Source organism: Amblyomma mixtum, chromosome 3 (genome assembly GCF_055824585.1).
Source record: "Amblyomma mixtum isolate Tamu chromosome 3, ASM5582458v1, whole genome shotgun sequence".
Lineage (NCBI taxonomy): Eukaryota > Metazoa > Arthropoda > Arachnida > Ixodida > Ixodidae > Amblyomma > Amblyomma mixtum.
This window is the reverse complement of record NC_143014.1, coordinates 156151136-156265592: the sequence shown is the minus strand read 5'-3', so window position 1 is coordinate 156265592 and position 114457 is coordinate 156151136. Positions and strand designations below refer to the sequence as shown.

General features: G+C 48.3%; 1 protein-coding gene and 1 non-coding gene across 3 annotated transcripts; both read right to left on the bottom strand.

The window, feature by feature from the left end:
* Positions 1-16610: 16610 nt before the first annotated feature.
* Positions 16611-16684, bottom strand: TRNAT-GGU (transfer RNA threonine (anticodon GGU)). The gene has a single exon. It is a non-coding gene; the product is annotated as a tRNA-Thr (tRNA).
* Positions 16685-37168: 20484 nt separating this feature from the next.
* Inos (Inositol-3-phosphate synthase) lies at positions 37169-80649 on the bottom strand. 2 transcript variants are annotated; one of them, XM_089581620.1, is made up of 6 exons: positions 80497-80649; positions 44259-44554; positions 42521-42827; positions 41843-42069; positions 41033-41356; positions 37169-40018 (listed from the first exon to the last, which is right to left on the bottom strand). In XM_089581620.1, the coding sequence occupies exons 2-6, from the start codon at positions 44529-44531 to the stop codon at positions 39533-39535; spliced, it is 1617 nt and encodes a 538-aa protein (XP_089437746.1). In that variant the 5' UTR covers positions 44532-44554; positions 80497-80649; the 3' UTR covers positions 37169-39532. The 2 variants fall into 2 exon arrangements, with proteins under 2 accessions (XP_089437746.1, XP_089437745.1); XM_089581619.1 differs by lacking the exon at positions 80497-80649 and adding an exon at positions 54624-54913.
* Positions 80650-114457: the final 33808 nt, after the last annotated feature.

Below are 114457 nucleotides of genomic sequence, written 5' to 3'. Positions count from 1 at the left end.
AGCTATAATAGGTTTTTGAGGAATGGAAATGGCCCAGTAAATGTCCCACTTCTCGGAAGGCACCTCAACCGCGCCGTGAGAGAAGGGGGAAGGTGGGAGTGAAGAAAAAGAGAAAAAGAGGTACCGCAGTAGAGACCGCTAACGTGCACTGTATCTTGAGGACAGCAACAACAACGCATCGCACAGCACAGGAGCGTCTGTTGATCTTCGCCTCCATAAAAACGCGGCCGCCGCAGTTGGATTCGAACCCGGGTACTACAGCTCCCAACGATAAGGGAACGAAAGTAAAACAAGACTTTAAGAAGGTGCGCAAGGAGGACGGCGCCGGGTGAGGAAACTGCGGCGAAATTCTAAGAATGTCGCTGCTTTCCGAAGATAGAGGGACTTTGCAGAGAGCAAATAACATGACATTTAATGTTCGGGTACATTATTAAGTAACAAATATGCCTCTGGATTATTTCATTTCAAACATCCCATGGTGCGATGATCAATTCGGATTTGTCTGAAAAAAAAAATAAAAAATTCACGCTCGCTCGATGCACAGTTAATAACATTTTGACAAAATATTTTTCAGAAAAAAAATATTTTTCGATTGCTTCAGCACGTCTAGCTTTCAGCAAGGTGAAAAGCAAGATGACAGGAATGAGTTAAATGTAGGCTATTTGGCACACTGTTGTTTGATTTCTTTTCAATAAACACCAAAGTTCAACAATACTTTTCTGTAATATACAGAGTAAATGTTCTATTTGACTATTTTGAAGATAGTGTTGCTACTTTGGGAAGTAAAAAAAATCTAGCGCCTTCCGATGCTTTCCGGTGAGCAAAAGTAATTTGGCTCGCTGCATTTGGGCATACTCTAGACAAAATCAATAAATACGCGAAAGTCACCATTGTTTATTACGTCTTGCTGTCACTTGCACATCCCGGCGGTTTAAGCAAAAAAAAAAAAAACGAGCTACGACTCATCGGTAGCCAACTCAAACTCAGAAATTGTGGACAAGCGCATTTTTTTTACCAGAAATTGTTTGTGAACATGTTTTTGTTTGCTCATCGTGAAATTTCGCAATAAATATCAATATATCCGCATGATACTTACGCGGAAAGCTTGTAGTTTTCTGCTATTTATTGACAAAAACGTACCTCATTGGTCTTCTCACGCCTAGAAATTTTGTACATGCACATGTTTCAACGGGGAAAAGTTAATGATGGCAATTTTTTCATATATCGTAAGATTCCCCTATAACAAGCAATATATCCACAGATCTCTCCTCGGCAGGCTTGAATTTTTTTAGCTATTAACAGTACTGCTATCGTCAGAAACGTTCCCCATTGGTTTTAATTCTATGGCAGTCTTAATTACTACTCGATGCGAGCGATGGACAAATTTTAAAAGAATGATTTGGCTATGCTTCGGAAGAATGGCCTTTAATATTTCCATTACGGTACTTTAGGATACTTAAATATTCAAAATTCATTTCCAAGAATACCAGACTTGGCGGCAGTCTTAGCAGCTCGGTGCGAGCGCAGGACTGACTGTAAAAGCGAGATTTTGCTACGCACGGGTACTTTAGACCGTTCCGATTAATATTTCTGTAACAGTATATATCTTACAATATTCCGCAGTTGTCTCGCAAGTAAAAGAGATGTCCAAGAAAGCTGGTCTTGTTATCAAACTAAGAACTTGGAGAGTTTTATTGGAGTAGACTGCGCTCCATGGCTCTGTGCGTACAGTTCGCCGCATAACAAGGTGGCGCGATTATACGCGGATGCGTACAGTACTGGGCCCGAAAGCAGTGGCGTCACTATGGGGTGCGGTCCGTACCGAGGGAAAAGCTCGAGGGGGTGCAGCTGATGAGGGGTACGCTGTGCCTTTTTAAACTCTGAATAAGCTCATTGTTTCAGTGCCGAAACACACAGCATTCTCTGAGGTTTGACGTTGTCTCTTAGCGCATTTTTCCTCTAGATACTTTGGCTATGTAGATATCTCAAAGCGGCATGCATTGACCTGGAGGACCGAGGCCAAGCGTTGGTCAGCATTGGACTGATTTTTTTTTTATCTCGTACAATCTTTTCACTAGACCTGTAAATATTTTCGAAGATATTCCTGTCTATAGCATCACGAGAGGGGCGGGGGCCATAATTTAAAGCAAAAGCTACTTAGCAAGAATGGAATCGTCTACGTTCTCGGGCCTTGCAGGATTATCTGTTGAAAGCGAACTGGCAAAAAGCATCGACGTTGAAGGAACGATCAGCAGCTTTACAACACTCACGGTAAGAAAAAGAAAATATTGATCTTTTTTATTTTTGTTTTGCTCTATACATACTTTGAGTGAGTGAATTCGTTCACCAAGTGCCGTCACATTTTGTACATTGGTTAGTTTCCGTTCAGAGTGGCATGAGGTGTATTAAATAACTTGTCTATCTGAATATGAAAGCTCAAGTTTCGGAGAAAATAAAACCTACTTTTTATCAATTTCCACCTTGACAACAATTCGCCAGCAATTTCATTTCCCCTCCAATATACAGGGTGTTTCACCTAAGACTTTCTGCAATTTTTAAAAATAAGCTATTTGAATTAGATGCGCGCTTTTTCTGGCATAGCATTGTCAGTGGTGTAGTACATCATAATGCAGCTAAGCCGTGCTAACTAGCAGGCTTGTTAACCAATATTTAATAGTTAACTTTTAAACTATTACCGTTGGGCTTCTTAATTATTGGGAGGCATGTAGCCCACCGTAAGTAATGTCCATATCCGTTTTTAGAATTTCGAGAACGCGATTATCTTCGGCGCTGTGGCCCAACAAATTTTGGCTATTTCGACGAGTTAGGTTCACTGGAGAGGTTGCTTTGTCTGCAAGCTTCTCAAACCGCATGCATTTTGGCGCGATGTAGGCGAAATTTGTTGGGCCACAGCGCCGAGGATAATCGCGTTCTCGAAATTCTAAAAACGGATATGGACATTACTTACAGTGGGCTGCATGCCTGTCAGTAATTAAGGAGCCCAACGATAATAGTTTAAAAGTTAACTATTATGTATTGGTTAACAAGCCTGCTAGTTAGCACGTCTTAGTTGAATTATGATGTACTACACCACTGACAATGCTATGCCAGAAAAAGCGCGCATCTAATTCAAATAGCATATTTTTAAAAATTGCAGAAAGTCTTAGATGAAACACCCTGTATGGTTGCTCTCACAACTGAAGACTTTAGGAGCTTCAGGAGCCCTGTTACCACTTCACTGACTGCATTATCATCAGAAAATTGTCGCCGATGCATAAATTTTTAGGGTTACAAAAGAGAAAGTAGTCACTGGCACCCAGGTCTGAACTGAGGGGTGAAAGGTTAAGCTCCATATAAAGACGCGTTCCCCAATAGCAGCTTGCGGTTTGCGGGGCATGTATGAGTTGGTGCACTACCGTGAACATATTTGCCGCTAGGAACTTGCCAACTACTTTCCAAGGCGTTTCGCTGACAAGTGGACGTGCGGAACCGTGGACCGCAAGAAGAAAAATTATTTCTTTAAACAAAATTTACTCTGATAACTTAATATGCTGATAAGTTGACAATCTATCAGCTATCAAATGAGCCAAGCCTGATATTTTTACTTGAAACGTGAGTGTGCAATACCCGTTAAGCGTGGGAAACAACGGTACTGTCATGGAGAGAAGTTTGCGGGATATGGTTTCGCGGAAAAAATTTATTTCTCTGTTGCCTCGTCAGCTAATCGGTATCACACATATTGACTAGCGAAATTCACACACACAGCCGACTACCAACTAGCCCAACTTAAAGCATTACCAGCTAATCAGTTGGTACTTTTCCACAGGATGAAGCACGCATGTCTGCTTGAGCTTCAAAGCTTTTTATACACTTTATTTGCTCGATCGTGAAGAAATGATTTTTTTTCCCCCGAACCCACATCCCGCAAGTTTTTTTTTCCGTGACTGTACATGTTTTTCGCGAATTTATTTTGTGTCGGGAATATACGCAAGTATTGGGGATGACATTCATTTTTTTTTTCGGGGGGGGGGGGGGGGGGAGGGGGGACGCAGTGTGACATCTTTTAAACTCCGCCACTTAGACCGAAAAGCCAGGAAAGGAACGAATTTTGTAAAAAAAAGTAGGAAAAATGCAGGACTGGTGGAAAGACTACCAAAAATAGGAAAACAAATTTGCTTTCTTTCCCTGAAAATTTTTGTCCCGCTTATTCAGACACAGAGAAAGCGAACTGCAGCGCTGAGCCAAACATACCTCACATTCGAAAATTTTTTCCTGAGGCCTTGTTTTCCGAGCAGCAGGAAACTTTAAAAGGGGCTCAAGTGTTAAAAAACTTTTTGCGCGAAAGCACTACTTTACTAGAAATCCTGAATAAGGCGATGTCTGTCTAAAGCCTCTCAGATGCCTGCAGAAATAGAATAAATATTACCGCGACTGGGTTTCGAACCCGCGGCGGCGCGAACAGATCTGCTTCGCTGACCACTGCACGAGAGCTATGCTATACCATGAAAGAAAAAAAGCTATGCTATCACCACAGCCGATTAGGCCTCATGTTAAACTGCCGCACACTCGCGCTGTGCATTGCACATCGTCGTCTTCATACACTTCCATCTGTGCGCAAGTCACGAAAGGAAAGGAAACGTACACATAACTGCATGGCTACCTGGGTCAGTGGACACCTAAATCGTGCTTTGAGGCACGTGGTGGCAGCGACCGAGAGATGTGTGAGAGAGAAACAACTTTATTGACATTTAGGGCAAGTGGGTCTGGTGTGACCAGGTGGGGGCGACTTCTCCTGGACCCACGAAACGAGTGCCAGTTGGGTGGTCTTGTCCGGTCTTCTGAGGAGTTGATTCCATGCCTCCTCGGGGGAAGCGGGCAGTAAGGTTCGTGGCGGCGGGTTTCCTGCGCAACCCCACAGGATATGCGCCTGGGTGGCGCCCTGGTTACAATTTTGGCAGGCGGGGTGGTATTCCCAGTCTGTGGTGAGTGATAGTCTAGAATGGCTGAGGATCGAGTGCTCACACACGATTACCTTTCCAGCCTTTCTTATTGCCTTTCTTAATCACATGGAAAGGAAATCGTGTGCGAGCAAACCAAATGTTTATCTATGTACTAAAGATTTGAAGTTCCTGTATCGGGAAGTGCCGTCACGCATGCGATTGGATTGTTGATTTTTTTGCTCCTGATTGTCACCTAAAAACTCGTGGTTCTTTTCGAGAATAAAGGCAGTTGATGTAGAGCGCCTATGTTGTCTTCGTCTACCCTTGTCCCTGTTTTTTAGCGCTACTACTATGTCCTCTCTATCTTCACACCAACTAGTCCAGCTTTCTGCCTTAAGGATCGAGTATGTCTTCAACCTGCGGAGCAGGGTGGCTTGCGGTCGATTTCAGTCTGGATGGGGAGGCGGGAGTTAGCGTCTCGTCACTCTGTGGAAGTTAGTAGTTTCGGCAAAGGTCTAGGGAGCCGCTCGGCAAGAGCGTCTGGATCAGTGGGGCCGGCCGGCCGCCCGATTGGTTAGTCCTCGGGGCTGGTAGGTCGACCCCTTCGTTTCCAGAGTTTCCCGCAAGGGCAAGCACCCTGGCCAGGTTGATCTTATGGTCGGGAGTGTAGCAGCGAAGGATGCGTGCAGCGCGGTGGCAGGTAAGACCCGGAGAGTAATTTTTCTATCGCTCTTTTGGAGGCGCTTGGGAATGTGCGCCCACATGAGTGATGACCAGCGCGATGGCGGTTTTTTCCGTCGCGGTGGGGGAATGGGCTCGCACTGCGGCGGTGGTGACGAGAGTGGATGGATTGTGGCGTGCGCTGCATGCGTCTGCATGCGCACGGAAGCGGGTACTTGGTCCCTGTTCGAATAATAGTTTCTGTTCGATTAATCACCGTACAGCCATTAATTGAATAGAAACCAAAAACTAACCGCATCCGTAACCCCAATTGAACACTCTAAATCATTACAAGTCTTTTAAACTCTGGTGCTGGAAAGATCCTCATTAAGGAATAACTCACTGAAGAATTACAGTTGACAGTTATGCCTTCATCACAACGCTTAGTTGAAGCGAGTGGTTATACATTTGAAAATCTCGCCCAGATTACAAATATGTTAACCGTCGACGGACAGACGTGCCAGCAAGAGTTCGTCGCAGTCTCGCACTTGTCGAAAGAAGGACTCTTTCTTGGCGATGATTTTTTTTACGTTTCTAGAGCCATAATTTACAGGGTGTCTAATAGCTTTTGTTATAGCGGGACAATCTTTAGGGCCAAGCAACCCTGAGCTACCATGTGTCACGTGTTGGCGGCTTTCCCGCCAGTCTGTACCCTGCCACCCATAGAGTTTCTTACTATTACCTAGAGGGAAAGCTGGCGGCGCTGCCCTTCAGCCACCGTGGACGCCCAAAGCATCATGGGGCGGTGAGCTACTTGTTGCGGAACAGTCGTAGTTTTTCGGGAACACAGAGTGGTACTACTCAGAAGTTTCATTTCAAAAACGTTGTTCGTGTGTGCGCAGACGACTTTCGCGGGACCGCAGTGTGCAAAAACCATAGTAGTGAAAACGCGACGACACACGACGCCAATAAAAGGTTTTACTCTTCTGAAATGCCATTAAAAAACCTCTTAAAGTATCTAAGCAACAACATTTTTTTGTAAACATATTTACTTTTAAAAGTGCGCTTGTTAATTACGAAATATTAGTTTTTATAGTGTTCATTACTTGGCCAATAGGAGAGCGAGTCGTCTCTTATTTTGGGCAAATTTTGCACTTAAATGCTTTTCTGCTCGTTTGTTGCAATCATTAGACAAGATTTTCAATGTCAGGACGTTTGTAGTTATCAAACAGCTTTATTTCTTGATTATTTTTTGGCCAAAAGTTGCAGTTCCGCAACAAGTAGCTCACCGCCCCATGATGCTTTGAGCGCCCATGGTGGCTGAGGTGGTCACGTGGGGTCTCCATGCAAACTCCCATAGACGGCTTGCCAGCTTTCCCTCTAGGTAATAGTAAGAAACTCTATGCTGCCACCAGCAATAAAGGACGTAACATATAATTGGCGACGAGGTAAAAATGGCAACTGCGCTGGGCACGATTGAGGAATTCGTTCCAACAGAGGCGACGTCTTGGCCCTTGTATTTGGAGCGCCTCGAATTTTTCTTTCAAGCAAACGACATCGACGGTAACGAGAAGAAGCGAGCAACGCTCTGCAGCGTTTGCGGCCCAGCAACGTATGCCATCGTTCGCTCCCTTTGTTCTCCGGATGCGCCGTCGGCCGTGGCCTACGATGAGATCGTCAGGCGTCTCTCAAACCACTTCTCGCCGCGACCGTCGGTGACAGTACAGCGTTTCAAGTTTGGCACACGTCAACAGCAGCCCGGTGAGTCAATTGCCGACTACATCGCAGAATTGCGACGTCTCTCGGAACACTGCGATTTCGGTGCGTCGCTCGATGACATGTTGCGCGACCGGCTAGTGTGCGGGGTGCGAAGCGAGACCCTTCAGCGTCGGTTGCTGGCGGAGCCGGAGCTTACGTTTGCTACAGCTCGGGAGAAAGCCATTGCAATGGAATCTGCGCAGCGACAGACCGAGCAAATTCGCGGCAGTGCCGCATCGTGTGAAGTTGGCAGCGTGAGCGGGCAGCGTTTCGACCCGTGTGTTGCGAAGGTCTCTGCGCCAGTGACAGCCAAGGAGGGTACCCATAAGCAGGCTGGTTCGCCTGGAAGCACAAGCGTATGTTTCCGCTGCAAGGGTGCGCATTCGCCAAGCAGTTGCCCATTCATGAATATGCAGTGCCACTTCTGCAAGCAACGAGGGCACATAGTGAGAGCATGCAGGAGGAAGGCGGCAGCTCGCGCTTCGGCTGAACCCAACTCTCAGAGCAAAAAACGGGCCAGTGGAGGCCGTCACAAGAATGCTGCGTCGGACGTTTACGACGTGTTCGTGCTGTCTGGTGAAGAGCCAGCCGTGAGAGTGGAAGTGCGCGTCAACGGAAGTCCCCTAGAGATGGAGGTGGACTCTGGTGCAGTGTGTTCAGTCATCAACGACCGGACTATGCAGAAGCTGCGAATATCGAAAAGGGCGTTGCGCCCAAGTAATCTTCATCTCCGAGCTTACAATAACAAGGAACTACGAGTGTTGGGTGAACTGACCGTGAAGGTGGAGTTCAAGGGGCAGGAACATCGCCTGCGATTGGTGGTGGTTAAGGGTGCTAGTATCGGACTTCTCGGTCGGGACTGGTTCAAGTCTTTGGGAATAAGTCTGAGTGGTGTTCACAGTGTGTACGAGCCGAGTCGAACTGGCAGTAGGGGAACAACAGCCTTGCTCAAGAAGTATTCTTCAGTCTTTGAGCCTGGACTTGGGACAAGTAAAGGGCCTCCTGTACGCATAGAGGTGAACCCGGCAGCTCCACCGCGATTTCTGAAGCCACGACAAGTACCGTTTGCATTGAGACCGAAGGTGGACGAAGCACTGGACAAGTTGGTGAGCCAAGGCATTTTCCAGCCTGTGCGGCACTCGAAGTGGGCAACACCTGTCGTTCCAGTTGTCAAAAAAGATGGATCGATAAGGATCTGTGGGGACTACAAGAGCACAGTCAATCGTGTAGTGCAGTGGGAGACGTATCCCCTGCCGACACCGGAGCAGCTGTTTGCCAGGCTGGCAGGTTGCTCGAAGTTTTCAAGGCTAGACCTCGGACAGGCGTATCAACAGAAGACTGTTGATGAAGAAACAGCTGACTTGTTGACGGTTACAACACATCGGGGACTGTTCCGCGTAACCCGTCTTCAATTTGGCGTGGCAGTGGCAGTGGCTATCTTTCAGAGGTACATGGAAGAACTGTTGCATGGAATTGATGGTGTTCTTGTGTTCTTGGATGACATCTTGATCGGTGGAAAGGATGAGGTGCAGCACAATGCTCGTTTACAAGAAGTGCTCAAAAGAATTCATGAAGACGGTCTGCGACTAAAGTTTGACAAATGTCAATTTGGTGTTGAGGAAGTGTGTTACTTGGGATTCCGTGTGAACTCTGCAGGTGTGCAGCCGACAGAAGACAAGGTGCGTGCTATTCACAAGGCCCCAGAGCCGACATGCAAAAAGGAACTTCAAGCCTTTTTAGGAGCTCTGAACTTTTACAACAAGTTTCTTAAAGGAGCAGCTCATGCCTTGGAGCCACTGTACCGGCTGTTGGACAAGGGTCGCGAGTGGCGTTGGATGGAAGCTGAGGCGGAAGCATTTCGCCAGGCGAAAGATCTGCTACAGTCATCACATGTTCTGGTGCACTATGATGTCAACAAACCCCTAGTGCTGGCCTGTGACGCATCCCCGTATGGACTGGGTGCTGTGTTGAGTCATGTGTGCGAAGATGGCAGCGAGAGACCGGTTGCATATGCGTCGAGAACTATGAGTGCGGCAGAACGGAATTATGCCCAGACAGACCGAGAAGCGCTCGCCATCGGCTTTGGCATAAAGAAGTATCATCAGTTTCTATATGGGAGACATTTCAAAATTGTGACAGACCACAAACCTCTCTTAGGACTGTTGCACCATGCCAAGCCCATTCCCCAGGTGCTATCACCACGGATGCTGCGTTGGACCCTCATGTTATCGGCTTATGACTATGAAATTGAGTATCGACCAGCGGAGAAGCTTTCCAATGCTGATGCATTCAGTCGTTTACCACTGAGAGCCAGTAGGGCAGAGGAAGAGGAGCAGCGTCTTTGGGAAGTAGGGATGCTGGAAATGGCGCCGGAAGTAGCATGGAACTCTAGGAAGGTGGCAAGATTCACGTCAAGGGATAAGCTGTTGGCTAGAGTCTGCAATTGGGTGCAGCATGGGTGGCCAGAGGGTAAGCTGCCAGAAGAGTTTGCAGCGTTTGTGAGCCGCAAGCATGAACTGTCGGTGTACCAAGGTTGTTTGCTGTGGGGCAGTCGTGTGGTCATTCCAGAGCCAGCTCGACCGTATGTCATGGACATTCTTCACACAGCTCATCCAGGAATTGTCAAGATGAAGGGGCTTGCCAGAGGAGCCGTGTGGTGGCCAGGAATCGACAGAGATGTGGAGCAGAAGGTGAGAGACTGTGCACGTTGTCAGGAATCCAGGTCTGCGCCAGCAGCTGCAAAGATTCACCCTTGGGAATTCACCAAGCGTCCTTGGACAAGACTACACATCGATTTTGCTGGGCCCTTCCAAGGCAAAGTTTTCCTCATTGTGGTGGACTCTCACTCAAAGTGGTTGGAAGTGTGCCGGATGAATTCCATGTCGACAGCTACAGTTTGTGCGAAGCTTCGTTTCCTTTTTGCTACCCATGGCATTCCAGAAACTGTTGTTTCTGATAATGGCACTGCCTTTTGTTCGGAGGAGTTCAGAGACTTCATGTGCCGGAATCAAATCCGACATGTGACCGTTGCCCCATATCACCCTTCTTCGAATGGTCAAGCAGAACGCATGGTGCGCGAAACCAAGGGAGTACTCAAGCGAATGGTTGGAGGCGATATCGACACACGTCTGGCTAGGTTTTTAATGACCCAGCATATCCTGCCTCATGCTACAACAGGCAAGAGCCCGGCCGAATTGCTAATGGGCAGGAAACTTTCAACTGTGTTAGAGCGTCTGCATCCTGACCTGCAGTCCAGTGTGCAGCAGAAACAAGAGCAGGTGATGCAGCGCCGTAGCCAGGCAGTGCGACTGTTTGATGTGGGGGATCGAGTGTTTGTGCGCAGCTATCTCTATGGGCCCAAGTGGTTGCCGGGCATTGTGGATGCTGTCACAGGACCAGTGTCGTACTTGGTCGTCACCAAGGACGGTCGTCGATGGAGACGTCATGTTGACCAACTCAGAAGTCGTTCTGCCAGCTACGCATTGGACAGTTTCGCTTCTGGGATGTGTGAAGAGGAGGAACCGCTGGTTGCTTCCCCGGCAGGGTGTTCCGGGCTTGGCATTCCTTCAAGCCTAGAGGACCCTGGAAGACGGGACCAAGGAGAAAGACTGGAGGAGGCTGCAGCGCCCAGTACCGAATCTGCTTCCTGTGGTGAGGACCGTGAAGCGAGTGCTTCCCTTCAAGTCCAGCGACCACAGCGCCAACGCAGCCGCCCTGCGTATCTGAAGGACTTCGTGACGTAGGGGGGAGGAGTGTTATAGCGGGACAATCTTTAGGGCCAAGCAACCCTGAGCTACCATGTGTCACGTGTTGGCGGCTTTCCCGCCAGTCTGTACCCTGCCACCAGCAATAAAGGACGTAACAGCTTTGCCGTTTCAGTGCCGCAGAGAACTCGGAGTCATCCAGGCAAAAGAGCAGCTCATACCAGCATTGTCTCGAAAACTTCCAGTGCACTTAAATCGGAAAGTTAAAGATCAGCCTTATAAAACCTTGATTTCGGGTATTAAGCTTCTCTATGATCCGTAAAAAATTCCCTTGGGGCCAATAGCGGTGAACGCCACAGAAAACGCTGCTCGGGTCTTGCTAGCGAACTGCTCGGCTGACCCTGTTCTGCCTCCATCACAAACTGGACAGCTGGCGTCGCGCTGAGGATTGAGGATGTGCTGACAACGCAGGACACCGATTTTCCATAAGACGATGAACAGCTCATTCTATAACGTTAGAGTTTGCCTTCACCTAAAAACCTCGATCAACCGTCGGCTCTAAAATTTGTTGGCCCCCAGCATCTTTCCATGCTGGGCTAAGGGAGGGGCCTTTGCCCTGTAGTGGGCGTAGTCAGGATGATGGTGATGTGATGATGATCTTTTCAGTGATTTAGGTGGTGTGTAGTTCAACATGGAAAATGCGCTATCCGCGGCGCCGATGAGCTGCAAGCAGCGAAAGAGCTGCTATCCGACGATGTAGGTTCCTGCACACTGGAGCAACATTTCATTCCGACGGGTCAAGCGAAACCAGTTTCGCAGCGTACCCGAAGGTTGTCACCAACGCAACGCGGCCACGTCAAAAGTATGATCAAGTACCACATGAGGCCCGTACCAACCCGACGCTTCCGAGTATACACGTCTTTCTGAAGCCGCACAGCATCGCCTGCTCTCTCACGACTGACACCCAGTGCCTAGAGAAATCCCGCCACGGCCTCAATCAAACGAGGCCACACTTCCCCAATGGCACCCTTGTGTGGCTCTGGATTTCGACAGATACTCCGGGTCTGTTGTCAAAATTTCTTTCAAAGTACCATGGCCCCTACCGTGTCCTGGAGCGCACATCTCCTGTTAATTACACAGTAGAACCTCTCATCCCGTAGTCTGATCTCCGCCGACGCGGACGTTAGACTGTTCACGTCCAGCGCCTCAAGCCATTCTACGACCCTGCCATCCTGCCTTCGCCGTAAGTCACCAGGGTGACTTCCTTTTCTCCTCGGGGGCAATTGCAAAGACGAAGACGAACGTTTTGTTTAGCAGCGGCATTGCTATCGCTGCTCGTGATGAGTGCTCGCCCTGGCTGACCCCGGACTGTTGTCGCCCTGCTCCTGAAGATCGGTCTTCCGATCGAAGCGTGGAGTCGAATAAATATGTTTCGTTTAACGAAGCGTATATACTTCGGTATATACTCCTGTAAGCAGTCAAGTACTTCATGTTCTCGAAACCTATATATATATATATATATATATATATATATATATATATACATTACGAAAGTCTTCCCGGATCCAGAAATATGTAATGCAGAAGAGGGACACACGAACGAAAATAGTGGTTTATTTACGACGTTTCGGCCGGGCCCCGGCCTTCGTCAGGTAATGCGCAAAGCATCCGTGCTTGCTCCTTAAATACGTGTACTGCGAAAAGACATGTGACCAGCCACTAATATCTAATGACAACGTAATAAAATGCGCGTGACGTCCTAAGTGACGCACATTGACGAGGCTTACAGACTTTCGGAGTTGACACGTGCTCCTCGCAAGTAAAAATAGCAAACCAAATTAGCGCTGGGGCATGCAGAAAGCAATAACCAACACGCACTGCGGAGTTAAAGGCATGGCACAGAAACACGTGGCCAGTCACTTGGGGCATGGGTGATACAGTACACAAGCATTCTATGAACTGACACGTGTTGCGCTCGAGTCATGCACCTTCGAGATGAAAAGCGAGTAAAGGAGAAAAACAAGCTTATTCAAGCATACCAAACAGTACTGCATAGATAGCGCAGAAAATAAGGCACAGCAAACGGCAATCATCAACATGTGTTGCGTTCGTCGTGTCACTATACAATGTAGTCGTGTAAAAAAATGCTCTGCGTTAAATGCATGAGCATCAGAAATCAGAAGCCTTAAAGGGACACTGAGGAGAAATTGAAGTTGGCTTGTATCGACAGAATACCAGCTCCTGATTACAAAAACGCCACCCATACTGACAACAAAGCTCTTGTAACGTAGAAAAGAGCAAGAACCAAAATACAGGTATCGCCGCCACAGGCCAAACTCGCAAGTACAAGCGTCATGACGTCATATAACAAAACAGTGTTGCTGGAACCAATGGTTCTAGCAACGCTAGGACACGAGAAGCACAAATCACTGAGGCGCAGCCAATGCATGCGCAAATCTCCTTGACGTCGCCAGATGGCGCCACGTGCCGGGCAGCTACGCGCTCGCCTGAAGCATCGGGACCAATCAGCGCCTGCTTGCCGGCGTTAGGCGGGCTCCCGGTATTCCGCTAGCGGTATCAAGGTACACGGTATGCTAAAGGTGTCTATTTGCGAGAACTTCGTTGACGACTTCGAGAACGAGATCCATCGTAACGCTCGCAAAACGCCGGTGCAAACGTAAGCGAAGCGACTGTAGCGACGGCCGCAATAGCCGATAGATGCCTTCAACGTGCGGCCGGCGGTAGCTCTCTTTTCGGCTGCTGCTAGGCCGCACTGCTGGCAGCCAGAAATCACGGAGTCTGCATCACGTCATGTTTCACGTCACTTAGTCCTCTGTCGTCATAGCCGAATCCCAAGTTTGAATCACAGCGGCGGGAAAAACCTTTTCAACTTCGAATCCAAATTTCTTAGAAATAAATGCATTTTTCGCTGCCGGCCAAGTGGCAACAAAGCCATGACATGCCGAACTATCGGATTTTGCTATAAAAAATATATTAATAGTGCTCTCCTCAGTGTCCCTTTAAAGGGCAACTCCGGCGATTTTTCGATGATCATCGATCGAAAGGAAATTTTACGTCTGTATTCTTTGTGGTAGTCTGATGTCTCGTGTAAAATTTCGCACCTGAAAGCGGCGTAGTTTTTCCGCAAGCGAATTTTGAAGACAAGCGCTCCTCGACGCGAGCTGACGCGAGCGGCACCCATTGATCGAACAACTTCTGCAGGCCACCCTGTACTGTGACGTCACTGGCGTGCCGGCGTGTCAAGCTGGTCGGGCGCGCACTGGCGTTGGCAGTGCAGGGGAAACTGAAAATTGGTTTTGAGGAAAGTAAATGACGCAGTTAACGGTATCCTCAAGAAACATCACAATGCTCTTATGCAGAGCAGCCGTCTGACACGAATATTGCCGCAGCCACCCCACGCAGCATACCGTAGGCCACGGAACCTGCGCGACATGCTGACTTCATCAAAAAAAAACTAACCCCTCTCCAACTGGCTGCTGCCCTCGCCAAAAACGCGTTGTAAGGTATGCACTCATATGACCACTACCACATTGCCAAGAAGTACTGCGTCAGACTTTTACTGTGAAATAAAAGGGAATTTCACTTGCGACAGTAGCAGTGTTGTTTATCTGCTCGAATGCGGTGTGTGTAAGCTGCAGTACATCGGACATACTGAACTACCCTTCAGGTTGCGATTCGATAACCACCGATCACATGCCAATACCCCTCCTAATCTTCCGCTCCCAAGACATATCGCGACACCCGGTCACTCATTTGATAACATTACAGCCCCAATACTTGAATTTGGCTTCAAATCTCACCATGACAGAGAGGTTCGAGAATCCTTCCAAATTTTCAAATTCAAAGCACTACCCTGGCTTGACTGAGAACCCAGGGAAAATATCTTTTCTTTCAAAGTAGCGATAATTAGGTTCACGAAAGCGTGATCGTCTTTAAGGCTTCTGATGCTCATGAATTTAACGCAGAGCATTTTTTTCGACGACCGGTGTGACTAACATCGCACGACTACATTGTATAGTGACACGACGAACGCAACACATGTTGATTATTGCTGTTTGCTGTGCCTTATTTTCTGCGCTATCTATGCAGTACTGTTTGGTATGCTTGAATAAGCTTGTTTTTCTCCTTTGCTCCCTTTTCATCTCGAAGGTGCATGACTCGAGCGCAACACGTGTCAATTCATAGAATGCTTGTGTACTGTATCACCCATGCCCCGTGCACTCTTTTGTGTCTAATGTTATTGTTTAAAAGGTGACGACGTGACTAGCCACGTGTTTCTGTGTCATGCCTTTAACTCCGCAGTGCGTGTTGGTTATTGCTTTCTGCATGCCCCAGCGCTAATTCGGTATGCTATTTTTACTTGCGAGGAGCACGTGTCAACTCCGAAAGTCTGTAAGCCTCGTCACTGTGCGTCACTTAGGACGTCACGCGCATTTTATTACGTTGTCATTAGATATTAGTGGCTGGTCACATTTCTTTTCGCAGTACACGTATTTAAGGAGCAAGCATGGATGCTTTGCGCATTACCTGACAAAGGCCGGGGCCCGGCCGAAACGTCGTAAATAAACCACTGCTTTCGTTCGTGTGTCCCTCGTCAGCATTATATATATATATATATCTATATATATATATATATATATATATATATATATATATATATATATATATATATATATATATTGTACGTCCCAAAGCGACTCAGGCTATGAGAGACGCCGTAGTGAAGTGCTCCGGAAATTTTGAACCCCAGGTGGTCGTTTATTTTTTTTCGAGTAGAAATGGAATTATGTATCTGATTTTGTATAGCACTGCTTCCTCCGCGTAGAGTTTGTATGGAGTCCCGGACTCAGTCTCGTGCAAGGAAGGAATAAAACGCACACATATTCCGCTGCGTCCTTACATGTGCGAGTCAAAAATTTTCGACCAGCTAAGTTATTTGAATAATTTTCATGGTGTTTAATCGGTCATAGTGCGGCATAATTTGGCAGTTTTTCCCGCTTGACGTCCTTGTGTAGGGTCACATGCCTTTCTATTTGAACACACTAATGACTAATAGCTTTATTTGTTGGCTGAATGGATTTCTGTTTCAATATATAACATCTGTAATGGCTGTTTTGCATGAAGCTAATGGCTCTCATACACCCGCCGTGGTGGCCCAGTGGCTTTAGATTTCGGCTACTCATCATCCCAAGGTCGCAGTGGCTGCCTTTTGATGGAGGCGAAATGGAAGAACGCCCGTATGTTGTGGGATGTCAGCACACGTTTAAAGAAAAGCCATTGAGTCGCTGAGGGACCTTAAATCCCACAATTCACAATTCAATAGCTCTGATACGCATGACCTATTAAACTCAAAGAAAAACTGATAAGCTATAGTCACCTTGGTGAAATGTTTAGGGGAATCCCCCAAGGTGGAGTAAATTTGTAATAAGGGAGTAATTACTCATTGGCATCCACCCAAGCGCAGCCATACGGCTACAAAGGAAAGCTATACAGCTTCCCCAGAAACTTCGTAGTTAAAGAAAAATTCGTCCTGGTCCGGGGTTCGAACCCGGGACCACTGCTTCACCGGAGCAGTCGCTCTACCAACTGAGCTAACCGGGACGGCAAGCTTATGGTAGGGCGAGAGCGAATTGATCAATAACTCGAAGTGGGAACAGTGTTGGTGAAATGTTTAGGGGAATTGGTGGATGCCAATGAGTAATTACTCCCTTATTATAGTAACCTTTAGGAAGACGATGGGCTTGGCAGAAATGACAAAAAACACCAATCCGTATTTTCATTGGCAATATAAAACTCATACTCAAGGCATAGTGCCAATTTTGATTTCTTTAGTTTCTTTTATGGGTAACATATTCAGAGCATATTTAAATTGCTTTTAGGAAGGATACTGTTGGAACCAGGGTGTCGAACCGGAACTGAACCCGAACCCGAAACCGGAACCGAACCCGAATTTTCGCCCGGAACCGGAACCGAACCGAACCCATATTTTTTTCGCCATCTTGGAACTGAACCCGAACCGGAACGATTCAAAGGAACAGTTCCGAACCGGTTCGGGACTCGCATCAGCCCTGCTTTTTTTGCATCCCTGCATACTTTTTTTCCGGAAAAAACGAGATATAGCGTGTAGATTTATCCATCCGTAGCTGTATGCGCTGGAAAGTGCGAAAATGCGACCCTGTATATGCGACAACAAACTTATAGGAAGTTTGGTGCCTGGAAAGATGCCTAATCGACGATTCTGTAATGTACTACCGCCAATTCTAAAGACTTGTACGTTAGGTTGATTTGAAATCTTGAAATATTATTCCTCCCCTTTTACTTGTTTGCGTAAGATTTTGATCAAATTGTTAGGATTGCTCTAACTCAATACAGTACTATAGACACCAAATTTTTGCTTGCGTGCTTTCTTCTTTCAAACGATGCGTTAGATATTGGTGTGCATGGAGCACCCTACGGTGTTCGCTTTCACATAATAATTTATATTTGAATTTCTTTTTGACCCTGTACTGGCTTCATGAACAGAACGACGGCTGCGATGTGTAGTGGAATTTAGGTCACGTGAGGCGCGAAGAAACGGCAATATAACTGCTGATAAGTCGTTTGTTATAATTCTAGATATTGAATCAGGATGATTTAAGTGCTATAGTGAGTCAAAACAACGTAGCAGCGTTTGTATTAGTTTTTCCGTGCCTCACATGACCTAATGTTAAATTACACGTCACAGCCATCATTCGGTTGATGAAACCGAAACAGCATGGGAGAACAAATTCTTTTCTAAATTATTCAGCGGCAGTAGGCGAGTACCACACGGTGATTCATGTATTCTAATATCTAGAGCGTCGTTCGAAAAAAAGAAATCGCGTAATAAAACTGAGTGTCTATAGCCCTTTAAGCATCGATTGAAAATACATTCCCTTTGGGTCATTTACGACAAATATGTGAATATTAGCGCAAGGACCAAATAACGTTGTGATGCTGGTTTTTGAGGAGAGTAAATGGCGCAGTAACTGTCTCACTTCTCGATGGGCACCTCGACCGCGCCGTGAAGAGAGGGAGGAAGGTGGGAGTGGAAGAAGAAAGAGAGAAAGAGGGGCTGTAGTGGAGGGCTCCAGAATAATTTCTACCAGCTGGGGATTCTTAAAGTGCACGGACATCGCGCAGCACACGGGTGCCTTTTGTGCTTCGCCTCCATCGAAACGCGGACCCCGGGGCCGGGGTCGAACCCGGGTACACTAAATAAGTAACCGAGCACTCTAACCACCGAGTCATCGCAGTGGGTAGTGCAACATTTACTTTTGTAGACGTTCGTTGTCTCAGATAACAGGTTCTAAATAAAACCCCTTATGATGGGTCAGTGGTGCAATAAAAAAAATGGCTCAATTAGTGTTGAGCTCGGCTGCTGTTTCCATGGTTGCGGGTTCGATCCTGGCCTCGAGGTCCGCATTTGGATGGCGGCAAAATGACAAAACGCGCGGGCTCTGTCGCATGTTCAAAAACCTCAGCTGGTCTCCGTTAATCTGGACCCCCGCACTATATACACCGTCTATCATATAGCCACAATGTCTACTCGACGCGTTAAACCCGAGATATTACTACTAGTATTACCAAAAGAAGGATGTATAAATTGGTGCAGCTTCTTTTTTTTTTTTAATCCGCATATTCATGTTTCCACGCGACGGAAATTAGCAACGAAAGGCGGGCGTTTGTCAACGGTGGAGATATAATTATAAGAAAAAAAATTAAATATCGATTACACAAAAGGGCAGTGCGGAAATACATGCGCGCGCTTGCATGCGATAGTGATTTCGCCCAGAAAGATGCTACTGCAATGAAATATAACTGCGATGATATGATTTCGTTATGCCGATTCACTGAAATTGTTCTGCTTGCAAAAAAAAAAAAAATTTGATGTCAGTCGCCAACGGGCACCTTCATCCGCTGTTCTAAGACTTCTCGGTCTTGAATTCGCTGTCTGGCGGCTTACGCGTATATCTACTTCTCGCTGTCATACTTCCGGTTCTTGGTGTGTGACACGACAGTCTTATGATTGTTTCCTAGAACGCTTGGGCGACGGCATACGTTGAGCCTTCACAACATTCCGCCTCGGCTATATCGGGTACAGGTGGGTGATGGGGGCTGGGGAGAGGGATGAAAGTTGTTGAAGAAGCATTTTTACCTCGGAGTGCCCGGATGTGCGCCCACCGGAGTGCGCATCAAGGGTGGAGGCTGCTCGCGCGCACCCTCTCTCCTCACAAACATACACACATACACACAGCGCGGTTATTTTTGGGAAAGGAGGCTATACTGCTAACGGAGAAAAAGAATAACTAAAAGAGTATGCATCCTCCAACTCCGAGTGGGATTCGTAGCAGTGGCGGCGTAACAGAAAAGCTCCGTTTAGAGATGGCTTAGGCTACTCGGCCATCTTCGTGGCTTATTTTTATGGTTGTTGCATGGAATATTTGGAACCTCTCTGACCCTCCTCGTGCTTTACTAGACCACGTCGACTTCAGCGATCGTGGCGTAAGACCTCACGCCACCGTAACTCCCTTTCTCCGCCTGCACATGAAAATTCCAGACGGTGCACACAGGGGAGCTAGTCAGGAGGTTGAACTTGCGGAGCACATTTTCCTTGTGTTAAAGTGCACTGTTGTCTGAACAGTGAGCTCGTTGAACGCGGTGGTTCTGCGTGTTCATCCATCATGCGGGTTTTCCACACGCAAAACGGTCCTATGAACACGAAGAGTCCGCACGGAATTCTGGAGTTTTGCATCGCAGACATAAATGCTATAATAAAATGCATGATGTGAATAGGTTTTTTATGAGACTGCTTCAGTATGTCCCAAAAGAACGCAGCATGATGACAAAAATATCATTTTATCGCTCAATGGTTTCTCGTTGCTGGCACAGGTAGAAAATTACTGACCACGGCACAAACGTCCCCTTGGCGCGAAGGTACGTCCTAACGCGTAAGGGTCATGTCTGAAGCGTGAGAAAGGTTTTTGTGGATGATTGGAACTGCAGTCGAGCCCACTTATAACGAAGCTGACGGTCACGCGGGTTCCGTTCGTTACATCTGATGTCCGTAGCAAGTGGATTCTTCGCATAACACGATCCCTACCGCGGCGGCTGAATTTCGATGAAGGCGAAATTCTAGAGGCCCGTGTACTGTGCGATGTCCGTTCACGTTAAAGAGCCCCAGGTGGTCGAAATTTCCGGAGCCCTTCACTACGGCGTCCCTCATAGCCTGAGTCGTTTTGGGACGTTAAACCCCAATAAATCAATAAACCAATCTTCATATAGCAGCCAAAAATACTAAGGCCGCTAAAAGTGGCGTTTATTTCTTATAAAACTGCGTTATGCGCGCCGACTTGTGCAAAGCAGAGCCTGCCGTGGCTCTTTCCAGGCTATCTATGGCGGTCATTTAATCCTCGCCGAGACCCTTGCTGCCAACTATCAAATTTAGGGACGGAGTAAAACTACTTCTCATAAATGCTGCGCTGCTTAGTTGTACACGGACAAAGCAACTGGACAGCATTTATGAGAAGATGTTCCAACTAGCCCAGTCCCAAGCACTTCTTGAGTAAAACTAATCGTGGATGAAGTGTACACGGTATCTGGTGGCAGGTCGGCCACATATATGATTCCTGGCAGTAGGAAAGAGCTTGTACTTGGTGTCCAACGTCTTCGTCAGAACACGCGCTTCTACGATTTTGTGGTCCGCAGGAACGCAGTTATCCGAGGAAACATCTGGCCAGCTATGGATTAACGAAGCGTTGCCAGAAAGCTACATGCGTCTGGTGCCGTGTGTTTTCGAGCTGCTTCTGTCGTTGCTGGGCTGACGCAACGACGAAAGTAGTGCAGCGCTTGTGGCCCACAGTGCATCAGTTGCACTGACTCCTATATGGCGATACCTGCACGTGGTAGCAGCGCAAAAGATGGAGCACACTGGGCAGGCTATCTATGCCACGTGACCAGCATAGCCAGCAAGGATTTTCAAATTCTCAAATCGCTGTTGTTTCTAATGCAAGTAGCTTCGCCTTCGACAATGCCCCTGTCTAGCGCGCACCGCTCTTCTTCCATTTGGGATGCTTTGCCTAGCCGGCGAACACGCAGGCAATGACTGCCTTCGTAGGCCATCGACGCGGGCTTGGCCGGCGGTTAATAAATGTTTCAATAGACAGTAATAGCTTATCGTTACCTTGTTTACTTTGCCGTTTACAGTGTTACCGGACGCCGGAGTTTCCTGTCAGCGCTGCGCACGGCAGAGCCGCCTTTTAATTGCATTTCTGGGTCGACATGTTCTTTCCGGGGCGGTGTCGTGAAGTTTGAGAGGCGCTCTTTCATCTGCGTGCTTAGTGGAAGCACCACCTCTTCAACTTCGAAGGTAGTTCACTGCGCCTCTTCGTTCGCTATAGCCCAGTGGTGTGGCCAGTGTTGTTCGTTGTGTCTGCGACGAATTTACATTGCAATTACAATTTACTGACTCAAGCTTCAGGGGAGATATATTACTCCCGCGACGGGGTCTCCGAAACTGCCCAAGCTGGAGGGTCTCGTAGATGCAAAATCCACCGGCTTTTCGCCTTTTACCTCAGAAGGTGGATTATGGCATATACATAGCCGATCCACATTAATTTTGAGTTCATATTTCATTTTGCGGCTCTTGCCGTAAATTCGTATTTTTGCAGCGGACAATAAATAAAATGGGTAAATGCAGAACATCTCGCATGAAACAAATTTTTCATGCTTGAGCAGCGCAGCAAACAGGACAAAAGGAAGACGGGAGACGACACAAGCGCTAACAACTGGTTATTTTAGTCTGGGAAAAGTATATAGAGGTGCAGGACACAGTGAACAACCCAAAAAACACAAGAACAAAGTTTAAAACCTAATAGCCATACTGCGCATGTACATCATAGTCGAGTCATGACTTCGTTTTCAACGAAATTCTAAGACTATCTTCCGTAGTAGACGGCACTCCACAATCTCCTGGACCTCACACAGTTGCCAAGAAAGCCTAACTCCTTATCTACCAAATTGATAGATGGTGAAGCAACACACTCATCTGCTTAATTCCTGATCATATAGGCCTCCACCGGCTCCCTACAAGTTCGATCAGGGTTATTAAACTGAATACCCGTCATATCTAAGGGGGGAAGCAATTGTTGCACGCTCTGCCATGCAAAGCCAAGTTGTACGACCCAGCTCCTTTTTTCACCCATCTGCGATGTTCGAACAAATGCTCATTGCTTCCCCCACTTACATAAGACAAGTGCCCTGTTTAATCACCCTGATCGAATTTGTAGGGAGCTGGTGGAGGCCTTTATGATCTGGAAGCAAGCAGGTGAGTGTGTTGCTTTACCATCTATCAATTTGGTAGATAAAGATTTAGGCTTTCTTGACAACTTTGTGAGGTCCAAGAGATAGGGGAGTGCCGTCTACTATGGAAGTCTTCGAATTTAGTTGGAAAAGATGTCACAATTTGATTATGATGTGCATGCGCAGTATAGTTTTTAGGTTTTAATCTTTGTTCTGTTTTTTTGGGTTGTTCACTGTGTCTTGCGCCTTTATATACTTTCCCGAGAATAAAATAACCAGTTGTTAGTCAGCGCTCGTGTCGTCTCCCGTCTTCGGTTTGTCCTGTTTCAACAAGCCGAGTTTTCCGTTCTCGTAAACAAATTTTTGCATTTTTTTATTTTGTATATTGATGTGCCAGAAAAAAAGTAAACAGAATAGCAAGGTTGATTGAAACCCATCTACAATCTAATTTTTTTTGTCCTGAACCCGTTTGAACCCGTTTGAACCGGTTCGATACGGTCCGAACCGGTTCGAACCGGAACGGAATGTCCCTCTGGAGCCGAACCCGGAACTGAACCCGAAAGGCGTGAACCCGAACCCGAACCGAACCCGAAAAAATTCCGGTTCGACACCCTGGTTGGAACACGCACGCACGCACATACGAACGCCCAGACACACACACACGCACACACACACACACACACACACACACACACACACACACACACACACACACACACACACACACACACACACACACACACACACACACACACACACACACACGCACGCACGCACGCACGCACACGCTCACGCGCTCGCACACACACACACACGGACACACGCACGCGCGCGCGCACACACACACACACACAAATATGTACTCAGAAAGAGGAGTGGTCAAACCTCTTCAGCAGACTGCATTGTAGTTTGTATAAAATACGAATAACAACAAAAAAACGCGTAATCGAGGAGATAGATACGCATGGAATAGAAAAGAAACTCCACCGACGTAATTTTCAGCTTTACGAAGACAATAGGATTCAGTAACGACCACATCGTACATGCGTCATGTTTCAGCAATCATGTGGTAACAATTTTTTGCCGTCTCCATAGCTTGGAACAGAAAAGAGTTTGCAAGAAACGCGTATGCCGCACCACAAAAGTGTTTTTTTCTAATCTAAAGACAGTCTAAATTAGGTTTTTAAGCTGAGTATCAAAACGCACAACAGTTTGTTGTTCTGTAATTTACTGAAGTTTCTTTACAAGTGTATTTTTTTTTTCTGGGAGTGAACCAAATTGACCTTGACAAAAACGGAGAAAAACGACCAAGTTTTTTATCCGCATCAACGCATTGGCAACTGTTACGTGGTATGGTTTAAAGTGCTAGTTATATGGCCCATTTAATTTTGATACTTTTTCAAAGGAAAGATATGCCATTAAAGCTGAACTTTGTAGTGCTGTGTCTGGATTTGGTAATTTCGAATAAAAACTACTCAGTATCAAACAAAACATTGTTCATTTGCTTTCACACAAATGTGTCAGTCCACAGCCGCCGCGGTGGCTAAGCGGTTATGGTGCTCGGCTGCTAACCCGAAAGACGCGGGTTCGATCCTGGCCGCGGCGGCTAGAATTTCTTTGGAGGAGAAATTCTAGAGGCCCGTGTACTGTGCGTTGTCAGTGCACGTTAAAGAACCCCAGGTGGTCGAAATTTCCGGAGCCCTCCACTACGGTGTCTCTCATAGCCTTAGTTGCTTTGGGACGTTAAACCCCATAAACCAACCAACCAAATGTGTCAGTCTGTCATGCTCAGTTTCCATGCCATGAAAGTGCAAGCAAGGTTTTCTGTGAGCACAAAAGCAGTAATTAAGTTCGCGTGGTGTCCATGCTACCACAAGTACTCCGGCGACACCGAAGAACCATACGCAGTGCAGCTAACTGCAGGACTGTATGTACAGACACGGTACGCTTCGGCATTATAACTTTTCTCCCGCGTTTCGTTGAAGACATTGTGCAGTTCCTTAGATTTATGCTCTGGCGCACCAACGCTATCTGCCAGCATGTATGAAAGGGTCACCTAGTGTTCGCTAGGTAAGCCGTGAGACTTGTTTGATCGCCGAAGCGTACTTCGTATTATTATGGCCACGGTTGTACGTAACGTAGAACATGTTCACAGTGTAAAGCATGAAAAGGATATTTTTCACTACAGGAAAGAAATATATTAAACTGTATAGTTGGTGTGAGCGCGCAAACCTATGGACAGGCTTTGAACCCTGCACAGGTGGAGTTTGTATGAAAGTCGTTTCCTGCCATACGGAATCCATTGCCTTCCCGCGTTACAGCATTTGAATCATTCAGGTATTTTTTTTTTCTGTCACCTGAACACCTTTTTGTTCGCGGTATATCTGTTTCTACATTTCAGTCATCTTTCCTGTGTGAGGTGCAAAACCGCAAAACAGGACGGGACAAAGGCAGGCGGCAACACAAGGTAGTACTGACAACTGAACATTTATTGACGGATCTAATCACTTGGTTCAAGTGCTAAGAACAGCCGTCCCTGGTGCTAACTGTTCGGTGTCTGTTGATGTCGAAGAACTATTTTTTTTCTGTTCCCCATGGAGCACTTTTCAGTGCTGTAAGGGAGCTCATCGAAGCGGGCGACGTGGTCGACTTCCGGAGCTCTTTCGACGTGTCTGTGGATTCCTTTTTGTAGGTGCTTAGGCTTTATTTACGGTCAACCATTGTCTCATTTGAAGGTAAAGTTTATGTTCAAAGGAAATAGTTAGTTTATGGGGTTTAACGTCCCAAAGCGACTGAGGCTATGAGAGACGCCGTAGTGAAGGGCTCCGGAAATTTAGACCACCTGGGGTTCTTTAACGTGCACTGACATCGCACAGTACACGGGCCTCTAGAATTTCTCCTCCAAAGAAATTCCAGCCGCCGCGGCCGGGGTCGAACCCGCGTCTTTCGGGTCAGCAGCCGACCACCATAGCCACTTAGCCACCGCGGCGGCTTCAAAGGAAATTAATCTGTTTTGGCTCCAGCGTGACGGCACTGCGGCGTGAAATCTTTGCCAATTTAGATCCAGTGCTCCAACGTAGGTTGACCTATGCCTTCGTTTCTAATGTTTTAGATATGTAGATGATTTTGTTATCATTTTAAAACTTTCATCTAACAATGTTCTAGCTGAGGTGGCAGATGAGCTTTTGACTGTGTTTTCCGGTTCTTCACGTTCTCTCAATTTTGCTCTTAGGCCACCGCAAGATGGTTACATCCAGTTTTTAGACTTAAGGTTGTATTTTAATCAACATGACCATGTTTGCTGGGATTTTCAGCCGAGATCGAAGAAAGCTCTACTGCCCTTCGACTCATCTTATTCAAAGCTTGTCAAATGGGCTTTGGCGTCTTCATGTTTTAGGTCTGCGCTTTTGAAATCATGCCATCACAAAGTGCATCCCAGTGTTCATCTTTAAAGTGAGCGACTCAGAAAAGTGGGCTTTCCGAGCTCACTGTTAAGATCTGTGGCCGATTCCTTGCTCAAAAAGCTTCACTGAGTGCGAAAAAAGGCACCTTTTCCGCATGAGCCGGCTAGCCGAAATAAGTATGTAGTCTTAACATATCCTCATAAGACTTCCCATAACCCTAAGAAGATTTCAGGCAGTTAATGCGTTGATGTGGTCATGCCTGCGCCCTGTAAGCTTTCTAAACTCTGCAATTTGTGGGGAGCACACTTCAAAGCCTGTAATTTGTGGCATATGAGGCATTCGAAAAAGTATGTCTAATGCGCAACGGGGCTGTCGTATAAGATTTCCCTCAGCTGTGGTCGATTTTATATCGGCCAAACTGGTAGATGTTTAAACATTCGCTTGCAAGAGCGTGCGCGTTCTTTGAGTAGGCCCGGAGGACCTTGCTTGCCCGTTCACTGTCGCAGTTGTAAAGACTGCTATCCTAAACTGAACAGATTATAGGACGAAGAAAGGGGCAGTTAGAAAGGGAAGTTGTCGAGGCTGTTGCCATCTTGAGATCGGAGCCAGATAAGTGTGTCAGAGTGCTTTCTGTGTCCATTTTCCAGAATTAATTAGCGTTTCTGTCTCTTGTCTCTCTAGGTTGCTTTTGTTTGGTGCTGCGCAGGTTGGTTGCGTCATCCTTGCTCCGTTCCTTCCCTTCCACGTACTGATTATTTTCGGCATGGTTGCCACTGAACTGTTTTTTCATGTTTAATCTTCGTTTTACGTTTGCCAGATTACACGCGCGACTGATCCGTACAAGCTCTGCGGTTCTTCAATAAATGTTCAGTTGTCAGTACCACCCTGTGTTGTCGCCTGCCTCTGTCCTATCCTGTTGTGCGGTTTTGCTCCTCATGATGTCCTACCAACTGGTCTACAACCTCGATCGTTCAGATTCTTTCGTGCCGTACCCGCCGCCCTTACACAGTGTCTATGGCATTTGGTTCCTGATCCCAAGGACGCGCATTCTATCGCAGCCGCGTCAGCAGCATTTGAATGGAGAGCAAATGAACAAGACTCCTGTACTGAAGTTCGGGTGCACGTTAAAGAACAGACGGTTGTCGAAACTATTTCGGAGCCCACCAGTGTACGACGTACCTCATAGCCCATAGCGCTGCTTTGGCGAGTGAAATTCTATTAATATGTAAGTACTATCGCGATGGAAAGAAACGCGAACAATGCGACGCCTACGCGCTCCGCTGTTCGAATTTCTTTTGATCGCGCTTTTATCTGGGTGTTAAGAAATAGAAGTTAGAGTCGTCCTAGAATGCATCAAGAACGACTCTAGCGTCTTTTTGCTGCCACCGAAAAAAAAGCGTGATGAAAACAAATGCGAACAGCGGAGCGCCTAGACTCCGTTGTGTTCACGTTTTTTTCGTCGCCCCTGTACAGGGCAAACTTGTGCTTTCTTTTGTGTATGTTATAGCACTGGGTAGTACGTCTTCAATATTGCTATATCTGTACAGTATAGTATTTTAATTGCACATATTATTACAATATGCTCCTGAGGAAAGGCAAAAAGGAGGAAGGCTAAGCATGCCATCTGACGAGCCCCGATTACATATCAAGACAACGGTGGCTAAGAAGGAAAACAGTTGTTTTCGTGGATTGTAGCAGTGTCTTTATGTCACTCGTTGATCTGCCAATTGCGCACACTTTAAAGGGCAATACTTTCTAACACAACGTTCCCCGCCTCTGCAGTGTAACTTTGAGACTGCGTGTGCACAACCACATTTGTGTTCTGAATTTCAGGAATTAGAATCTGAGACCCTGAAAAGATGGCCACCAAGCCTCCCGCTCATCTCCTATTATTACTTGATAGCAACACTAGCGAAATATGGTAAGGTATGGTAAGGTATTGTAAGTATGGTATGGTATGGTATGGTATGGTAAGGTGCGGTAAGATATGGTAAGGTATGGTATGGTATTGCATGTACAGTACGGTACGGTATAGCATGGCGTGGTATGGTACATATGTGAGGTTTAGCCCTCCAAACCTGCGCATGGGCAAGTGTGTCGGGAGGACTCCGATTAATTTAGACCGCATGGGGCTCTTTAACGAGGACTGACATCACACAGCACACAGGCGTATTTTGAAATTAGCCTCCATCGAAGAGCGGCCGTCGCGCTCGGGATATGATTTCGTCACCTTGGGTTCAGCAGCAAAACATCATAGCCACGAAGTCACTGCGTCGGGTCAGGCAAGCGATAGAGTCGGTACAGCGAAACGTGTCACGTCTGAAATTGACGCAAACTTGACACCGACTTAAACAGCGTCTCTGGATTCACTTGTCGCTGCGGCATGCACAGGGGAGGCCGCTGTGTATCAGCGCCGATGACACCATAACCTTCAACAACGGCTGATTTCTCTCTCAGCTCTCGTTGCATTATCGCAGCACACGGCCTACGAAGGTACTCTTACAGTTCTTTCCCCCCTGATTACAGCCTCGTGACCTTCCGTCGGATAGCCTTGTAACTCGCTCACGCCGCCTTGCGGTTGCTGAACCGAAGAAGAGAGGCGCGCATCGCGATGGCTTTATCCGGCTCCATCGGAAGCCGTGGCCGGACGAACACGCATCGAAACACGTGGCGACGAGAGGCGGAGCCACGATAGGGCATCCCCTCGACAGGCATCAGAATGGTCCCACGCGTGTGTGCTACATGTAGTGCGGTCAGCAGATACTTTTTAATGAATGTGGTTGAACGACTTCATCAGAGATAGTATTGCGCAAAAGAAACTGAGAAGGCGCATAAGTGTCGACATGTATAACATAGAACCCAAAATGACGGAGCATGCGAATAAGCGCTCCTCTTTAGAAATCTCATTCCCAGGAATCAAGTGAGAGCGGGTGGGAGGGATCCGGGTGGGCACGTTCTGGGCAGTGTTCATGAGCGGCGCAGAGGAGGGAGATAACGAAGGGCACGGTTTGAGCGGATGTTGGCTTGCGAAGGCAGGCTGTGCTTCCGCTTTAGTTTTCCTTCCTCCATGACCGCAAGCGCGCGCGGTGTTCATTCGAGTTTCGCTTAGCCGTCGTCGTTGCTGCTGCTTCGGCGGCGACACGTGCTACCCATCTCCCTGCATGTGCATAGCCAAATATTTCGCTCATTAGCTGTGTACGGCAGCTTTTTGATAAAATGAAGTGTTGCCTATCTCTATTACTCGCAGCCATTTGTATCCGCAGTTTTAAACGAACTTTCAAATTTTCAAATTTTCAAATTTTATTTTGCCACCATGGTACAGATGATGGCGGGGACTTGACTTCGTTCACCATGAAACGCTTTCATCACGTAACCTGAACAATTAACGCAGCCCTCCGGTGGTGCGTCAAGTTCTTTACCTATTGTCTAATGAAAGTTGATTTCATCTGTTTGTTTACCTTCAGGACCAGGGCATATTAGAGACAGATAACGATAATCTGACAGTGACAGCGTAGCATAAAATGAGCACCGCAGCGTGGCTAACCCTTTAACGCCCAGTGTCGCCAATTAGTGACATGTCCAATATACGCCCAATATTCATTTACACGTGGAGCTTCGGCGCATATATTGGAGTCAATATGTTCCCAGCAGGCAGCGCTTTCTAATAAAAATGCGTGTCACCACTGTGACGAAGCTGTGTAGAGAAAAAGTATGAGAATGAATGCTCCAATGACTAGCTTCTCATCTTGCGGAAATTGTTGCGAGAAGGATACGCCAAAGATTTACGAAATCAAAAGTTTCTACTCATGCTTCCCCCTTGAATACGTTTGTTGCTGGATGCTCGACACGCGTGTTTTTGATGAGTAACCCATCGATTTCTGTTTCACCGCGAGTTCGCGACAATGGGCAGTAGCGCTGCTTAACCTCTTTGAGGAAATATATTGGAACTCAATGTAATGGAGAATCGTTTATTTTGAAGTATAATCAGACCACAAGCTGCTACGAGCCCTGTCGATGCAAGATTCGTCAACGAGACGCTTGCATGAGTCTGAGACAATGCGGGAACAGGGCGACAGCAGAAAGTATACAAAGTGCTGAACTTACAACCGATTTTATGAAACAAGAGTGAAAGGCGGGCACTACAGCTTTATCCTCGAGCACGCGTATGCGCGCACGCACGCACGCACGCACGCACACACGCACGCACGCACGCACGCACACACACACACACGCACGCACGCACGCACGCACGCACGCACGCACGCACGCATGTCTGAACGCATATACACACACGCGCGTCTGCGTACGCACATACACACAGATACATCGACATACCTGCAGACAGGACAAGTCCGATCAGGTTGTTATTAATGACTGTCCGCTTGACTCAAAAAGATGTTGCTGCATACAAGGGCTCCTCGGACCAATGCACACCTCAGTCCACTGAACGTCCTATCAAGCCGGAATCAAACGTGAACCGCGCCTTTGAACAAAGCACAGTATTGTACCTTTTTGTCGCCAGCTGTAGTAGAGAACTAGAGTGTTTCATATTTCTGTGTAAAGGTGCCAGCAAACTGTGTATATTCATTATCCGGTTAGAAAGAAATTGATCTGTTCACAGCACAAAACAAGGTGTATGCGTGCTCGCACTTCAATTCGGCCAGACTGTACATATCCACTCACCACCCAATGTAGGTTGACTTTGAATAGAATTCCAGTGGCTCCAGAAAAGCTTTCAAGAAGAGGCCTTATTGTTTTCTTTGGTGGTGTCTTTCTTAGCTGCTTTTAGGTGGCCCAATAAGAGTAAGAGGTATGCTCGCGTCCCTCATAGCCCGTGTGTCGCTTCCAGACGTTAAATCGTGCCATTTACAGTTTAAGAGGTGTGTTCTTTTGTTAGGCCAGTGAATTTAAGAAAAAAAAAAGAAGGAGGGAAAGGGAGACGAAGATGCGGCAGACCCAATCCCATGGAGGAAAAAAAACTAGGAGAGAGTGCGCTCAGCCTCTGCAAGCCATCCTCCTCTGACGCCGCTGCCGAGGGCCCTTTTGCGCACTGATTCATGGGAAATAGGCCCTCCTCCACAGTTACCAGACTGCCAACCAGCGGTGCTTTTTAGTGAACGTCCGGGCTTCGATGTAGTGCAGAAGCGCAGCGCCTGTGTTGCAGCTTTGGCAGAATGCGTACCGAGCTCGAGGTTGTCTGAAGGCTCCGCGTCTCAACACTTCTGTTGATTAAACTCTTGAGTTTTTGGGTGCACTGTAGAAAACTGCAGGAAAACTTTTCATCAAAGGGTGCGGCCGCGACCTCGTCACTGTTCAACTGTGGTTTATAAAGAGAATGGAGAGGAATTCCTTTCGTCGTTATACACACATACGGAGCGTTTATTTCAGCGCATGCTATAAGCGGAGAACTTGAGAGTAGGCGAAGAAAACGAGCCTTTAAAAAAGGGCGCAGTGGCTTTCACAGCGCTCACGACGGACGGACGTGTTTAACGTGCGCTCCGGCGCGCTGCGCAAGATTCTATTTCTCGGGCAGGCGGACTTCGGCCCGCTCATGGGCCCGCCGTTCTCCGCTATTCTCGAGGCACAAGTCGCGCCGAATACGCTCGCGCACATACGCGGTTCCGACGTGAAGTGCAGCAGTGAAGTATTTCTCTCTCTCGCTGTCGAGAGAGTGTGCCGGCGGCTTTACGTCTGCTCCTGCGCGGGGTCTCCCAGCCACTGCGCACAATCACTTACAAAAAAAAAAGTAAAGTGTATGTACTACATAGCCGCGCGCACGTAGCGTCCTGTCTCGGACTAATCGCGCGCGCGGCACACTGCACTAGCGGCCGGGAGGGGCGCCCGGCCGCGTATGCCGTCCGAGGTAGCACCCACGGAGCGTTAATATCACGCGTGCACTACATGACGAAGAGCAAGCGGGAAGTCAAGTCCGCCTGCTCGATGAACGCACAGAGGCTCACCATTGTTCTGTCACGGATGCGCGCACTGCCGCGCGGCCACAGGAGCGCTTCGAGACTGTCCAGGATGATTCCCAGTACCCTGTAGGCCGCGAGCATCTCGCGACGCGGCACTGCAGAAGCAGCACAGCGAAGGAACATGTGCTCCGTCTCCACTGCGCCGCAGTCAGCGCACGCGTCGCTCGGGGATGGTGGCCGCTGCGGCGAGCGAGCAATTTGTGCTCACCACGGAGCCGTCCGTGCACACAAGCAGATGGTCGCGCAGTTGCTCGTAGAGCGAGAGAACGAAACCGAAATCCGGCTAAGAGCTACCGCTGCCTTGTCACGTGAGGGCCTATTTCCCATGATGCTTTCCACTATATTTTTTATGACTAGGCTTCAAGATTGTGACGTCGTACTCCCTCCTAGTTTTTTTCTTCCTCCATGCCCAATCCCCCCGCGTGGGTATTTTCATATGGAGAAGAAGAAGAAGAAGAACGCTGACACGGGCTTCTTGGTTCATGCTTCGAAGGTGGAAACAGCACAAGGACGCGGCTTAAGGAAATTCGAACACGGGCGCTGAGTGTCGATTAAAAGCGCTAATGGTTTGGGCGTAACAAATACATTCCAAAAAGGGTGAAGAGGGCGGAACATGACAGGCGCAAAATGAAAAAAAAAGAAAAAAAGGTGGGAAGTGAGTTTTTCATTTAGGAAAAATGGAGTGCCCTGAAGTGATTGCAGACATGTTTTCCTCTTTCTAACCAAGGACGAACTATTTGAAGGTCACCGAGCAACGCAGCAGGAAGGGCTTTCTTTCATTCTCCCTGCGCATAGTAAGCAAGCCAAGCTAAGCGTTGCGACTGCTGCTTTGAGAGGAGCCATTCAAGGTTGCGACGAAATTCGGAGCAGCTTTCAATTACAGTAGCGAAGGCTGGAGCTGGCGGGGTACCCAGCGCTTCTGCTTAGGGGCATTGTCGAAGTTTTAGGGAGGGCCTCCAACAACACCTTAGGCAGATACCGGGCAAAAATTCGGGGGACACTAAAGCTCCGCCTTAAGGGTGTGACGCGCCCCTTCAGCAGCGTGGGGTCGTCTTTGCATATCCCTTCGCAGACGTGGACACTGTTCTTTATTTTTTTTTCGCTGCGAAAGCAATACTACGCTAGTCGCCGAGCCATTTTGCGGAGCCGAGCAAAGGCCATACTGCGCATGCGCGAGGAACAGTGACGTCACATGGCGCACAGCTGGCACGCCACCGCCGTCGCTGCGCGGGTGACTCAGAGGTGCCGCTGACACGGTGGCCAGTTGCGCATACGCAGTAGCGGCGCATAGCTAGCGTGCCGGGGCCGCCGCCGCTGCCGCGCGTTCTCCATCGCCTCCCTCTCTCTCCTCCTTGTTTTCGCAATCCTCCAGGTTTAACCAGAGCTAAACCACTGCCAATTTTTTTATTCACCACAAGACATACAAGGTCACCCTTAAACCAAGTCGAACGAACGTTCCTCTGTGGTCGAGGGGTAGCGGTTCAAGTCCAGGCTCGAGCATTTTTCTTTTCAGTGCAATTGCTTTGCTTTCTTCAGAGGCGTACGTAATGGTCGTGGAATGACGTTGCGTCACTGTAGGCCAATGAGGAATTGTGCAGTCACGTCACCACTGCTGTACTGTGTGATCGTTGTTTAATCACCTGTGCGAGGTCATATGGTTGTGACGTCACGACCCTCTCGACCATTCATGATTTTCTTAGCACGCTAACGTTAACTACGGCGGTTTTTCCCCTGAATGGGTCCTTTAACGTTATCGCGTCAAAACCGCCGTCATACCATACCTGCACGGCATTTTCTAAAGGCTCAAGTGGGTTGCTGGTAGGGGCGGTGTTCGCTTGGTTTTCGCGGCGCCCAATACACTCAGCCAATTGTGCACAAAGGTGAATGCTAGTCCGTGTTCTGGCCTTCGGTGCAACAAGAAACACGTCAAGCGCTTTATTGAGTGCTCCACCGGGGTAATCTGGCAGATTCACCTATCTTGTGGTTGCAACTGCGTGGTACAGACTGGTCGTGAGCACTCCTCGAACTTGAAGACTGCCACTGGTAGCAACTTGGCTGTGACTTTGAAAGTGAAGAAAGCGCTATAAGGAAGACTACAGGGCGAGAGGACGATGCATCAAAGAAGAAAGCTTCGTTTTTGTTGTGTTGTCATCACGCCCTGTGGTCTTCCTTATAGCCAGGACTTAAAGTCAGGGGGGTCTCGGGGACGGGGGTCTCAGACCTCCCCATTAGCATAGACAAGGGATCTGAGACCCCATCGCTAGAATGCAAGGACTGCATGAATCCGAAGCAGGCAACCGTTTTTTATTCTCCTTGTCAGTGGCGGTCGAAACATTTCCTCTCTATTGCTTAGAAAATATAACTGCGATTTTTAGTAAAAATCGTTAACATGCTATCTAAAACCCAGGAGAGATAAAAGTAATAAGTCGCAGCACTACACAAAGGCTGGAAGAAAAATGAACCGTGCCGTAACACCACGAGTCAATCCAGAGCTGGCCAATAACGAGCCCATTGGCAGAGCGTGGGGACTGTTTGTGTCAGGTCTGTGTCACAAAAAGGGTTTGTTCTTACTTCTTCGTCCCTTATCGCAGAGCTGTTTTTGTATTCAACGATTTACCAACACGCTCAACTTTCCGTTTTACTGAAACTGAGCAAACAACCGCCTTTAAAAATGATTTCTCTCCCTAGTATACAACGATATGTTAAACAGGCCGCCAGCCGCTTTCTTTCTCTCTCCCTCTTCGCCTTTTTATTTATTTTTTGCATGTTTGCACATGCTATGTTCCGCCACCTCCTCCTTTTTCACACGTATTTATTGCGCTCCAACAATGAACATTTTTAACTGATGAACTACCGCATGTGTTTGTCGTTCCTGCGTCCTCGTACTCGCGCTCCATGCGGCAGAAGTTGCACACGGGACGTCCGTTGTCTGTTTCCAATGGTTCTTTGGTTCAGCTTATCGAGCAACGTTTCTGATATTCATCTTAACATATCTGCCGTTCGACTGCCTGTAAACGCTCAAGTATTCAAGTTTGCGTGCTGACCTCTGTGTTTTCTCACAGGGTGCTAGCACCTACAGCGGTGCTACGCCGTAGCAACGGTTCGTGACGGGCCAGCGTCTTGGTTGCTGTACCACCACTTGCCATCGCCTCTCATCAGCCAGAACGTAGGTGCTGGCCAGTCACAGAGAGTTTATTTATTTATTTTTATTTATTTGTAGATACTGCAATCTGCAAAAGGGATTTCAGCAGGGTGGAAATGCAACGTATCAGAACATAAATGCAAGCAACAAAACAGTGAAGACAAAGTACACTGCTTCAACGACAACACAAAAAGCGTTGTCATTCAATAAAAAGCGGCACGAAATAAAAAAAAAAGACATGTTTCAGCTTGTAAGATGATTAGTCGAGATTAGGAGCAAATAAAGACAATGAAAGTTGAGTAATTTTGATATTAGTAAAGTTATTCCACTGAATTGCGCTCCTCGGAAAAAAGGAATCATGCAGCGCTGTCGACCGCGCCGGAGACCTTGACGCAGCGCGATCTTGAGACGCGGGAAGTCCACCGTGTCGATCGCGATACGGACGGGGCCCTCTTCTGACCAGACGGTTTATTCAGTGCCTCGTGGCCTTGACAAATCCGCACGCGCATTTGTCAAGGACCCCGTGCGTATCATTTGACCAGACGGCTTATTCAGCGCCTCGTGGCCTTGACAAATCCGCACGCGCATTTGTCAAGGACCCCGTGCGTATCATCTGACCAGACGGTTTATTCAGTACCTCGTGGCCTTGACAAATCCGCACGCGCATTTGTCAAGGACCCCGTGCGTATCATCTGACCAGACGGTTTATTCAGTGCCTCGTGGCCTTGACAAATCCGCACGCGCATTTGTCAAGGACCCCGTGCTTGATACACACGGGGTCCTCTTCTGACCAGACGGTTTATTGAGTGCCTCGTGGCCTTGACAAATCCGCACGCGCATTTGTCAAGGCCACGAGGCGCTGAATAAACCGTCTGGTCAGAAGAGGACCCCGTACGTATCGCGATCGACGCAGTGGACTTCCCGCGTCTCAAGATCGCGCTCCGTCAAGGTCTCCGGCGCGGTCGACAGCGCTGCATGAGGCAATATTAAAAGCAACTGGTTTTTACACGGAATGGTGTAATTGTCGGTTGATGCCTCAGCATTATGGCATATACAGAAAAAAAAATGTAATTGTATCAGTTAGGTTAACGTTATATTGTCCATTTACAAGCTGATACATGAATTTTAGTCGCGAAATTCGACTATGTTGTGTTAATGCAGGCAAGTTGGCTCGTTTTAAAAGTTTTTTTAGTGAGGTGCTGGAGAAGCTATTATAAATGAATCGCACCGCCTTTTTCTGCACCCGTTCTAGCTTTTTGATGTTAGCGTAAAGGGATCCGATATTACAGTTGCATAATATAGTACTGGTCGTATAATTATGTTATGTGCTTGTACGCGATCGGGTCATGTGGACAATTTTAAGGCTCTCTAGAGAGAAAAGTATTTACGACGGGCATTAGGGGTGTTGATTCCATTTGAGTTTGTTAGTTATCCACAGTCCAACGTGCATGCATAGAAAAATATTGTAAGCCGAGTAATTGAAATTAAGCTTATTCGTTTTGTGAGTAGTGCACATAAAAACAGTATTCTCAGAATTAAACGGCATCTGCCAATCTCTACACCTGTCAACAACCTTTTGAAATGCATCACTTAGCAAATTTTATCCGAGGGGGTTTCTATTTCAGAGTATAAAACACAGTCGTCTGCATTTAATTTCTGCACATATAGTTCTCACTGGAAACAGCTTCGTGAGCAGTGTCTGTGCTGTGCTGACGTTAGATTTTCCTTTTTCGACGCTGCGCGCCTGTTAGAAGTATGATGTGGTGCTGCACATGGGCTATGACTGATTCCGTAGCGGAGGTTCCTCTGGGGCCCTTTAACGTTCACTGACATCGCATACATTTTGAACTAGTAGATGACTGTGTGCTCGCGCTGAAAATGGGAAGGAAATTTTAGCAAACACGAAAATGAGAAAATCGCTGCTGCTTCCCCTACGCAAGCACCTGAGTGCAGCGCCAGCTATAAGCGGCCTGAGCAGTGGTGGATTTAAAAGAGTGTGCCTCGGGGTTCACCCCCTCAGAGAGTTTCGATAACACACAAAATCCCAGAAATGCATTTCGCGAATAGAACCGCACCCCCCAAGCGCCCCTTCGAAGAGCTACCTACGAGTCCCGCCCTTGGGTCTGGGCGTGGGATGCAGCTGGACAGCTATTCTGTTTTGGTTCGGAGCGGAGCAAAGACAGGGTACGTGCACCTGTTTGTGCACCGCTTCCTGGAACCATGGAGATAATGAAAGGGCAGGGAATGTGTTAACGTTGTACTTTATTCATGATGATTTGTATATTGTACAAACAGGAACACAATGGACCCATGACTATTCGACATGAAACAGGTTCAGCTCGTTTGCTCATTGTCTAACACGTGACGGTACGGTGGTATGAAAACACACTCTCATGTTAGTAAAAACATGACACTATTGAAAATAATCCGCATGCTCTCTGTGTTGTAAGATCTAGTGGAAGAATAAAACAACTTATGCAGCGTAACCAACAGTGCGGGCAAAATTTTCACAGGAATTGCTCAAGTCACGTAATTACCTCTCCAAGGTGAGCAAAAACGACTAAAAATAGTCTCTTAAAACCACCTGTTTTCAATACGAAGACGGTCGCGCATTGACGCAGCGTGTGCCACGCAAGCACGTTCCAAGGAACATTGGCTTTGACTGGAGTCATCTGGTAGACGTAACACATAAAGCTCGAAAAACAACGCTAAAACAGAATACAATAGAATCGATTCACTTATATAAAAAAAGCAATCCAAACCATGCTTGGCTGGAGCTTATAGGCTTCACACAGAGTGAGTTATACTGGGGCAGTTGCTGTGATGATCGCTGGACGAAACTGCACCAAGTATGCAAGGTGTGACATGTCCGTCTCGCCGACGAGCTTGGATGACGGGGCCTTCCGCGTGAGCGACTGAGTTTCATGACGCCGCGGACGCTGAGCGTGGGCTGACAAGCCCACGAACTCTCTCTTTAGTTCGCGAGCGCAAGTATTGCCAAGAGAGCTACAGTCCGGCGCAAAGCGCTGGGCTACTCATCGTCAGAAAGCCCCTCAGTCGAACGAGAAGCTGCACATCGTGTAAAAAACATAAAGGGACGCTCACAAGTGACGTGACCAGATCAGGACATGTGGAGTATGGTTGCACAAAACGACTGCGGACAGTCGCAGCCTGCGGCAGCTCGAGGACAACCGCAAGCTAAAAACAGATGGAAGCTTCAAATCATCGAGACACAACACACATGCAAGGAAACTCAGTTCCGGATTACAAACTAAATACTTTTGTTCATCTAAAACAATGGACACAGCAAGAAGGCGGTCCGCCCGCGCACAGGTACAAATAATGGGGGCAAGTAAAAAATAAATGGGGAAGGGGGAAATGCCACTTTATATTTCGCAGCGAGCCATTCCTTTCGCAATATGCCATCGGCAAGGGCAGTGGCTTCGCTAACTGCCTAACCCTGTCATCCACGAGGTCAGCAAACCCCAGGCCTACCGAAAGCGCACCTTTTAAATGAGAGACTCAAGGAGTTCAGTCACCAAGAGAAAATGCACAACTACTTGTTCCTAGGCGCTCCACACACCATGATGGGTACAACCACAAAACGGTGTTTGTCCCCTCATCTTGCAATAAAGTTAAGCACACGTTCACACAGAAAAGGAATAACATATGGTACAAATTTCAAGGCATATTAAGATATGAGCTGCCATCAGTACGAGTGAGGGCAAGCACGAGGATTCATTAGTAAGTGGCAGAAGGCAAAATCTCCGAAAAAACAAGTTGAATAAAGCCATAACAACTCGGAGCGAGCCTCGGCGATAATAGCGAGAGCAAGAAAATAAAAGCATGGTGGGTACGAGTTCAAATGTAGCGGTGTTAACGGAAAAGTAAAAGAGAAACTAAGCTTCGAACTCACGCAGTGAAATTATAATTATATACCTAACATCTTGCAACCGTTTGCCGTTCTCGTTACCCCTTCCACCGGCCACTGGCTGGGCACGTGTACTGTACATATGCACGCTCAGTTCCAGGCAAATGCCGTAACGACAGCGGGGCAACGGTAACCGTAAGCTAAACCGTTAAAGCGCACCGCTCGCACAATTTCGCACAAAGCAAGGCTAACAATGACAGCGCGTAAGGTCATTCGATAACTGATGCTAAAACCAGACAGTGCATGGGGTGAAAGTTTAAGTACTCAGGGGCTTTTCCTGAAGACAATAATCCTGTCAGGCATCATCGAAAAGCGCTAAAACTAGAGGGAGAGGGGGGCAGCCTTTGGTCCAAAACAAGGGCAACATGCGTTTCCCTTGTGAAGGTTTTCAGTTTATCTGTGTACCGCTAGTCCCAGTTTTCCCTTCAGGCTCCTAAAATCAATGCCGAGAACCGATATCCTCCAACTGCAGCACGAGATCATTGCCTTGCCAGGGCGTCGGTCCGCTGTATGGCAATTCCAGGCACCCCGAGAAGACCTGGGGCCTCCCCGTGGTTATTTTTCCCTGCTGTTCCCTGTTGTCAAGCCAAGTGCAGGATGACCAGTGGCTCGCTCAGTGTTCGCCAGGAGAGGGGTGTGAACACAATCCTTTGCGTGAGATCTGCGAGCGGGGGCTGCTCAGGCAATGGTGCGCACCTCGTGCGGCGAGCGCGCCTGCTTCTTGGAGCCGGCTTCCTCGGGCACCAGGGCGCTCTTGGAGCGCTCCCAGACGGACGCATCGCTGGCCTTGAACTCGAGATCCATGAAGTGACAGGGCGCCAGGCCCACGCAGGCGCGCAGCACGTTGACGATACAGCAGCGCTGCTTGAAGAGCGCGTTGACCACGGGAGCGCCAGGCGGCACGGCGGGCGCCTTGCAGAGGTATGACAGCAGCGACAGGACGCTATGGAAGCCCTGGAACTTGCTGCCGGCCACGCTAAACTCGATGCGCTCGCACAGCTCGGCCAGCACGAACAGGTCAATGATGAGCGGTGCCGCTAGCAGCGAGTCTTCGCATGTGTTGTGCACCACGATGGTATTGTGGCCGCCCAGCAGGATCTCGCTCGTGTATTCGTCCATGGCGCGCTTGCTGTCGCCCACGTACGGCACGTACTTGATGACCACCTGCGGCACAGTCGGACGCGCGGCCATCACTCCTCTTTCCGGTACACGGCCACTGATACGTGCGCGAGGGAAACGCAGTCGGAAACTCACAACGCCCATCCCCCTCATTCCCCAAAGGGAGCTTCGCACTAATGCGAAGGCAATGAAGCTACGGCGGCTTGGCGCTTCTTGGACTAGTGCTCTTCATGGCACGATTAACACTTGAGCCTTGCTACTCTCGATTAGACTGCAGCTGCGATTGACCCAAAGCCCACGGGCTGGTAGTCTTTATTTCTTAAATTTTCTTTCTTAGTCTCAAAATAATTTTTGTCCCAAAGTCTGAGCCCGTTATACCCAGTGGCACGGGCCAAGACACTTTTTTTTCTTAAATTTTCTTTTTAGTCCGAAAAAAATTTTTCTCACAAAGCCTGGTTGCTGCAACACACTAAGGTTGCGAAAAAAAATACGCCGTACTATGATTCCATCAAGGCTCCAACAGCTGTTCCATTCCATAGTAGCGCATACTTACAATCGAGATAGTGACACATGTTGTAAATTAAAAGCGTCCTGTGTCGTTGGCGCTCCTAACTGACATCAGGGTTCTTTCCGTATGACGATTAGTAAGCATCCAGCTGATTTGTTGCCGCAATTTTCGCAATCAAAGCGCAATAGATTCATTTTTTTAAGAGCGTGCGTTGAAAGTCCGATGCTAAGTTCTTTTTTGGCCATCTGACTCGTTAAATTTTTTATAAATGAAATGAAATTTAAGCGCACACGAAAAACGCACACAAGAGGAGGATACACACAGGACAGGACTAGCGCCTGTCCTGTGTGTATCCTCCTCTTGTGTGCGTTTTTCGTGTGCGCTTAAATTTCATTTCATTTATAAGCTATGCACCATCTAACCCAAACAGAAGTTTTGACTCGTTAAAACTACCTGCGATGCAACCTGCCCTCACATGGCTGCGCTCTTACAATGAAACATACACGAACTTCGAGGAAAACGGGATAAAGACGCGACAGTTGGCTACTTACGCAGTGGTCCGGCTTCTCTCCCGGCGCGTAGAGGATGGAGTTGCTGTCAACCATGTCGTCCACAACGTTGCTCTTGCTGATCTCCTTGGAGCGGAATTGGGCAGGAGCCGAGAGGTTCTTGCCGTCATTGTTGCCCAAGTGGTTGTAGCTGACAATGGAGACGGGCTTGATGCCGGCCGACACAAGGAAGTCCACGAGGACCGACTTCAGCTTCGTCTGGCCAGACTTGAAGTCATCGCCAGCCAGGAAAACCTGGCGCTGTCTAGCCAGCTCTTGAAGTCCCGGCACGAACGTGTTCTGGGGCGAGCCGTTGATGTAGGTGCACTGCGAGGTCAGAAGACCACGCACAAGGCGTTCAAATGTAAACTCAAAGCTCAGACTACAATAATGTCAGATATGTTCAAATCAGTTTAATTACGCCTTTTGTACAGGTGTACGAATAATAAGCAGCTGAACATTACGTCTTCCTTAACGAAAAGAACTACTTCTTTTCGCTGAGAAAGAGGGCCATACTTGAACTCTCGTTATGGAAGCTCATTCTACTCCACTTTGCCGTCCAACTTCCATGTCCGAACGTAAGGCACAGTGAATCTGTTATTCAGCAATAATTTTTTTTCGCATATTTAAGTGCTAATAGTCGTGAACTTGTAGCTAACAGTAATAACATAAATGTTTTGTACTCAGTTTATTTAGTATTCATTCTAGCCAGTTTACTTGGCCTGCCTACCAGCGGTGCCTGGTTTGCAATATTATAGTGTGTGTATATTGTTAAATTTCCCCTCTTTATCGTTCTTGAAAGCTTTTCCTCACCCCTTCAAGCACGCTGGCCACGGCGAAAATTGTCGACGGAGAGACTTCCGGGTGGTTCTTCTCAATGGCGTCAAGAAGGTTTGCGGCCGTGTCGTGGACACCTTCAGTCACTTCGCAGTAGCGCTCCGTGTTGGCGGTCCAGAGCACGATGGCCTTATCCACTTTGCTCGAAGCAATGAACTCGCGGATGTCTGCGCGGATGCGTTCCAGCTGCGCTTGCTTCGTGCCTGCGTTAGAACGGAAGTGAACAGACCGGGTTTTTACTCACAGTGGCCTAGTTTAAGATAAGAGGCGGCAGGACGCTGTCGTTGAGGTTTCCGAGGTGAAAATACTGATCACTGTGAGGCTGAAAAGAATTGAGCCTGATTTCTGTGAGCGACTAAAATAAAGGGAATATTAAGCGCCAGTTGTTCTGCGAGCCCCAAAGCAACTTGGTGGACGTGAACGGTCAAGAACGAATGAAAAATAGCGTCAGTGCGTTAAGATCCTAAACCCAGCAGTAAGCTTACTCGAATTTACGCTTCATTCCAGCTATTAATTAAACTAGGAAAAAAATCACGATTAAGCATGATACAGTGGGAAAAACGGGAGCTCGAGTAATTCAACGTTTCGCTAAAACGGAAGTCAGTTGTATTTCGCCGTGGAACGCGACTGTTCAAATGAGCGCGGCTGTGGTACCTTTGATGACGTTGTCGGCGCGGTCCTCCTGGTTGGCGGCGACGAAGGTCGGGTCGAAGATGCCGGGTCGAGGCCGCATTTTCTCCATATGGGGCACCAGCTGGTCCTGGAGCTGCACGTCGAGCACCTTGGCCCTGCGCATGGCCTCAGCCAGGTTAAGGCCCGAGATGTCCCACCCGTCGAACACCACGTCGTTCGGGTTCACCATGGGCAGCAGGTCCTTCATCGGCACGTACACCTCGCCCTGGGGCCCGTTACCGATGCTTACGGTGGACGTTTGCGTGATGGAACCGTAGTAGTTGGCAGTCTGGAAACGCGGACACGTTCGAAAAAGATAGGGTTACAGCAACAAGGAAGGGTGGTATAACGAAGAGCAGTTGTGGACATCGCACCACTAGCTACTTATCGGATACTCTAGCTGTTCGTAAAATGAAAAATAATGGGGGCCACTTAAGTTGCGCCTTGAAAGGTGTGACACGGCAGCGTTGATGTGTCCCGTCAGGAGTTCCTCTTGCCCACTCACACACTGACATTGTTCCCTCTTTCACAATCACATGCATTATGTGAAAGACCACACAATATATAAAGTCCCTCATTAACCAAGCCGTACGAACGTGCCTGCGTAGCCTAGCCAATAAAAAAAAAGTCTGCATGGCTTTGCGGTAGCGCATTTAACTTGCAACCCAAAGGTCAGGAACTCGATTTCCGATAGCCCCAATTTTCCTTACAGCATAATTCATATATTTTATATGCTTACATATGCTAATGATGCTTAAGTGATGTTGCGACATCCTAATCACCAGTTTTCTAATGTTTTAATCACTTCACAAATCCGCCGCTCCACGTGTGACGTAGCAACCTTTTTGTCCAATCCGGATTTTTCGCTCACGACGCCGACGCCGGATTGGAACCCTTAACGCTGTCGCGCCAAAAATGACAGAGGCGGATTGCTGGCTACAGGCCGAAGCTTGTGCACTACCTCTACTCAGTATTTCCATTTTTTTTTCTACCCACAGACCAAGGAAATGACTCCACTCGAATTTCGAAACATTCACTGGAAAGATGTGCTGCCTAAAGGGGCCTTGGAACGTCTGTGTAGCGTGGTAACCGCCCTGGGATTGATACGGCGCCTTACGAAAGAATAATAGTTTTCTCTCGCAGTTTTCCTCAAACTCCTATTCTCTCCTCTCGTTTTCCAACCGCAGCGTTGGCCTAGTGGTGTGAGCATCCGCCTAGTATGTGGGAAGTGGAGACTTCTATCCGGATTATCGCCGGGTAACCACCGCTATTTTATAGGGTCCAAGCATTGTCCTGGCCTGATGCTCTGAAATGTTTATGCGTTATGCTACAAAAATTGGGAGGTACAGCATGTGCAGGCTGGTAGTGATCGCTGGTGAGGCTTCTACGGACACATTATTTCTTGCCTTCTGCGAAGACGGGCGTGATGCAATGCGAACATCACAGCCTGCTCCGTTTACTATGTCCGTACCTGTACTAATGTTTGAGCAGAACAAAAAGATAATATTAGTATTCTAACGCTTCGGTGGTGCACCACCTACACGCACGATATTCGCTAAGTGCGCTCGTGTACGCCTCGCACGGGGCGGTAACAATAGCAGTAGGGCACTATACCAATAACCTCTCCATTTTCTCTTGTGTCGGCGGCGACCACCCATTTCTTCTCCAAAAAGGCTGAGCGCGGGAGCGGCGCGACCAGCGGGCGTTCGCGAGCACTAACCTGGACCTTGTCCTTGGTCCTCCACGAGAGTCCCAGCTTGTTGGCTAGCGTGGCGGCCACCACGGTGGAGCCGTTGTTACCACCAATGCCGACCAGCATGACGCCCAGCCGGGGCACGCGCCTCTTGGTGCGGAACGTCATGCGCACGTCGCGCGGCCGCACGCGGCACACGTTGCCTTCCACCTTGGCGTCGGACGTCGAGTACACGTAGTCGGCCTCAATCAGGTCCGCCGTGTAGCGCACCGTCGGGCTGTCGATCTCCACCTTCACCATCGTGGATGCGCAGGAAACCCAATCTGCTCCACGTGGACACACAACACGCGCCGCGTTAATGACAGATTTCCGGACCCGCCATAGCGCCTCTGCCGGCTCGCCGAGGCAGCTCCCACCTGCCGGGCAGGCCCCTAACTGCTATGGGGCGCGCCGCGGCAGCAAGAGCTGCTAACGCCGAGGCCTGCGTCCAGCTAGACTCCGCGGAAAAAGAACAGGCGAGAAGCCACCGCATCTCACGAGGGCCGCCAGGTAAATGTCGCCGTTGACAGCGCTTACGCAATCGGAGCGAAACCTTTAGAGCCTAGACTTAACTACAGGAAACCGGCCCATATTGAATGACTTTCAACGCGGTGGATTCCACACCTGCTCTTCAGCGATGCAACACGTACAGGTAGCGTCCTAAAGGGCTCACTACGCGCTCATTGGCGTGTTAGTGTCTGTACGGGGACAGCGCGTTGCAAGCCAAAGCAGGAGTCGAAGGAGCAGCTAGATGACCGATAACGCACTTTGCACCACGACGCGAAAGCGAAACGAAACAAGCTTCCTCCGGTGCTCAAATAGCCCGCCAACAAAGTGGAACGTCTTCAGCCTTACTAGAATCGAGCTCACAGTGGTTTCATGTTACCAGACAGACGGTTTTGGAGATAAACAACGAATCTCTGTGCTGCGAGCAACCATCTTGAAGCGGACGGCTTGCGCAAGTGTGCTTGAGAAGTATTCAGCTAATACAGACAAAATGTAAGTGGTTTCACGCATGCCTTTGTGCGTTACTGTGCACCAAGATAATAATGGATGAAACAGTAACCTGACGTGTGTTAGGTAGAGCTCATGAGTGCCGTACAAACACGCACACGCACACATACACCTACACACACAGTTTCGAGAAGGATAAATCTTGCACCAAAAAACGACATTCACTCAGAACTTAGCTGCAGAGAGACTGGCTGTGCAGGAAACTAGTTCGTTAGCGAAAGTAGAAAACATGGCAACAGGGGGGCATTCTTTCTCGAATGGCTAAAACACGAAGACCATCACCACCAACGCCACATAAATGCTTACAGCCCGCTTGAGTACCGAGTGCATGCACACTGTGCTCGCTGCATGAGAGTACCTCGTCGCGGCTGAGGCGTCTCTGAGCAGATTCACAAAGGCAACGCAGTAGATTTGCCGGCTCTAAGGGTTAGTAGGAGAAAAAAAAAATACTGATGCGCCAGCCCAAAAGGGTGTTTCTGCACGCGTAAAACGCAGTGGTAGCTCTTGGCAGCACAACTACGAGCTGCAACTAGCTGATACAAAGCGCAGGGCGCCGGATATTACGAGATATTTCTGCCCTCCCTCCGCTGACGCGCGCTGCATGGCGACAACTGCGGTGGCGGGGGAACTCCAAGCACAAGTTTCACTGCACAAGTTTCCCTCCGGCGCCTCCGCACCGGCAGCATTTGGTGTCCGCACGCCTCCCGACAGGACGCGTGCCATGCCGTGCAAATGCTGTCCAGAATGGAGTGCGTTGAGGAACGAAACTCGTGCTATTCTTTTGCTGGTGACTCGTCACTCGCGCTCGCAACAGAGCTAAGAGATGAAAGATATGCAGTGAGGTAAATGAATGCTTGATGACTATATTTTTACTCGAACTTTTCTACTTTCACTAGAAAGCTCCCAGAAGGGATGCGGGTCTTGCTCAAAATTTGACATACCACGTTGTCCACTTGAAATGATCCGCTTGCGGTCGATGACTTGGATGGCGCGCACCACTGAAGTTCAAGAGCGCTCTCGATACAGTGCGAACGTCATTGTTTCTAGTGTTTCCTGCCACCAGTGAACATCCCGCCTCCGTGTATACAACCTCAGGTCAGACACACCGTACTGCCTCGTGGATGCTGTCATTTGTGATGATACCGGAAGGAATCATACACAGTCTTTGTCAAAACTAAAAAGCCCAAGGCGTTTGCTTCTAAACCATGTAGTGGGCCTCGTATAGCGGCCATGGAGGGCCTAACTTTCGGAAGGTGGAGGACGGGAGTTCCTCTCACTCGTAAGAGGTTTAGAACGCTGACATTAAATAAGGAGCCGCACCGCCTGGTCTGAAAGGACACCTCTTGGGCTCTAGCTTTTGGCAAAGGTTGTTCATGTGTTTTTGCGCGTGTTTACAGAATTGCACAGCACTCTATATAGAGAGCTTTGCGTATCGTGTAAGCTGTCAGTGTGCACTGTACTTTGTCAACGCCTTCGTGGGAACGACTTCGAAAGCGCAGATCACTAACACATTTGCAGGGTGCTGCAAGCGCAAAACATGGCTCACTTCTGATGAGTAGAGGTAGGATAAAGCTCACCTACTGTCGCTGCAGGTCGTCCACTTCACATAGCAGTGATTTTATTTTGTAATTTGATTTGAAAGCAATAATAACGAATAACTGTGACCTAAATTCTTTACCAATGAAGATAGATGAAGTGGAGTGTCGTAGAGCAACGACAAAAGACTAATGACATTATTTTCGTTCCGTTATCGCGAATGCTGCTCCGCATAGGAAATGGAAGCGCCGTAATTCGTATATCTAGCGGCTGGTCTGAATAAGTCACATTTCGCTGCCTCTGGTATTAGCCGCTGCTATCGTGAGCCCAATTTCAAGAATATGCACCAGTGTGCTCGTCCACCGTTTTGCGTGGCTTATACCTCATGAGCTACTCCACTAGGTTTATTACCCGGCACACTTTACAGCCAGGTGTCCACGATGTTGATTCCGTTAGTGTTACTGAAGTGTGTCTGCTTTGAGCAGGTGTTTCACCAGACATGGAGATGCACACTCCTTTGAAAACATATTCCAATATGTCATGCCATTTTTACCTGAATTCAGATAGGGGACGGTGTGATGAGGTTTTCGCGAGTCACTCAATACCGTGGTAAGGTTAGTCTCACACTGTGCCCGTGCCTATTCCAGGCTCTGAATGCAGTACATCTGCAAGCTGCATAAGAACAAATGAAGCCAGGAAATATAGTGGCTTTTCAGCAACTTTATGGCAGGCTTTAAGTAGGTTGATATCCCGGTCTTGGAGACTGGAGTGTTAACTTCGTTTCTTCGAATCTGCCTTGTATTTGATGGGACCATCTTTAGGGCACACTTCCTTTCAGCACTGCTTTCACTAGGTCGGTAATTAAAGAACTTGAAGAACAAAGTGAGGACGGAAGGTGACAGTTGACTCAGTTTATTTTTATTACCCTTATTTGCCTATGTGTGCGTATAACACCGAGAAGCCGTGAGCACAATTTTACACCGGCTTAGTGAAAACAAATTGTTTCAAATGTGCCAATAGATCATGTGATAATGCCGACGCTGTGTCTCGGGTAGAAATGGCATGAAGTAGGTCACTTCCAGCATCAGAACGGTGCTGAAACCTTGCTGCAGTGACACTTCAAAAACTCTCCTCTGCTGCCGCTGACATCGTCCACCACATCAGAGACGTGATGCGCCTTTGCCCCAATGAAGCTTTCATCATTAGCAGCACAGCTGTCTTGGCGGTAGCTGGTAAAACTAGCCGTTTCGCTGATATCTCTAACTAGCAAATATTGTTCAGGCTAAGATTCTCTTAGCCAGGTGCCTAAAACAGCGTTGGTACGAACAAATTGCTCAAAATCTATGTCCGAGGAGATACGGCTTCACTATTCGACCAGGCACTAACGTCTCTTTGAACAACAATCCCATTTCAGTGAATGAACGAGTACGCTCTCTTCGAACTGGAATGGGGACGGCTTCTAGATGAAGTTTAAAGGTGTTGCTATTTCGCAACAAAGTGAAGCCAAAAGATTTGGTTGGCTTAGCAAGCAGACAAATGCCCCAAGTGAATTACGAGAAGGCCCGTAGTGAAGAGACGACCTGCCTTTTCGAGGTCTCGCAGATGCGAGCAGACTTGTCGATACCCAGCAAGCGGGTGAGACGAGGCGCCGTTGTTCTTTCTGCCTGCATTTCACCTCGGCTAACTAGCGGCAGAAGGTTCGGCCAAAAGGACATGTGCAGCACCGTGTGCCGGTGTGATGCCCCCGTCACACCGGTGTAAAGACCGAAAGCTGGCCGCAATGGCGAAGAGACTTTCCTTAAACGCTTAAAGGCTTTTCCAGTGACCGGCATGATGCCAAACGCCGCAGTCATGCAAATAACTGAGTATTCTAGCTTGGGGAGGTGTTAGAGTATAACTGCTTAGAGACGTGCCAATGAGATCGAGCAATAGTCCCACAATGACAATTTTTAGTTAGCACGTGGCACTTTGTTTCGTTCTGCAGACCAAGATCATAGAGTTACTTGCCCGAGGCAGGCTAAGCGCAATGCCCACTGAGCATGTAATCTGATCATGACGTCCGACTGTACGTAAAATACTCGGCTTTCCACCACCCTTGTGTCTGTGTATTTTAGGCTGCCGCTTTTGGCTTGTTTCGTAGCATGGGAGAGAAAGAAACTGTCACACGTATACCATGAAAGGCGGAACAAGAAACGTGAAGCAGTTAGACGTGCAAGCGTCGAACGGCCGTCTTGAAAACCAAACCGACAGTTCTCGCTTGTAATAATACAGGGCACAGGGTTTCTGTGGGTGAATCAGTTTTATGTCAAGGAAAGGTTACGGCGGAAGCGTTTTAATAACATGGGAGGCTTACAGATATGGAAGGCTTACAGACTGGGTTATTTGTGTCTAGCACTGAGACAAACTTGCACTTTACGACGTATTTACTGCCGTTTTGCGCGTTCTTTCAAATCTTAAGGCAGCGCTGCAGCGAATCCGCTGGTACTGATGATGAAAATTCCCTTGCTGCAGTGTTAGAACTTAACACTTAAACACTACAAAATCAACCCTTTGTAGCATGACGCAGTGCGGTAACTGGTACGCCAGGGAGTTTATTTCCAAACTGAAAACACCATGCACTGAGACACACACTCATACAAGTGCTTGCGACTAGCCAAGATGCCAGTTATGCTTCGGCGGTAACGCGCGAGGGTACCTTCTTAACTGAACCCCTTAAAAGTCAAGAACTTCAATTTAGCCTGAGTATTGTGTTGTAGCAATCTATGAACACGTTTCGCCTATCATATATGTATATTAAAAAAAATTACAATGTCTGCGTTTGAAAAAAAATGACAGTAAAAATGCAGTAACGTTCAAAGTCTTAAGTGAGAACCTAAAACTGTATACTAGAAGACCATAAAATTAGCGTCCATAAAACGCCTATGCCGCTTTTCAGGTCTGACAAAAAGGTATCTGCATAATCCGCTACACTGCACACTCATAGCGTGTGATGCAACTAAGGGCTTTGGAACAAACGTGAGGAAACGTTTTCTTCCGAACACCTCATGGCTACAAACAAAAGAAAGCTGACACGAAATAAGGCTCGGTTATGTACTGTATTCTCTTCATGCGTACACGGCGAAACGGTTCAAGCTACGACCGTATAAGAAACCTTTACTTTCAGATATATTTGCTTTTTTAATCTATGTAAGTGCGTGCCCCAATTCACGATTAGGATCGTGAGAGGACATGGAACGTCCAATTGACACTGAACCAGAAAATACTGCAAGCCTGAGGAAAACAAATGCTGGAAATCTCTGTAGCTTAAGACCACCAGGCTCTGACTGGAGTGCGATCAAACCAACTGGCTCCCAGTCCTCCTGAGAAACTGAATTTGCGCAACTATGGTGACGATTAATCTGCTTTATTTTATCAAAAATGTTTCCAGCAGCCTTCGCGTTTATTCTTTTTTGCCTGTGCAGTTGTTCTTAAGCCTATGGTGAGATTGTAAGGCCACATGTAGGTCAAACACAAGTTCAAACCGCGACTTTTTGTCCTTATGACCAAATAACTTTCATGACGATGTGATGCTCACGGCTAATTCCATGACTCCGACAATAACAGCGAAACTGAGGTAGCACAGAGACAGGATGCCAGTTTCATGGCAAAACAGTACACTTCACAAACGTTTTTTTGTGTGTGTGTGCTGAAAACCATCTGGCATCAGACATACTCCAGGCCACGAGGAGTGATCCAGCATAGAAAACTTGCGCGACTACACAAGGTCGTATCTGGCACCGCACTGCAATTAAAAGTAAGGTTGCGGAGTCTTAAAAGTCGAAGCTGCGTTTAGGTAAACAAATAAGAAAGAAGCGATGGTGCGCATTAACATGCTTCCGCCAATTAGAAGTCAAGAAAAATGCATGAATGAAGCCATCAGTAACTACGTCATGCTGGGGTCACTTTCGTCGTGGTACATGGCCATATATTTGATGCAAGAGCAATTGCATTTACTGAGTGTCTTAAGAATGCGAACTAGGTCCCACGGGTGGCGGCACTGGAAGAGATTTCAGCGGATAAAAATTGCAGATTCTCACGATTTAATAGACAGAGCTAGCCAACAAGCATAACGCCAGGGTAAAAATTCTAGAGCTCACTTTCTGGTCTCTCTTTCAAAACCACCTCCCGAGCGAAGAATACACTCTGGGCTTGACACACGGACACTGTAATCGCATTGTGGAACTCTGCATGTCTTCGTCAGCGTTTTGGAAGTTTTACAGTGCTTGTAGGAGACAGAAGACACGTGGTCCGAACAAAAGCCATCGGTGAGTTAGGCCTAACCGTCCGATATGATGTAAAAACATTGCCAACAAAACATTTTGCTACGCATAACCTCAACGTTCGACCTCCTTGTTGTACTGTTGCGCAGATTAGCAAGCTTTGTCTGGGCACATCCAAACCCATGTATGTCGCAAAATCATCCCGTACAACAAGATGGTTTCCATGAGGTTGTGCGGAAGCACCAAGACACATTCACAGCTCAACATGCTTCAAGTTGTTTTCTTTTACACGGCTGGGCAGTTCTGACAAAATTATTTCATGAACCCCTTCTTACGAACGTGCACACTGACTATTTTAGAACGCAAAGATCTGCTGACAAGTTCATGCACCGATCTACCCCCTCAAAATGCCTTCAGTTCACAGACTAGACTGCGCGAGTGATTGCTGCTAGTACGCACGACTCCGCCCACTCAGAAGAGAGGAGACACTGTTTCAAAATAAACAACGTCCTTGCTACACAGCCCGCTAACAATGTCATACTGCTGAACGATTTTGCCTGGCTACACAAAGGTTAGATAAGAAAGCTCCACTCAGGTCCCAGAGTCGATGGCGCTTAATTCAAGGCATGGCGCACAACGAAGCGCGCTCGAAGCGAGCAATTTCGCTTGAATAGCGCCATGCCGACTGAGTGACGTGAGTTGCTTTCTTCACTGACTAGTGGCGTTGTCAATGTTATCGGTACCAAAGCACACCTTAGACACTTAATGCTTCTCTTACGAATTAATACAACGCCAAATAGAACACCAGAAGTTGGAAGCTTGTGACGCACCTCGGTTACTGCAGTGCTTGCTGTTTGTCGTGGACTCATATGCTTTATGCAGAACCACTTGACTAAAAAGGGGTCTGTAACCATTTTACCTTCCTTCAAGCTTGTGAACGACCGCTATCAAACACGATCAATGCATCGGGAGAAGATATCTTGTAGCAGGTCCCTGTGATTTGGCGCAATACGCCAACCTACGGTACCTTGTTTTGTCAATAGCCGATCAGAATCATTGAGGTACACCATTACTTTCGGAGGAAAGAACAGCGCGAAAAATAAAAAAAAAAGAAACAGACAGAACGCACATGAACGACAAGGGACAAGCTCTTTTTCCGCGATATTATATCCTCTAGCAAATCATGTACCGGTCACGCCTGAGACAAATTTGGCACATTTCTCCGGCCCCCGAGGCAGACCCCGTTTGGCAGTCATTCCTGCAGACCAATTGATGCTACAGACAGCAGGCACTGCAGTTACCAGTCAGAAAGGGCACACTGGGAACCTTCCAGCCACGAAACAAGGTTACATCTTCTGGTTTAGACTCGTACACAAAGGTCGTTCTACGAAACCCCACTGGCACACGACCAGCACTCCCGACACATCCGGAACCGAAGCGGTACATGTATCCGCGTGCGCCTGAGGCGTTCAGGTCGACACGACCAGAGCCTAAGCTACTGGCGCCACCCGAAGCGGGCTGAAACAGAGAAGAGAACTTAAGCATCGCAGCGCTGGGGGACGGCAACACACAAGCAGGTAGAAAGAGGCTAGAAACGCCGCCCGGATGGGGAACGAGGCAGAACCACGGCCGGCAACGTGACAGCGGCCCGCCACACGCGAGGCCATGGGGCTCGGCGAGGCGCGCGAAAATTGCTTTTACTGCCAGACATCTTTCGGCGCTGTGGGACAAAACTGGCACCGCCAGCAGTGCGCTGTCTGCCGCCCACGATGTGGTGAAGCAGCCAACAACGCACTGCCACAGATTGGCCTGCTCAGCAGAAAAACAAACAAGCAAATAATAAAAAAAGAAGCTTGCCGATCGAATCGTGCAGACAGGTCGCACACGCCGACCGATTGCGGTACGCTCGGTGACGGCTAGTTGTCACGCCAAATGCGGCCTCCCGGCCGTTTCCCCTTCCGGGACACGGCGTTTCGGTGCCTCGTTAAGAAAACAGATTCGCTTCAGAGCGTAATGCAGCAGTGCATTATGCGCTCGAGACGACATGCATTGGATTTCGGCCAAGACTTGAGTCGTCCAACGCCCATGCACGCGCTTCCATGCGGCCGCATTAAGGTTCCCGAGCAAATCTGCCACTGTGCCTGCGCGTACACAACTCTGTGCTGTCCGGAGCCAGAATATTGCTCTTGAAAGTCGCTAAATGCGAAAACATACGCTTCACATAATACTTTTCGAGCCTTCACAATCTGCTGCTATTCATAGGCATTTAACTTACTGGTAGCAAGCGCTGTTGAATAATATGGTGGCGGCTCATTAGACCCGGCTTAACCGTGCAAAAAATCAGGGCTAATAATAAAATTACCGCGAGAGATCAAAGCGAAATGGCAGTTCACAAATGGCCGACACAATAGTTCATCTCAATAGATTAAGAAGTTTTGAAATCCGCAGGGAGCAGACACAGCGACAACTGCACGCAAGCGCCCCGGAAGAAAAACGAAAGAGGGGGAGGGGCTTGCTACGGGCAACGAAAGACGCCAAGATGGCGGTCTCGCTACTCGTGCAGCCATGGACGCAGACATTTTGAAACGTAAACAAGAACCCGGTAGACCGAGAAAGTAATTTATGAATGCGAAAAGCCGTTAGAGCCAGGAGAGCTTGGAAAAGAAAAAAGGAAGAGAAGTGTGTGCGCCGGCACGCATTCCTAGCGCATAAATAGTAACAGTGCAAGGGAGGATGGAGGCGTGCAGAGTAAACAAGCAGCCCTTCACCCCACGGCGCGTTTATTATTATTACTTTTTCTTTGTTTAGCGCGCCATCTTTTGAGAGATGTGCAGTGTTTCTTTACCGCGACTGCCAGTCTGCTATTTCCAGAACTGCATGCTACGGATTTCACTCGGTTGTTTCTGAGCCGCCACAGAATAATAGGAACTACAGCACGCTCAGATATTTGTGATTTAAGATAATTTACGATTTCTTCGATCCTCTACGGAACGGGTAATACTTAGCGAAAACAGATATGCCATTCCGGGAACCCTAAAAACATCGTTACTGTTTTCTCATACAAGCACATTGTGCTATAGTGCGGCCTGTCTGCTGCAGCATGACTGACAGATTTACGAGCCATAACTTGTGAGATATACAGGCGCGCAATAGTAATGGTTTTTACGAACAAAAAAAGGGATACCATAATGGAGAACAAAAAGTGCCGAGCAATAATTTTGTGAATTCTACGGTTCAATGCCTACATAACTCCCGCGCCTCTCCCAGCTTTCTCATTGGCTGGTGTAGGAATGAATCCGGCCAGCCATCAAGGATTGTTGGTTAGAACTGTGACGCGTATCGATCTGAGAGGCAACGATCGATTAAGGGCCCCGTCGGGGCTAAGGGTGCACGGTTCTTTGGAGGCCATGTTCTGCTCTCTGCTTGGAAAGCGCGCCGAGGAGCGCCAAGCGATAGCGAGGAGCCATTTGAAAAGGGCAGGCCGGCACAGGGTTGGGTGCGCGCAGGCACGCTTCCAGAGGATTCGGCCAAAAGCGGCACCTACCGTGCGGTGGGCAGGAGCTCCGGAGACGGGGGCAGCAGAAGACGCTCGCTGTTATCGCTGAGGGCTGGCAGCCGAGTGCCTCTCGATCTCTGCTAGGGGCGGAGACTGCAGTGTGCTCTGCTCGAGGGAGCGAACAAGTGACGACCGGCGAGCAGCGTCGACTGTCTTATAAGCGCGTCCGCTTCCGGACTGGCGGAAAATCGATCCTCGCATCGAATCCGCTCGGCGGGGAGAGAAACGCCTAGAAGCGGAATTTTCCTTCAGCGGCTACTGCACAGGCGCAGCCGGTGGCTGGGCGTCCCGTTGCCCCGGCGACGCGGTCACGTGGTCGCGGCGGGAAGCGAGAACGCGAGCGCCCGTCACGTGGTCCCTGCATGACGCGCGCGGTGGAAGCGGGAAGCGCAGCGTGGCCGCCTAACCTTGGCACCGGCGGTGGCGGCGGCGGCGGCGGCGAGAGACGGTCGGTGACCGGCGGCGCCCCCCTGGCACGGTGCTTCCCCCCGTGCACCAGAGCCTGAGGAGAGGTGGGCTTGCCGGCAACGACCGGTCCCGCCGGCCCGGAAGCTTTTCGGCCGCAGCACAACACACCGTTGCCGCCAGCAGCACCGCGCGCTGGCAGGCACGCAAAAATGTGCGGCAGGGCGGGCACATGGTTGCAGAGAGAGACGGTGGGTCGCGACCTCAACGCGACCCTCGCGGAAATGGCGCAACGCTGGAGCCCCTGAAAGTGGATGAAATCCTGCGCGATTTCCAACAGCAGAGAAATAAACAGTATTTGGGGTCTAATCGTGCACGTAGGGAGAAAATTTACACTCGCTGGCGTGTTGTTTATGGCAGTATATATCTCGCTCAAGACCGTGGCTTCCTGAATCTTGACGATCTTGAAGGATTTCAAGGTAAAATGCAGACTGCGGGAACCTGCACTAGCGAAGGGCACGGCTGAAGATTAGACGTGGCAAGCAGTTTCTATGCCCACATTGAGTTTCTAGTGCAAAATCCTAGGACCGTAAGATGGCCAGGCACGCCTTCTACGGCGCGCCTGGGCCGTTCGATCTATCGAGACCTCTCCTGTGCACTATGAATGCTGCGCTCGGGACCTTCTAAACATTCCCAGAGGCTGCATGCCTAGTACTCCAGCTTTACACTGATTTAAATTTTGTGTAGGCTTCGACGAACAAGGTACAATTATTGCGACAAGATGACAGTGTGAAAGGCGGGAATGCCTTTCTAAAGAAAACAACAGTCGTCAGGACAGTGCCCACTCCCAGTGAAGTGCCCACTCCCAGTAAAAATACGAAAAGTTGAGTAGAATCTGTGTAGATGTTTACACCGTAGTGTATCAATGGTTCGTTGGCCGGTTCTATGCCAGAGGAACTGGTTGCCTTCATGATGTAAAAAATAGCGCACAGGGAACTAACGGGACGGAAAGTAAACGACGCAGACCGTTTACTTTCCGTCCCGTGAGTTCCCTGTGCGCTATTTTTTACATCATGAACGTTTTCCAACTTGCCCAACTTTCCGCTTTGCTGAACTGGTTGCCCTCAAAACAGTGATGACGTGTAATATCACATAGAAAAGATACGACTGCACGCATGCTGAAACTTACTAATACTCACTCCGCTGAGGTTGCGCTCAAACAGCCCATGTTTAAGCAAAAATAAAAGGACAAAAAGACGCCTTATTCCTGACTTTCGACTTACCATAGCGGCGGTGTGTTTCTCAGCTCATTACTTCGATGCAAACGTAGTAGGACCCTCTCTCTGTTCCTCATTAACGACAAGGCGACCGAATATACGAAAAAAAAAGAGCACCACCTTGAACATCGTCCCCTGCTCCACGGGGCAGCATCCACACAACACATGAAGCGAAGAAGCGGCGCTTTATTAAGTGGCCTCTCCCTCGGGGTGAGCCAGACGAGGGAAAGCGCCAATTCGTTCCAGAGAGCGCCTTCGACGTTGCTTATTTTTATTTACGTGCATACAGTGCGTAGTCCTTGCCCGCTGCCAGGCAAGCTCGGCGCTTGTCGGCACAACTTCGCCTGTCATTCCCGCAGTCTTTGTCGCCCTTGGCAGTGGCGCCGTGGAGCGAAGGGCCCGCGCCGGAGAGGACCTAATGGGGACGCAGCACAATGCGCTCCGTCGTTGCCGTCGCGGCGCGAAATTCGAACGTGCGAACCACGGCCGTTTCTGCACACGGCCGGATGCGGCGCCCTTTGCGCCAACCTGTACCTGTGCGCTCTCGACGCTTCTAGAAGGATTCAGCGAGTGCGCACCAGCGGCCATCTCCTCAGACGGGCAGACAGAAGAAAAAAGTTGGCGTGCAGAGGGTCCCCGGGGGGCCTCCGATTAGGTGCGCTGCGCATCGCCCCCGCACGCAATCAGTTGAAGTACCCGGGGCCTTACGAAATCGGGAGCTTTTCGCTCGGGCGGCCGGCTCGGTTGAGCGCGGAAATAAGATAGGGGCTGTGGCGGGACAGTGTAGTCTGCCCCTCCCAAAAGCGAGAGTATGTCAATATATATATATATATATATATATATGTATATCCGCCACAGCCCCTATCTTATTTCGGTCGAAAAGCTCCCGATTTCGTAAGGCCCCGGCGGGTTCTTCACATTCTGATATATATATATATATATATATATATATATATATATATATATATATATATATATATATATATATATATATATATATATATATACACGCGCGCTCTACATAACAAATTCGTCACCTGGCCACAGAGCCCAGACGAGTGAGACAAATAACAGCCGATGACGTAGCCCGCACCATCTGTGGGTGTTCGATTTATGTACACGACACGATAGCATTGATATTTGTCGTTTTGATCGTTGTTATTGTTATAAGTATCAATATATCAACCAATAAATGGCGTTTTATGTAGTGCGTACGGGCGTTCCGTGCTATTAATCGCCGGGTAATTAATGTGCCCCGAGAGAGCTCCCCTTTTATTTGCGGACACGCTGTCCATGTAGAGCGCTACGCTCTGACAATCAACAAATGCATGCAGATGCGTGCGTGTCTGACATTTCTCCAGAAGTAGTACTAGAAGGCACGGCGTCACATAGGATATGTCACTGCGGCTTCTTTTCTTTACGCGCACGAATAATCAGATTTGTCATTCGCATTTCGCCCGGTAGGTCACCGCGTTGTTTATGCACCTTATCATGGGAGTCAGCTGAGTATGTGGAACTATATACATTTTTTTTCTGTCATTGCGTACTTGGCTGTTCTGTCACGGTAAGGTACATAATTTGGGTATGAGGGACGGTAGGGCGGTTAATCGAAAAAGATACAAGCAATTATGGAGAGGATATAGCGGTAATTTATGGGATCAAAGATAAAAACAGCACTTGAATCGTACCGAACGGACACACTCCTGTGCTCGGCTTCCTTACTTCACCGTAACGTATCAAGCTGAACGGCTCGAATGACACTTAACTGGGATCGGACGTTGCTGTGCATGAACTTTTCTTCCTTGCTTTATATTCTATTTCCTTCTCCTCTAGCACTAGGTCCATACCCCAAACTTCTGCGCAGAATTTTCGCAAACGGAGCCACAAGCAGTTCATCTCGACGGTCGGCAAATTCCTTTCCGCCATCACCTTTCCGTCGAGCAGTGGAAATGTACTCAACAGGTTACACAAGACGGCCGCCGAAAGCGGGCAGCCGCTCGAGGGCAGGGCGTACGGCAGCGATGATCTGACGCCGCAAGCCCCAGCAGCTGACGGCGGCGAAGCTGGGTGGCCCGGTTTTTTTCGCGGCGGCACGAAGCGGCAGCAGCTGCGCTCGCTCCGGACAGCTGCTCGCCCGCGAGGCGGACTTCTCAGCCGGCGGACGCGACCGTAAAAAAAAAAAAAAAATGCGAGCAGCTGAACGATCGCGGTGCCTGCTGCCGACCCGGGCGCCGCGGCCTTCGTAGCCGAGCTTAGGGGTCCCCTCTCATGCACCACCCGCTCCTGCGCCAGGATATTAACGAATAGTCGATGCTGTTTGGAAGAAAACGCGAGCTGATTGTCATCTTGCTTTTCCCGTTCGTGTGCGGCGGCGCTTCAAGAGCGTTAACGACTCGGTAGCGGCGGAAGAAGCGAGGTTACCGCTCGTCTGACCCACTTTTAGCGTCGTCAGATAAAAGCAAGCGAAAGAATGTGCTTCGGACTGGCCAGAGAGACCCGGGGACGCGGTGGTCGATTTCGCGTGAGGACAACACGATGCCGTTTCTCCTCCCCCTCCCCCCCCCCCTCCAACCCCGCCTTGTTGTGGTCGTATTCAGCTTGAGGCGGGAGCAGCAGTAATGGAGTATTGCTTTTCTTTCCATGATGTAGTGGATTCACTCGAAGGAATACAAACTCTGCGGCACAGCGCGCCAGCATAAACGCGTCCGCATTCGGCACCGTTCGTACGATTATCGGAGGCCGTTAAGTGCAACGGCCATGTTGCGCAATGCCAGCGCCGCGTTGGTCTGACGACCGCCATTCTATTTTTATTTCTTGAACCTCTGAGCTCACCAGTAATTGGTGCGGAACGCTGACGTGAGCAAGTAAGAAGCAAGATCTCACCAAAAATGTCCCTGACCACCACAATTACTAACTAAACAAAACCAACAATCAATCTTCCCACCTGCAAAGACCGTCGAAACGTGGCCGTTGCCATGGTAACGCGGGAAAAAAAAGTATTACTAGTGCGGAGGCATATTTATCGCTGGGGAGGTCGAGCTCCGCGCGAAACGCTAACCTCAACTCACCGTAACGCAAGCAGGAATCGATAAGATTCGATCGCTCTCGGCTAGACATTACGAAAGCGCCGAAGTCTCGCGAAACCTCGTCAATGCAACGACCCTGCGACTTCGTCCAGAAGGTGCTCGGGATTCGGCAATGGAGTGGGAGGCACCAAACGGCCCGGTTTAGTCGGAGCCCGGCTAACTGGGAGAAGTCAATGCACCCGCCAGAAATCGGCACAAAAAAAAAAAAACAATACGGCGGCCATGCTTTCAAGCAGGAATCAGCATCTGCAGGCTCTCGAAGCTTCGTGGAGTCAATATCTGAGACGTGATGAAGAGACAAATATAACTTGCTGAGAACGTCACGTTTGGCAGCCGGGGCCGTTAAGCAGAGCGGGAAGCCTTTGTTTGTTTTGCCGTGTGTGGGCCCCCAGAGACCCCGCTTGTTGTTGGACTCAACGAAAAGGGATGCGTTGGCTCGATTCTTCTGGACCGGTTTTCGTGAAAGAACCGGTTTTTACAACGCACAGACGGCGGGGAAGGAAAGACGTAGCTTGATTCGGTAATCCGCTCGAGGCGCTCAGGAATGCAACTTTTCTTTTTTGTTGGGGGGAGAGGGAAGTGAAGAGCATGGAGCGGGGCAGGGAGCTAGGTAAAAAACAGTCGCATATGCAAGCTTTGCGCAAGGTCTCTGGCATTTTCCCTAGACGTTCCGGCGTAAGACAAAGACTGCGCAACTAAATTTCGCGCGAGTACGAAAAAGACAATCGGAAAGAAACTTGCTATTCAGACTTCCGTGGCCATAGATCAAGGTCTTGGCCTTCTCAGTAGTTATTTCTGGTTTTTACTCTCCCTTCTGCACACTGCTGTGGCTTCGGTCTGGCGTAGTGATTGCAGCGGACCGCGCTTAATCTTGGAGTTCTTATTATTAACACGTTACTAGCCTATCTGGTTGTAGAGTTGAAGCTTGGGCGAGTTGGTGACGGTTCACTTGCCACATAGCGCTGAACACACACGGACACATAGGGAGACGCACAGGACGGGCGCTCGTTTTGCAGGTGGTAGTTGGTTTGGAACCAATAATGCGACGTAGGTTCCTTGCACCGGCGCATCGAATGAGCAGAATGACTTATTTGAAGCAAGAAATTATTCAGTGAACTGAAGACTTCCATGACAAAAGTCATTGAGGAAGGCCTGTCCACATCAACTCGGTGATAACTGGCGTTCACCGCACCCATCGGGGCAAGAAATATTTCTGGCGTCCAAGTAAACAAGCTCTAACCCTTTCTGTCCATAAGTTTGGCTGTTCTCTTTTTTATTTTTGAAGCATTTCGACTGAGCTGGAATCAGGTGACACGCGCGGCTAAGGGTAGAAAAACATCACCACAGAAGGAAGGACTGGTGCACAGATTACCAGAAGTGGACAAGATTTACTCCACGTTAGCCTACAGTTTCCCTACTTTGTTCATCTATCCCCCCCCCCCCCCCCCCTTTTCGCCCAATATTCGCGCTCTACACATGCAGGCACGCAGCAAATACAAAGCGCCACAGGACTAAAAGACGTGTGCTCAGAAAGGGACCGGGATAAGTGCTGCGAGGGCACCCCTGGCACACGTTAAGTCCCGAAAGAATGCGAGAAAAGCAGTTTCAGTCCAAGCTCGCTGTTAGGCGGGTCATAATCCGACAGGGCTGTCGCAAGGTGTGATGAATGGTGCCACGAACGGATAGCAGTGACGAATCGCCGGCTATAAACTAAAACAACGGCAGTGCCATTGCCGCATCATGTTTTGGCGCATCGACAATTTGTATATCTTACGCGAAAGGTGACAACTTTGGTCACACGATGGTTGTCTTCACCAAGGAAAAATTGATATGGGGAAGATATTATTCGCCACTCGTCGCATTGCATGTGAGAATGGCAACAGCGCGAAGTCGACCTTCCACAACCTTTCCTTGTGTCCGTTCCTAGAGCTTATCTCCTGGTCGTAGGCGTCGTCTACTTCTATTTTCCATCCGGCACTGCTGAGTCGGCGAACTCCTCATGTTCAAGTCCCAAAATATGCAGTAAGCGTGGTCAATCATACGCACTGCTTTTTGGCGATACTTGTGCCTCCCTCGGCTGCTGATCCGAAAGACGCGGGTTCGATCCCGGCCGCGGCGGATGAATTTCGATGGAGGCTGCTGATCCGAAAGACGCGGGTTCGATCCCGGCCGCGGCGGATGAATTTCGATGGAGGCGAAGTTCTAGAGGCCCGTGTACTGTGCGATGTCAGTCCACGTTAAAGAACCCCAGGTGGTCGAAATTTCCGGAGCCCTTCACTACGGCGTCCCTCCTAGCCTGAGTTGCTTTGGGACGTTAAACCCCAACCAACCAACCAACTTCTGCCTCCTTGCAAGAGGAGACACTGAGAATGACGGCAAAAAAAAGAAAGAAAAAAGAAACGCGGTTTCTGGAGGTGCTTTACTCCGGAAAACAGTACAAGCACTGTTTTGCACAGAACGCTTGGTGAAGCTACGCAACGCTATATCTGTGCATGTGATTTGAGAGCTCAAGCACTCAATCGAACGCGAAGTTCAGTTACCGCTTTTTTTTTTGTGTCAAAAATTTCATTCGAAGCTTTTTTTCGTCAATTTTTTTTTTTTACATTTCACGCCGCTCTTTAAGTTCCATATAGCGAATACGAAGCGGACACATTTAGGTTACTTAACAACAGCATGTCGTCGGATTAGCCAGATTTCTATTTACACATCTGTTATCGCTGTTGATGCCCCCAAACGAACAATGACACATATAATAAAGGGCAATGTGTGAAGTTTAACGTCCCGAAATGGCACATGGGCTTTGAGGGACCCTTAGTGGACGGCTGCGGATTAATTCAGACTATCTGGGTTCTTCAACGTGCGCTGACATCGCGCAGCCCACGGGTGCCCTTTGCGTTTCGCCTCCGCCATAGCAACTATGGTGAATTGGCCAAGACCCATGCATCAAGTAAAGCTTTCTTTTTCATCTATTTACCTTCGTATCGCATTTCCTCTGACAGTCCGTCATTCTTAAAAAGCTTCCGTCACACACAAAAAAAAAACAAAAAAAAAACGTCAGCACGTTCACAAAATAGGGTCGTTCAGGCGTCCCTGAACTTTTCTTCTTGATAGGTGACGAAAGACAGGAGACAGGAAAGTCTTTTCGACTTTCGCTTTTCAGCCTCGGTTCCCAAAACTCGCCGAGCTAACGTGGCTGGAAACCTGGAAGACGCAGCAGCAGCAGCAAGAAAGTGACGCGCTTAAGGCGCCTGCGATTGAAAGCCATGAATGAACAGTCAGGCATGAGCTTCGCTGAACACCCCGCCAGCGAGGAACACAAAGAAGTGAGCGATTCCAGCAACAAGAGCAGGGTGACGGAAGACCATCAATCACCGGCGCCGGACGAAAGCGTTCGGAGCTCGAGAGGAGGCGGTTACTGAATCGACCGCTGCTTTGGGGGCACGAAAAAGAAAGAAAGGTGGTCGCTGGAGTGAAGCGACCGCTTGCCTAGTACGTATTTCAACGCCGCGTGCTCTTTGTGCGGAAACGAAGCACGCACCGAAATTGAAAGTTTCAGGCTTTGTGCTTCAGCTACGACCCGTGAGATGCAGCCCCGACGACGTGTTCTTTTCTTTTTCGAACAGCCGCGACAGCTCTTCCTGAGTCGTCTGGGGATGCGAGAAGACAATCGCGCGTCCTTGATGAGCCTGCATTAGGTTCGTCGCGACGAGACAGGCTCTCCACACCCCACTACACAATGCTCGACGAATGCCCCCTGTTGTTGCAGCAGGGGGCTCCGACGCTATGTATTCAAGGGCATGGCTTCACGGTTGTGCGGTTGCGGTGATGTTGCGCGCTTAGTCACAGCATGACAGCTTCCATCTATTCTTCCTTATCTGTTATACTTCTCCTCCGGTTCTTACCCCTTTTCTTCGTGTTTTAAGATTCAGATGTTTCAGATACTTCAGATAAGATTCAGATACTTTTTCAGATGCTTAAAAGTAGCCTGTTCGTTCGAGATCACTGCCTAAATCTTGCCCTTACACGAATTTATATGCATTCTAGCCATAGCATCTGCGCGCGGTTCGTGGTAGGTGCGGATTTGTCGTTGCAGGACTGCTTGGCCCAATCATGAATGAATCCTTTATTCTTTATTGACTCTCTTTGTGAGTGCGCTCTTTGGTTTGCTTCCTTTTGCTCGATACACTCGCCGCGCTGTTTTAGTGGCTTTGGCGTATCGGCACGTGAGCCCAAGGTCGCGGGATCGAATCCCGGCCACGGCGGCCACGCCAGAGAAATGCAAAAATGGCCACGTACTGTGCGATGTTAGTGCACGCTAAGGAACCCCGGGTCGGCGAAATTAATCCGGAGCTGTCCACTACGGCCTTCCTCATAGCCCACGTGTATATATAGCTTCGGGTCGATAGACCCCAGGTACCACATACCTTTAAATAAATACACACATTTTATTCAAATGAGCGCGTCGAAGCCTTTCATGCGGATAACTTCTGTTTTTAACCCTGTTGCGTGGCATACAGCGTTCTTTTATTTTTTTGCTGTTGTCCCACGTAACTTTCCGCTTCACAAAACAGGAGATGGGCTGAAATACGTTTATCTCTCGCGCTGCGCTCTTTCAAGCGTCCAGTCGTGAAGTGGGAACCTTATGAACAGCTGCATTGTATGCGACCTTCACATTCCTCCGTCACTTTTCATGGAATGCACGGTTCGCGCACCCTTGTGAAGCTAATCGCTCGCATTTGGGGTGGAATTTGTAGCGACAATCTGTGCCTGGTCCTCCCCTAAAGTACGACTTTGAGAGCCAATTTTGGCGCCTACAACTTACATTTTAGCACGAAAAGACACTGTATTACGAATAATGCTGCTGAAAAAAAAACAAAAAAAAAAAACACACGGGTTGGTTACGAGTTTGTTACGACCCTAAAATTCAACCATCAGGAACGCTGCGGAGGTATTTGATGGAGACCTCGCAAGTTTCACTAATAACGGGACGCTAAGCATCAGTGGCACGAATGATTTGTACTTTGTGGCCCGATACACCTTTCTTTAGAGCGAAAGTATTTTCCTAGTCAAAACTTCTTGCGATAGCAGTACCAGTGACAAGCTGGCGAAAATGACGACGTTGTCTGGGTGAAGCCCCGTACAGTGAAGCCGCCTCCCTCCAGAAGCACCGTCTACCAACCACCTCCCTACCGCACCTCCCTAGCTAGGGGGATAGGGAGATCTCCATCCCCAACAACCTTCGCCCTCTAGCAAAATTCCGTCGCGTATGTGAAGCCTCGGCTTAGAAGTGTAGAAGCGTTCACTACAGTAAAAGAATCAAAGTAATAATCGAGAATAAATCCAATTGCCATCGCAGCTGTCTCGCATCAGGTTTCATGATCGTCCTGTCGAGTCTTTTTTTTTTAATTCTATGTCAAGGTTCAGATGCGGCCTTCTGAAGTTATAATCAAACTTAAATTGCTAGTCCCATCATTGCATCGCACGAACTATTGTAACGCTCGCAGCATTTCCAGCAGGACCCCGTGTAGTCTTCTGCCGACTTGAGTTTGAGTTTATTAAAACATTTTATTTTTGCCTTTGCAGAAAAAAAACTGAGAGCCGGTGACAAAAGGCACTAACCAGTACTTGACAGGGTCCCTTCACCCCTCTACAATGTTTACAGCGATGCTTGAAACATCAAATGTTTGGAAGCAACCGAAATTGATGGCGGAACAAAAAACAAAAAGCACTTAAAAAGTTGAACTGCGTGCGTATTAGGAGAGCCACTGGAACGAACGTTCGCTACCTCAGGAACAGTCCTTGCTAGGTGGACATTTTTGTCTAACGGAAGCGTGCTGCGTGCCCCGCGGCTTTCGAGGCGCCAGACGTGAATGAAAATTGTCGTTAATGTCACCGGCTAACTCTGCTGCTGAGACGAACGTATGCGGACGCCGACAGAGAGTGAAGGCAAACAGAAACCTGGATATTCAGGACACGTGCACCGACTTGCAGAGAAAGGAGCTTTAATAAGAGCAAGAAAAAAAAAGGAGATAGCACTTTGGCAGCTATGCGAGAAATGACACCAGAAGTTAGTTCTCTTGGGGACAGTATAAAAGGCTGCGGTTACGCACTGCTCTCTTTCCCTGCATGCAAAAGACACGGGCCGACCTTCGTGTCGGCCGACCGGTGGACGTAACCGAAGAGCGGTTTTTTCCCGGGCGAACAGCAGTGCCTGAGCTGGCGGGACAGGGTACACATCCGCAATGTGACATACCGCGCCATGAGCCACGTGACGATATTCTTTCCCCGTGACACCTGAGCGCGAGCGTCCGCGACCAGTACTTTCTATTCCTGAACGCTCTTGTGCGTGATGTCGACGGCGTTGCGCACCAGCAACGATGCCAGGAAAGGGAAAAGTGAAAACTATTTAGCGGAACAGATAGGACTGCTCTCGACTGCCCACTTCTCTTTCTTTTGTCCGTCCGAGTGCATGCCGGTTTCTCGTTTTCCCTCATCATATGTAGGCCTAAAAACGGTTAGCAACACACCGCAGAATAGTTGAATCAAAGCTGTACCGAGATTTCGCCGTCACTTAAAGGAGTATAGACACCTAATTTTTGTGGCACGTTTTCTTCTCTACAGTGATGCGGAATACTGTTGTGCATGAATCACCATGTGGCATTCGCCTATGACCGATAAATAATTTACATTCGAATTTTTCTGTCATGCTGTTTCGGTGTCAACAGCCGGACGATGGATGTGATGTCAAAGGGTGGTATGTCACGTGAGGCATAGAAAAGTGTCGATATAATCACTGCTTGATCGTTTTACTTCACTACAGTGTTGAGGCCAGCCTTCCTCTAGAGCCGGAATCAAAACGAATGTAGAAGGGTTTTTTCATGCCTTATGCGACCTATAACCACCATTTGACGTCACAGTCATCGTCCGGGTGTTGAAACCGAAATCAAAACAGCACGAAAAAGAAATTAGATTATAAATATTTAGCAGTCGTAGCAGTCGATCACTGCTTGACACCGCCGAAGCTTAGAGTTCAGGAAGATGTCATGGAACATCTAGTCTATGTTTCCCCACTTTCGATGCAGCTGATCGACTTTCTGCTCGTCGCTGCTGGCGTTTTTGCCTCTCGGACAACGCGCGACCCTTACTCAAAGATGTTCAAATGAAATAAACTCGGCAGACCGGCTTGGTCACTCTATGAGGCCTATTGTCGTCTTCTTCATTCAATTTTTCACAAGCGTAGAAGAGTGCTTCGGGCCGTAATTCGATTGGAACACATATCCAAACCCCGGATTCTTGCGTGTCTATGAAAAATAATCTATTCAAGAATGCCCTGATAAACATCTTCGCTCAAGGTACCTTCAATTCAGTCAAGGAGGCAAACTCCATGAGCAGAGAGCCAGCCCCGTGCCGTTACGTTCCCGCCTCTGTGGTTTAACGTGAGAAGTTGATAATCAGGTCCATATAAATTAAATTTGGGGTGGCGTATACAACGAATTCTCTTATTCACGCACGACAAGAACTTTGAACGTCAAGCGCATAACTGGCTCCAGGCGCATGATTTTAAGGAAAGGCATAACTGGCTCTCTGGGTCGGTGGACGTCTGAATCGCGCTAATAGGTACGTGGGGTGATCAGAGAGAGATGTCGGCTTCATGCGTTAGCGCTAACAACGTTGTGGCAGACATGCGGCACTGCAGCAACAGGCCGCAGCGTTCATTGGGTGAGCAAACTCTCGCAATAAACCATTAACTGCTACCTACCAGGGTGGGTGCGCTGTCTATCCAGTGTCCGGAACGCAGTCAACGTTACAGACGCCAAGCCGCTTATAGCTGCCCGATACGCCATAACTTTCGTTCTGTAACCAGGTTCAGCAGTAGTTTAACCGCAGCTAATTTTATTGTTGAAGGTACCTTAGCAGGCAAAAATTAATATTGAAACTCTCAGCCCAACACCTATGCCAGGTGCACCTTCAAGCACACGTGGTTGCGTTCCTTTCGTTAAAGATGCGAGGAATGCTAGTTGCGCCACTCATCAGCTCAATCTTTCCAGCAGTAACACTTGGCAAGCATCTACAGCTGATAAGGACGCTGAGCAGACGCGTAGACGCCCGTGGGGATCAAGCGTATCTGCTTTATACGCGTTTTGCGTCATTGTCTAGACAACACCTTTCTTCCTTTACGATCGCGTGGATAACGCGGAAATCTACTTTCCAAGAATAACAGCATCGCTTCTCCCCCCACCCTATTAGCGTAGCGTGGAATCTTCTACTCCTGTTTTCTTTCCACGGCTCTCAGACTTCCCGACGGCTGTCTGCGCATTCAGGCTAAATGTATTGATAAGAGCCCAAACGTCACGCCTACAAAACATGAACGTGTCCGGATTAGCTGGCAGGCGGTAAAAAAGGCTCTGTGAACGCGCGTGTCTTTTTTTCAAGCGTGTCCCACTTGTTTCTCAGGTACCTGTAAGCCGGCTCAAGGTCGTTATTGAAGGCCGCTCTTTTTGTGTCTTCGGCACTGTGAAGCAAAACGAGACCAAATTTTGGAATAAATGCGGGATCCTGCAGCACACATACATCTGGCGTGATTTCATTCAAGATCTGTTCTAGACGAGGGATATGTAACGTATGTCAGAACTGCTGGCGAGGATAATGCAGCCACATTTATTCAGAGATGGGGAAGCGATAGTAGGAATGTGGTCCGGCAAGTGAATCTGGAACAGGTAGAAAATAAAGAAATAAATGAGGAAACAAAGAGAAAGGAAAAGGGAAGATGAAAAAGTGAGAGAGAAATAAAAAAGGGAAGAAGGAAGACAAACAAAAGTAGAAAGGAAGAAGGAACAGAGTAATAGGCAGAAAAGAATAAGGGGAAGAAGAAAGCAAGAAAGGAAGAAAAGAAGAAAGAAAGAAAGAAAGAAGGGACGAAAGAAATAAGGAAAGAAAGAAAGGAAGAAGGAAAGAAAGAAAGGAAGAAAGAAAGTAAGAAAGAGAGAAAGAAAGAAAGAAAGAAAGAAAGAAAGAAAGAAAGAAAGAAAGAAAGGGAGAATGAAAGGAAGAAAGGCAGGGAGATAGAAAGAAAGAGAGAGAGAAAGAAAGAGAGGAAGAGAGAGAAAAAGAAAGAAAGAAAGAAAAAAGAAAGAAGGAAAGGAAGAAAAATCTGTGGAGGCGCCGCAGCCACATATATTGTAGATGTACTGCCAGGCTGTTTTTTCGTCCTTGGCATGATTACCAGCACGCTGCGTGTTGTTGACGACGCGCCCAAGATAGTGCGGACATGCCTTTGGGAGTTTAGTATTCAGTCTTGCGAGGGCTATTTGCATGAGGGGGCCGGGGCAGTAGGGCCCGTAGGAAGGAGGTGCAGAGATACTTTCTTTAGCTCCTGTAGGACGTGTGTACTACCTCGGCTGCGTCGTCAACAACAGACAGCGTGTTGGTCATCAAGTCAGAGGCAAAAAAAAAAAAGAAAGAAAGCAGCTTGATTGTGCCTCTACAATATACAGGGTGTTTCACCTACGACCTTACACAATTTTAAAAAATAGGCTTCTTGAGTGAGAAGAGCGCTTTTTTCGGCACAGCATTGTCAGCGGTGCAGTACACCAGAACAGAGCTAAGACGTGCTAACTAGCAGGCTGGTTAACTAATATTCAATATTTAAATTTTAACTATTACTGTTAGGCTCTTTAATTATTGAGAGGCGTGTAGCCCACTGTAAGCAATATCTATTATCAGAATTTAGAATTTCAAAAACGCCGTTATCCTTGGCGCTATGGCGCAACAAATTCTGGCTATATCGTGCCGAAATTCGTGTGCATTCGAAAAGCTTGCAGTGAAGCAACCTCTCCAATGCACTTAACTCGTCTAAATATCAAAATCTGTTGGGTCACAGCGCCGAGGGTAATCGAGCTTTCAAAATTCTAAAAACTGTTATGGACGTTACTTACGGTGGGCTACACGCATTTCAATAATTAGTTCGTTTGTTTAATGGGGTTTAACGTCCCAAAGCGACTCAAGCTATGAGGGATTAATTAAGGAGTCTGACAGTAATAGTAAAAATGTTAACTATTTATTATTTATTAACCAGCCTGCTAGCTAGCGCAGCTTATCGAGTTTCTGGCGTATTACACCACTGACACTGCTATGTCGAAAAAAAAACGCTGTTCTAGCTCAAAAAGCCAAAATTTGTGTAGAAACACCCTGTATACCGCTATGATAGAAATGCTTCCACAGCTCCCTCTGGGCTTCTTTATTTTTAATTTGATCGAAAAAAAAAATGCTCATGGGGAACAAAGAAGCAGCACGGACTTGAGAGCCGACTTCAAATTCCAACCTCAGAGCGTTGGAGTTGGAAGCTAGAGGGATAAAAAAAAAGCCACACTTTATTGCCTAGCTGTCTTCTGTGACACATTGCACCGCCAGATCAGTTTTGGCGTTCTTGAAGGAAGACTGCATAATAAAAACTGAGAGCAGTGCTAGAAGCCCGTTAACGCCTTTAAAGCTTGAGCGGGGGCAGATACCGGGATATTCAAGGAAAGCGCATTTGTTTGGCTGTCGCAAATAGAAGTAAAAAAGAGAAAACAAAATGCGATCATTTCAAGATTTTAGATGTTCTATAGTTGCCAGCTTAAGCAAGGGAGCCTATGAGTAGTCCTGCCATAAAGTTAAACTGAACAGGCCTTCAAGGAACAGCGCCAAATCATTTTAACTACTGACTGTGTCTTAAGAGCTATTGGGCTCGCACGGTTAACTTTCAGTGCTCACGAAGAAGCTTTTAGGTACCGTGTAAGGGATAACTGAAGCCAGTCGATGAAATGACGCGATTCGTAAGGGCACTCAAAATGACCTTTCGACACAATGAAGCGCAGGTTTTAAAGGCTAGAAATAAATTTTGCGCCGTGTTGCTGCTAGCTATCGCGAAACGAGAGCATTTGCGAGATTATGAAACTGCCCAGTAGCTAGAAAATTTTCATATTACTCGACGTGCAGCTGAGCGTATGTGACCCAACAGGCTCCCATGCATAGATGACGCCGGAGAATTCACGGTTCGCGGTCTCGCACGTGCCGTCACAGCTGTCGCGCACGCGTGCATCCATACGCAGAGCAGTGCTGAGCAATAACAACGGTCATCCGCAGCAATCTGCGTGTTGCCCGTCGTCGAAACGCGTGGCCGCGACAACACAGCTGTATGATTCCTGCGAACTTAACAGCATAGCTCGTGAACGCTGGAGTGATGTATACTACCGCTTACACATTTTTCTATCCTCGCACAACACAACCGCTCCGCCCACCCTAGCTATCGGTTACGTGCCGCTTACCATGATAATACACGTTCAAATGCCCAGAAAACTTTTTAGAATGAACGTTTAGAATGCATGTTTACAATGAACAACCACCAACTCGCCCAAGCTTTTACCTTAAGAATCCTGACGAGCCTTTATTTTTATTCGTTTACACGAACACATAAAGAGACACCGGTGCCTGACAGCGGCACTGGCGGCAACTCTTTTTAGTGGAGGGGAACAAAATCTCTCAACGTCTGAAAACAGAATACGCAACACAACACCTACGACGCGCTACACAAAGGTTGCCAGAATGGAGTCAATGTACATGTAGCTGCCAAGGATGCTGCTAGCCTCGAGAAACGCTTTGAACTTAATAACAAAATAATTATGCGCTTTTGATGTGCATACGTTCGACACGGAACGATTAGATTTTAGACTGAAAGGCATTTTTATCAAGGGCGGCTAAATGACTCACTACTCGGGTCCCAGAATTACCCTGCTGTGGGCCACTTCATTGCTACGTTATATACGTCCCTACCGTCGAGGTCGCACCCGCATTGGGAGCTGACTGGGCTGCCCATTCTGTGTAGAACATGCATTGTGCGGTTCCCAATCGCAAATGTTGGTAGAATGTTTAAGATTCCTGTTCATAGATAACGCAACCGTAAACCGAATTAAAGGATACGTGTAATATTGGTTGCTGCGTCTAGGATAGGGCTCAAGCCATATTCGCCCGCTCATACGAACGCGCTTAGGTTTCAGAACACGGCAGATTTCACTGGAAAAGAGCTTGCCTAGTTGCCACGTCAGCCTCAGTTTCAGGCAGTGAGGCGATGACAGCGTGTCAATTGGACGAGAACTGTATGTTGCGCTTTGGTAGCCATGGTAGGCTCTTTAAGCGTCTCATACATCAACGTAGTATTCCACACTATTGAGCTTGCATTGTAGAGCTCTGCCCTTGTAGATTCCTCCTCATTCGCGTTCGAATTTTCAGAGCTGAATGAGCATGCAAATTGGGACACGTAATGACACGAATCGACTATCGACGTTTATGCTCTTCTGTTTGCATTACGCTTCGTAACACCGATACACGATTTCCGATAGTGGGTGATCTTGAGTCAGCTCTTGAACGCGAAGATTTTGTTGCGGACCTAAAAGAACGCGTTAGAGGAGAGAATCCGCTTCCGGGGACGAGCCGCTAACGGTAGCAGCACATCAGTGTTGTTGTGTCGTCCCTGGAGCTTTTTTTACTTACTCGTCTTGGCCGTTTCCCTCCTCTCAAAACTAACATTCCCTCTGACAGCCAAACTAAAGACAAAGAGCAGACATTTTACCCCCAGAAAACCAGGTCGGAGCCAAAATTAGACTCCCTGGCCTCGCTGGGCCTGCGAGAGATGGGCTTGTTGTCGTCCTGCAATGTTGGTTCGCTGCCGGCGCGACTATAAGGCTGTTTTTTCTTTCAGGAATCTGCCATCACTGACGGGATGTCACCCGCCGACACCGGTCATGACACATGACAAGCTGTTTGCTGCGACATTTTGGACCGGACCTCTCGCCCACCTATAGCTAGAGGGAAATTAGAAACAAGTATGCGATACCAAACTGCGCAGAGCGGTATACTTAGTCCTGCCAAAAGTATCCGCAATTTTCTGTCTGCGACTCAGACAACGGTTAGCCAGAGGATGTGATACTCTCCGGATAATTTCATTACGACTGCCATCGGAATGCGTTAATGCGCCCGCTGACTCGTACTCTATGCATTCTGTGAGTTCTGTGACAGCATGGACGTGCTCGGTGTACGTGTGACGTAAAAAGATTGCCTTTTAGCATTTTTTTTTCGTGTGACGCAGTTTTTCCAGGTCGTCGTAAACAACATTTCGCTCACGGATCGCTCCATTTTCTTTTTGAAATGACGTAGAAATAGCAGCCGCATTCAAAGCTAGACAACACAAAGAGAAAGAAAAAGGCGCCTATTGTGCTGGCGTTTGTGATTTACTGCTTAATCGGTTGCCGAGCGCGATGATTGGTTATCTGATTGATCTAACCGATTGGCTGATTGCTTTGTTTGAAGCGAAGTGAAAATGCCTAAGGCGGACGTACGTTATCTGCGCCCTGTCTGCCATAGCTAAAGATCGGGTTAAACAAAAAACAACAAAAGACGCAGACACTTGTGACACTCCCCGAGTCCATTGTCAACGCAGGTCACCTCATATCCCGTCATGCCAGGAATTCGCGGAGTACATTCCTCGGTTGAGCACGCGCATAAATGCGCATAAGCGTTCTCATCGAAACTAGGCCTGCTCTATCTCTATAGCCGCACGGGCAGTTTCATCGCTGTCTAGTCGTGTCATGTCGCAGCTCTCTCTGATACCCGCTTTTTTCTTTTTATGTGGGGTTTCCGGAATGTGCAAGAAGTGTGTTGCATTTTCTCTCCTGCGTGTCTGATAACTGTCTACCGTCGGTGTTCCTCGCCTGGCTCGTGCTGCCTGGCGCCATCCCAATAGAAAATCTATTAATGCCTTACAGAAGCAGCAGGGTATCCTTCCCATCCTCCCTGCCGTAAGTTACCGCTTGGGGTGTGCAGATGGAAATTAAAAATAAAAAAAACAAATACACCAAGCGTGGTAACTGCTGCTGTCGTATGAGCAGGAATCCCAGCTCAGATTCATGGCAAAAAGACGTGTGTGGATCAGAGCAAAAGATGGTTTATGGTTTGGTTTATGGGGTTTAACGTCCCAAAGCGACTAAGGCTGTGAGAGACGCCGTAGTGGAGGGCTCCGGAAATTTCGACCACCTGGGGTTCTTTAACGTGCTCTGACATCGCACAGTACACGGGCCTCTAGAATTTCTCCTCCAAAGAAATTCTAGCCGCCGCGGCCGGGATCGAACCCGCGTCTTTCGGGCCAGCAGCCGAGCACCATAACCGCTGAGCCACCGCGGCGGCGGATCAGAGTAAAAAGAAGAGGGCCTCCCAGGGCCGCGCGCTTTCGACCTGGAGCCACGGTTCAATGGCGTAAAGGAACGGTAGCGTTAGTCAGACGCTACAGAAAAAAAAAAATCACCGACTAGATTTTGTTCCGATAAGGTTAAAACATCTATTGCATCGCTTTGAGCGCTTTTATCAGCTTCACGCGTTAACTTTGCTACAGAAATTATTCCGGGGAGGAGTAGAAAACGAGAGGACAGCACCCAATTCATGCTTCATCTACCGAAAAGTAAAAGTGATAGCACTTATATGGTCATACGAGATAAAAACAACCTTGCGTATTGGTCTGTAGCGCACACATTTTTAAACCACCGGTTACAGGAGGCAGGGGGCGCGCGTTGTGTACTATATGGGCATTGCGGTGATTGCAGAGCTTAAAGGTGCACTGAAGAGGATTCTGAACTTGTCTTTTTGCCGCGGGAACTCGATCTACACGTTCCTAGCATTCTTAGAAACTGCAACTTGTTGCCCTGTATGGCCGATTTCCCCAATTAAATCGAATTAACGTCCGGCTCCCGCCCTTTTTTTTGAATTCTGCCTCGTACGATGGGCGGAGTCGACCAACGCGTGAAGTTCCTTTCAGCCAGCTCCGTCGAGGCTTTGCTTTCGCTTTATTTTGTTTTTTAGGTTTTCATGAATAAATAGTTTCATTCGTAGGTAATATAGCCGCAAGATAAGCCCGCAGAAATAAAAATACGCGCGGACTATTTGCTACTACGGACTCCTACGTATTACTCCGCCGATGGCAGAGCGGCAAGCCGCCACGGGACTGGGTGAAAGGCACTCCACGCGTTGGTCGACTCCGCCCATCGTACGAGGCAGAATTCAAAAAAAAGGGCGGGAGCCGGACGTTAATTCGATTTAATTTGGGAAATCGGCCATGCAGGGCAATAAGTCGCAGTTTCTAAGAATGCTAGGAACGTGTAGATCGAGTTCCCGCGGCAAAAAGACAAGTTCAGATTCCTCTTCAGTGCACCTTTAAGATGCCCTTGCACTGCATGCATTTGTCTTTTTGGCTTGCGCAGGTTAGACGACAGCAAATTGTAATCAAGAAATGAAGACGTCGTATAATGTCGGTGCTGCGTTGCTTTATGGTGTGTGTGCGTCAGAAGTGGTCTGAGTGCACGAGAAGGGTCGAGCGCCATTTTACGCAATAACATAAAATGTATACTTTGTACTATATCGCTCTGGCTTGTGCATCAACCTCGCCTTCTTTGGCATCATATCCTGGTGTGTGCGCTAAGCTGATGCGTAACAAACCAACAATACGTGCCAGAAGTCGGCATAATTTTTGGCCGCTTTCTTCTTGTAACCGCACGCTGAAACCAGCCAATAGGCGATACATGGTATGTTGCATCTCACTGCAGTATTTCCCTTTCAGGTGTTGCTCATTGACCCCTAATGAAGCGTTTTTCCCGTGCATTTCTTAATGGCTACATCGGCTTCGAGTAAGCTCGTCGCGAAACGCAGCGTTGGCCATGCTGTGGCTTTTGCAGCAATGGGTGGTGCGAGTTGCGTTTGTCAAGTAGAGCGCATGCAGGTTGAGGAACGCATTGGTGCACAGAGTATGCGAGTTGCTCTAAGCAGACAATGCTATAATTTCTGGACTTAAATGGGGTAGTAATCGTTGCCGCCTGCGCGAGTGAAGTCCGCGCAAAGCCACAGAGAAGGATGAGTACAGAAAAAAAAAACGCTTTTCTTGTTCATGAAGACGCGGGATTGTAAAAATACACATGTTTTCTGAACGAACGATATGATGCGAATGTGAAGAAGAAGGTCACGGCCTTGGAGCATAGACTGCAGCAAGTTCTGTCGGCTCCGCCTTCATCGTTCACGAAGTCCTTCCATGTTCGACACACTCGTCCCGGACATGAAAACGCAGTACGCTCGGTGAATGGAATGAAAGCAAGGACGTGGTTGTTTACCTTCTCAGAGTGTAGTGCATACAGCAAAAACAACATCCTGCTGCCATGAATAAGAGAATGATTGGTTCGAGCGCCAGCTGGCAGCTTCTCCGGACTTGGCTGCTTCTTCGGGGCGCGGATGCTCTTAAGAATCAGCATCTTTATTGAGTCTAGAGTTTCCTCACGTGCACGGAGACTACGCGGCAAAGTCATTCGTATTTGAGGCACCTACTGACTGCCACGGAGTGTCACCAGTCGAGGTATTTCCGGTATGCGGTGAATCTATAGCAAGACCGGCATAATGAGATGAGGGAATGGGATGTCGATTATGCGCGTCCAGACAGCATGGTCTATTGTCCTCGCGGGCCCAACAACAGTGCGGTGCGCCCGCCCTGCGTTGAGCGAAACTGGGCCCAACGGGCGGTCGATTAGGACGGCTGACACGGATCAGCGGCGCTTTCAGGTTCTCCTCGCGGAAGCGCTGACGCGGCCTTGCCTCCCTTGCAAGCGGGGGCTAAAAAAAGGGGCCGGCCTCGGCTGCTGCCTGCGCCAACGGCAGAAACAGCAGCCGCAGCGGGAGAACAGTGTGAACTTGGCCTCAGCTTCCGGCAGTCAGCAGCGAAGTCTGCTGACAAAGGGGCAAACAATGCGCCTGTGCGCGCACACTTTCCCGGTTGTTGCAGCGTCACAGTTAATACGCTCTGTATACCTGAGTTCCCTCTGGGAACACGATGCGCCGACATCGGGGTGCCGTGGATATCGCTGGTACGTCGTCTTTTTGCCCTGTTTGTGCCACGAAATGTCAGATGAGATTCTTGTAAAAAAAAAAAAAAAACTGACCGACGATTACGGCTCTTCCTAATCAGAAGTTTGAGCGCAGCTTGATTTCGCGGTATACTGAGGCAGAAGACTTGGACGGCGCTGAAGCTACCTTTAAGAGTACAATGCGAAGCATTGCCGTTTGACGCACAAGGCCTCTAAACTGTCACACAGAACGAACAATCATCAGCAGCATATAGAGCGACACGGTGCAACCCCTGCCCGGTTGCGGTGTCCTTTAGTGCATTTGCTGCTCCCTGCGGCAACGCGTTGCAACATGCTTGTCTCAGTGCTTCAAGGAGGAATGATGAAGCCACAAAGAACGCGTCTTCGTTTCGAGCAGGCCACGAGGTGGGTGGCCCGCACATTCAGAGTAGCGCGTGCCTGTTCCCACGGTAAACGGCGAGGACTCCACAAACGTTCCAGACTCTCATGTGTGGGCTGATTGACAGTTCAACTGCCGATTCATGGCTGACTCAAGCTGGGACCAGCAGTATTGCGGTAGAACTTACGCTGATTCGAACATAATCAGCCACGCACCTGTGCGACAATTAAAGGACGCACAATCTGTGCGCAAAGAATTGCCTCATTTGGGCTAAGTAGTGCCTAATTTTTCCTAAACTCTCCAATGTGTGCCGCCCGAAGCAGAGTGGTTGCGGGGCGTATCTGCTTGTTGCTCAGTTCTGCGCGGGTGGTTGCGGTGTGCACATTCTAAGCGTGACAGCTATCTGTAAACGCGTTTAGGAGGTCATTACTCAAAAGCTGGCGCAAACTGAGAAGGAACCCATCTCGCCCGATTAGCTATCTCCTCGTACCCCCACCTTCAACGTCACGCTTTCGCCTTAACTTTTTCCACCACTTCGACCCCCCCCCCCCCCCCCTCCCACTCCTTCCCGTCCGCCTTTACATTCTTCGTACAAAAACTAGCGCAAAACACGACACACACAAGAAAGGTAGACAGGACAACGCGGTCTACCTTTCTTGTGTGTGTCGTGTTTTGCGCTAGTTTTTGTACGAAGAATAATGCACCAACTAGCCCAGCAACAAGTGTTACTTGAGCGCCTTTACATTCTCGCGCTACTTTCATCCTTGACCGTGCTGTACGCTTTGCAATAGTTCTGCTGGTTACGACGACGACGACGTGTAGGCCATGAATGGGCTTCTAGCGCGGGTCAACCCTCACTTTAAGCGCAAAGTCGGCACGTTCAGCGCATTGACAAGAACACGTGCGCATGTACCAGATGTTGCACGCAAACTAAGCCAGACAGCATGATGAACTCAAGAGTCGTGTGTAGCATCAAAACGAAGCCAAGTTTGCTGGTGGCCGTTTTGGCGCACGCACGCACACACACACACACGCACACGCACGCACACACACACACACACACACACACACACACACACACACACACACACACACACACACACACACACACACACACACACACACACACACACGCACGCACGCACGCACGCACGCACGCACGCACGCACGCACGCACGCACGCACGCACGCACGCACGCACGCACGCACGCACGCACGCACGCACGCACGCACGCACGCACACACACACACACACACACACACACACACACACACACGCACTCACGCACGCACGCACACGTGCACACGCGCACCACGCCACTTCTGTTTCAGCCACCGTTCCACCAAGAGACCTTCATCTGGGGCGGTGAGAGATAAAATTAGAGTGCAGTCACGTGACTCGTGTAACGATTACCTAGACTGGTGATGCAATATGAATGCAACTTTGCAACACCGCGGGCCTATTGCATCATACCTGGACGTAAAGCTTACAGAACGCTCCTCGTAGGCTGCTCTTTTCTTATCCCAGAGTGACGTTGTGCATGGCTCTTGAACCTGTTTCTGAGCATTTTTTCCTTGACACCTTTCTGGCCTATATGTGAACAACGGTGATAGGCGCTCTGCGTACATACTTAAATTAGCAGATGATGTCTTGTCAATGCGCAGAAATCCTTCACTGCTTGACACTATCGTATGCCTGATTTCTCTTTAATGGTTCGGTTCTCTCCTTTTTTTTTTCGCCCCAGCTTACATATCCATCAACATTTTTATCCTAATATGCTTCCTCAGTACTTGGCTGTTTGAAAACGCCTCGGATTTCTCCGCATTGACCATTGAGTTACTTTCAAGATTTGATTATGTTACGTTTGATCATGTTTTTCAATATCGTCTCCAAATTCATTCGTAGTTGAACGCCGCCCCCCATTTCAAGTTTCTTTGTCACAATCCATTCATTCGAACCTTCGTGCCATTCAAACTTTTTAAACACCTTCTCTGAGGTGGAAGCGGGTACCTTACACTACTTCGTGGTATAACCCTCTTACTGATTCTTGAGAAGCGATATGTAAATGTGTTTTCGAATACTGCACTTAATTAACGGGTTGTTGTCGGAAAAAAAAATATCCGTCCTCTGGTATTGTATTGTGGTATTTTCTGGGTATTTAGAATTTCTCTAGTCACACTTATAAATCGGTCAGCTAGACTGTAAACTTATAAGGATGTGGTCTTATGCAACCTATGAAACTGTGTCGTCATTCATGTTGACTTATCACCAAAACTGAAATGTTTCTTTGCTGACTTGATGTCTTTTTTTCTTTTTTCACAAAGCAGTCGGCATAAAATCGCTAACGCTAATAAGCCAGAAATATTGAACCGGTGGACAGGAAGCAGCGAATGGTGAATGGAAGGCCGTCTCATAGCATCACGTTAAGGGCCCCGAGTGGAAGCCAGCACTCAACGGCTGTAGGGCATTTTATGTGCTAGCGTAGACTTAAATACATCAGATTGCGGTTAGGGTACAGCATGGACTCGGTAGAATGGCAGAAAGCAAGAATCCCGCGTCTGCACGTGCTTCACAGCTGTTATGAAATGAAAACCGGGTGACTTCCACTGCGACGTCAGCTTGTCTGAGTGCATAAGGATATATGGCTGATTTTATTGGAATTCTCAGTGAAAATGTCGGTTGTGGTCAGACGGAGTGCAGTACAATACGGTATTTGTGCCCAGGGCATGACTAATGTTTAGCTTTGCAGACCGCACCAATTGGCAGTTTAAATCCGAGAAGTGCCCCGGAACCTCATTACACGCGTGTAATGTTTCCCGCACACTGAAAAGGACTTATGACAGGCGCGGTTATTTAATGTGTTTCAAGTAATGCTACTTCATTGCTTTTGGTTGTCCTCCAAAGAGGAATTGAAGGCAATTTAATTATTATCCATTATTACAGCCAGTTTAATGAGAGTGCAGAATCAGTACTACAAACTGGACTTTGAAAGGCACGTAACTTTATCGTGTATTCTGTGAATATCACGTTTTGGCGGGCTATTTCTACTGCTTGTCCAAAGAAAAATAAATCAATTGACACAAAAAATATTTCTCCGTAAGCAGCTTACGTAGAAATATTTTTTGTGTCAATTGATTTATTTTTTTTGGACAAGCAGTATTAATTAAGCTACGAGTTGCAGCTAGTCTACCACCTCCAGAGAAAAAGGGTGGAAGCTTGCAAATAACGTGCGCCTTCTACAAAACGGTTGCACATTTTGGGTCAGGAATTGAAGTGTAAACGTGAGTTCAATTCCTGACACATTTAACACAGGTTTCTTATAATTCAATTCTTTTGTGACAAAGACAGGATCTCGGATGCAAAAAGAAAAGGTTCAGGCATTACTACCTAGTTACCATTTGTAATGGGCATACCTTCAGATGAAGCTTTTTAGTGTTCACTGAAATTATGTCTTCGCTTCTTAAGCCTCAAAATTTTCCCCCTAGTATTAACGTCCAAACCCCTTGTATCGGTGTAGTATATCCGCTTTCTCTTTTGATCCCAGACGATAACTGTTAAAGGCGTAGTTTAGTTTCACCCCAAACACAGTTTAGTAAATTTTTAGATGAGTCGGCCGTGAAACGCGAGCTCTATGCGTTCAGGAAACTGCCGTCTCTAATCGCTTTAGCCGTTGGTCAAGCGGTAGCTTTCACGCGCCCCTTGGCGCCTGGCGAGCGCCAAGGGCCTACACGTACTACGCCGATCCGCTGGCCGGCTAACGCGCGCATCGGGCTCCGGCGACTTACGTGGCAGGTCACCGCCCCTTGCAACAGGCCGGTCACGACGAAGCTTGCGTTGAGTGCAGGAGTCCGTGGCCTGTGCTCATACTGCTATGAACGGCCAAGCAGCGCGATGGGAAGGAGCTGCGCTAACCGCGTCTTGGGGAGGGGGGGAAGGAGAGTTGGAGACTGTGCTGCTGACGTGTTCAGAACTGCATCACACGATGTTTTTCCCGCCCTTTTTTAGCTTCTTTTTTTTCCTTCGCGAGGTGACACGCTTATCGAGTTTCAGCGGTCTATGCCAAGCGTGTAACGGGCGATGTTATCAGGTCCAAGTCGTATCTAGAGCGATACTGAGCGTTTCTGCGTTACGTTTCGCGAGTGTGCGGGTGAAGCACGCCTGAAATGATGCTGCTTCGGTTTGTCTTAACTCTGTCATACCCGGCACACCTCGTACTATGCAAGCCCTGGTATGAATATGTCAGTAGTTTTCTCTTACGCTTGCTAAAGAATATCAAATCCTCACGGCCCCACACAAACCGCTTTCCCAACATGTTTCTTAAAGTCGAAGTGACAGTCGCAAGAGGTGCAGAAAGACTGCTCTAAAATCCCCCACAGAATGATTCCCCTTCGTAAAATGTCATAAAAATTAACTGGTGTACTCCTACATCGGCGGCTGAGGGAATTATTGTAACTCATGCTGTTATGATGCTTGTATGGGCCTGTGTGCGCGCCGTTTCACCGTTTTTACTCATTCATACATTAGAACAGTTCGCTGATCTGGTGATGATGACTGGATTTTAATGGCGCAAGATCAGTTTGGGCAGAGAGCGCCTTGAATAACTTATCTGATAGGCTCTAGATGAGAGTCAAAGACTCCTTTCCCAGATATTAAGTCCAGAGGAGCCGAACACCAGGCCTGGGAAAAGCTTGTGGCCATGGGAAAGCCGGCCGGTACCCGACAGCGGTAGGGACCGAACCCCGCATTTCGCACATTTGATTTTGCTTATTTTGATAATCCAGTAATAAATTTGTCACTAAAATTTTCTCTCAACGAGAAAAAAAAAGGTTTTCATTTTTCCGCTTTGTTAAGGGCCTAGTAACGACGGAATGCCCAGAGTTCAGAACTTTTAACTAAAATTTTTATTGTTTTCGGCAGTACAGGTTTAGTTTACCGCAAGAAAGAGTAAAAAGAAGCCATGCATGAAAGAAACATGCGAAGATTCCGCGAATGCCAGGCTTCGAGACGTCCATCAAGTGGGCTTTACCGAGGATCATTAGGACTCTGCCTCTTCTTTCTAACGGAAAGGGCTTGTGCATGATGAGCTGTGTGCCTTGAATGGCGCCGAAAAAGACGATTCGCTTTTGCAAGGCTGCGAGCATTTCAGCCCAAGCGATCTGCAGTGCAGCAGCGCAACGGCACGGGGCCACAGGAATGAAATTCCTGTAGCCTCGCGCCGTTGGGCTGTTGCACTACAAATCATGTCTGACCAACGTGCCCATCCCAAGCCAGGCGGCTGATTCTTTCGACAAAATTGCTCAAGTTCTATAAGCCTGCTTTCCGTTGCCTTGCTCGAGGTCTTTGCGCGCCCACTTACGGCGTCTGATTTTGTCAAGGTGAAAACGCCGTAGCTGACAGGAGTCTTAGCAACATGCCCCTCGGCTCTTGGTGCTGATGGTATCGCTTTCGGCATGTTTTATTTAAAATTTCTCCTTTAGAGCTGGAACCCCACCTCCTGGTAACTTGCACAAGTTGTGCTCCTGTTGAAAGGTAGAAGAATTCGGTATGTTATCGATAGTATTCGGCCTATTTATCCTCCTTTTCATACGCCTTGGTCAAAACAATAGAGCGCCTTATCCACATCCGCCTAGGCGAGTTTATTGCCTGTAGCAAAGTACTTTTTCCACGACAGATTGGCTTCCGACCTGAGTACTCTATTTGGTCAGCGCACGTTGATTTGGAGAGCAGAGTTCGTCCGGCCGGGCGGTTGAAAGAGATATGCGCTTTTGTAACTTTAGGCATTGCTAAAGCGTATGACAGCGTCGGTCACACGCTTTACGTCCCTCGTCTGAGCAGCTATCGCATTCCGAACTATCTTGCTTCCTGTCAGAAGTTTCTGTCTAAAAGAAGAATTCTTTTGTTTTCAAGACGGTCTGTCTTCTCGCAGGCACAAGCAGTGTAGTTGTGTGTCCCTTGATCGAGGTTCTGTCTGCTCCCAGCATGTGTTCAATATTTTTCTGTCATTGATTCCTTTGCGTGAATATGTCTACCTCCGCGTCTATGCAGACGACATCTCTTTCTTTTCCTCATCAACAGACATCTATTCCCTGTGCTATTCTCTGCAATCTTATTTTTCAGAACTAGAGATCTCGCTAGATGCCCTCTCTTTCTCACTAAACGTCAGCAAGTGTTCTATTCTTGTTTTTCCCGCTGCTCATGAAGTGCCCGTATCTCTCGCGTATACCGCCAGGGGCCGATCACTCAGGTTAAATCCCTATGTATTTGGGAGTTATTCTTTCTTACTTTACAAAAATCTTCTTTGCTGTGAGGATCCGGTTCTTCCGTTAGAATTCCAGCTTCAACGGGTAAGATTCTTGTGTTCGTAACAGTATATAATTCTTTTTTGTCTTGTTCGCAGATTATCTTCATTTCTTCTCCTGAGTTTTTTTTCCCGTTACATTGGCAAAAGTTTTCATTTAAAAGCTTCTCTCGCAGTTGCAGGTAGGCATGCGTTTTTTTTGTGTCTCTTAGTGTCCCCTCACCTAAATTTAACTTGTTTTTTGACGACATGTTCCGCAACCATCCAAAGTCACCTTCTGCGCCTACCTTGGCTAACATCTTATAGAACCACTTAGAGCAATACCCTACGAGTAGTATTAACTGCTACAGATGCTGCACAATGTGAGAAAAAGGCCGGCGTAGGCAGTTATTCGTCCCGGCTTGACTGGATTTTTCTCTTCGGTTGCCTGACTACACCCCAGTTTTCACTGCGGAATTCCTGGTCATGGTTATGGCTGCCGGAAAGTTTTGTACTCAGCAATGTCACGTCATTACTGTGTCTGATGCTCTTTCAGTCTGCACAGCCATGACATCTCCAAACTAAGATTTGCATCTTCTCTTTTTTGGTCTGTGCTTTGTCGTGTTTGTCAGGTCAGGCTTCTGGCGGTCTCCAACCACAGTTGAATTCACATGAATGAGACGGCGGACTTTCTCGCATCACTCTCCTTAAGCGGGCCTGTTCGGCACTTCCGTATTTTCCCTTAACATTTCAGGCCGTTTTTATTGCTGAAGCACTCCAAGTCATCATTACTCTTGTTTGATACTGCAGTGGGGGCGTAGCGGTTTTGGCATCCGCCTTGCATGTGGGATGCGCGGGGTTCGGTCCCCAATGCCGCCGGGTACCCACTGGTGATACAATAGGTACAAGCTTTCCCCTGGTCTGGTGCTCGGCTTATTTAGGGTGAAATGGTTGGGAAATGGTTCTTTGACCCCACCTTGAGTAGAAGAAAACGCCTTGTCCTATAGAGCCCTTCGGCCACAGAGGCCTTTGCGCCATCAAAAAAAAAGGGCTTTCATCTGAAGACTTCCGGCATTTAAATTTTCGGCGGAATTCGGGTCAATGCCTTTCTCGTCAATGCGAGGTGACTCTGAAGAGTTTTTGATGTAGGATTCCTCCCCTAAACTTCTATCTTAATACATCTGGGTGTTATCCCTCATCTCTGTGTTCTTCTTGCATGAAACTTGAATCGTTTTTCCTTTCCTGTCACCGATTCACCTCCTTCCGGAAACTTTTCCTTGAGGTTCCTTTGCGAGATTTGAGGCTGTCTCTCACAATTTCAAATTTACTCTCATTTGGCGTTACAGAGCAGGGATACAGCCACCGGGTAATTCCTTCCGTTGTTCACATGAAACTTCATTTCATCTCTGGAATGGTTCCCTACTAGGGGGGGGGGGGGGGGGAGGGGGGCACGATCACGCAGCTTTTTCTTTTGTGTATGTTTCTCCAAACATCCTTTTCTTCGTAATACTGAACCCTGGTTATATTCCTTCTTTTTGTATTTCTTTTTTAATAAAATCGGTATATGTGTTTGGCGCATGATAGCCCTAGTTGCTTATGCGCCATAAAACCCCATATAACTTTAAAATCGGTATGTTTTTGTAATTTTTTTCTGCCTACAATTTGCCCTGTAATATCAGGCTTTGTCTTCTTCCATGTGGGGCCAATGCCCCTCGTGGGTATGTACTAGTTTACAAGGGCGCAACAACAACACTTATGACGTGCAGACGAAATTAGAGGATATTATATCTTGCAGTTCAGTTCTCCTCGACCAACGCAGCTGCAAACTCGTTTGCGTGCAATACACCCACTTTTAGTCTTAACAGTTTTCTATATCACTGCACTAAATAAACACACCTCTTCTTTCATTCCTCTTGTTTTCTTGCTTTGTGTTGTAATTACATTAATTGGTACTCACTGACGTACTCCCAGAACTTCTAGCGCGACAATAGGTAACCATAGCTCAACATACCTAATGCAGCGTAATGAAACACAATCTTTATACATGACAAGGTTGTATTGTGCCACCAGCATTTTTGGTATCAAGCCCTTCGGCTACTCAGAATCTCTGAACATATGTCAAACATGGAGGAAAAGTGTGAGGTCTTGCCTGTAACACTCAATAACAATGAACAGTTCACAAGACGATTCATGCAGTAATAATACGGATCGGTAGGAGTGACTTGGTTTTTAGTATACTTGTAAGGGCAAAAAGAAATCTTCCTACAGCAAGAGAACTACTCACAACACACACGAAAACAAACCAAAATAAAAATCGGTATACGACTTCAGCAAAAAATAACCTAATTCCAGTCAAGTACTACCGAACCCTATAAAAAAAATGGGAGAGGATGCTTAAGCTCGGCCTTAAAGGTATGATGCGGTAGCTTTAATTGGGTAAGGGCAGCCGCGGTGGCTTGGTGGTTATGGTGCTCGGCTGCTGGCCTGAAAGACGCGTGTTCGATCCCGGCCGCGGTGATCGAATTTCGATGGAGGTGGAATTCCAGAGGCCCGTGTACTGTGCGATGTCAGTGCATGTTAAAGAACCCCAGGTGGTCGAAGTTTTCGAAGACCTTCACTACGGCATCCCTCATAGACTAAGTCGCTTTGTGACAGTAAACCCCCATAAAACAAATCTCTAATGGAGTAATATAGCCGTAAATGCAGAATTGGTCATTCTCTGCTTTGCACGGCGACACTCAGTCACCGCACTTCGATTACTGCTACAGAGCTGGCCGCTCTGCGATCAGCTTTTATAATTATATTCTCCAACAACCCCCAAAAGCGTGGGTTATCTTCACTGACGGTCGCGCTGCGCTACAATCGTTTAATTCATCGCGCATTCAGGAGCAGCTTGTCGTCGACTTGAACAGGCTACACACCGGGGCCCTACGAGCTACGTTATCGTGTTATGCTGCAGTGGTTACCCGCTCACTGCGGCCTCGCAGGCAACGATCACGCTGACGGTGCAGCGAGAGCGGCGCATGGCGACATGTCCCTGCTGCAACCCATTCCCTTTTCGCGTAGTAATGGTGCCTGACTTGTGGCTGCTGAGTCCTCGCGGGAGCAACGCTCTCTGTGGTGTGGTCCGCAGCGTCAGTACAGACCCTTACTTCGTACCGATCCCACTTGTGACTTTCGCATGCCACGCAGTTTAGATAAGCGTGACCGCAATTGCCTGCACAGAATTCGCTTGGGCGTTTCTTTCACTAAATACTTTTTCATAAAAGTGGTGAATCAAGCGGCGCCCTCTGTGTCCGACATGTAGTGTTCGCGAAGATCTTGAACACTTGGTCTGCTGCTGCCAGATTTTCAATAATCACCGCAAAGCGTTAAGTGCTTTAGGACTTCGTCAGGACAGCGCTCTGTCCCAGATCATATCCATGGACCCTGGAGGGATGCGGCTTATTACTAGTTTTTTCTTGTTTTTCGTAGTAGTTTTACAAGGTTTTCTTATAAACACGGGTTTTTAGACACCTTTTGATGACTCTGTGTGTTTGTGAGTGCATGAGTGTCGTGTATGCTCCATTTTACCTTTTATTTTCTTCCTTTTTTAACTTTATTTTTCATCATCTTGCTTCATAATCATATGGAGTAGGTATTCTTTAATTCATACCGGCAGCGAAGAAGCACAAACACAAAGAGTACGAACATGCAAAAACACGGACCAAAACCGAACCGCAGAGCATTCTTTTCCTTTTGAAGGCATTGATATCCTGCTATTTTCTTGTGTAGGATGGCAAATCAAGGACAGATTGATGAATTAACTGTTTCCTTTAAATTTCTGCACGTTTTTGTTGCAACCTGGTAACGAGAACAAATAGGCATAAAAAAAAGCCCGAGCTCACGTGGCCGCAACTATTATTGGCTGAGCAGTGCCTCAGTACTCCTTCAAGCCTGTTGTCTTTTGATTAGTGGTTGGTAGCATTTTAGGAGCGAATGTATTTTACTTTAGAATGGAATACAAATATTACACTTCCTTGTTTGTTCGTGTTCGCTTTAACGTCTGTTTGTGTACGCGAAGGGATAAATTTTCCTGTATTGCCGGTGACCTCCCGAACACAAAGCAGATACCGATACATCTACATCTTGTTGAAAGTTTCACGCAAAAAGAAACTATATCGCAAGACATGAAAATCCGTCTGCTTCTGAGAAAGAAACACTTGTTCGAGGTTTTTCTGCAACGCCGAGTGCGCCGTAACAAAACAACAGGCACAGCCTAAAATAAGCGAAGGACAACAAGCTTGAGCTATTTCCTCTCTTCGCTGCCTAGACAGAAACAAAGCCGGTTCACATAAACAAACGCAGCTCACACAAAACCCGAAAAGAAGGCTATGCAAAGCAGCCGCGAAATGACATCTCGATACCTGCCTCTCCGTAGGCAATGAAGGCGAATTACTTTGGCTGTTCATATAAAGCAGAGAAACAGAGCTGAAGTCCGAAGTTTTCTGTTATCACGCAGCAGCAACGACGACGGCGACCACAACAACAACAATGAAATTAGCTTCTCGCGCACAGGCTGCAGCGCATTTAGGGGCACCACTAGGTCAGAGAGCTAAGCATGAGCGAACTGTATGATACAGTAAAAGACATTACAGTTAACCTCCCCTTGTCACTGATTCTTTCAGCTGGGGCGAAGTCGATGACGTATAAAGTTCTAAACTTTTCGCCTTTCTGCGGAGCGGAGGAATGAGGCCGATTGCTGTATCGAGCGCCCGCTACGATGGCCAATGGCAGCTATCGCCATGACAAATGCCCTGTTCCGTCCTCTCTTCGCGTAAGCTTCGCTTGTTGGAAAGTGAGACTTCGAAACGGACAGCTTCGAGTGGAGCTACTCGGGCATCTTCGACGGAGAATCGAGAGCTGTAAGCTGGCTAAAATGCACATCTAGTTACAACACTCAAACAGTAAGGATGTTTTCTTTAGAATCTGTGAACAAAGCCATATCCTCCCGCTTCCATGTTTTTAATTCTCAAGCAAAAATAAACTCTTCGGCGGTCCTGAGTGGATCGTTTGAATGCGTTAGCATTTTTTGTTGCTGGTGATTCTGTCGTAGCTAATGCCCATATGTGCCGGATTGGTCATTCTCTAATATACTATCATAGATCGCTGGGAGTATACACACCACTCCTGGCGTAGTGATGCAGCGGTTAAGCGATGCGCCACTGTCCCGGCAGGTGGCTGTCTTTAACACAGCCCCGGTGAGGCTTATGAGACCCAAGCTGCTACTCCCGAGCAACCTCCCGCCACCAGTCGTTAATTTAACCGCCACCTGCCATGGTGGGCAGGTTGTGATGACGTCACAAGATTACGCGTCACGTTTGACGGCGTTCGCCATTTTCAATTGCACAGACCCTTCTAATGCTAACGCATTAGTAAATATCCTTGTCCCACTTAGCCTTGCAAATGCTTGTTGGCGGAAGCTACAGCGCGGCAGGGGAAAGAGCGCAAGCCACACCTCCGAAATGATAGCGGCAGGAGATAAAAGACGAGCGTGGTAGGGCGCTGTGGTTCTCCGCTGTAGAACGATAAAGGTCACACGCAGCCTAGGCCGAGGCCGGCGTGACGGCAGCCTTGGCGCTTGAGTAACGAGTCGGGCAGAGCAGAATTCTGTGTCAGGCAGAGCTGACGCTTTGCGTTATGGCAGCGCTCGAGGCAAAGAAGCTTCCCGGGGTTTTTTCCACAGAACACTCTGAGTAGGAAAAAAGCGAGTCTTAGTCATCTATGGGAGAAGTTACGTCTTTTCACTGCATCGATTGCAAAATGAGAAATAAGAAATGAAGTACCCGTCTTTGGCAGAACAAAGCGTGTCTAGTTGACAAGCAGTCGATGCTCTGACACTAGTTTTTCTGTTTGTAATGACAGTATGCTTAACAGTAGGGCTTGATTTGTCTCAACGCCGTCTCAAGTTCAAATCAGTGAAAAAAATCATTTTTGCTGATTGCGGGTTTTGACTCTCGGCTAGCCCAATTAATGAGCGACACAACCAACCCTCCGGCATCGCGAAACCAGCAAGAAGGTAAGGCCGCAAAAGCCTTAGTTTACGACTAGCCAGAGCTTTGTTCCGGCTTTGACGTTAAGGTGGCCTTTACGACACCTTAACGCATTCTAGACCTTGGGTACTCTTGCCTTGAATATTTTTATCCGATCGCCAGTGTGCCAGTACACAGTACACAGATAATACACAGATAATAATGTACACAGAGCACTGAGGACGTCTGGGACAAACCTTATGCAAGTAGTGACTGTCTGTTTAAAGGGACCTCTCACTCAGAACACGATGCTTTTGTTTCGTGTTCCGTCTGTTTGTCTAAGTGCTGTTGACCAATATGATGCTTACAATACCCGAAACTCGAGGCCCCTCTGTTTAGGCGACGTGCAATGCAAAAATGCAAAAGCGCGAGCTGCTGACTGCGCGCAAGGAGACCTGACACCCGAGTGACTCGGCGGCGTGCGTTGTTCCCATGGGAAGGGGTCGTGAATGTCGCCTGACTCCATGGCGAGTAGTGAAAACTCTGACAGAGCTTTTAGCCTGCAGACAGTTCGCCTAATACTGCGCGCGTGAGTGGGTACAAAACCTCCAAACACCGACGCTATAGTGCATGAGCGCATCACTGCCAAGTTGGCATAACAAAATATAAGCGTTAGTAGGGTGGTTTAAGATTAATAAGGATTAATAAATGTTTAGGTTTCAAAGCAACACTGCGGTTTCGAGACGGATCGTAGAGTGGGGGGGCTCCAGAATAATTTCGACCACCTCTGGTTCTTCAGAGTGCACCGAAATCCCAGAACAGAGGCGGTTTTGGAACCTGATCGCCATCGACAGCATAGCCGCTGTCGTGGTACAAAGTCATCTTACTTCATTAGTACTATGGAACGAGGTTACTGCACAAATAAATATGTTTTCAAAATTTTCAATGTGGTTAGTTCCTGTGCTTTTTGAGCGCTCCAAGCTGTTCTGTGGCGGTCCTGTCATATTCTATAGATAATTGTTCAGGTAACACTTTCGATTAGGCATCACTTTTGATTTTTGTGAGTCTTTGTCGCTTTTTTATTTCTTTTTTCTTGTTCTAAATGTAAAGTATAAAAACGCGTAATTTACGAAACCTCGATCAGAAAAATTTTCATGCCATTTGATGTCGCCACCCTCACGTATGCAGAATTCGTTGTTGGCGGCTTTTATGCTGCTGTTTTTATTTTCCATACGTACATAAGGGCTTGGTACTCTTGCACCCCCCCCACACACACATGCACGCACACGCGCGCGCGCGCGCACACACACACACACACACACACACACACACACACACACACACACACACACACACACACACACACACACACACACACACACACACACGCGCACACGCACACGCACACGCACACGCACACGCGCACGCACGCACGCACACACACACACACACACACACACACACACGCACGCACGCACGCACGCACACGCACACGCACACGCAAAGCTTAAAATGAGTTGTTACGCTGTGATGCTAAGAATATACAGTTTTCGCGGAGTTCCTTTCATCGCAGTTTGCAAGATCGGATTGAACTCTGCTCAGGGTTTTTCAATGTACGAGGGGGTACCCAAAAGAAACCGGACTAATTTTTTGAATCGGCTCAGCTTCTGTGGTACCGCGTTTTGCCGCTAGGAGTGCATAGAATGAACATTTCAGAGTCAGTAAGCCGAGTGCCGTCGCTGAAGGAGGTCAGACTAGTTTAGGCAGATTTTTGGAGTTACGACTGTTTTGTGTGAGTGTCGTTTTTGCAATGGCTGATTTTCGTGAACAGCGTGCGCCGGTGAAATTCTGATTTTTTCTCGGAAAAAGTGGAGCGGAAACTTTTGAAATATTCAGAAAGACGTTCAAGGACGATGCTATGGGGACAACTCAAGTGTTCCTGAATTAAATCCTGAATCAAAGCAACAGTCATGCCAATGGAAAACTTCAAATTCACCTCGCCTCAAGAAAGCTCGTCAGGTGAAACCAAACCTCAAAACAATGCTGATTTGTTTTTTCGACGTGAGACGAGTCGTCCATTCAGAATTTGTTCCGCAGGGTCAGACAGTTAACCAGGCTTTCTGCTTGGATGTTTTGAAAAGATTGGGCAACAGTGTTCGGTGGAAGCGGCCTGATTTGTGGCAGACGGGTGACTGGTTTTTCCACCATGGCAATGCGCCTGCCCACACAGCCCTGTCTCTACGACAAATTCGGACCAAAAATGGCATGACCTCTGTTCCTCAACCCTCATACTCACCCGACCTTGCCACGTGCTACTTTCTTTGTTTCGTAGAATGAAAAGACAGGTGAATGAAAAGCGTATCGCTGATGTTGCTGAGGTGAAGAAAAAAACGACGGAGGGACTGTCAAGCATCACAAAATATGAATTTAAACAATGTTTTGAAAAATGGAATGAAAGATTCGACAAACGTATCATTGTAAGTGGAGAGTACTTTGAAGGATATTGAAGGTCTGTGCTGAAAATGTGAACAAATAAGTTCAAACAAAAATAAGTCCGGTTTCTTTTGGGTACCCCCTCGTATACATGTCGAAGAGCTTCTTCCGCGTGAATTCTCTATTTATTGTAAGTTTTCAAAGATGAGCCGTACATCAAAGATGTGAAATTTCGGCCGCAATGTAGCGGAAATACTTTTTCGACATTCCCCTGGTGCTTACAATGTTGCCACACGAGATGTGTTTAGAATGTCGCTGTTGCTTATACATACAGGCGCGGCGCAGTTCATATATGTCTCATCCGGGGGAGTACCGCGGGCGATGCTTGCTGCTGCGGCCGTAGTTGCGTGCGCATCGCATGCGGCCACTGCGTTGGTTATGAGAAGAATAAAATCCACGTCAGGTGCGCTGTCAGCGTGAGTCTAGAATTTCCGATCCACCAGCTTTTATTAACGATAACTGGAGAATGCCAGAAAAGTCGAGCTGATAGTGTAGATGTGTAATAAGAGGTTTGAATGAAAGCTGACCTCAGTAATAATAAAAGCGATGAAAATAAGAAAGCACTGAGGTAAATGCGCTTAATGGCAACGCATAGTGTGTATTCTAAGGAAAGAACACCGTTTAACGTGCGTCTGCAACATCCCCTCTGTTAATATTTCAAGCTTGCGTTTGTTGTCCGAGTGCATCTAGGCGTTAGAGTTTGCTTTAATGGCTCTGCCTCCACTTCAGCTTCATTATCACTTAAACACTTCTACGACAGGTGCAACTGTGCATAGAAAGGGGTTATGCGGGGCTGTAAAAAATCGCCTTTCTCGCCCCCGATCCACAAGTGTAGTAGGCACAAAACTGGAGCCTGTACTGTTAGACGGGCCCGTGCTATGGCCTGTGAGTCACGACAACGCGCTATTGGGTATGCTGTACAGAATGCTCCAATATAAAAGGGAACAATCAGTTTGCACACAAGAAGGAATCTTGTTGCTACTTTACATTGATTAAGTTGATGATGAACGAGAGAGAGAAAAATAACTTTATTGACCATGGGATTTGAGACACATAGGTCCCTGGGTCCCGGCACGACCCTATGCACTATACGTTCATGAATTCATGGAATTCCATGACGTGAGCGGCCCGGTTAGTGGCGATCTTCTGCCTAGCCGGGTCCGTCGAGCGCAGTAGGATCTACCATTCTTCCCAAGTGGTCAAGAGCTCCGGGCCCCGCCGGGGATGGTCCGCAGGGCATTCAAAGAGAATGCGGTTAAGAATAGCGGGGGGTGGGTGTACTGGGTACAGGATACGATGTATGTTCCCGGTTGGATGCGGGATAGCAAATAGGGGGAGGGAAGGGTGCGGGTCTGGAGCCGGGGGGGGGGGGGGGAGGGTTTATAGCTGGAGTTCGGCGCCATATGCCTTGGTCTGCTCACTGAAGGAGTGCATGCACTCCCGGGAAGAGCCCGAGTCCGACGCGACCGCCACCCGGTTCATAAGACCTCGGGCGTGTTCACCGGCGGCTCCGTTCTCGAGGTTCGCAGAGTGCGCAGGAATCCAGATCACCTACACATGGCGGGGCGGGTTTACGGGAGGCTAGCTGAGGATGCGGAAAGCGGTGTGATGGGCTCGCCGTCGTGCAAAATTTAAGAGTGTCGTTTTTTAAGCATGAAATGCTTTTAGCTCCCGTTGTTGGCAGTGTGGTGACGTCACGCCGAGGCCGAGAGCCAACATCCGGGCACTGAATTCCACTCATCCGGGCACTGAAACGAGAGCATCCGGGCACCGTACGAGATTTAACGAGACTTTCTAAGCCCTCCTACAGGAGCGGCATACAAGCGCCGGTAGCTTCGCGCCGAACGGGTGGTGGCGTTCCTCCCTTCCTGTACGGTGCGGTTCGGGCGTCCACCGAGATGACAGAGAATTACTGCGCCATTTCCTTTCCTCAAAAAGCGTTGCGTTCAAAGGGCAAGGCATCGCGCCGAACGGGTGGTGGCGTTCCTCCCTTCCTTTACGGTGCGGTTCGGGTGCCCACCGAGATGACAGAGAATAACAGCGCCATTTCCTTTCCTCAAAAAGCGTTGCGTTCAAAGGCCAAGGCATCGCGCCGAACGGGTGGTGGCGTTCCTCCCTTCCTTTACGGTGCGGTTCGGGTGCCCACCGAGATGACAGAGAATTACAGCGCCATTTCCTTTCCTCAAAAAGCGTTGCGTTCAAAGGGCAAGGCATCGCGCCGAACGGGTGGTGGCGTTCCTCCCTTCCTTTACGGTGCGGTTCGGGTGCCCACCGAGATGACAGAGAATTACAGCGCCATTTCCTTTCCTCAAAAGCCTTGCGTTCAAAGGCCGACGCATCGCGCCGAACGGGTGGTGACGTTCCTCCCTTCCTGTACGGTGCGGTTCGGGTGTCCACCGATGATGACAGAGGATAACTGCGCAATTTCCTTTCCTCAAAGGCGTCGCGTTCAAAGGACAAAGCATCGCGCCGAACGGGTGGTGGCGTTCCGTGGACTGCCTGGCAGCGCTACAACACGCTGTCGCGTTCCGCTCCTAAAGGCGAAGCTTAAGCGTCATTAATTAGCAGTTAATTAGTATTTAGTCATATATAAGTAATTAGTCACTAATTAGTCATTGATTCGTCATCAATCATGTGTGACGTAATCCAGTGGTGACGTCACTAGTGCCACATAGGCAAATTGATACAAATAACCGAGGAATGAAAACAACGATTACAAAGATGAAAGGCAAACAGAAACCGGATACAGCTGACGAGGCAGGGCGGAAGAGACTCCCCAGACACTCACAGGAAACGATGCGTCCACATGGACCAGTGTACAGTATGTGTGGTGTGGTGTGTTGAACACTAGACCCATTTCAAGGTTTTGACTAGTACCATCTACAACCAATGTGTTATGCCCGTAAACATTTCATGCTTTCTGTACTCTCGGTTACGGGAGAGGCAAAGATTTTTTGAGTCCGTAAAGACGCATCGGTCATTAGTGTAAGTACAAGCGCATTGCCGCCTCTTTCGAGGATTCCGGTTTGGACGTGGCAGGAAGGCGGAGAGTGGAGATGGGTTGGAGTGTGTTGTCAACGACTGCAATTGCCGTGTCTGCGCCCGTGCAGGCTGCGCTCACCCATTCGGCGTCTGCTTCTGAACCGTAGTATTTGTGGAGAGCTTTTGCACGGGCTATGCGGCGGGCCGAGTGATAGGTCACGTGGGTGCCTCGAGGGAGGGATTTTACTAGGAGCTGTGTGTGTATGGGGCGGGGGACTTGCAGTAGTATGGGGTCGGCTGCTGGTATGCAGATTTGGAGGGTGTAAAGTATGTGACGTCCTGTGAAAGATTGAGTTAGGCGAGTGTAGTGTGCTTGTCTGTGTGCCTCTGTGAGTTCGTGTGTAGTGTTGTGGAGGCCAAGCTGGAGAAATTTAGTGGTTTGGGTGCTCGGGGGAAGGTGTAGGGCCACCTTGTAGCTTAACGGAGCATAGCATCTAGGTTGGCGATTTCTTCTTGCTGGAGTCGGAGGTATGGGACTGTGTAGAGGAAAAACGACTGAGTATGAACGCATGAAGGAGGCGGCACAACTCGTGCTCCTTCAGGCCATAGTGTTTGCCGGAAACTCTGCGGATGAGGTGCGAGAGCACTTCCGTCACCCACTTGAGTTTCCCGATAGTGAGAGTGTTCCGGCCGTTGTTCTGGATGTGAAGGCCCAGGATTCGGAGTGTGTAAACTTCCGGGACAGGGCGTCTATCCAGAGTAACGGTATAATGGGGGCCGTGCGAAGGGTACGTGGTGAGGGGTGTACGAGAAGGAGCTCAGACTTTTCCGGTGAACAGGAGAGACCTATGCTTTGTGCGTGTCGTTGTGGGATATTTACGGCGGTTTGTAAGGTTTCCTCTGTGGCGACATCACAGAGGTCCACTAAGTGATGTCGTCCGCATAAAGGGTGTGTCGAAGAGGAAGTATATTGTGAAGAGTGCTGGCTAGGAGAATGAGTGTGGCATTGAAGAGGAAAGGGGAGAGTAAAGAACCTTCCGGGGTGCCCACTCTGCTAAGGGAGTAAGGAGGGAACGGATCGGGGACTGTGTGAACGTCGGCCGTGCGTCCCGAAAGGAAGGCTTGTATGTCGGCGTAAATGCTAAAGCCTACATTGAGGCGGGGGATAGCCGCCATGGTCGCTAGGTGTTCTATGCGATCAAAGGCCGTGGATAAGTCGAGGGTCAAGACGGCTTTAGTATGAGCGGGGATGAGAGGGCCAAAGATGTCATGCTTTAATTGAAGTATGGCATCTTAGGCGGAAAGACGCGGGCAGTAGCCTACCATGCTGTACGAGTATAAGTTGTGGTCGTGCATATGTCGAGTGAGTCTGTTTAAGGCAACATGCTCGATGTGAGTGATATGGGGCGGAGGTTTTACATGGTGACGGGTTTGTTTGGTTTGGGGATGAAGATAGTTTTGGAGCGGCGCCAGGACTGTGGGAGGGCGCTCTCTCTCCAGAGTGATTAAAGTATTTTGTAATCTGTGCGATCGATTGATTATCGAGGTTACGGAGCATAGAGTTAGTGATTCTGTCCTCTCCTGGAGCAGAACTCTTGCGGAGGATTTGGAGGGCCATGCGGACCTCTTGCTCCATGATGTCAGCGTCCAGAACCTCATTCGGGGCTCCTGTGTAGGGCGGGAGAGGGGACGGTGATGGGTGCAGCGGTTGTAGTCTGGAGTTGGTCCGGAAGGGTGTCCGGTGAGGCGTGCAGTATGATGATGTGATGCTGTGCGTAAGTGTGTGGGGTCTATGAGGTCGCGGAGGAGTTCCCATGCGTCCTTCGTAGAGAGGCTGCCGGCTATGCTGTTGCACACCTGATCCCAGTTAGAGTGGCATAGCTCCTCGGCGTGTGCAGTTATTTGTGTCTGTAGCGCGGTCAGCCGACGATTTTTTATGTTTTTGTAGTTTCCATCTTTCCAGGATGCTATGATGGTCTTCCCAGAGGTGGGCTAGATGAGAGTTCATTGTGGGGTTGTCGGGTGTCGTGGTAATGTGTTGTGTGTGTGCTGTTATTTCGTTCAGGAGAGATGTGAATTATCAACGTCCTGTGTGGGGATGTCTGGAAGTTGTGGGCGTTTGAATCGAAGAGCGTGCCAGTCAATAAGTCTATGGGCGAGGGCTCGAGGGCTGTGTTGTGTGTGCGGTATTTAGATGGCGATAATGTAATGGTCGCTTCCAACTGTGTGTGGCGTACGTGCCCACGAGAGTCCTTTGAGTTCGCGGCTGACTGTGAGGTCCGGACTAGTGTCCATAGTTTCACTATTGCCGATCCTTGTTGGGGTATGAATGTTCTGTGTAGTGAGGCGCAGGTCTTCGATGATAGTCCAAAGCCTGCGACCCCGTGCTGTGGTGTACCGATAACCCCAGTCTGTATGTTGGGAGTTAAAGTCCTCTCCAATGATTGGGGGGATTTCGGCCCGCGATGCGGTGAATTGGCTGGAGTAGTGCATGGAGGCTGGCCATGGGCTGGTGTAGAGTGTGGTATATATTTTCTATACAGATCGGAGGTGTGTTATATTTCCTGGAAATGATTTCGATGAGGGCACAAGGGGCGGAGAAAGTGGATATGTGTTCTTGGTAGATAATGGTGCGATGTATTAGTGTGGGTACTCGGGGGGTGTCGGTGTGGTCTGAGTGCACCGCATGGTAGCTAGGGAGCTTCGTTTGATCTTGTGTGAACTGTAACAAGAGGAGTTTAGGAATGGCAGGAAGGGTAGGGATTAGGAGTTGAAGCGGCGCGTGCTTGCCCCGAAAGCTACGGCAGTTTCATTGGATTAGTGCTAACTGGGTAGAAGAATTATCCCGATCAGCCATATTGGAGCGTGTGGGGAGCGAGGATAGCTAGTTGTGGTGGTAGTAGAAGTGGGACGGGGGGGGGGGCGGTAGGAAGGGGGGATGGAGGTAGAGGACTCCTCAAGTGTCGAGCTGGTAATTGTCTCTAGCCTCTGAAGGCGGGTTTCAAACTGTGTAAACCTATGTTCGAGGGTTTGGGCGAGGCGTGTACGGAGTGCGTCCATTTGTTGTCCGAGGCGAGTAGATAGCTGCTGGGCGAGTGTTGTGAATTTGGCTTCGAGGTGTGCCTCAAGGGCTACTAATTTGGCGTCAAATTTGGCTTCCAAGTTCTTCCGTTGGAGCTGACTACGAGGTCGGAAATTGCTCAGCGCACACTTTCTTTTGGTGTTTCAGCGAGTGACATAAAAAAAAAGGATCTTTTGCCAAAATCTTCAATGCAGGCAATTTTTCGCGCTTACTCTTTATTAAAATACAACCATGCCACAGGTAGAAGAATCGAACTAGCGCTCTTCGACTGTGCAACTAAAATCGTCAGCCCTCGGGATACCACAGCCCTTCGCCGCTTCTGACAAAGTTCGCACGACTGCACGCAGTCCTCGATAGGTACACCGGCCGTTACACCACATACGTCGCCGGTCACCGTGGACCGCTACTGGTCAAAGCGATCTGCTAACGCTCTCAAGATGGTAAGCACGGCTCCATATTTCGTGGGGGTGAAGCTGCATGAGGCGTCTTGGTGTGAAATTTTGATGCGCACTTATTCTGCTTGGCATCGAAAGCACGTCGCATTTCCAGTGTGGATATGCAACATTTACGAGGGTCTGTGTTCGTGCCTTGGTCACCTTCGTGAGGTGTCTTGGCATCTGCTATAGAGCATTGGTAACGCAAAATTTGATCTTAAGGCGTCCGCCAAAACGAACACTTATGGCCAGAGGTGTCCTTCTCAGGGAAGCAAAACAATGTCAACATCTGAATCGTTTCACCGGCGCGCAATAACCTTGTACAAGTAAGCATTTACCGCACGCTCAGCCTTCCAGCAGACATTTGAGTAAGAAAGGCTACGTGGGATTTTTCCGAACGATGACCTCATCCCCTCCGTTCAGCAGATCCGGTCTTCGTCTTAACGGAATGTTCCAAACAAGGAATAAAAAAATTCAAGAAAGAAAGGAAAATAGAAAGCGAAAACTCCGAGGTGGTAGTGGCACCGTTAGATAACGGTGCCTCTGAATAGGAGTGCTCGTGACGCAAACCGGTTCCCCTGGTAGCTGTAAACGCGAGTGCCTGGTGAGATCCTGGATCGCGAGATCCCGGCGAAACGCGGTCGTTCGTAATAACAACCGCGATCGCCGCGAGCCCGCAAACGGCGGCGTCGCCGAGCAAGGCTTTGCCGCATCATAACTTCTACAGTGCGACCGGCACAGGCTTCTGAGAACTCAGCGTGATCGATGTGTTCTGAATACAACCATTAGACGCCATCGGTAAGTACAGCAAGCAGCATCAAAGCCATCTTCACCTGCTTCGTTTGAAAACGGAGTATTATATTATACCTATACTCCGCTTCTGAGCTTAGCTCACCGAAACTTTAAGAATATTTATGCCTACGTTCTTGGCTAAAAAAAATAAAAGTTTCCCACCTAGGCGGTCTCCCAATTGCGGCCTATGGTCCTTTGGGCCAGAGCTGGATGCATAAAGCGACGAGGGCAACGCTATGAGCTGGTGTACAGAGACGCCCGCGCGGAACACGGCTGCGGATGCCACCGCGTTACCTACCAAATACGTGCGTATGCCTGAAATGCAGATGAGAGCTAAGCACCAACTGAGGTAACGCCGGAAACGATCGCCAATTGCGGCAGTATCGCCATCCGTGAATGCGAAGCCTGACAGTTGGGCCTGGAAAGGGAGCGCTTTGCTAACCTGTGCAGTCGAGTTTTTCATCTGCCAACGGTAAACGAGATTGCCAGGTTTGTCTGTATAAGTAGAAACGATAAGCCGATGAGCGATGAGAAGAGGCAGATTTGGTCATTATGTGCGCGCCCAAGACGAATACTACGATGGTCATGACAGCCGAGAGTCAATGACGTATCGTGATTGTGTAGCGAGTTTGACTTGTACTGTGCGTCTGTGACTACTTGTGATAGGAGCGGATTTATGGCCGCCTCTTGGATGGCGGCACCGGAGGGAGCAGTGGTAATCACGTATTCAGGAGCGTAAATTGCTGGGCTAGTTGGTTCATAATGTTGTCAGGGTGGAACCAGCGGAACACAGACGCAGGAGAAGAAAAAAGGAGGAACACCGGTGTGATGTGTGTTCCTCCTTTTTTCTTGTCTTGCGTCTGTGTTCCGCTGGTTCCACCCTGACAACATAATCACGTATGAATTTTGTGGACATTCATATTTTAAAAGAGCGAGTTGACTGTTTTTTAGTGCTGGCGCGGAGGGAAGAAGGTAAATCGGCTTTTTAAATCTGCCCATGGTGAGTCACGCGTCCAAGTATGCCTCAGCTAAAAGGCGTGTTATGCTCTCTATGGTGGCATGAGATAATTTTTTTTTTAACTCGGGCAGCGCTCCTCGCAGTAGCGTGTTAGTGAACTGTTAAGTTAGCGATATGATATCACGACAGAAGAACAACGTGGGAGGGAAAAGGACGATGGGCCCATTGCCGCGCACGAATTAATGTTGCCGACCATCACGAGCTAGCTATTATTCTTAATGAGAAGGGTTACAAGGTCGTATTTTATCATTTAGTCGCATAGCAGCGTCCTATTTTTTCAAGATAGTCAGCAAGAGCTGAAAAAACGACATAATGCGCGTTTTTATATATTTCATTCCAGTTTGCTGGACTTGGAGGAATTCGGGTATCTGCAATTTTTTAAATACCGTTATAACATTGTTATAAAGCATCAGAGTAGAACAGCTGCTACAGCTAGGTGATTCGCGCAGCGGATGGCGTCGCGTAAACAGGGCGAAAAGTTGGTATCAACTTTTTTTGGTGTATTCTCTCGTGTATTCAAATTGTTTCTGCTATGTTTAAGGAATGTTTTCTCAGTGCATACATAAAGGCAGGCATGTCTAACACCCACGCGGAAGTGCTGCGCAGGAGATGGTAATGTTGGCGACGAAATAATGGAAATAAATGAAAAATGACACAAATATCTGACCTGATAAACCGTTTTTAGTGGAGCCTGCCATTTCCATGTTTGTTATAAAAGAACGAGCAAAAAAGAGACAATATGATGTCCGGCACAAGTTTTGTGCCGGACGTCCCTTTCTCACGCTTATAGTCAACTTGTCTTTTGCTGCCGAAAATTACCCAGAAAAAAAAAAAACCCGAATTATAGAACTTTTGCTAAATAATCCGATCAGTACCCGAAGTTGAGCTAAAAAAAATACAGCCCACTTTCACCCTCCGAGTTCCCGAAAAAAAAAAAAACAGCCCGAAAACGCAAGACTCCATGCATGCTGAGTGGAAAGATCAGCATTGCTGGGGCTATGCTTGTCTTTTTATTACTGCAATGTTATTAAAAATCGAATTTTGCTCTGGGCACAGGAGTAAAATAGTAGAATTTAAGTGCAATAATATCACCTGAGTTTCTTTGCTTTGCACGCATAGAGAGTGTCTGTTTAAATATTTATAAACGAGTTATATTTAATTACAATCCCCACACGCGTTTGCATTATTGCAAGTGCTTGAAAGTAAAAATGAACCTCATTCATCCGGCGCATTATCAGGAAACAAGAAAGGCAAAACAAAATCCGGTCTATTATTTCCTCAGACGCATGCCAGAAGCGGAAACGTGTTTGCGTCCCCTACGTGAGAGGCGTGAGCGAGACGCTCGGTCGCATTCTCGGAAAAGAAGGGGTGCTGACAACGCACAAACCGACCAGCACTATCGGCCGCCTTCTCCCCCGCCCAAAAAACCGGCAGCCCAGAGAAAAGGCCCAGGGCGTCGTGTACAAAATTCCGTGTTCCGTCTGCCCGGCGTCGTACATAGGGGAAACGAAGAACTTCGCGGAAAGGATGAACCAACACAAAGCGGACGTCCGTCACATGAATCGTCAACGCAGCGCCGTGGCCGAACACTGTGAAGGGTGTGACCACCCAATTGACTTCGACAGCACCATTGTATTGGAAACGGAAGCTAACCCACGCAGGAGGCTTCTACTCGAGTCGTGGCACATACAGCAAACACGAGAGAATGTTAATCGTTCCCTGGGGACTCTCCCCTCATCCTACGTCCATGGGCTGCGGCCATTGACCCGCAGGGCCTCCACACAGGGGCTTAAAAAGCCAAGCTGCGCTCGCCCGTAGTCACACCGTGAAGAAGGGGCCGAGCCGGTCCCGAAACGTCGTGTTTTTTCTGTATTTTACTTGGTTGGCGTCACTTACCTTCTCCTAACCTAGAAAGTGCGGCCAGGTGGCTCCGCGAAAAAAAAAAAAGATAAAAACAGAAAGCAAAATGAGACTCGAGATAAATAACGGCGGTACGCAGAGCTAAGTGCGGGATGAGCATTAAAGCTAACGTGTATACGGAGACATTTTATGGGTACGAGGAGTGCTGATGCCTGACAGCAACTTTTCGCGCGACGAAAGGCGTGCATGGCGTGCATGGCATTATTTGCGTCGTTGACCAATCGGCGGCAAGAGTTTTGCCACTGCTCAATTTTTAACAGCGTTAGTCGTACACACCTACATGATCGTCCTGCTCATCATCTCAGCATCGAATGTTGACTTCATAGCTCGTTTCGTTTCCGGGGTATCTACTCTTCTGCGCGTCCTTGCCGCGTTCTACGTCACTAGCCGGTTCCCTATGTATCTATTGTTTTCGCCTGTTAAGGAAACGCCACCATGATATTCACTCTTTGGCAAAAGTTTGGAGGACACCGTGGCAGTAGCCGAAGCGGGAGGGCTGCCGTGCGGCGGAGCTGTTATCGGTGGCGCCCGCCGGTACCAAGCTTGCGCCGTGCGAGCAGGCAGGTATACGTCCCCCTCTTTCTCTCTTCCTTACACCGACGTCGGAGTGTATAGCCACCCTAGCAAAGTGCCGCGATAGCGACACGGCCATGCGCTTTCGCCTGGCGCGACCCCGGTACTGGCTGGGTGAAAGGATGGCTGCTAATAGTGTCCTCTTCGAAATTGGGTGGTGGCGGACGTCTCCAAGCTGGGTACTTTTTCTCTATAGTTTTTCCAGAATTTTTCAACGTTAGAAAGTACTACCTTGAAGAATACCGTCCTTAAATAGAGTTTTCACTGACTTTTAAGCTACACCGATATTGTATCCAAAAATTCTATCTTTTGGTCACCGCCCTGCTTTTAAGCGACCAATCCTCCAACCATGTCTTAATGACGCCTAGCACAGTTGTATTCAAATAACATCTTGATTCAGTTGCATTCATTCCAATACAACGAAATTAGGTGTTCTGCATATTCGGCTATGAAGAGAGGAAAAGTTTCCCTGATTTTCACCCATCCTTGTTTGCCTCCTTATGTGAAGTGTGTAAAAATTGCATGTAAACACTTGGATTCGTACTGTCACTCTCTGTTGCTTTGATCTTCGTAAGCCGCCTCTGACGGGGCACCCCTGCTATGAAAAGTCTTCATTTCGAGAAGAACCAGTGAAAGTATACTATGGCGACAGTAAAACTAATCTCGCGCACTTTCATTCCGTAGTCCACCATAACGATGTCATGGCTTTTCCCCCAATGTCTGAATTTGCGACCTCAACCGGGGGTGTAGAGAATGCTTCACCTCGAGTGCTTGTCAGGTGACGTTTCGATCCATTCATCCGAAAATAAATCATCACCGCCGCTGGTGCACTATCCTCAAGAACTTCATCTAACTCAGCTTTAAAGCGACCTTCCATTTCGTCCAATAGAAATTCCGTATGATAGCACGAAACTCGTCCCTTCCGTTTTCGTGCCAAGTGCTGACATGCAGCAAACGTATGTTGGGCGTGAACAACGCAACGCTTCTCCCTGATATCGGGCTTGAGTTCTGGCATTTGATATCAGCGGTGATACTTTCCAGCTGTGACGTCCCCATACGAACATAGGGGCCACCTCGTATAAGCTAACAGAACTTTCAAACGTCCTGCATAATTTGTGGTAGGTATCTGGGATATAACACCGCGAAACTGCACAGGAACAACGAGAGATGCTGTGGTAGAGGGCTGGGAAAGAATTTAGACCACATGGGGTTCCTAAATGAGCGCTGAGATCACACAGCACACTGGCCTGTTTGCATTTTGCTATCATGAAATTTCAGCCACCGCGGCACAGATTCGATCCCGCGACCTCGTACTCAGCAGAAAAACGCCTTAACCACTGCGCCACCGCAGGAAGCACTACAAACCTTCTTTTTGAATAAAGAGGATAGTTTATAGACTTCCTTTGTGGCCGTACTGCTGCGGTACGGTGGATACTTTATACTGTATATTCCCTGGCTGAATGTTATCTTCACTTATTCGCTCAAGCCAGGAAACAGGCCCTTTTTGGGATGAGGCTTTGAGACGGCTCTCTGGGAACTTGGTTGTCGCCGCCTTTACGGAAGCTTGAGACTAAAGAAGTGGTTAGATGTCCGGCAACGCCGCTGGCGGAGAGAATTTTCACGAGGTGTACCGGGCTAGACTCTTTTTGCGATCGAAACGTCCCACATGCGGGGTGCTTTCAGCGGCACCTTTGAACAATATGCTCACAGGTCAGCAGGCCTGCCCCCCCCCCCCCTCCCTCCCCGCAGGCGAGGGCTTCGCGTCGATGGATGCGCGACCCATCAGAACCTGATGTATGCCACCTGGCTGCGCGCCGAGAGGAGGACTGCAGTCGTAAAAACGGCTCCTGAGCGCCGGTCGCAACTCGTAAACAACTTCAGTACATAAACATCTCCCCTCCTCCCCCTCGACTTGCATTAGTCACTGCCACCAGCTGCGATACCGCGACTCAAGTTGAAGTCGTAATTTTTTTATCAGCGACCGAACTGAGGCGGTGAGTTCGCCTATTCGCGACCACTTTCCTATGAAAGCAGTGCGCACCTATGACGTAGCCACGGCACGCGCTGTGTTCGGTGCCCTCATATATGCTACGTTTACACGAACATGAAAAAAGTCGAGTTGAGTCCTCTTTTTTAGAGGGAAAGTGAAAACAACATCGAGGAAGTGAGTAGAGGACTAGTCACGGCTTTCCATCTCAATGGTAGCTCTTTCTCTCGAATAATCAACTCGACCCGCACTCCATCGAGTTCATGTAAAGGTACCAATAGTAAGAGACGCTCTCCTATACCACTGAAATATCGCAACATTTGCCCGCGTCTTGTGGTCAGCTGCGTTGTAAATTATTTGCGAACCGTTCTGTCCAGAAACAAGAGACGAAAAGCAAAACCAGAGCTCTCATGGTGTAATAATTTCTCTTTCTTTTTTCGCTTTGATAACTCCTTCCAACAGGTCGCTAGGTGAAGAGCAACATGGTTTTTGCGAAAACCACCTAGAATTCTTGAAGCGCGACTGTGCACTGCTGAGTTGGGTGCATCCCTAGAGTTTGTGCAAGCGAGAAGTCCGAATGACCCGGAGTGCCGAACTGTATGGTGTTTGTATACTGTCCACATTATCCTTAACAAGAACACGCCTCAAATTTCAAGCAAAATGAACATGAGGACCTTTTAAAGAACGAAGTTATGGCGTGGTACTTGTCGGAACAAAGATCCTCAGCATCAGCAATAGATCCTCAGCATCAGCAAGTCATCAGCAATAACCATTGCTTTCTCCTTCCCTCTTATTTCGCCGTAGATACATTAAAGCATAATCGGGACACCGTGACACGTCTATCGTCACCACAATAAATGCTTGCATGGCCTTGAAGCATTCTAGCTAGTGTGCTTGGTGACTTAATGTCGGCTGTCAACTTTATATACATACAACTCAAAACAGCCTATAGTCGTCGGTCGGGCGTTTCGACTGTCGGGCCGGAGAAAAATCAGCAACTTCAGAAACAAAGCAATATGCATTGGAACGGAAAGACTGCGCATGCGAGACGCCAGACGCGAAACGGCGACCGTCGGGTATGAACGCAGCTTAGTGTTTCGGCCTGCGTATAACTATACCAGAAATCAGCGCGCTGTTTTTCGCACTGAACGCGACCAAGTCACAGGTGTTACCTTCAATTTTGCCGTCAGTGCCCGCTTCGTCGTTTTCGCGTTGTCACATTCCCGGGCTGGGCAATATTAGTTTTACTTCGTTTTATCTGCCCACTCTACTTTGTCACATTCACAGCACCATCCAATGCGGCTATGTTCTCGAATTTGGCAGCCAAATCAGAACCCATAAACATGGGCGGCACGGGGACCCCACAATGTGCAATACTATTATTGCTTGCGAAGGCAACAAAGAAATAGAAAGAATATAAGAGCCGACGCTTGAGCTGTGAGAGGAATGCTGTTCAGCTCAGACCCGAAAGTTTGGCAGGAGCTGACTGAAAGGGCTAGAATGGTCGCAAGATACAATGGACTGCCGGAATATGAGGAACGACCACCGGTTTTGCTTCTAATTAAAACGTTCTTCATCATGGTAGCGTTTGAGAGCGCTGCTTTCGCCGCGCGCGCGAGCACTTTTTCACGTAGGATTTTTTAATATTCCGCGTGCTTTGTTTCAACGCCTGGAAAAACTTATGTATAGCACAGGTCAAAATAAAAACTGTGTAATTAGATGCTTTTTTTTGCGACGCTCTACAAATTGACACTGGAATTTGCGCTTGAAACGCAAAAGTTAAAAGATAATTTTTTTTTATTTATTTAATTATTCAATTCAAGACAATACAAAAATACCCTTACTTTCTACATACAGTGGTCATCAGTATGGTTGAAGTTTCTTGCACCTATTATGCCACGGTGTATTTTTAATCCTTGCCGCCGCACCTACATGGTTCCTTGCTGGGACACCAGGGATAGGAGCAAGTCAGTGTTGTCTTAACTGCTCCGAAACATATGGAGAATGTCAGTGATGCCTGCTCACAATTTCTGACTTGAAGAAAAGGTTAGTAACGGGGCATAAAGGTATATTTTCCTCAACATTGTCAGAATTACGGTACATGTGGCCAGCCTGGCCTCGCGGACGCGATCCTGTCAAATTCGCTGCCAACACCACAGATGTGGCGGTCATTGTTCCCGCGTGACATGGGATGATGCGCTTTGTGCTTCTCTTTGACTGTACTCTAGTGTTCTAGATCCTGGTACACTACAGACTGTACTAAAGCGGATGCGCCGCACCTACATGGTTCCTAGCGTAGCTAGTGAAACAACCGTTAGGTGTAATTTATATATCCGGTAACTCTCTAGCTCGCAAAGCACCTGTAAACAACGCAGAGAAAAATGAAAGGAGATCCAGGCATGCCCCCACAATGAGATAGCCCATTAAGAATAATAAAAACAAAGGCAAGGAAAAGGTAAAACAGCGCGTTGCCTGCCTTGAAGAGAAGACCAAGTGATAGTGTTTGTTCTGAGAATGGTGCATATGCATTTTTCTGAAGAAGAGATGCAGTGCACATGGTCTGCTTACAGGACGGGAAAGAGGAAATTAGCTCTCTCTATATTTGTACCGGCAAGCTGTTAATACGGTGTGGCGATGCTGAAAGAATCCATCGTGGCGTCAATAGAATATTCTCAAGGACAGAAACGCTGCCTTGTGCTGCGGCTGCGAGACCTTGCCGAGTTAAAAAATTCGTCGCTTCTGCTGTAATGCAATTTGCTGGACAGACAGACAGACAGACAGACAGACAGACAGACAGACAGACAGACAGACAGACAGACAGACAGACAGACAGACAGACAGACAGACAGACAGACAGACAGACAGACAGACAGACAGACAGACAGACAGACAGACAGACAGACAGACAGACAGACAGACAGACAGACAGACAGACAGACAGACAGACAGACAGACAGACAGACAGACAGACAGACAGACAGACAGACAGACAGACAGACAGACAGACAGACAGACAGACAGACAGACAGACAGACAGACAGACAGACAGACAGACAGACAGACAGACAGACAGACAGACAGACAGACAGACAGACAGACAGACAGACAGACAGACAGACAGACAGACAGACAGACAGACAGACAGACAGACAGACAGACAGACAGACAGACAGACAGACAGACAGACAGACAGACAGACAGACAGACAGACAGACAGACAGACAGACAGACAGACAGACAGACAGACAGACAGACAGACAGACAGACAGACAGACAGACAGACAGACAGACAGACAGACAGACAGACAGACAGACAGACAGACAGACAGACAGACAGACAGACAGACAGACAGACAGACAGACAGACAGACAGACAGACAGACAGACAGACAGACAGACAGACAGACAGACAGACAGACAGACAGACAGACAGACAGACAGACAGACAGACAGACAGACAGACAGACAGACAGACAGACAGACAGACAGACAGACAGACAGACAGACAGACAGACAGACAGACAGACAGACAGACAGACAGACAGACAGACAGACAGACAGACAGACAGACAGACAGACAGACAGACAGACAGACAGACAGACAGACAGACAGACAGACAGACAGACAGACAGACAGACAGACAGACAGACAGACAGACAGACAGACAGACAGACAGACAGACAGACAGACAGACAGACAGACAGACAGACAGACAGACAGACAGACAGACAGACAGACAGACAGACAGACAGACAGACAGACAGACAGACAGACAGACAGACAGACAGACAGACAGACAGACAGACAGACAGACAGACAGACAGACAGACAGACAGACAGACAGACAGACAGACAGACAGACAGACAGACAGACAGACAGACAGACAGACAGACAGACAGACAGACAGACAGACAGACAGACAGACAGACAGACAGACAGACAGACAGACAGACAGACAGACAGACAGACAGACAGACAGACAGACAGACAGACAGACAGACAGACAGACAGACAGACAGACAGACAGACAGACAGACAGACAGACAGACAGACAGACAGACAGACAGACAGACAGAGCAGGCAGGCAGGCAGGCAGGCAGGCAGGCAGGCAGGCAGGCAGGCAGGCAGGCAGGCAGGCAGGCAGGCAGGCAGGCAGGCAGGCAGGCAGGCAGGCAGGCAGGCAGGCAGGCAGGCAGGCAGCAGACAGACAGACAGACACAGACAGACAGACAGACACAGACAGACACAGACAGACAGACAGACACAGACAGACACAGACAGACAGACAGACACAGACAGACAGACAGACACAGACAGACAGACACAGACAGACACAGACAGACAGACAGACAGACAGACAGACAGATAGACAGGCGGGCAGGCGGGCAGGCGGGCAGGCTTCCCCCCTCCAAAAAAATGAAAATAAAAGTACCCAGCCCACACCGCTTAAGGCGCAACGGGCTAGAGTGATATAATGAGCGGTTTGATTTTTCGATTTTTATTCTTTGAAATTTGTTTTTTATTGGTTTTTATTGTTTGCTTTTTGAGAACGCAGCCTCTCGATGTTGTTTGGCGGATGCTACTTTTTAGGGATGAATTATAGGTTTCTTTCGATATCCCTTTGCGCTCGAAAGTGACTTCAAGTTTATTTTTTGCCCACTTGAGCATTCGATTTACTAGTATTTAAGAAAAGTGGTCGTTAATCACAGATTAACACTTACAGCTGTGTGTTGGTAGAAGGAAATGCTATCGCCAATAAAAAAGTAATGGAAGTTAAATGATCAAACCGTTAGACACAAAGGAAGTGAGGGCACGGCGGTGCTGTTCAAAACAACATGGCTAACCTTGTATTATATTCTTACATCGTGCCATGTATGGATCGCGGTGCAGGTCTTGTCGCTGCCGCCAAGATTCCGCCGACCTGATCCTCCTGGTTCGTCTGGGTGTGCTCTTTGGAACTCTGGACCTTCATACACGTGGAAACAACCGTTCTGGTCTCAAGATCCACCTGCTATCACCACAGGAAATGGAACATTGCAATTGGCTTCACAGCTCGATAACGTCGACTGAATACGCTGAATACACTGAATACACAGGGCACGGCGGCACTCTTAATAGCAACACGTCTCACCATGTCTGTATCGCTGTGCAGGACTTCACAGTCTGTTTTTTACTTTTCGTAAGAATTCTTGTACTACTAGATGTCGTCATGCTGCAGTGCCCCCGGAGATATGCTCGGATGGCTATTGACTGCTGGTCTCTTCTCGTACTTCTGTTTTGTGGTGACGTGGAAAGCAACCCCGGGCCCAACATTATGGAAAAACTAAATGCCCTTCTTGATGAACTATAAAAAGGTAAAATATACTGGCAAGAGATGCGGTGCTCCCCTTTCAGAACTGAATAAGAACCTTATAAAATTAGACGAGGTCTTGGAGTTAACCGAAGCGAACGAATTGAAAGTACAAAAGCTTGAAGGAACGATACAACGTCCAGACGAAGCTTCGTTGACTCTAAATAAAACGCCTGTTGACTTCGAAGACCGAGCTCCCATAACCACTCTTTTAGTTTTCGGTAATCAGGAGGTCCCTGACGCAAACAAACAGCATCTTGAAAATGAAGTTGTCCTCGAGGTTTTTCAAGAAAAGCTTAGCGGTGGTGTCAATTGAGTGTAACTGTAAGGAGATAGCGCCACCCAGCGGCGTTCGTGAGGAGAAGACAAAGCACGAGGAGCGCGTGCTGAGGGGTACGCCGGGACAGGTCGAACAGGATTACGTGGCAGAGGAGAGAAGAGCGCGGTGGGCGACGGACGTGGACGAGTTCTGCTGGCTCCCCGAGTTCCGGGCTTGGGCCTTAGCCGCAGACGTCCGGGCCACCAGACCTGGACATCCATCGTCGAGAGCCTCAACCACCAGGCCCAGGCGCTACTCTTCTCCGTCCATCCGTCAGCTGCTCTACATAGGCCGCTTCGGGCGCCTACGTGACCTTTTTCCGGGATACCAGACCTGGAAACCGTGCCGGGAGCCCACGAACGCTGACGCTGCGGTAGCCTTGCATCGACGTTGGAACGCCAAGAGACTCCTTGACTACCCGACACCCAGCCAGTCCTCTCCGCTCGTTGCTCGAATAAGACAAGTAGTGTGACTTTCCTCTTTGACTCTTTTTTCTGCATTTTTCGTAAGCACCTTGTTCTGTTTCCCCGTGTGTTTTTCCCGTGTGTTGTTGCGTTGTTCTCATGTTCCTTTCCTTTTTTCTCGCTCATATTGAAATTGGTTTCCTTTTTGATAAAATCCGCCTCGTTTATTGTTTGTACTTTTGTGTTTCTTTAAAATAAGACCTGCAATCTCACACAGAGTCCTCACAAATTTGGCGTCCACTACGACAGGACGAGGTCGGTTTTTATTTATTTGCCTGTTGTGTTAATTTAGGAACAATATGAGCGCTTCAGATTTGGTTGCTTTAGGCGAGCGCATGGGCTTGTGCGGCGCGGAGTTAAGAGCGTGGGTGGAGGACGAGCTTCGTAAGGCACGGGAAGAGAGAGCCGCTGAGCGTGAAGCTGCGAAGCAGAAATTGGAATTAGAGGCACGGAATTTAGAGGCTGAGCGAGAGGCTGCGAAGGAACGCTTGGAGTTAGAGGCGCGGAACTTGCAGCTACAAATAAGGCTCATGGAGGGTGGCGCAAATCCTCCGAGTGACCGTGGAGAGCGTAGCGTCTCATCGACCAGCTCCATTAACCCGCACAGCCTCATACCACAGTTCAATGAAGCGCGGGATGACCTCGATGCCTACTTAAAGAGGTTTGAGCATGTGGCCACGGGGCAGGGTTGGCCAAAAGAAAAGTGGGCAACGGCGTTGAGCTTGTGCCTTGGCGGCGAAGCACTTAGGGTCTTCGGTCGGCTCTCGCCTGAGGATTCCGTGGATTATGATAAAGCGAAGCTTGCCTTGCTTCAGAGGTTTAGGTTCACCGCGGAAGGGTACCGAGAGAAGTTTCGCCAGAGCAAGCCCCAGGATGGAGAAACGGCCTCGCAATATGCTGCCAGGTTGTTTAGCTTCTTTGACCGTTGGGTCGAGATGCGGGGAGAAGGCCGCACTTTTGAGGTGGTTCGCGAGATGGTCGTGAGCGAACAATTTCTGAACAACTGTCATTCTCGTTTAGCCCTTTTCTTACGTGAGCGGGAGGGCAAGACAGTTGCCAAGCTGGCGGAGGCTGCCGATCATTTTCTTGAAGCACAGCGGCAAAATAACTTGTTGTTCTTCAAAGAACAGGGGGAGCATACGATGAATAAAGCCAAGGACGAGGTTTAAGGTTCACAATCTCGCCTGCGGTGTTTACTTTGCGAGAAGACTGGGCACAAGGCGGCGGATTGTCGGACGAAGCCGAAGCAATCGTATTGCACCTGGTGCCGCGAGGTAGGACATGATGCCCAGTCGTGCAAAGCTAAGAGGCCAGGAGACCGTGAGGAGTCCGCCTGTTGCATGACACCTCGATATTCACATCCCGATAGCACTGCAGTGGTAACGCGCGTAGAGGGCCAGTTGGGGGAGATGGTCTGTCCTTCCAACCCGGTGGAAACTGCTATGCCCGTGGGGCACGGTGAGGTGTTCGGCCAGCCTGGTTCGGTATTACGGGATACGGGCAGCACCGGTATTGTTGTGCGTGAGTCTCTTGTACCGCCAGCGGCACTAACAGGGAAAAAGGCCACATTATTCTTGGCCAATGGGACCCGTGTAGAAGTTCCGGAAGCGGAGGTGGTGATTTCTTCTCCATACTTCTCGGGTAAGGCCATCGCGCGCTGCTTGTCTACACCCTTATACGACATTATAATAGGCAATGTCCCCGGGGCTAAACCTCCATTCTTGGTTGACCCGCCAGTTCTCACTGATCAGGCAGTTTCGCTTGCCATGACGGGTGCGGTCGATGTTCCTTCCCTTATGGTGACAGCAAAGGTTTCAGAGAGTAGTAAAATCCCCACTCTTAACACACTCCACTTGTCACTGCCGGAGTTTCGCCTCAAACAGGAAGAAGACCCGACCTTAGAGGTGTGTCGCAGGAAGTTGAGGCAAATATTTCATGGCAAGGGACAGACCGCCCACTCCTTTGATACAGATGACGGTGTTCTTTTCCGGTCGTACCAAGTGTGTCCCGGCCAGGTCGTTGAGCAAGCGGTGGTACCGAAGGGCTTACGCACGCAAGTTGTTAAGTTGGCACATAAGAGTGCATTATCCGGCCATCATGGAATACGGCAAACAATAGCTAGGGTGCTCAGTGAGTTTTACTGGCCCGGTGTACAGGCTGACATTAAGAGTTATGTCAGATCGTGTGACATGTGTCAGCAGACTGTGTCGAAGGCAAGGGAGAACAGAGTGAATAACATCATAGGACGGGAACATGTAAAATCATGGTGGAAACCGAGGTCGGTTTGGAGAAAACGGTTTCACAAAGGAAAACGGAAGTACTAGCCGGAAAAGTTCTCGCGACGGTGAAGTGGTTCGATGTGAACAATGGAATACGGAAGAATGTAGCCCACACCTGTTCTTGTTGGAATTGTTTTTGTTTGTTCATGTTTGTTTTTGAGTGTCGGCTATCTACTTTTTATGCTTTCCGTGTTTCTTCGCCCTCTATGGACGCTTTACGTTGACTTTCCATGTGCTCTCTGTGCTGTGTGTGCGAAGGTCTGTGAACGCTTCGAACATTGACGACCGTCGTATTGTGTGTGGTGTGTAGTGTGCGCGCTGTGGTGCGGTGTTCTGTGTTGCGATCGTCGAACGCGTCTGGTGTCGCTCTCCTGAAGTCGAGTTCTTTCCCTTGGAAAAAACTTCCGAAGAGGGGGCCTTCTGTAAGGAGATAGCGCCACCCAGCGGCGTTCGTGAGGAGAAGACAAAGCACGAGGAGCGCGTGCTGAGGGGTACGCCGGGACAGGTCGAACAGGATTACGTGGCAGAGGAGAGAAGAGCGCGGTGGGCGACGGACGTGGACGAGTTCTGCTGGCTCCCCGAGTTCCGGGCTTGGGCCTTAGCCGCAGACGTCCGGGCCACCAGACCTGGACATCCATCGTCGAGAGCCTCAACCACCAGGCCCAGGCGCTACTCTTCTCCGTCCATCCGTCAGCTGCTCTACATAGGCCGCTTCGGGCGCCTACGTGACCTTTTTCCGGGATACCAGACCTGGAAACCGTGCCGGGAGCCCACGAACGCTGACGCTGCGGTAGCCTTGCATCGACGTTGGAACGCCAAGAGACTCCTTGACTACCCGACACCCAGCCAGTCCTCTCCGCTCGTTGCTCGAATAAGACAAGTAGTGTGACTTTCCTCTTTGACTCTTTTTTCTGCATTTTTCGTAAGCACCTTGTTCTGTTTCCCCGTGTGTTTTTCCCGTGTGTTGTTGCGTTGTTCTCATGTTCCTTTCCTTTTTTCTCGCTCATATTGAAATTGGTTTCCTTTTTGATAAAATCCGCCTCGTTTATTGTTTGTACTTTTGTGTTTCTTTAAAATAAGACCTGCAATCTCACACAGAGTCCTCACAGTAACGCATTTATTGGATTGGTTGGCCGAAAAAGGATAGAACAAGACCTGTGACTCTACGATCACTTATAAAAATACCATGGTCAAACTATTATAGTAGCTGAAGACTTTAACCTTCCCAGTATTAACTGAATGGGAATGAAATATGGTTCGGTTGACGTACACAGCTCCGAAATGTTGTTTGACTTGCTGCTTGCATATAATCTTACTGAAACAGTCTTTGTTCCAACACATGTACAGATTAATCTTCCTCAACTTATACCTTTGATTGTGTTTTAGCCACATTCCGGATGATGGAACGTAGGTTCAGAATGGTATTTATTATCACAATCTAATTTACTTGTGTTTTCCCGCGAAGGTCACGGTTTTGTAAACCGAAACCGGTTGTTCTGAAAAAAAAAAAAAATTATCTGCTGCGGGTGACGTTGAAATCGCAAACCACTTATAGGACTGCTTTTTCTGGTTTTCTGACAATGACATTGATGCATAATTGACTAAGTTTAAATCCTGTTGTCACTACTTTATACAAAACTTAATTCCAGTTATAGGCTGAAAAGGGTTGGTCGAGGGAGCCCTTGGAATAATCAATCAGTCAGCCTTTATTCGGTCCGAACAAAAGGCAGAGGTCACAGAAGACCTACTAGATATAAACAGAC

Excerpts from the sequence above, each read along its gene's own strand:
- Inos (XM_089581620.1), bottom strand. The coding sequence starts at position 44,531 with ATGGTGAAGGTGGAGATCGACAGCCCGACGGTGCGCTACACGGCGGAC. Across the intron at positions 41,357-41,842 it reads TGGCCAGCGTGCTTGAAGGG|TGCACCTACATCAACGGCTC; the intron begins GTGAGGAAAAGC and ends CTGACCTCGCAG. Across the intron at positions 40,019-41,032 it reads GAGAGAAGCCGGACCACTGC|GTGGTCATCAAGTACGTGCC; the intron begins GTAAGTAGCCAA and ends ACTGTGCCGCAG.